The sequence below is a fragment of the Nicotiana tabacum genome, chromosome 17 (genome assembly GCF_000715075.1).
Source record: "Nicotiana tabacum cultivar K326 chromosome 17, ASM71507v2, whole genome shotgun sequence".
Taxonomy (NCBI): Eukaryota; Viridiplantae; Streptophyta; class Magnoliopsida; order Solanales; family Solanaceae; genus Nicotiana; species Nicotiana tabacum.
This window is the reverse complement of record NC_134096.1, coordinates 8,821,926-8,966,104: the sequence shown is the minus strand read 5'-3', so window position 1 is coordinate 8,966,104 and position 144,179 is coordinate 8,821,926. Positions and strand designations below refer to the sequence as shown.

At 39.4% G+C, this 144,179-nt stretch overlaps 3 protein-coding genes across 11 annotated transcripts; all 3 read left to right on the top strand.

Annotated features, from left to right (window-relative positions):
* Nucleotides 1–10,702: 10,702 nt before the first annotated feature.
* LOC107780230 (uncharacterized) lies at nucleotides 10,703–11,359 on the top strand. The gene has a single exon (XM_016600764.2). It carries the CDS (start codon nucleotides 10,703–10,705, stop codon nucleotides 11,357–11,359), a length of 657 nt encoding a protein of 218 aa, XP_016456250.2.
* Nucleotides 11,360–60,580: 49,221 nt separating this feature from the next.
* Nucleotides 60,581–132,207, top strand: LOC107787022 (xyloglucan endotransglucosylase/hydrolase protein 2-like). The gene is made up of 4 exons (XM_016608538.2): nucleotides 60,581–60,829; nucleotides 61,503–61,603; nucleotides 62,174–62,373; nucleotides 131,790–132,207. The coding sequence occupies exons 1-4, from the start codon at nucleotides 60,652–60,654 to the stop codon at nucleotides 132,169–132,171; spliced, it is 861 nt and encodes a 286-aa protein (XP_016464024.2). The 5' UTR covers nucleotides 60,581–60,651; the 3' UTR covers nucleotides 132,172–132,207.
* Nucleotides 98,436–130,756, top strand: LOC107786450 (mannose/glucose-specific lectin-like). 9 transcript variants are annotated; one of them, XM_075233983.1, is made up of 14 exons: nucleotides 98,436–98,644; nucleotides 98,815–98,903; nucleotides 119,864–120,082; nucleotides 120,615–120,944; nucleotides 121,311–121,532; nucleotides 122,069–122,401; nucleotides 122,508–122,573; nucleotides 122,716–122,934; nucleotides 123,437–123,769; nucleotides 123,872–123,937; nucleotides 124,075–124,296; nucleotides 124,798–124,936; nucleotides 125,038–125,097; nucleotides 125,892–126,525. In XM_075233983.1, the coding sequence occupies exons 2-13, from the start codon at nucleotides 98,853–98,855 to the stop codon at nucleotides 125,076–125,078; spliced, it is 2,241 nt and encodes a 746-aa protein (XP_075090084.1). In that variant the 5' UTR covers nucleotides 98,436–98,644; nucleotides 98,815–98,852; the 3' UTR covers nucleotides 125,079–125,097; nucleotides 125,892–126,525. The 9 variants fall into 9 exon arrangements, 5 of the variants coding, with proteins under 5 accessions (XP_075090084.1, XP_075090083.1, XP_075090082.1 ...); XM_075233982.1 differs by lacking the exons at nucleotides 98,436–98,644; nucleotides 98,815–98,903 and adding exons at nucleotides 116,423–116,532; nucleotides 117,289–117,354; XM_075233981.1 differs by lacking the exons at nucleotides 98,436–98,644; nucleotides 98,815–98,903 and adding exons at nucleotides 116,423–116,532; nucleotides 117,277–117,354.
* Nucleotides 132,208–144,179: the final 11,972 nt, after the last annotated feature.

Genomic DNA, 144,179 nt, shown 5'->3' with positions numbered 1-144,179 from the left:
CATAGGCTTGCCTGTAGTGCAATACTCAACTAATAGAGCTCATTCAATCTAAGATCAAGTAGGACTTTCATTGGTTGTAATGTAGGCTGTGGGTCGGGTAGGATACATTTGGATATAAGAGTGACTACACCTCCCTAAGTACCTTAATACATACACTTTAACATTTAATCCCACACTTATGTCAAACCATAACTCCACATTCACATCAATATATATTAACTCCATACTTCTTTAAGCACAATTACATCAAGAGTTACCACTATCAAGGAATATTTTTCACAATAATACAACTTTGTTTTTTCTTTTCTTTCTCTTTCAATTCAAGTGGCTTTTCTTATTTTATTTTTTTCAAAACAGTGCACCTTTCTCCTTATTTCATTAGTTCCACTCAAAAGCCAAACCAACCATCCCACACTTTAACTTTTACAAAGTTCATAACAATTCAAGTGCTCATGAGAGGTGAAAAGGTTCAAATAGATGGTTAATTCAAACAAATGGGTAAGGCTTGTAATGTGGTTGCCAAAGAAACAAGATTACAGGCTCAAGGGGGTTAAGTGCGATACATAATAATAAGGCGGGTAAATTATATAATTGGTTCAACAAAGAAATGCCTATATCACTTCCAAGACTGAACAAAACTACTATTTCGCTTTGCAAACACACGAGGCAAGTTCTAGACATCAAATGCAATGCACAGAATTACACACAAACCTCACACACACATGGCACATAACTCACTCAGGATTGGACTCATCAAGATATTCTAGTCAAAGCAGTTAAGCAAAGTTAAGATCCTAAGATTTAAGCTACTTATACAAGAGTCAAAAACTGAGCCTAAGTGTCACAACCAAAGTACTCACTATTCTCAAGGTATAACAAAGTCAAGAGATATTGCTCCAATTCACTTCATCTAACAGTGGCTCCTACTCCTAAAAAATAAAACTACCTACACCCGGTTCAAATAAAACCCTTGAAAAAGAATTGCAACACAAAGAAAAACCAAGGAGAAATTATTACACTACCTAATAAAAGAAAATCTTTTTGTTTTTTTTTCTTTCAACTTAAATCCCTCAAGAGACATGTCGAATGAGATCCATCATCGGGAGAAGTGAAACTTTTCTACTTTTTTCGTTTTTTTTTCTTAAATAATACACAACTTCGGAAAAAAAAATTAAATTTTTTCTACATCCACTACTAATTATCTAGAGAATTCTCCCACCCTACACTTAAAAGAGTGCAGTGTCCCTAATGCACAAATAAGCAAAATAATAACGAGGGTGGACAAGAAACTCCCTGAAAGGCCAAAGGCTGAAGCAATAGCGGCTCACGGGTACTCAGACTTCCCCCATGCATGATCTTTTGTGTGGCACTCCACACTTAGTTCTCACCATCTAACTCGCTTTTGCACTCTTCCAATGGCTTTTCCTCCTATTCTTATAATTCTACAAAATCAAAGCAAACACTACAAAATAATATAATAAAAACAAAAATAAAAAAAGCAGTAAAGTCGGGTTGCCTCCCAACAAGCGCCTGATTTAACGTCGCGGCACGACTCAGAATCTCACTTACTCATCAGTGAGTACAACATTGGTCTTCTCACGATCAATTATTCCTCCCCAATAATGCTTTACTCTGTGTCCATTCACCAAAAAATTTCTTTCACCATTCAAAGCTTGCAACTCAATTGCACCATAAGGAGTTACTCTCACTACCTCAAACGGTCCTGACCATCTCGATTTTAACTTCCCAGGAAATAGCTTTAGTCTAAAATTGAACAATAATACCTATTGGCCTGGCTCGAATTGACGCGGCTTGATATGCTTGTCATGCCATCTTTTTGTCTTTTCTTTGTAAAGCTTAGCATTTTCATAAGAGTGCAGCCTGAACTCATCTAACTCATTCAACTGCAAAAGTCTTTTCTCGCCCGCGGCTCCAAGGTCCATATTTAACTTCTTAATGGCCCAATATGCTTTGTGTTCAAGTTCAACAGGCAAGTGACATGCCTTCCCATACAATAGCCTATACGGTGACGCCCCAATTGGCATTTTGTATGCAGTTCTAGATGCCCACAAGGCATCATCTAACTTTGTAGCCCAATATTTTCTATTCACACTCACCGTCTTCTCTAGGATTTGCTTGAATTCTCTATTAGACACCTCAACTTGTCCACTTGTTTGAGGATGATATGTTGTCGCAACTCTATGGCAGACTCCATATTTAGCTAGAAGGTTATTCAACAACCAATTGCAAAAGTTTGTCCCTTCATCACTAATCAAAGTACGTGGAGTCCCAAACCTCGAAAATATGTTCTTTTTAACAAACGCAGCTACCACCATGGCATCATTTGCTAGCCATGTGATCGCCTCTACCCATTTTGACACGTAGTCAACTGCTAGCAAAATCTATGGGAATGGTCCCACAAAATCTATCCCCCATACATCAAAAATCTCAACCTCTAGGATGTTATTCAAAGGCATCTCATGCCTCATAGTGATTGTTCTTATTCTTTGACACTGGTCACACTTCTTAACAAATGCATGGGCATCCTTGAATAAAGTTGGCCAAAAGAAATCGGATTGTAATACCTTTGGAGCTATTCTATCTTCTCCATGATGGCCCCCATAAGGTGATACCTGGCAATCATACAACACTAATTCTACCTCCTTTTCTGGAATGCATCTCCTCATCAACTGATCAGCACATTGCTTGTACAAATATGGCTCATCCCAAGAGTAGAAGTTCACATCATGTAGAAACCTCTTTCTAGCTTCAGATTAAATTTCAGGAGGAAGTAATAATTCACATAGTCTGCGTACCATGGGGGAGGGTCTTGGGTGATAGCAAAAAGATGCTCATCAGGAAATACTTCTTTAATTTGGCCACCCTCCTCCACGTGGTCGTGATTTTCCAGCCTTGATAGATGGTCAACTACTTGGTTCTCTGTGCCCTTTCGATCTCGTTTTTCTACATCAAATTCTTGCAACAACAAAACCCAGCACATCAATCTAGCCTTAGATTCTTTTTTTTTGTAAATAAATACCTGATTGTTGCATGATCGGTATGGACTATGACTTTTGTTCCCACCAAGTATGTCCGAAATTTCTCAAAGGCCCACACAACGGCTAACAACTCCTTTTCAGTGGTGGTGTAATTCAGTTGTGCATCATCAAGAGTTTTACTCGCATAGTAGATGGAATAAAATACCTTGTCTTTCCTCTGGCCTAGCACTGCCCCAATAGCATGGTCACTCCCATCACACATAAGTTCAAATGGTAAGGACCAATCTGGTGCCATAATAATGGGAGAAGCCACCAACTTCTTTTTGAGTTCTTCAAATGCCTTGAGGCAGGCGTCATCAAAATTGAAAGTTACATCTTTTTCAAGCAACCTGCACAAAGGAGTAGAAATTTTAGAAAAATCTTTAATAAAGCATCAATAGAATCATGCGTGTCCCAAGAAACTCCGGACACCCTTCACAAAAATAGGTGGAGGTAATTTTTCAACCGCCTCCACCTTCGCCTTATCAACTTCAATGCCGCTTCTAGACACTCTGTAACCCAACACGATGCCTTCCTGCACCATATAATGGCATTTTTTCCAATTCAAAACCAGATTTGTTTCTTCACAACGGGCCAACACCTTGATCAAATTCTTCAAACAATCATCATAAGAAGACCCAAAGACTAAAAAATCATCCATAAAAACTTCCACAAATTTTTCCACCATATCGATGAATATAGGCATCATGCATCTCTGGAAAGTAGCTGGTGCATTACAAAGACCAAACGGCATTCGCTTGAAGGCGAAAGTGCCATAAGGACAAGTAAAAGTGGTCTTCTCCTGATCCTCTGGGAATATGACAATCTGATTGTATCCTGAATAACCATCAAGGAAGCAATAATATTCATGCCCCGCTAATCTGTCCAACATTTGGTCAATGAATAGAAGTGAAAAATGGTCCTTGCGGGTTGCTTTGTTGAGCCTTCTATAATCGATGCAGACTCTCCACCCCGTCACAGTGCGAGTAGGAATTAGCTCATTTTTCTCCTTCGCAATCACAGTCATCCCCCCTTTTTGGGCACACATTGAACTAGGCTTACCCAGTTGCTGTCAGAAATAGGAAAGATGATACCTGCATCGAGCAACTTAATTACTTCCTTCTTCATGACCTCCTTCATAATGGGATTTAACCTCCTTTGCTGCTCAACACTAGGGTGGTGTCCATATTCCAATAAGATTTTATGCATGCAAAACGATGAACGGATTCCCTTAATGTCAGCAATTGTCCACCCAATAGCCTTTTTATGCTCGCGAAGTACTCTGAGCAATTTTTCTTCTTGTGTGTTAGTCAAGCTGGATGAGATAATCACGGGCAATGTCTCAGAGTTCCCCAAATAAGCATAACGCATATGCACTGGTAGGGGCTTAAGTTCTAGCTTTGGAGCTTCTTCAATATATGGCTTAGGAGGGGTCAGAGTGACATGCATGTCCAACTCCTCAAAGTTTCCAAACCCATAGACATAATTGCAGGACATATTAAGTACTTGCTCAATTTCTCCCATCATTTCATCTTCGATGTCTTCTTCATCCCCAATCAAAGCTCGTTCAAGAGGATCTATAGGGCTCATATAAGGCACTAATAATGTAGCATCACCTTCCATCACAGAAATCATGGATAGCTCTTCATAGTGGGCTAGTAATCTGGGCGCTTTATATACATTGAATACCTCCACTCGATCGCCTACACTCATCATCATCTTTCCTTCGCAAACATCAATAATAGTTCGGCCCGTGGCTAAAAATGGACGCCCCAAAATAAATGGGACTTCTTGATCAGGCTTGTAGTCCAAGATAATGAAATCAGCAGGGAATATGAAAGAACTCACTTGAACTAACACATCTTCAATCACTCCTTCAGGATGAGCAAGGGAGCGATCACCCAACTATAAGATTATCGTTGTTGGGCGTGGTTCACCCAACCCCAACTGTCTGAACACAGATAGCGGCATCAAATTGATGCTCGCTCCAAGATCACATAAGGCTCGCCCGACTGCATGCTTACCAATCGAGATTTGGATAGTGAAACTACCCGGATCCTTCAATTTCTAAGATAGCTTGCTTTGAATTCTTGAGCTACATTCCTCAGTGAGTGCCACAGTTTCGAACTCGGTTAGCCTCCTTTTATTTTCCACTATGTCCTTGATGTATTTTGCATATTTGGGCACTTCTTGCAAGATGTCTACCAATGGAATATTAATTTGCACTTGCTTCAAAATATCAAAAAACTTTTTATACACGGCATTATCCTTCACTTTCTGCAATCTTTGTGGAAACGGAGGTGGTGGCCTCGCAACCAATAGTGGGGGTTGCTCAGCCACCCCTCTTCAGCTCGCTTCTCTGACTCCTTTGATTTTTTTGATTTTGATTCTATAGTGGTTGGCCTCTCATTAAAAGTCACATATTTTCTCTTTTTTTGACTGGACTTCTTCTAATTATCTCCCATTCCTCAATGACACGGCATTAATGGATGCATTAGGATTAGCTTCAGTGTCACTTGGAAGAGCTCCAACTGGTCTAGTATTTTGGGCACTGGCCAGTTGTCCCACTTGGCGCTCCAAATTTCTCATTGTTGTGGCTTGGGCTTGCTAGTCAACCATCAATTTCTTTATCATCTCTATGGTGTAGGCTTGCTGGTCAGCCATCAATTTCTTCATCATTTCCTCAATATGACTTGTTGCGATTGCTTGTTATTCAGTTTGAGATGGTCTATATTGTTGTTGAGGTGCTTGTGGTCGGTATTGATTTTGAGCACCCTGATTTCCACCCCAAGAGAGGTTTGGGTGGTTCCTCCAGTTGGGATTGTAATTGTTCCCATATTGGTTTGCCTGGTCCCTATTTGTATTACCCACAAAGCAGACAAACTCTGGATTAACTGGGAATAAGTCACTCGTGTGACCCTCTCCACATACTTCACAAAACACTTGAACCAGTTGCACTGGTTGAGCTTGCTGCTTGTTAATAACCAAGGTCATCTGATTAACTTGGTTGGCCAGTATAGAAATTTGCGCTGATAATGCCGAGACGACATCTAACTCGAGAACCCCTGCAGATTTTTGCACCGTATGTATGCCCATTTCTCCTTGCCAATCCAGATTGCTTTTGGAGAATTTGTTCAATAATGCATATATCTCGTCAAAGCTTTTCTCTAACACTTGACCTCCAGCTGTAGCATCTACCATAATTTTTGTTTCAGGATGTAGCCTTTCTACGAAAGTGTGAGCTAACACTTCGTTTGTCTGATTGTGATAAGGACAGTCTCTAAGCAGCCCCTTGAACCTCTCCCAAGCTGAGTATAGAGACTCCCCCGCTTTCTGTTTGAAAGCGACTATCTCACTTCTGATCTTTGCAGTTTTGCCTGAAGGGAAGAACCTTGCAAAAAATTTCCTTGCCAAATCATTTAATGATGTAATAGAATTAGCTGGTTCTGCCTTTAGCCATCGCTTTGCTTCGCCCAATAGAGAGAAAGGGAAAAGTGTGAGCCTCACATAGTCTGGAGTGACCCCGTTAGTGATATAAGTATCAATAATCTCCAAGAAGTTCAGGATATGCTGTTGTGGATCCTCATGTGGAAGACCCTTAAACTGCCCATTAGCATGAAGTAGCTGGATCATGCTCTGTTTCAGCTCAAAGTGCCCAGTGATTCTGGGCTTCACGATGCTGGAGGTGACATTAGCTATGCTAGGCATCGCAACCTCCTGAACAACCATGTGTTTCTCCTCTGCCATGTTCACAGGAAATTGAACGAGTGCCTGAAGATTATTTGTATCCCTTGCTTCCCTCAACCTCCTATGAAATGTTCTCTCAGGTTCGGGGTCAAAGCCTTGAAGTCTGTCCTGGCTTCTGACCCTACGCATTCAATCAAAGTTCCTGAGATCAGAGCAACAATTAAGTAATGTTAAACTTGACGAAATAAACAATTAAAGCAAAAACTAGAAAGTAGTCGATATTCAAGTCCCCGGCAACGGCGCCAAAAACTTGTTTGTTCCCAAATGCATACGCAAGTATACGTGGTCGTACAAGTAATAAAATGATAAGCCGAGTGTCGAACCCACATAGACTTGTATTAACTATCCACTAAATTTACCAAGATTGTTATTCAGTCAAGCCAAAATCGAGTTCAAGGATGTGATTATACTAAACTATCATTCTAATTAATAACTAAATTATCAAGTAGTAAAATAATTGTGGTGTATTCAGTAGAGACAAATATTCCAGGGTGGCGATCGATTCACCAATCCTTTGTGTTCTAGTTAACTGTCTCTTTCATACAATTCACTCAAGGTTGCTAATTAATCGAAATATTTCTCTCATATGCTTCTCCCAAAGTACTACTCGCCTATTCAATATAGATTAACGCCTATATTCCTATGGAATCAATCTATCAAAAATGCATAAAGATTACGATATTTAATTAAGCACGGTGACTAGGTATATTCCTATCCTAACCACAAATCCGTTCCCCTAAAGAGTTAAGATCGTGCTCTCTTCAATTCTTCTCTAATCTAAACACGGCTTTTCCAAGCATAGCATAGATAGTAAATCGAACCTAACTGATGGCCAGACAATTAAGCAATTAATCATAGAATTAAAGAAACAACATATATTGGTGAATTGTAATCAAGGTTAAGTCAACATAAAACAACAATATTCATGGCTAAATCACAACCCCAGAACTATGGGTTTTAGCCACTCATGATCGTAGTAATAATTTTTCAAGTATTTTGCATAAACAAACTACAAAGAAAAGATAAAGGGATGAAGAACTCGATGATTTTCTCCTCCAAAAGTTGTCCACGTGATGTTCTTGCCTCCGGTCGCCAAAAACTCTCTCCAAGTGGCGTTTTTAGGTCTATTTATATGTGTAGGAAAATACCTAAACGTGTAGGCCAAGTCCTAGTCAAACCCGGAAACGAATTAAGTCTTCAAAACTCGGATTGGACCTGGCCCTAGACCTGGCATCGCCAGCCTAACGCCAGCTTCAGCCTAGCCTTTGCCTTGCAACGCCAGCCTAACGTCGGCTTCAGCCTGGCCTTTGCCTTGCAACGCCAACCTAAAGCCAGCTTCAGCCTGGCCTTTGCCTTGCAACGCCAGCCTAAAGCCAGCTTCAAGCCTCGCGTCGCCAGGTTCTCTCATTCAATGCTCCCTCACACACTTTTGACTTGTAGGTCTCCTTTTTCTTCTACTTTCATCTCCAATTCACCTACACATAAAATGGACCATATTACACGCAAATAAGGTGTACTTTATCATTAAAACGTATAAAAATGCAAGGCAAATAATGTGTTAAACCATGAATTATAGCCACACATCATATTCCAACTTCCAACCGATAGATTTGGTGCTAATAATCTTAAAAGTCGAAAACCAATTTTCGAATAGTCTTAACGACCTCGTTTTGATAAAAATAAGGTGGAGGAGATGAAAAAAATTAATACAAGTTGATAGAAAGAGATACTCACTATTTTTAGGGACAGGACAAGTTGTTGGACCAATTGGGGGATTTGGGATACCTTGGCTGATTATTTCAGCTTTTGACAAAATTGTAGCAATGAGCAACAACAAGAATATTTGGAGAACTCTCATCATGTAGTTTTCAATTCTTATTTCGTTAGAAAATGGCAGCATTGAATCCCTTAATTGTGTGAATATATAGGCCAGATTAGTTATCATACATATTAAATTCTAATCCATATTGTAATCCATATTTAAATATGCCAGATTGTTCAGGTAATACTTGCATTTATTAAAGGGAAAAACTTCAAATTTGTCCAATGTATTATTTAAAATTGTTCAATTTTATCATATATTAGAAAATCATCTCGCATTTCACCAAATCATTAATGCAGCTTCAACATTAAATGGAAAGACTCCACATGTCCAATTCAAAAAGAAAGGTTCAAATTTACTCCTCAACTTTTGATTATAGTTTAAAATTACCCCTCAGGTTAAATATCTGTTAGGGGTCAAGGGCAAACACGATATTGCTTCCTAATATTGGGAGTAATATTAGATTAATAATTTAATGGTGGGCGAAATTGCTTAATTTTGAATAGTACATGGGCAAATTTAACCATTTTTCCAGTATATAAATTAAAGACTTGTGCTAATGTAAACTATTCTAAATTTAATTACCTCAAATGCTTCTTATATATATAATTTGTGGCATCTCTTATTCTACATCGTGAATTTGTGATTTTAAGTTCATCCACGCTATAAATAAAGAAATTTTTTCTGGAATTTAATTACTGCAAAATTCATCGCTATTTTTAACATTTGATTTCTTAAGAATAAGGTACATTCAGTATTTGAATCATCATCTTCTATTTTTAAATTGTGTGTATAGATTTATTAATATATATACTTTCTATATAGAAATTTCTTAAGTTTAATTACCATTAATAAAATTATTGATTAGGAGCAATAAAAGTTCATTTATATATATTTTTTTATCCATAACTTTTTATTTCTCAAAGTTATTACCAAGAATGTTTGGTTACTATTTGTTACTTTCTTATTGTAAATGACATTCAATTTGATATATAAAGTCATAATGATTTAATACATATGAAAAAGAAGAAGAAATCATAATACTAAAAAATTACAAATCTAATGAAGTTTGCAAAATAATAATAATAATTAATTTTATAAAATCGTCGATCAAGATAAGACAAAAAATACTTATAATAACTAAAAGGTGAAGAAAGTTTATTTTTACGTCAAATTAAAAGAAAATATGATTTTCACCCATTTTATGGCCGGGAGTGAGTGAGAGAGTGAGAGAGAGTGGCGGGGAACGAACCTTTTTGTTTCACTTTCCTTCCTCTTCTCTCTCTTTGTAAATTGTGTGTATTTTACCCTTTAATACCTTTTTTCTTCATTGATTTAGCTTTGTTTGATTCATTGATTCACAAATTTGATTCCTTCTCATGTATGCTCTCTTACACCTTTCTAATCCTTTTGTAAATGAAATGTCAAGTCTGTTTACAAATCTCGACTGTTATTTTTCTGCACGAAAATGTTCCCTAATTTTATAGATCATATGTAACATTTTGATTCACAATTCTTGCTTTTCTCTTTTTTCATTTTTTCCCTTGCATTTTTAGTTTGAGTTCTCTTAAGATTTCTCATTTCTAAAAAACAACTGTTTTAAATTCCCAAAATTTCAAATCTCATCACGAATTAGATCTGATTATTTCAGAGTTTTCAATTTTATATGTATATATTGATCAAATCGAAGGTAGTAAATGCGTATACATTCAATGTTCTTGCACTAGATTGATCCGCCCCTGCCTAAGAAAAATTTGCAATGTTTTTAATTTCTATTCTCACGCTTATGAATTCCATGCAAAATCTCTCATCTCATTTGCATTTTGTAGGAAATTCCTCAATGGTTCCTGATTGTGGACGGGAAGTGTTGATGGCGGCCAAAATATTAGTGACGATTTAGTCAATTCTCCCAATCTTTGAGATTTTTAGAATCCAAGAAAATAAACTAACAACAACAATAAAAAACAATTCTACACAAGCCCTTTTTAGGCATCGTGTTGAGTGACAAGAGAATAGGTGTAGCAATAACAAGAATATTCTACCAATCTAAGACCATTTGCAAATACTTCAGGGAATTAAAAGGCAAAAACCTAAAATGGATTCGATTCCCACAACGCCAGTTCCTGCTTCTGACATTCCGATTCAACAAGGTAACAATCGGACAATGTCTCGTAGGCTTTCTACTCGTTTTCCTTCATCCAAAGATGCCACGTACCCGGATGACATAGTAAACGAATTCGGCCATTCGCCATTATCTGGATCGAGAAGAGGGATGGATCCAGGCACCAGGAGTAGAACATTGAATAGAAATTCAAGTCGGGCTCAGAGAGGAAGCGCGAGTGCACGATTCGACCCGTCAATGTCAATGAGAAGATCGGGCACGGACAACGAAGTTGAAAATGAGGACGAGTATGAGGACGAAAATGAGGAAGAATGTACGGAAGAAGGGGAGGAAACGTCGAAAGGAGGAGAGGAGCCGGTGAGAATGTCGTTGATGGCGTTGTTAGCAGAGTCTGAGGGATCGTCGTATATGATGGGAGAGGACGAGGACGAGGATGAGGATGATGGTGGTGGCGACGTCGGAGGAGGAGAAAATAATAGTTGTTGTGTTTGCATGGTTAGACATAAGGGTGCAGCATTTGTACCTTGTGGACACTCATTTTGCAGGTTATGTTCAAGGGAACTTTGGGTTGAAGGAGGTAATTGCCCACTTTGCAACAATTTCATATTGGAAATTCTAGACATTTTCTGATCACTCCATCAATATTTATCCAATTTTTACATATTCAGTATTACTCTGCAAATTTTGTCAATTTAGATTTATGTTGTTATTTCTTTTCTTCTCTTTTTCTTTTTCTTGTTTTTTGCACTTTCCTCTTGTTTGTCTGAAAAGTGTATCTTGTAGTACTTGAAATGTCCATTGTGATTGCATTTCCTCCTTTTGTATATTAACTCAATTTTCTTGTCTTGCATGAAAACTTATATTGAGCACCAATACACATAAAAAACAGATACCTTTTTGAGGTTAGATGATATTTTTTTTCCCAGCCTTCTAAGTAGTATTGATATGGGCAATCCTGTTATGATGAGTGCATAAACAGGGGTTGATTTCACTACATAAGACCATATATACATATGTAAAAATATTTAAACAATCTTTATTACATATGTGAACAAAGTCTCGCGTAAAAATTAATAAGAAAAAGAAAATCATGAAGGTTTGATTCAAAGCATACAATATCACACGTTAAGAGCTAGCATTTTTTGCGTTGGCTTAGCTCAACATTACTCCCTTTGGCTCCTAAATATTAGTCGTTTAGACAATCAAACTTATTTTGTTTCAAATATTTGGCGTTTGAAGGGGAAAAAGAATTTTTTTATTATTATTATTATTACTACTACTACTACTTCTATTACTACATATGGTATTCATTGACCTAGAGAAAGTATACGCCAAAGTCCCAAAAGAGGTCCTATGGAGATGTTTGGAGGTTAGAAGTGTACTTTTAGCATACACTAGGGTGATTAAGGACATGTACGATGAACCCACGACCCAGGTTAGGATAGTGGGAGGAGATTCAGATTATTTTCCAATCGTGATGGGGTTGCACCATGAATCAACTCTTAGCCCGTTCTTATTCGCCCTAGTGATGGATGAATTAACGCAATACATTTAAGGGGAGGTGCATCGGTACATGCTATTTGCAAATGACATAGTACTGATTAACGAGACACGATACGGTATTAACACGGCTTGAAGTTTGGAGATAAATCCTGGAGTCTAAGAATTTCAGGTTGAGCAGGACTAAGACAAAATACTTGAAGTGGAAGTTCAGTGACGTGATTCATGAAGCTGAAGTGGAAGTGAGGCGTGACACTCGAGTCATCCCTAAGAGAGGAAGTTTCAAGTTTCTTGAATCTATAATCCAAGTTAATGGGAAGATTGATTCAAAACACTTATGCAAAGAAGTATTGGGGAGAGGTGAGAAGGCAGACATGATACATCTGCAGTTTACCGAGGACATGACCCTTGATAGGAGAGTATGGAGGTCGAGAATTAGGGTAGAACATTAGAGTCAAGCTTTTCCTTTTTCATACTTGTAGTATCATTGTTATTCGCGGATTATCCAACACTTAGATCTCTATTACTACATATTGTCTATTTTGCTTCGGTTATCTTATTATCATATTGTTGTTACTGCTTCTTGTTACTATTTTTTTTCCTTTCCATGGCTTCCATATTACTATATTTCTTTTCAACTATGTGTGACTATGCTTTTCCTAAGTCGAGAGTCCGTCGGCCGCAACCTCTCTACCTCCACAAGGTAGGGGTAAGATTTGCGTACACAATACCCTCCCCATACTCACTTGTGCAATTGCACTAGGTTTATTGTATTATTATTATTATTTCAAATCTACCCTTAATGTTTCATATATTGTAGTGTTGATTAAGTGAGACGTGTAAGGAGAGACAATTAACAAATTCTGATGAGGCGATTAAGGTCTTTCTTAAAGTTGGTGCAAAAAAATTTAACGAAAAACAATACATAATAAAATACAATATCAATTGAGTTTTATTTGTGGGGTCCATCCCATAAATTCTCATATGAAAGGAATAGTTTTCCTTTGGCAAAGGCTACACCGTCCAAATCCAAGCTTGCCAAATAAAGATTTGTCTAGTAAGGAAAAGTCAAAAAAGAAGGAAGGCAAGTTTGGTAAGCTTACTATTACTGATGTCACCACTGACATCTTTGAGAGGTTCTTCACCTCTATAATTAAAGAAGTTCTCCTTCAGTTTTGAGACACACTAAAACGGAAAGAAAGAGAACGATTCACAGAGTAAGAAGTAAAATATTCTGTGAGGAAAACATATAGAGAGTTTCAGTGGTATTTGTAGTGAGGTAAAAAATCAAAAGAGTATTATTTCTTTTGAGTGTGTGTCTTGGAGTATTTTACTCAATACCACAATTTGTAAAATCCTTCCTATAGTGAAATCAGTTGCTCATCTTGGATCGTGGATTTTTCCTTATTCAACAAGGGTTTTTCACATAAAAATTTTGGTGTCCTTGTTTCTCTTATTATTACCGTTGGTTACTAAATTTAGTAATTCATATTTATTACAGTCGTATACCGTGAATATTATTTCTGCGGGGGGTTATTTTCCTAATAATAGGTATCAAAGCACAAGTTATGCTCGTTCACAAAATTTACGATCGATTTTACTTTGTGACAAAGATGTCAAGAGTAAAATATAAAGTAACAAGATTCAACGGTAATGACGGTTTCTCCATATGGAAAAGAAGGACGAAGGACCTACTCATCCAACAAGGGTTAGATATTGCACTAATGAAAAAGAGGCAAAGCTTAAAACCATGAAAGCCGAGGATTGGGCATGCAAATATGGATAAGAAGGCGGCTAGTACAATCAGACTGCACTTGTTTGATGAAATATCGGGGATGAAAATAGTGCATGTGGTATTTGGAAAAGACTATAAAGTCTATACATGTCCAAATCCTTAACAAATAAGTTATTTTTGAGAAATCAACTTTATGCCATTCCTATGAGTGAAGGTACAAATTTTTTTTCTCGTTTAAATATGTTTAGCGGATTAATCACCCAGCTGGCAAACCTCGGAGAAACAATCACTGAAGTAGATAAGGCTATCATGCTTCTAAACTCGTTGCCAACTTCCTATGATAATTTGGCAACAACCATCCTGCATGGTAGAGATACCATCGAGTTAAATGAGGTCATATCAGCCATCCTACTCAATGATAAGATGAGGAAGAAGCCCAAAAATAAGGGGCATTCTCTTATCATGGAAAACAGAGGAAGAAGTTTTTATAGAGCATCGAGTAGCTGTGTGTAACGATCCGGTTGGACATTTTGAGAGTTGTAGCCATGTTCCCCCATTTACTGCTCATTTTATGATTATTAGTTGCCATGTGACTTGTCGGGGTAGTTGGTTCGGGTCCGGAGAAGTTTCGGATTGAATTGAGACACTTAGTCTCAAGGTTGGAAGCTTACGTTGAAAAAGTTGATCGGATGTTGACTTGTATGTAAATGATTCCGAAATAGAGTTTTGATGGTTTCGTTAGCTCCGTTAGGTAATTTTGGACTTAGGAGCGTGTCCGGATTGTGATTTGGAAGTCCGTAGTTGAATTAGGCTTGAAATGATGAAATTTGGAAATTTAGAAGTTTGACCGAGAGTGAAGTTTATGGTTACCGATCCCAGATTGGGGTTATGGGAGTTGGAGTAGGTCCGTGGTGTCATTTGTGACTTCTGTGCAAGATTTGAGGTCAATCGGACGTGATCTGATAGGTTTCGGCATCGGATATCGAAGTTAGAAGTTCAAAAGTTCATTAGGCTTGAATCGATGCGTGATCCGTGGTTTTAGCGTTGTTTGATATGATTTGAAGGCTCGACTAAGTTCGTATCGTATTTTAGGACTTGTTGGTATATTTGGTTGAAGTCCCGGGGGCCTCGGGTAAAGTTTGGATGATTATTGGATCAAGTTTGGAGTTAAAAAGGGTGTTGTAACTGGAATCTTCTGGTGCAATCACACCTGCAAAGCTTTGGTCGCAGGTGCGAGCTTGCAGGTGAAGATGCGGCCAGGAGTGAGGAAGGTTATGGTCGTAGGTGCGAAGGATTGTCCGCAACTGCGTGGTCGCAGATGCGGAGAGGTTGAGCGCATAAGTGAGGGGTCAGCGTAGGAGCGGGAAGATGGTCGCACCTGCGTTTGCGTAGAAGCAGAGTATTTTCCGCAGGCGCGAAGGCTTGGTTCCAATGTTTCACTGCAGAAGCGGAAGGATTGTCGCTTCTGCGACACCGCAGATGCGGTTAAGTTGTCGCAGGTGCGGAAAGCCTGGGCAGTGTATTAAAAATCGAGGGTTCCATGTTTTTTCATCATGTTGGACATTTCAAGCTCGGGATTAGGCAATTTTTTGTGAGGGATTCGAAGGGATTCTTGAGGTAAGTCACTTGTGGTTATTTTTACTCAATAATTATGATTCCCCATTGATTTTCTCACTTAGATTGTGTGGTTTTGAGGTGTAATTTTGGAGTTTGAGGATAGGGATTTGGAGAGTTTAAATTGGGGATTTGAGTGACGATTTAGTGTCAGATTTAGGTAAGTTTGGTATGGTTGGACTCTTGGTTAAATGGGCTTTTGGATTTAGTGACTTCTGTTGGATTCCGAGATGTGGTCCCGAGAGGCCGACTTTTGAGTTGACTTTTTTACTTTTGATTAAGAACTTAGTATTTTCTTATGGAATTGATTCCTTTGGCTCGTGTTGATTATATTGAATTGTTTGTGACTATATTCGAGGCATTCGGAGTATGTTTCGTGAGGCAAGGTCTTGTTGGAGTATAGTTTTGCACAGTTTGAGGTAAGTAACACATTTAAGCTTGGTTGAGAAGGTATGAAACCTCAAATTTTTGTGCTATGTGATTTATGTTGAGGTGTCACGCATGCTAGGTGACGGGCGTGTAGGTATGTAACGTAGAAATTGTGATTTAGTCGATTCCCTGGAACTATGTTGCTATTTTATCTGAATATTTTGTTGTACTCTATGTGTTAGAGCAATTGAGTTGTGATTCATGCTAGAAATCATGTTTAGGCCATATGCTAATACTATTGGGACCCACAGTGGTCGTTCTTTGCTGTGGAGTTATCTATTTAGTTGCAGTTGTGTACTCAGTCAGATTCATCATTACGTGTCATACCTCAGTCTTTGTTATCGTATATTGTCACATCTCGTATCATTGATTAGGGCTTCTTAGCATGAGTGTTGTGAGCCCGAGAGACTGGAGAGATTGATGACTGAGTTGGGGCCTGAGTGTCGTGCTGTGAGTAATATATATATATATATATATATATATATATATGTATGTATGTATCGGGTTGCACGCCGCAACAAGCCTTATGGCTATATGTATATGTGGATCGGATTGCACGCCGTAACAAGCCTTATGGCTATATATATGTGGATATATGGCTATATATATATATATATATATGTGTGTGTGTGTGTGGATTAGGTTGCACGCCACAACAAACCTTCAGGCTATATATATATATAATCGGGTTGCACATCGCAACGGACCTTATGGATATATGTGGATAGGGCTGCACGCCGCAACAGGTATCGTACAGTGCCGAGTGACTGAGCGTGACGAGCAAAAATTGAGACAGGCAGATTGAGTGCTCTGAGAGTGTGAATATTTGGGATTTCATTGTGTTGTTTCACATTGGCACGTAGCTATAGAGACGTAATACTTTCTTATCAGTCACACTTGGCATATTTTATCTGTGTTAAACTTAACCGTTGAACCTAGAAGCATGCCTATTTTTCTATATTGTTAAACTCTGTATCTTTATTGTATTGTTTTAGCTCGTCACTGCCTTCAGACCACAAGTTAGACATGGTAATTATTGAACTGGTTGTACTCACGCTACACCCTGTACTTCGTGTGCAGATCCAAGTGTTTCCGGGCACGGCAGTTGCTGATTCCTAACAGTTCATCAGTTCGGAGATCATCGAGGTAGCTGCTTTGGCGTCCGCAGTCCGTGACTATCCTCCTTTATCTTTTAGTCTTGTTTATACTATTCTATTTTCCTAGACAGTGTTCCATTGGTTAGACCGTGTTGTTATGTAGATGCTCATGTACTCCGTGACACCCGCATCTTTTGGGAGAATTTTGTATTGAGTTACGATGTTTATATCCAGTTTTTACGAGATTCTTACTTATTTAAAATTTATTTCAGTATATTTGGAATTTAAAAATATGGTGTGTGTGCGATGTCGGCTTGCCTAGTACCATAATAGGCGCCATCACGACATGTTGAGTTTTGGGTCGTGACACCGTGATAAATCCAAAGCTCGTGGAAAGTCCAGGAATCGGTCAAAGGGTATAAAATTCTATAGTTGCAGTCAACCCAGTCACTTCAAAAGAGATTGCCCAAAGAAAGGTCGAGGCGAGAGTAGAGGCCAGAAGAACGATGACAACACAATTGTTGCAGTGCACAACTATGATTTACTGGTTCTCTTCGTTCACAAGGAGGATGAATGCATGCACTTAGCAAGCCAAGAGTCAGAATGGGTGATTGACACAACAACATCCTACCATGCCACACCGGTAAGAGAATTCTTCTATAGGTACAAAACAGGAGATTTTGGAATGGTTAAGATAGGAAATACGAGTCACTCAAAGACTGTGGAGATTGGCGAAATTTGTATCAAGATAAATGTCGGATGCACATTAGTTCTAAACGATGTGCGACACGTACCAAATGTGTGAATGAATTTGATTTCAGGGATCACTCTAGATCGAGATGGGTACGAGAATCACTTCGCCAATAGGAAGTGGAGACTCACCAGGGGATAATTGGTGATTGTTAAAAAAGTTGCTCCCTACATGTTCTACAAGACAACCATTGAGATATATGAAGGTGGATTACGTGTGGTTGTAGATGATACGTGTAACGACCCAGCTGGTCATATTGAGCATTTGCATTCCGTTACGTGCAGCTGTAAATGATACGTGTAACGACCCAGCTGGTCATATTGAGCATTTGAATTCCGTTTAGCTGTTTGAAGTCTTGTGTAGCTTCATATGATGTATTATAACTTATGTGAATCGTCGTTTTTTGTTTTCAGGTGATTCGGGATTGATTCGGAAGAATGATTCTTAACTAGGAAGCTTTTAAGTTGAAAGAGTTGACTAAGTTTAACTTTTGAGTATTTGATCTCGGATCAAAGTTTTGATGGTTCTGCTGGGTCTGGATGGTGATTTTGGACTTGGGCGTATACCCGGGTTTGCATTTGTATGTTTCTAGAAGGTTTCAACACTATTTGGCGACAGTTGAAAATTTGAAGGTTTGGAATGTTTATAAGTTTGACCGAGAGTTAACCTTGATGATATCGAGTCGGATTGTGGTTCCAAGAATTGGATTAGCTTCGTTATGTCATTTGGGACTTATGTGCAAAATTGAAGGTCATTCCGAGTTGATTTGATATGGTTTGGCACGAGTTTTGGAACTTGAAAGTTCAAACATTCATTAAGTTTGATTTGAGGTGCGATTCGTGGTTTTGATGTGGTTATACATGATTTGAGGCCTCTATTAAGTCCGTGTTATGTTATGGGACTTGTTGGTATGTTCGGACGGGGTCCCGGGGGGCTCGGGCATGTTCCAAATTGACTTTGGACTATTTTTAGGCCATTTTCAACTGTTGGTTTTTAGCTACAGGGGTGTATATCGCGATCGCGGAGCATTGGTCGCGATCGCGAAGAGTAAAATGGAAAAAATGGATATGCGAATCGCGTTCGTTGGGGAAGCTTCGCGTTCTCAAAGAAGAAATTATGTTGTTACTGAGCTAATTTCGAAAGCATATATCTTGCAATCAATAAGGAATTTGGAGATAATCTAAAGCAAAAGTTATAGCCCTTTGTTTCTAGTTTTCATAAAGTTAAATTGTTTGTCATTTTGAATTATGTATAAAATGTTATGGCTCATACACTATAGGCTGTTTGAGAAGAGTTTGGGAAGGGTTAATGGAAATTTGTTCATCGCGATCGCGGGGAAATGGCGACGATCACGAAGGGTAAAATCTGTGCTGGAAAATTTTGGAATCGCGATCGTGAGGTTGGTGACCGCGATCGCGAAGGGTACCTCTGGAGCAGTGTATCAAGTACTCTATTTCGAAGGTCTTAGTCATTTTATCATATTTTGAGCTATAGAGCTCGGATTTTGGCGATTTTGGAGGCGACTTTCACCACATGGATTGAGTAAGTATTTTATTCACGGTTTTGATTATATTTCATGAATCTATCTTATATTTTGGCATTTGGATTATGAATTTTAAAGAGAAATTGGGGATTTCTGTCTAAACTTTCCTAAACTGAATTTTTGAGTTTTGAACATCGATTTGTAGTCGGATTTGAGTGAAATTTGTATGGTTGGACTCGTAATTGAATGGATTGTAGGATTTTGTGAGTTTTTTTGGGTTCTGAGGTGCAGGCTCGAGTTTGACTTTTTGGTTGACTTTGAGTAAATGTGTAAAGATTTGACCTTTATCATTTGAGATTGTTTTCTTAGGCATTTGATGTTTTTGAGTTGCTTTTGGCAAGTTTCGAGCCGTTCGGAGGTTGATACGCGCGGCATGGTATTGCTATAGTGTTTTTCAGCTTGCTCGGTAATTATTTTGGTGTGTTTGAGGTAAGTATCTTATATAAACTTGGTTAAGGAACTAGTTGCCTAAATTATTTGTGATAGCTACATGCTATGGTTGCACATATGTGTGGGGTAGAGCCCATGTGCTAGCACCGCGGTATTTATCCATGCTCAGGGTACTGCTTGGGATATGATATGCCTAGAGTTAACTGTTAATCTTTAAGCTATAATGTTTGTCATATTTGTAACATTGTTGTGAACTATTTGAGCCATGTTCGAGATTACAAAGAGACTAATTCCCTAAATAAACTTGGCAATTGCTATTTATGTGATAAAATTGCATATTTGAGCTATGATAGCACACTTATCACATGCCTATAATTTAGCATGTTATTATACCAATCCAGAAGCATGAAATCTGATAATTATTCATCATTTACATGTGTTCTTGTATACTTGCTTCAGTGTGATATGATTTGGACTAGATGCTTGTGACTACACCGGGCAGATTGTATTGGTATGCATGTGCCCACGCCGGGCGAATTGTGTTGTTATGCATGTGACCACGCCGGGCAGATTGTTTTGTTACATCTGTGACCACATTGGGCATATTGTGTTGATATGCCTATGACCACGGTGGGCGGATTGAGATAAAGCCTGTGACCACGCCGGGCAGATCCATCACATTGAGCATGTGACAACACTGGCGGATTATGATATTGAGCATGTGAAAAAGCTGGGCGGATTATGATATTGAGTCTGTGACCACGCCGGGCTGGTAGCACATTGAATTGGTCGTGCTTGCGTGTGGATAAGTATTCGTCCCCTAGGGTCACCCTCTCATGTTTCTCTCTTGATGGTGTACACGTAAATTGTGAGCTCTGGGAGAGCTGGTTACTATTATTTGGATCGAGTGGCACGCCGCAACAAGCCTTATTGGATTATTTATATTTGGATTGGGTTGCGCGCCACAACAGGCTGATTTTTTATTATTGCTTTTTCATCTCTATTGGCAATTTCCTTGACTGTTTACCTGATTTACTTGCATGTCTTCTTTATATGTTGGATTGTTGATTAAGTATAACACTTTAAAATAAAGATTTGTGAGCACCAAGGTGGGTTTTACCCGTGATTTACCATATTTGATCATATATCTATTTTATACTTGTTGAATTTTGTCACGACCCCAAATCCCCTCTGTGGGAGGTCGTGATGGCACCTAGTCTCTAAGACTAGGTAAACTTATCAATGCGAAATAATAATAGATATATGAAATAAATAAACTACAATTTAAACAATTTCAACTCCCAAAACCCGGTAGAAATAAGTCACAAGATTCTAAGAATTTATTCTCTATGTATCTATACATCAAAGTCTAAAGCAAATAAGGAAGACAACATAGTAAGATAGAAGGGGACTCCGGAGTCTGCGGACGCTGGCAGATGTACCTCGAAGTCTCCTCGTACAGCTAGTTTACTGATGCCTAGTCTGATAAGATGTACCTATATCTGCACAAAAAGATGTGCAGAAGCGTAATATGAGTACACCACAGCGGTACCCAGTAAGTGCCAAGCCTAACCTCGATAGAGTAGTGACGAGGTCAGGTCAGGCCCTACTGGAAAATAATTAATAACATGGTAAAATGTTTAGCAATATAATAAGATAAAATGACAATGAAAATGAATCAAGTAGTATGTCGCCATTTAATTACACCAAATAATGGCAATTAATACCTCGTGAAAGCAAAACAGAATTCTTTTCAACTTTAAGAAAATCACAACAGTAATCAAAGGCAACTGCGGCCATAAATCAATATTCACAAGGGCAATCCCGAGGTACCGCCTCGTAGTCCCAAATAATAAATAAATTCACAATATCTCATTTTCTTATCTCACCGCGGGAGCCTTTACAATTTATTTTAAAGAAAACATTTTTTTCCGAAATAGCATCTCGCGTTTTAGCCATCCTTATCACACCGCATGACTTTTAGTAGTTCCCCCAACTAGCCACACGTATCAAGCCACCCTTATCTCACCGCATGCGTTTCAATACCCAGACCTTATACCACCGCAAGCGTATCAACATCACAATATATCACAATTTGCACCTCAAGTGCTCAAATAATATAACTTGCCAAAATACCTCAACAATAATATTTTTTCACAATAAATAGCTCACGGATCCATGACATTGAGTACGAAAATCTTACAAAAAAAATATTCAGGAAAAAATAATTCAGCAAAAGAATATTTCAAATCTTTAATACGTTGCTTCAATACCAAATTTAAAAATGTCAAATATTTCATATTAATAATATTTAATTTAAATAAAATCAACTTCAAATAATACACAGAATAAAAAAAACTAAGTTTCAACTAAATAGATAAAACAATTAGCAGGAAAGGGTCAAGCAACTTTAAAATATAACCATTAAATCAATGATGAAGAATATATGAGAATAAAATAGTTTAATTAATGCGCAACAGTGATCTACACAATTTAAAAATATAATCTTTCACATTTATCCCGTGTACACACTCGTCACCTCGTGTACACGACTTCCAACACATTATAATTTATCACTTCAATACCAATCCTAGGGGGAATTTCCCTCACACAAGGTTAGACAAGTCACTTACCTAGACTTGCTCCAACTTAACCAAGTAGTATGTTTTTTCCTCGATTTTCCGACTCCGATCGACTCGAATCTAGTCATAATTAATTCGATACAATCAATAAAATTATAGGAATCAATTTCATAAGAAAATACTATATTTTTCAATAAAATCCGAAATTAGCTCAATAATGGAATCTGGTGAAAGTTACGAAATATGAACTCTCATTCAATTACGAGTCTAACCATACCAGTTTCGCTCAAATCCGACTCCAAATCGATACCGAAATCTCGAAAATTCGTTTCTATGAGATTTCAAAAAAATTTCAAAATCTCAAAACACTAATTAAATGGTGAAAACAATGATATATTTGTGTATATAGACCAAATATTGGTGAAAACCATACAGAGCTATGAATTTTTTTGGAATAGGATTTCGACCCCGATATAAAAAAGTCAACTCTCCGGTCAAACTTTAAATTCCTATTTTAGCCATTTCAAGCCTAATTTCACTACGGACTTCCAAATAAAATTCTGATCACGCTAATAAGTCCAAAATCACCATACGGAGCTGTTGGAATCATCAAAATTCTATTCTGGGGTCGTGTGCACATAATTCGACATCCGGTCACTATTTGAACTTAAACTTCTAATTTTTCATCAAAATTCCATATCTCGGGCTAGGGACCTCGGAATTTGATTCCTTGCAAACGCCCAAGTCCCAAATCACGATACGGACCTACCAAAGCTGCCAAAATACTGATCCGAGTCCGTTTGCTCAAAATATTGACCAAAGTCAACTTAATTGAGTTTTAAAGCTCTAATTCACATTTTAATCCATTTTTCACATAAAAACTTTCCGGAAAATTTTACGGACTGCTCACATAAGTCGAGGAATGATAAATAGTGCTTTTCAAGGTCTTAGAACACATAATTAATTATTAAATTTAAAGATGACATTTTGGATCATCACATTCTCCACCTCTAAAATAAACGTTCGCCCTCGAACAGAGTTAGAAAAAGTACTTGAGCTGGTGAATAAGTGTGGATAACAGTTGCGCATATCATGATCGGTCTCCCAAGTCGCCTCCTTGACCGGATGACCCCTCCACTGAACCTTCACGGAAGCAATGTTCTTTGACCTCAGCTTTCGAACATGCCTATCTAAAATAGCCATTGGTTCTTCAACATAAGATAGATCCTTGTCCAACTGAACCGAACTGAAGTCTAACACATGAGACGGATCGCCGTGATATTTTTGAAGCATAGAAACATGGAATACCGGATGAACTGCGGAGAGACTAGGTGGTAGTACAAGTCTGTAAGCCACCTCTCTAACTCTTTCAAGAATCTCAAAAGGCCCAATATACCTAGGGCTCAACTTTCCCTTCTTCCCGAACCTCATCACACCCTTCATAGGCAAAACCCAGAGCAATACCCCACCAACCATAAATGCAACATCACGAACCTTCCGATCCACATAACACTTCTGTCTAGATTGGTCTGTATGAATTCGATCCTGAATCAACTTAACATTTTCAAGGCATCCTGAACCAAGTTTGTACCCAATAGTCTTGCCTCGCCCGGTTCGAACCAACCCACTAGGGACCGGCATCGCCTACCATACAAGGCCTCATACGGAGTCATCTGAATGCTTGACTGGTAACTGTTGTTGTAAGAAAACTCAGCAAGTGGTAAGAACTTGTCCCAAGCACCCAAAAATCTATCACACACGCACGAAGCATATCCTGCAGTGTCTGAATAGTGCGTTCGGACTGCCCGTCTGTCTGAGGGTGAAATACTGTACTCAACTCCATACGAGTACCCAACTCTCGTTGTACAGTCCTCCAAAACCGTGAGGTAAACTTTGTACCCCGATCAGAGATGATAGATACCAGTACGCCATGAAGTCTGATAATCTCGCGAATATAGACTTGAGCCAACTGCTCGAAAGAATAGGTGGTCATCACAGGAATGAAATGAGCTGACTTGGTCAACCTATCCACAATCACCCAAACTACATCAAACTTCTGTTGAGTCCGTGGAAGCCCAGCAACGAAATCCATAGTGATCCGCTCCCATTTCTATTCTAGAATCTCTAACTTCTGAAGCAATCCACCTGGTCGTTGATGCTCATATTTTACCTGTTGACAATTTAGACACCGAGCTACATACCCCACTATGTATTTGTTCATCCGCCTCCACCAATAGTGTTGTCTAAAGTCCTGATATATCTTTGCAGCACCCGAATGAATGGAGTACCATGAACTGTGAGCCTCCTAGAGAATCAACTAATGCAAACCATCTACATTAGGCACACATAGCCTTCCCTGCATCTGTAATACATCGTCATATCCAATAGTGACTTCCTTGGCATTACCGTGTTGAATTGTATCCTTAAGGACAAGCATATGGAGGTCATCATACTGACGTTCCCTGATACGATCATAAAGAAAAGACTGAGAAACCACACAAGCCAAAACTCAGCTCGGCTCGGAAATATCCTGTCTAACAAACTGGTTGGCCAAGGCCTGAACAAGGCTAAAGTCCTCTCTGCTACCGGTAAATATGCTAAGTTGCCCAAACTCTCTGCCTTACGACTCAAGGCATCAGCCACTACATTGGTCTTGCCAGGATGATAGAGAATAGTGATATCATAATCCTTAAGCAACTCCAACCATCTCCTATACCGTAAATTAAGATCATTCTATTTAAACAGATGTTGTAGACTCCGGTGATCGGTGTAGACCTCACAATGGACACCGTACAAATAATGCCGCCAAATCTTCAAGGCATGAACAATAGCTGCTAACTCAAGGTTGTGGACTGGATAATTCTTCTCATGTACCTTTAACTGTCTATACGCGTAGGCAATCACCCTACCGTCTTGCATCAACACTGCGCCGAGACCAATACGCGATGCATCACAATACACAGTATAAGACCCTAAACCTGTAGGTAATACCAATATTGAGGCTGTAGTCAAAGTTGTCTTGAGCTTTTGGAAGCTCTCCTCACATTCCTCGGTCCACCTGAACAGAGAACCCTTCTGGGTCAATTTGGTCATAGATGCAACAATAGAAGAGAAACCCTTTGCAAATCGGCGATAATACCCTACCAAACCAAGGAAACTCCGAATTTCCGTAACTGAGGACGGTCTGGACCAACTTTGCACTACTTCAACCTTCTTCAGATCTACCATGATTCCCTCGCACGAAACTATATGACCCAAACATCCCACTGAATCAAGCCAGAATACACACTTTGAAAATTTTGCATATAACTTCTTTTCTCTCAAAATCTGAAGCACAGTCCTCACGTGTTGTTCATGATCTTTTAGACTCCGAGAATACACCAAAATATCGTCAATAAACACAATGATGAAAGAATCAAGATAGGACTGAAATATACTATTCATTAAGTGCATAAATATTGATGGGGCGTTGGTCAGTCCAAAAGACATCACCGGGAACTCGTAATGACCGTACCGAGTCCTAAAAGAAGTCTTCGGGATATCTGGCTCCCGAATCTTCAAGTGATGACAGCCTGAACACAAGTCAATTTTAGAGAACACCCTGAAGCTGATCAAATAGGTCATCAATACGTGTCAATGGATACCTGTTCTTCACAATAACCTTGTTCAGATGGCGGTAATCAATACACTTCCACATAGAACCATCTTTCTTCTTCACAAATAAGACAGGAGCACCCCAAGGCGATACACTAGGCCGAATGAAGCCTTTATCAAGTAATTCCTGTAACTGTTCTTTTAATTCTTTCAACTCTATTGGGTCCATACGATATGGTGGAATAGAAATAGGCTGAGTACCCGGAAATAAATCAATGCCAAAGTCAATATCCATGTCGGGTGATATACCCGGAAGATCCACTGGAAATACATCAGGAAAATCTCTTACTACAGGAACTGACTCCACGGTAGGAGTATCAATACTAACATATCTCACATAGGCCAGATACACATCACACCCTTTCTCAACCATTCGTTGAGCTTTAAGAAATGAGACAACCCTGCTAGGAACATGATCTGAGGTACCTCTCCACTCTAGCCGCGGTAGACCTGGCATAGCCAACGTCACGGTCTTGGAGTAACAATCAAGAACAGCGTGATAGGGCGACAACCAGTCCATGCCTAAAATAATATCGAAATCCACCATACTGAGCAATAATAAATAAACTCTGGTCTCAAAACCACTGATAACAATTAAACATGACTGATACACGCGGTCAACAATAATAGATTCACCCACGGGTGTAGATACATAAATATAAGGACTCAAGGAATCACATGATACGCCCAAATACGGGGCAAAATAAGATGACACATAAGAATAAGTGGAGCCTAGATCAAATAAGACTGATGCATCTCTATGACAGACCGGAACCTGTGATAACAGAATCGGATGCAACGGACTCTGTCCTAGCAGGAAGGGCATAATATCTGGCATGGCCTCCCCCTCTAGGGCGACCTCTACCTGTCTGACCTCCACCTCTAACTGGTTGTGCAGGTGGAGTGGCAACTGGTGCATTAATCATAGCCTGAGAAGCCTGAGGGCCCTGTGGAATAGGTGGGGCCTGAGAAATATGTGGAGGTGCACCCCTCCTAAATCTGGGGCAATCTCTCATAATATGACGAGTGTCACCACACTCAAAACAAGCCCTCGAAGGATGTGGCTACTGGAACTGGCTCGGGCCTGATCGACTAGACTGCCTGTTGAGAGCACCCCGTACAGGAGGTACAGTAGACACGGGCGATGCATAATATGGAACCTGAGGTCTGGGAGTAGCCGAAATACCACTGGAAGCTGGAAGAGCTGAATGAATAGGACGGATCACATAACCTCTACCATGACGGGCTACAACTGGGGCACAAGAATTATTATATGTTCCAGAATCTCGGGGTCTCTTAGCTTCCCTCTCCCAGATCTGCATACCTTCCAATCTCCTAGCAATTGAAACCACTTGTTGGTATGTGATGTCTATTTCTAGCTCTCAGGTCATACTGTATCTAATATTAGGGTGGAGACCCTCAATAAATCTGCGAACCCGCTCTCGAACAGTAGCAACCAAGGCTGGTGCAGGCGTTGACAAACCACTAAATCGGACTGCATACTCTGACACGGTCATAGAACCCTGGGGCAACTGCTCAAACTATACGCGTCATGCATCTCTAAGACTCTAAGGAACATACTCTCTTAAGAACATATCTAAAAATTAAGTCTAAGTGAGTGAAGATGCCTCAGTGGGACTATCCAACTCATATGCTTGCCACCACTGGTAGGCTTCTCCTCTAAACTAGAATGTCATGAAAGAAACCCCCCTGGCCTGAGATGTGGCAGGAGCAAGTAGAATTAACCCTGCCTGAGCGAGAGTGCCAAACATGCTCAAAAACTGGGCAAGGGTCTCCTGAAGTACAGGAGTAGTAACAGGCATCTCAGGTGCATGCTCTCCAACTAGAGCTACTGGTGGCTCTGGTGCAGTAACTCGTGCAGGTGCTCTAGCTGCACCACGTGGTCTTCCTCGGCCTCTGCCCCGACCCTGGCCTCTTGCGGCTCCAACAGGGGGCGCGGGTGTCTAATCATCGGATCCAGTTGTGCGTGTCCTCACCATCTGTGAGAGAATAGAAAGACAATGGTTTAAAATTTTGAAGTCAACAAATACGCACGATAAGGAATCAAAGAAGTGAATAATTCCTAATAGTTCCATAGCCTCTCGAAGATAAGTACAGACGTATCTGTACCGATCTACAAGACTCTACTAAACCTGCTTGTGACTCAAAACACCTATGAACCTAGAGCTCTGATACCAACTTGTCACGATCCCAAATCCCCTCCGTAGGAGGTCGTGATGGCACCTAGTCTCTAAGACTAGGTAAGCCTATCAATGCGGAATAATAATAGATATCTGAAATAAATAAACTACAATTTAAACAATTTCAACTCCCAAAACCCGGCAGAAATAAGTCACAAGCTTCTAAGAATTTATTCTCTATGTCTCTATATATCATAGTCTAAAGCAAATACGGAAGACAACATAGTAAGATAGAAGGGGACTCTAGAGTCTGCGGACGCTGGCAGATATACTTCGAAGTCTCCTCGTACAGCTAGTTTACTGATGCCTAGTCTGATAAGATGTACCTGGATCTGCACAAAAAGATGCGCAGAAGCGTAGTATGAGTACACCACAGCGGTACCCAGTAAGTGCCAAGCCTAACCTCGGTAGAGTAGTGACGAGGTCAGGTCATGCTCTACTGGAAAAAAATAATAACATGGTAAAATGTTTAATAATATAATAAGATAAAATGATAATGGAAATGAATCAAGTAGTATATCGCCATTTAATTACACCAAATAATGGCAATTAATACCTCGTGGAAGCAAAACAGAATTCTTTTCAACTTTAAGAAAATCACAACAATAATCAAAGGCAACTGCGGCCATAAATTAATATCCACAAGGGCAATCCCGAGGTACCGCCTCGTAGTCCCAAATCATAAATACATTCACAATATCTCATTTCCTTATCTCACCTCGGGAGCCTTTACAATTTATTTTAAAGAAAATATTTTTTTCCAAAATAGCATCCCGCGGTTTAGCCATCCTTATCACACCGCACGACTTCTAGTAGTTCCCCCTACTAGCCACGCGTATCAAGCCACCCTTATCTCACCGCATACGTTTCAATACCCAGACCTTATACCACCGCATGCGTATCAACATCATAATATATTATAATTTGCACCTCAAGTGCTCAAATAATTTAACTTGCCAAAATACCTCAACAACAATATTTTTCCACAATAAATAGCTCACGGATCTATCACAATGAGTACGAAAATCTTACAAAAAAAATATTCAGGAAAAAAATAATTCAGCAAAATAATATTTCAAATCTTTAATACGTTGCTTCAATACCAAATTTAAAAATGTCAAATATTTCATATTAATAATATTTAATTTAAATAAAATCAACTTCAAATAATACACAGAATAAAAAAAACTAAGTTTCAACTAAACAGATAAAACAATTAGCAGGAAAGGGTCAAGCAACTTTAAAATATAACCATTAAATCAATGATGAAGAATATATGAGAATAAAATAGTTTAATTAATGCGCAACAGTGATCTACACAATTTAAAAATATAATCTTTCATATTTATCCCATGTACACACTCGTCACCTCGTGTACACGACTTCCAACACATTATATTTTATCACTTCAATACCAATCCTAGGGGGAATTTCTCCCACACAAGGTTAGACAAGTCACTTACCTAGACTTGCTCCAACTTAACCAAGTAGTATGTTTTTTCCTCGATTTTCCGACTCCGATCGACTCGAATCTAGTCATAATTAATTCTATACAATCAATAAAATTATAGGAATCAATTTCATAAGAAAATACTACATTTTTCAATAAAATCCGAAAGTAGCTCAAAAATGGCTCGTGGGGCCCACGTCTCAGAATCCGGCAAAAGTTACAAAATATGAACTCCCATTCAATTACGAGTCCAACCATACCAGTTTCACTCAAATCCGACTTCGAATCGATACCGAAATCTCAAAAATTCATTTCTATGAGATTTCAAAAATTTTCCAAAATCTCAAAACACTAATTAAATGGTGAAAACCATGATATATTTGTGTATATAGACCAAATCCGAGTTAGAATCACATACCCCAATGTCTTTCCTTGAAAATCTATCAAAAATCGTCTCTGCTCAAGCTCCAGTTTGTTAAAAATGGCGAATGGGACGAATGCCCTCTTTTATAAATATGCCGAGGCAGTCTTCGGAACTAGGCCTCGATCGTGGCTTCGATCACAGACTCGAGCCTGGACCTCAGTCATGGCCTCGATCATGGCATCGAGCATGGTCCTTCGATCATGGCTTCAAGCCTGGGCCTTCGATCATGGCCTCGATCATGGCATCGAGCCTGGGCCTTCGATCATGGCCTCGATCATGGCATCGAGCCTGGGCCATCGATCATGGCCTCGATCATGGCATCGATCCCGAACTTTGTCTCTGGCTTCGACCCTGGCCGTCGACCCTGGGCTCGATCTTGGGCTCGATCACAGTCTAGAATATCCAGCAGAGGAGAAAAAATTGTAGCAGCTTTTTAAGTTCAAACTTTTTGATCCGTTAACCATCCGAAACTCACCCGAGGCCCACGGACCTCAACCAAATATACCAACAAGTCCTAAAACATCATACGAACTTATTTGAAACCTCAAGTCACATAAAACGATGCTAAAATCACGAATCATGCTCCAATTCAAGCTTATTGAAACTTAGAATTTCCAACTTCTACATTCGATGTCGAAACCTATCAAAACAAGTCCAATTGACCTCAAATTTTGCACACAAGTCATAAATGACATAACAGAGCTATGAAAATTTTTGGAACTGCATTCCGACCCCGATAACAAAAAGTCAACTCCCCGATCAAACTTCCAAACTTTAAATTCCTAATTTAGCCATTTCAAGCCTAATTTCACTACGGGCATCCAAATAAAATTTCGATCATGATCCTAAGTCCAAAATTACCATACGTAATTTTTGGAATCATCAAAATTATATTTCGGTCGTTTGTACATAATTCAACATCCGGTCACTATTTGAACTTAAACTTTTAATTTTTTATCAAAATTCCATATCTCAGGCTAGGGACCTCGGTATTTGATTTCGGGCATACGCTCAAGTCCCAAATCACGATACGGACGTACCGGAACTGTCAAAACACTGATATGAGTCCGTTTGCTCAAAAGGTTGACCAAAGTCAACTCAATTGAGTTTTAAAGCTCCAATTCACATTTTAATCCATTTTTCACATAAAACGTTTTCGAAAAATTTTACGAACTCCGCATGCAAGTCGAGGAATGATAAATAGTATTTTTCGAGGTCTTAGAACACAGAATTAATTATTAAATTTAAAGATGATAGTTTGGGTCATCACAAATTTATGCACTGCACAGGTGATTAGCGAGTATCATTTATAGTTCTCTTTCATATTACCTCGCCGAGGTTAGTTTAGATACTTATTGAATACATGGGGTCGGTTGTACTTATACTACACTTCTGTACCTTGTGTGCAGATCTTGGAGTCGATGTTGCTGCGTATGGCGGGAGCTGGCATTAGAGGCGTGCCTGATTTTGGAACATAGCTACCACTTGTCCTTGGTAATTATAGATTTGTAATATATTATATATATTTCAAACAGATGTTGTAAGTATTATTTCATACCAACTTTGTAAATCTAAAGTTTTAGTGGCTCGTGACTTGTAATACCAGTCCTTGAGTTGAATCAATGTTGCACGATGAGGAAAGAAAGATGGAAAGTTTATCCTAGATGCCCTGTAGCCTATCGAATATAGGTATGGACGTCATCATACCGATCCGCAAGACTCTACTAGACACTTGCTCATGACTCGTAGAACCTATTAACCTAGAGCTCTAATACCAACTTGTCACGGCCCAAAATCCACTAGTCGTGATGGAACCTAACTCAACCCTCTAGATAAGCCAACTAACAGTCAAAATATTCAAAATGAGATTAATGAGTAATAAATGATGAATTCTTTCCACTCACTTATATGTTATGTGACCACTCGGTATCAGCTATGCGTCGACGGCTTATGATTCCATGGATGAAGTGCGAGATGTTGTTTCTGTGTTTTGATGACGGGCCAGTCTGGAGGACTTGAGGCCAAGTTTAGACCACAGGTTGGGCTCGGTGATTCTATTTTTTGTGAGCATATGCTTTTGGACTTATATGTCCGGTCGTGTCCCTAGGAATATGATTAATGGCTCGGTGAGTGGTTGGATGGCTATGTCATGAGTATGATGTGACTACGGTATGTGATTAGATGGCTTTGATATGATGAGAAGATTTTTCTTAGGATGTGAAAAAGGACTATGGGTGCTTGATTTTTTTTGGATGCATTGTACAGTCTTGAGCTATGTGCGTGTTGAGAGTTCTTTTATGTCGATCATTTGTGGAATGAAGTAGATCCTCATGTTATGATGACGAGTTCAGAACAAGAATATTAAGTGATTGCATAGTAGTTGTGGTTGTAAAAGGGCATAGAGAGATACCAATTTGAGGCTAAGCAGGTGGGTATCTCCTGCGGGACGGTCTACGGATGTGTGATCCTTATGATGTTGTGTGGAGAGTTTCTTTCTACCAGTGGGTTAAATGTGTTGCAATTGAGTTTGGATCGGTTGAGAAAGTTAACTTGACTGTCAAGGGTGAATGCGAGCTTAGCAGATGATTTAAGGTATTTTATGCTTTGTGTTGCATGAGCTTATGAAGGATTTAGTTGAATTTCAGTTGATTTTGGCACTAACAGAGTATAGGTATTATGAGTTATCAGATGTTTTGTTCTATGGCTTTGAGCCAAGTGGGGAGTCTACAATTGACGATTTGATTGCATGATTATGTGTTGTACTGGTTCGATTTAAGGCATACTTGTGAATCAGTTATGGCTTGCAGGGGTTGAGATCGAGGATGACTTAAGTAAGGAAATTTATGGATACGAGTTATATTACACTTTATGGGTATATGGAAATCATGAAATGATTTGACTTGTTATTCGTGACGGATGTAGTTCTCATGGAGTAGGAATTTACTCGGTTGCATTAAGGCGAAGTTACTTCTTTAGGTGTTGTTGTGCTAATGAAGCATAGGTCGTTCGGCCCGTTTGGGCGGTACAATTGAGATTTGAGCACAGTGGATGACTCTCGAGAAGGTTCTAATGGATTCAAGATTTATATGTGGCAATTGAGAATTTTTCGGATTTGTATATGGCAAGAATCTGAGATTTGAATTGGATGGTATCGATACTCGCGGTATTTCTATATCATTATGGATTCTATATTTCAGTATCAGAAAGGTAAAAGAAATAACTTTAAATTCACATAAGGTCTCTTCAGAGTGGGTGTCTCGGTTGTGGTACTTTTGGGGTACTTAAGAGGGAATACAACGGCGTATGAGCCTTAGGGTGGTGTGGTTTTATGCTAGAATCTCTCGTGGCGAGCGTTGGGTTACAGGTCACAGTTTGCGGGCAAGGAGAAGTGTTAACTTGAAGGTAACTCAGAAGGAGCTCGGAGAAATAGGACAGCGTGATAGTAGATCGGATCAACATGGTAATGGGTATAATCAGTTCTTTAGGTTATTATGATGTGGTGAGTCTCTACATGTGTTTTATGGCAATACTCTTGAGTTTGGCAACCTGCGTGACTTGGTTGAGTTAGATGGATTCAGTTATGATGGCTTGGTTATGTGCAAACGGGTTTCGTAGAGTTCTCGATAATTTCTACCACGGCTTGCGGTGGATATTTTCTACACGCATGAGGATTTTGTTGTGCATTGTGATTTTCTCATGGATAGGATCAGGTGAAAGATTTCTAGCTAATTGAGTATGTAATCTGCTTGTGACTCATGGTTGATAATATGGTTCTCGTATTTTCATATGATGGCATGATAGATGAGGTGCGTCGTGTGGGATTGAGATTTCATGCACAAGGTCGCAGTTCAGTTTTGAAGGGAAGGTCATGAATTCTTAGACAACATGGACGGTTCCAAATGTTTAGATGAATGCTAGTACTACTTGGTATTACCTGAGAAGGGTGCACATTTCAGAAGGCGCACTGTGTTTTGACTTACGGATACTTCATTGGTATTGCAGTACTCGTCTGGTTGATCGACTGCTAGTGTTCAGAGTTTGCTTCGCTGCACAAAAAAACTATGGAAGTAGTTCTTGTGGAATGATTATGTATGAAGGATGTGTCAGTCACTTGAGTGGACGATTTGGGATCGGATATGGTGATTCTGGTATTCTAGGGATTTGGAGATGGGGAGTTCTTAGAGGGAGATTGTTCCTTGATTGTGGTATGTGAAGGTATACCCAAAGTTAGACACCTAATAGTATATGTTATGCTTAGGTTATTGTGGACTTTTGTGGGGTTATTTATCTAATTGTGGTGACCGGAGTGGATTTGGGGGGCCATTGGTAGGCCCAATGAGGATGTGTATTCTACACCGGATCGGATTTTTTGACTTAGCACTGTTATTGTTGAGGGGTGTTTCATTCAACTGGAGTTGAGCTTGTTTGAATTCCGATATGTTCTATGTGTTACTCTTCTATGCTATGATGGGTTGTGATCTGTTGATTATTTGCACACTAGATGCATTTCTGTTTGGACCTTGCGGCGAAATTCGAGCGAGATGGTTATTGAGGTGTTGAATGGTTGATTGCGCCTTGGTTATGGTCTTTCTTAGTTGTAGTATATTGTGTTATTCGCTTCTCCATGGTTATGATCATGCACTTCGTGTACTTGATGTCGATTTGCGTATGGTTGTTGATTTTGAGCTTTGTGGCTTGAGGTATTTCATATGGATCGGTGTTTGGATTGGTCACACATTGCAGCGGGGTTATGTTGGGATATGATCCTTTGCAATAAATTCGTGTGTATTGGTTCTACTATGGGTGATGGGTTCATAGCATTGCGTTTGTGGTGGTACTTGTTGAGCTTGCGGGGTGGTTCTCTCATTTGAGTTATTTTCCATGTTTGGGTGCATTTGAGTTGTTGCTTATTGGTTCACAAATTGCATGGTATGTGTCTCTAGGTGTTATTGGAATGGCATGTCAGTCGAGCAGCTTGTACTGAGTGAGATGAGGTTATTAAACCTGGAATGAGCACTATCGGGATTGATTAAGGTATGTTTGGAGATGTGGTGATGTCACTAGTCAGCTTAGAATTTAGCTATGGTTCTTCTTTGGTGAGAGAGCTCCATGACTTGTTGATTTGATGGGTGATTATGAGTCTATGTGTGTTTCTTTCATCATTGGCAGTGTACAAAGGTTTAGAATGGGATTTTAATTGATATGAGGTTTGCTACCGGTACCGGGTTTATTTTTTAGCAGCTACTGTGATTGGGAATTATTGCTACGAGTATGTGAGTTATATGGTATATCATGTGATTACATCTTGGTTATGGTTATGGCTTGATACAACTTATTTAGACTTATACAGTGTGTAGATGCGAGATTCGGGTCTTGTAAGGAATTCTAGATGTTGGAAATTTGGGTTCCAAAGTTTATGGCCTAAGGTTGAAGGAAACATCTTCGGTTATGTTGACTTGACAGACTTATATGGATTAGGGTGACGTGGGATCACCCCCGGTATGTGCATGGTAAGGTTACACAGTAATTTAACGGCTATGGAACGAGCACATTTGAGGACGAACGTATGTTTAAGAAGAGGAGAATATAACGGCCCAGCCGGTCGTTTTGAGCATTTTTATTTTGTTCAGCTGGTTGAAGTCTTGAGTAGCTTCATATTATGTATTATAACTTATGTGAATCATCAGTTTTGGTTCAGGTGATTCGGGATTGATTCGGAAGAATGATTCTCAACTAGCAAGCTGTAAGTGGGAGGAGTTGACCAAGATTGACTTTTAAGTATTTGATCTCGGATCGTGATTTTGGACTTGGTCGTATGCCCGGAATTGCATTTGGATGTTTCTAGAAGGTTTCAACATTATTTGGCGAAAGTTGGCAATCTGAAGGTTTAGAATATTTATAAGTTTGACCGAGAGTTGACCTTGATGATATCGGGTTCGGATTGTGGTTCCGAGAATTAGAATATCATCGTTATGTAATTTGGGACTTATGTGCCAAATTTGAGGTCATTCCGAGTTGATTTGATATGGTTCGGCACCATTTTGGAAATTGAAAGTTCAAAAGTTCATTAGTTGCGATTCGTGATTTTGATGTTGTAATGCATGATTTGAGGCCTTTATTAAGTCTGTGTTATGTTATGGTACTTGCTGGTACATTCGAGCGGGGTCCCAGAGGCTCGGGAGTATTTCGGATTGATTTCGGACCATTTTTAGGCCATTTTCAATTGTTGGTTTTTGGCTACATGGTTCTACATCGCATTGCGGCGGTTTCAGTTGTGCATCACCGGATTGTGATTACATGAACAAGATTCGTGATATGTATTTTGTGTTTTGGTGATGGGCCAGTCTAGAGGATTTGAGGACAGGGTTCGACCGCAACTTAGGCTTGGTAGTTTTAGTTGTGTAAACTTGTATATTTGGACTCATATTTCCGGAAGTGTCCCTATGAGTGGAATTTGTGGCTCGATAAGCGGCTGAATAGCTATATGATGAGCATGATGTGACTGCGGAATATGTTAAGATGGTTTGATGGTGCCGAGAACACTTTGCTTAAGATGTAAAAAGGGGCATTGGGTGCTTGATTTCCGTTTTGATGTGGCGTACGGTCTCGAGTTATGAGTGTGTTGAAGGATCTGTCATGCAGTGTAATTGTGGAGCGAAGTTGATTTTTCATGTCGTGTTGATGAGTTCAGACTTAGAAAGATTAAGTGATTGCGTAGTAATTGTGGCTGCGAAAGGGTATAACAAGATGCCAATTTGAGGCTAAGCAGGTGGGTTATTTCCTGCGGAGTAATCTATGTATGTGTGTTCCTTATAATGTTGAGTGGAGAGTTTCTTTTCTACCAGCGGAATGTATATGTTGAGATTTGAATTTGAATCTGGTTGAGAAAGTTGACTTGACTGTCACGAGAATGAAGGCGAGCTTAACAGATGAATTGAGGTATTTTATGGTTTGTGTTACTTGAGCTTGTGAAGAATTTTCGTTGAACTGACTGCATTATTATGGAAGTAATAGAGTATGGATATTGTGAGTTATGGAATATTTTGTTCTATGGCTTTGAGCCAAGTGAGGGAGCCTGCTATTGACGATTTTATTTCATGGTTATGTGTTATACTGGTTTCGGTTTGTGGAATACATGTGAATTGGTTATGACTTGTAGAGATTGAGATCGAGGATGATTCGAGTAAAGAAATTCCTGGATACGGGTTATATTTCACTTTATGAGTATATGAAAATCATGGGATGATCGAGTTATTATTATTGGGTGTAGTGAGCACTGAGTATGAATTGATTGGTGATGTTAAGGCAAGGTTACCTCTTTGAGTGTTGTTAAGCTAAGGGAGCACATGTCTTTCGGCCCGTTTGGGCAGTGCAATTTAGATTAGAGCAGAGTGGATGACTCTCTAGAAGGTTCTAATGAGTTCGAGATTTATATATAGCAATCGAGAATTTTTTCGGATTTGTGTATGGATAGAATCTGGGATTTACATTTGATGCTGCTGGGACTTGCGGTAATTCTGTATGACTATGGATTCTACATTCCAGTATAAGAAAGGTAAAAGAACAATTTAAAATTCACATAAGGTATTTTCAGAGTGAGCGTTTCAGTTGTGGTTTTTATGGGTGTGCTTAAGAAGAATACAATGGCTCGTGGGCCTTAGGGCGGTATAGTTTTATGTTAGGATGTCTTGTAGTGAGCTTTGGGTAAGGATAATAGTGTTCTAACAAGGAGAAATGTCAACTTGAGAGTAATTCAGAAGAAACTCGGAGAAAATAAGACAAATGGGTAACATGTTGGATCAGTATGGTTATGGCATGCTCGGTTCTTTTGGTTCTTATGATGAGGTGGGGCTTTACTGGTGTTTTGTGGCAATACTCTCTGATTTGGCAACCTGTGTGGCTTGGTCGAGTTAGAGGAATTCAGTTCTGATAGATTGATTATGTGAAAATGGATTTCAAAGTGTTCTTGATGGTTTTTACCATGGTTTGAGCCGAATAGTTTTTACCGGTTTGGAGAACGTGTTGTGTATTGTGATTTCCTCTTGGAAGGAAGTAAGAGAAAGGTTTCTAACTAACCGGGTATGTAATTTGTTGGTGATTCAGAGTTCATAATGAGATTCTTGTGCTTGTTATATGATGGCATGATAGCTGTGGTATGTTGTGTGGGATTAAGATTTATATGTACAAGGTGGCAGTTCGATCTTTAAGGGAAGGTCATGAAGTTTGGAAAGAATGGTCAGTTTCAGATATTTAGATGAATGTTGTAACTACTTGGTAATCCCTGAGAAGGGTGTGCATTTCAGAACGGGCATAGTGTTTTGACTTACGGATGTTCATCGGCATTGCAGTACTCACCTAGTTGATAGACCGTTGATATTCAAATTATTGCTATGTGGCATGGAAGAATTATGAAAATATTCCTAGTGGGATGATCGTGCATGAATGATGTGATAGTCATTCGAGTGTTGGAGTTGTGATTAGTTAGGATGGTTCATGTGTTCTATGAATTTAGGGAACTAGGAGTTCTCAGAAGCAAATTGTTTCAGGGTTGCGGCCTGTTTGAGGTGAGTATTTTATTTAAAATCAATGGAGGCCCTAATTGCGTTAATTATTCGTGATATTTTCGCGCTACGAGTGCATACATATGTGAGGTTTGAGCCATGTGCGGGCATCGGGGAAAGTATTCATACTCGAAAGAATGCTTAGGCAAATATATCCTAGAGTTGATTGTTAAGCATAAAGTTATAACATTTCTCATATTCGTACCTTTGTCAAGAACTATCTGGGCTACACTTGAGGTTACAAAGAGGCTAATTCCCTGAATAAATTGGGTAGTTACTATTTCTGCGTTAACTTGCTGATTTGAGCAGTGATAGCACACTTTGCACCTGCTTACTCTATGGCGTGTTATTTATACCAGTCGAGGAGCATGATAATCTTAATTCATTTATCATATACATTGTGTACATATTTAATTGCTCCTATATGATATGCTGGACTAGAGGCCTGTGACCATGCCAGGCGGATTATATTATTGGCACGTGAGTTGTCCTTGCGGATCATACTATATATAAATCTTATATCGATCATGGCATCGATCCCGAACTTTGTCTCTGGCTTCGACCCTGGCCGTCGACCCTGGGCTCGATCTTGGGCTCGATCACAGTCTAGAATATCCAGCAGAGGAGAAAAAATTGTAGCAGCTTTTTAAGTTCAAACTTTTTGATCCGTTAACCATCCGAAACTCACCCGAGGCCCACGGACCTCAACCAAATATACCAACAAGTCCTAAAACATCATACGAACTTATTTGAAACCTCAAGTCACATAAAACGATGCTAAAATCACGAATCATGCTCCAATTCAAGCTTAATGAAACTTAGAATTTCCAACTTCTACATTCGATGTCGAAACCTATCAAAACAAGTCCAATTGACCTCAAATTTTGCACACAAGTCATAAATGACATAACGGAGCTATGAAAATTTTTGGAACTGCATTCCGACCCCGATAACAAAAAGTCAACTCCCCGATCAAACTTCCAAACTTTAAATTCCTAATTTAGCCATTTCAAGCCTAATTTCACTACGGGCGTCCAAATAAAATTTCGATCATGATCCTAAGTCCAAAATTACCATACGTAATTTTTGGAATCATCAAAATTATATTTCGGTCGTTTGTACATAATTCAACATCCGGTCACTATTTGAACTTAAACTTTTAATTTTTTATCAAAATTCCATATCTCAGGCTAGGGACCTCGGAATTTGATTCCGGGCATATGCTCAAGTCCCAAATCACGATACGGACGTACCGGAACTGTCAAAACATGATATGAGTCCGTTTGCTCAAAAGGTTGACCAAAGTCAACTCAATTGAGTTTTAAAGCTCTAATTCACATTTTAATCCATTTTTCACATAAAACGTTTTCGAAAAATTTTACGAACTCCGCATGCAAGTCGAGGAATGATAAATAGTATTTTTCGAGGTCTTAGAACACAGAATTAATTATTAAATTTAAAGATGATATTTTGGGTCATCACAAATTTATGCACTGCACAGGTGATTAGCGAGTATCATTTATAGTTCTCTTTCATATTACCTCGCCGAGGTTAGTTTAGATACTTATTGAATACATGGGGTCGGTTGTACTTATACTACACTTCTGTACCTTGTGTGCAGATCTTGGAGTCGATGTTGCTGCGTATGGCGGGAGCTGGCATTAGAGGCGTGCCTGATTTTGGAACATAGCTACCACTTGTCCTTGGTAATTATAGATTTGTAATATATTATATATATTTCAAACAGATGTTGTAAGTATTATTTCATACCAACTTTGTAAATCTAAAGTTTTAGTGGCTCGTGACTTGTAATACCAGTCCTTGAGTTGAATCAATGTTGCACGATGAGGAAAGAAAGATGGAAAGTTTATCCTAGATGCCCTGTAGCCTATCGAATATAGGTATGGACGTCATCATACCGATCCGCAAGACTCTACTAGACACTTGCTCATGACTCGTAGAACCTATTAACCTAGAGCTCTAATACCAACTTGTCACGGCCCAAAATCCACTAGTCGTGATGGAACCTAACTCAACCCTCTAGATAAGCCAACTAACAGTCAAAATATTCAAAATGAGATTAATGAGTAATAAATGATGAATTCTTTCCACTCACTTATATGTTATGTGACCACTCGGTATCAGCTATGCGTCGACGGCTTATGATTCCATGGATGAAGTGCGAGATGTTGTTTCTGTGTTTTGATGACGGGCCAGTCTGGAGGACTTGAGGCCAAGTTTAGACCACAGGTTGGGCTCGGTGATTCTATTTTTTGTGAGCATATGCTTTTGGACTTATATGTCCGGTCGTGTCCCTAGGAATATGATTAATGGCTCGGTGAGTGGTTGGATGGCTATGTCATGAGTATGATGTGACTACGGTATGTGATTAGATGGCTTTGATATGATGAGAAGATTTTTCTTAGGATGTGAAAAAGGACTATGGGTGCTTGATTTTTTTTGGATGCATTGTACAGTCTTGAGCTATGTGCGTGTTGAGAGTTCTTTTATGTCGATCATTTGTGGAATGAAGTAGATCCTCATGTTATGATGACGAGTTCAGAACAAGAATATTAAGTGATTGCATAGTAGTTGTGGTTGTAAAAGGGCATAGAGAGATACCAATTTGAGGCTAAGCAGGTGGGTATCTCCTGCGGGACGGTCTACGGATGTGTGATCCTTATGATGTTGTGTGGAGAGTTTCTTTCTACCAGTGGGTTAAATGTGTTGCAATTGAGTTTGGATCGGTTGAGAAAGTTAACTTGACTGTCAAGGGTGAATGCGAGCTTAGCAGATGATTTAAGGTATTTTATGCTTTGTGTTGCATGAGCTTATGAAGGATTTAGTTGAATTTCAGTTGATTTTGGCACTAACAGAGTATAGGTATTATGAGTTATCAGATGTTTTGTTCTATGGCTTTGAGCCAAGTGGGGAGTCTACAATTGACGATTTGATTGCATGATTATGTGTTGTACTGGTTCGATTTAACGCATACTTGTGAATCAGTTATGGCTTGCAGGGGTTAAGATCGAGGATGACTTAAGTAAGGAAATTTATGGATACGAGTTATATTACACTTTATGGGTATATGGAAATGATGAAATGATTTGACTTGTTATTCGTGACGGATGTAGTTCTCATGGAGTAGGAATTTACTCGGTTGCATTAAGGTGAAGTTACTTCTTTAGGTGTTGTTGTGCTAATGAAGCATAGGTCGTTCGGCCCGTTTGGGCGGTACAATTGAGATTTGAGCACAGTGGATGACTCTCGAGAAGGTTCTAATGGATTCGAGATTTATATGTGGCAATTGAGAATTTTTCGAATTTGTATATGGCAAGAATATGAGATTTGAATTGGATGGTATCGATACTCGCGGTATTTCTATATCTTTATGGATTCTATATTTCAGTATCAGAAAGGTAAAAGAAATAACTTTAAATTCACATAAGGTCTCTTCAGAGTGGGTGTCTCGATTGTGGTACTTTTGGGGTACTTAAGAGGGAATACAACGGCGTATGAGCCTTAGGGTGGTGTGGTTTTATGCTAGAATCTCTCGTGGCGAGCGTTGGGTTAAAGGTCACAGTGTGCGGGCAAGGAGAAGTGTTAACTTGAAGGTAACTCAGAAGGAGCTCGGAGAAATAGGACAGCTTGATAGTAGATCGGATCAACATGGTAATGGGTATAATCAGTTCTTTAGGTTATTATGATGTGGTGAGTCTCTACATGTGTTTTATGGCAATACTCTTGAGTTTGGCAACCTGCGTGACTTGGTTGAGTTAGATGGATTCAGTTATGATGGCTTGGTTATGTGCAAACGGGTTTCGTAGAGTTCTCGATAATTTCTACCATGGCTTGCGGTGGATATTTTCTACAGGCATGAGGATTTTGTTGTGCATTGTGATTTTCTCATGGATAGGATCAGGTGAAAGATTTCTAGCTAATTGAGTATGTAATCTGCTTGTGACTCATGGTTGATAATATGGTTCTCGTATTTTCATATGATGGCATGATAGATGCGGTGCGTCGTGTGGGATTGAGATTTCATGCACAAGGTCGCAGTTCAGTTTTGAAGGGAAGGTCATGAATTCTTAGACAACATGGACGGTTCCAAATGTTTAGATGAATGCTAGTACTACTTGGTATTACCTGAGAAGGGTGCACATTTCAGAAGGCGCACTGTGTTTTGACTTACGGATGCTTCATTGGTATTGCGGTACTCGTCTGGTTGATCGACTGCTAGTGTTCAGAGTTTGCTTCGCGGCACAAAAAAACTATGGAAGTAGTTCTTGTGGAATGATTATGTATGAAGGATGTGTCAGTCACTTGAGTGGACGATTTGGGATCGAATATGATGATTCTGGTATTCTAGGGATTTGGAGATGGGGAGTTCTTAGAGGGAGATTGTTCCTTGATTGTGGTATGTGAAGGTATACCCAAAGTTAGACACCTAATAGTATGTGTTATGGTTAGGTTATTGTGGACTTTTGTGGGGTTATTTATCTAATTGTGGTGACCGGAGTGGATTTGGGGGGCCATTGGTAGGCCCAATGATGATGTGTATTCTACACCGGATCGGATTTGTTGACTTAGCACTGTTATTGTTGAGGGGTGTTTCATTCAATTGGAGTTGAGCTTGTTTGAATTCCGATATGTTCTATGTGTTACTCTTCTATGCTATGATGGGTTGTGATCTGTTGATTATTTGCACACTAGATGCATTTCTGTTTGGACCTTGCGGCGAAATTCGAGCGAGATGGTTATTGAGGTGTTGAATGGTTGATTGCGCCTTGGTTATGGTCTTTCTGAGTTGTAGTATATTGTGTTATTCGCTTCTCCATGGTTATGATCATGCACTTCGTGTACTTGATGTCGATTTGCGTATGGTTGTTGATTTTGAGCTTTGTGGCTTGAGGTATTTCATATGGATCGGTGTTTGGATTGGTCACACATTGCAGCGGGGTTATGTTGGGATATGATCCTTTGCAATAAATTCGTGTGTATTGGTTCTACTATGGGTGATGGGTTCATAGCATTGCGTTTGTGGTGGTACTTGTTGAGCTTGCGGGGTGGTTCTCTCATTTGAGTTATTTTCCATGTTTGGGTGCATTTGAGTTGTTGCTTATTGGTTCACAAATTGCATGGTATGTGTCTCTAGGTGTTATTGGAATGGCATGTCAGTCGAGCAGCTTGTACTGAGTGAGATGAGGTTATTAAACCTGGAATGAGCACTATCGGGATTGATTAAGGTATGTTTGGAGATGTGGTGATGTCACTAGTCAGCTTAGAATTTAGCTATGGTTCTTCTTTGGTGAGAGAGCTCCATGACTTGTTGATTTGATGGGTGATTATGAGTCTCTGTGTGTTTCTTTCATCATTGGCAGTGTACAAAGGTTTAGAATGGGATTTTAATTGATATGAGGTTTGCTACCGGTACCGGGTTTATTTTTTAGCAGCTACTGTGATCGGGAATTATTGCTACGAGTATGTGAGTTATATGGTATATCATGTGATTACATCTTGGTTATGGTTATGGCTTGATACAACTTATTTAGACTTATACAGTGTGTAGATGCGAGATTCGGGTCTTGTAAGGAATTCTAGATGTTGGAAATTTGGGTTCCAAAGTTTATGGCCTAAGGTTGAAGGAAACATCTTCGGTTATGTTGACTTGACAGACTTATATGGATTAGGGTGACGTGGGATCACCCCCGGTATGTGCATGGTAAGGTTACACAGTAATTTAACGGCTATGGAACGAGCACATTTGAGGACGAACGTATGTTTAAGAAGAGGAGAATATAACGGCCCAGCCGGTCGTTTTGAGCATTTTTATTTTGTTCAGCTGGTTGAAGTCTTGAGTAGCTTCATATTATGTATTATAACTTATGTGAATCATCAGTTTTGGTTCAGGTGATTCGGGATTGATTCGGAAGAATGATTCTCAACTAGCAAGCTGTAAGTGGGAGGAGTTGACCAAGATTGACTTTTAAGTATTTGATCTCGGATCATGATTTTGGACTTGGTCGTATGCCCGGAATTGCATTTGGATGTTTCTAGAAGGTTTCAACATTATTTGGCGAAAGTTGGCAATCTGAAGGTTTAGAATATTTATAAGTTTGACCGAGAGTTGACCTTGATGATATCGGGTTCGGATTGTGGTTCCGAGAATTAGAATATCATCGTTATGTAATTTGGGACTTATGTGCCAAATTTGAGGTCATTCCGAGTTGATTTGATATGGTTCGGCACCATTTTGGAAATTGAAAGTTCAAAAGTTCATTAGGTGCGATTCGTGATTTTGATGTTGTAATGCATGATTTGAGGCCTTTATTAAGTCTGTGTTATGTTATGGTACTTGCTGGTACATTCGAATGGGGTCCCAGAGGCTCGGGAGTGTTTCGGATTGATTTCGGACCATTTTTAGGCCATTTTCAATTGTTGGTTTTTGGCTACATGGTTCTACATCGCATTGCGGCAGTTTCAGTTGTGCATCACCGGATTGTGATTACATGAACAAGATTCGTGATATGTATTTTGTGTTTTGGTGATGGGCCAGTCTGGAGGATTTGAGGACAGGGTTCGACCGCAGCTTAGGCTTGGTAGTTTTAGTTGTGTAAACTTGTATATTTGGACTCATATTTCCGGAAGTGTCCCTATGAGTGGAATTTGTGGCTCGATAAGCGGCTGAATAGCTATATGATGAGCATGATGTGACTGCGGAATATGTTAAGATGGTTTGATGGTGCCGAGAACACTTTGCTTAAGATGTAAAAAGGGGCATTGGGTGCTTGATTTCCGTTTTGATGTGGCGTACGGTCTCGAGTTATGAGTGTGTTGAAGGATCTGTCATGTAGTGTAATTGTGGAGCGAAGTAGATTTTTCATGTCGTGTTGATGAGTTCAGACTTAGAAAGATTAAGTGATTGCGTAGTAATTGTGGCTGCGAAAGGGTATAACAAGATGCCAATTTGACGCTAAGCAGGTGGGTTATTTCCTGCGGAGTAATCTACGTATATGTGTTCCTTATAATGTTGAGTGGAGAATTTCTTTTCTACCAGCGGAATGTATATGTTGAGATTTGAATTTGAATCTGGTTGAGAAAGTTGACTTGACTGTCACGAGAATGAAGGCGAGCTTAACAGATGAATTGAGGTATTTTATGGTTTGTGTTACTTGAGCTTGTGAAGAATTTTCGTTGAACTGACTGCATTATTATGGAAGTAATAGAGTATGGATATTGTGAGTTATGGAATGTTTTGTTCTATGGCTTTGAGCCAAGTGAGGGAGCCTGCTATTGACGATTTTATTTCATGGTTATGTGTTATACTGGTTTCGGTTTGTGGAATACATGTGAATTGGTTATGACTTGTAGAGATTGAGATCGAGGATGATTCGAGTAAAGAAATTCCTGGATATGGGTTATATTGCACTTTATGAGTATATGAAAATCATGGGATGATCGAGTTATTATTATTGGGTGTAGTACGCACTGACTATGAATTGATTGGTGATGTTAAGGCAAGGTTACCTCTTTGAGTGTTGTTAAGCTAAGGGAGCACATGTCTTTCGGCCCGTTTGGGCAGTGCAATTTAGATTAGAGCAGAGTGGATGACTCTCTAGAAGGTTCTAATGAGTTCGAGATTTATATATAGCAATCGAGAATTTTTTTGGATTTGTGTATGGATAGAATCTGGGATTTACATTTGATGGTGCTAGGACTTGCGGTAATTCTGTATGACTATGGATTCTACATTCCAATATAAGAAAGGAAATAGAACAATTTAAAATTCACATAAGGTATTTTCAGAGTGAGCGTTTCAGTTGTGGTTTTTATGGGTGTGCTTAAGAAGAATACAATGGCTCGTGGGCCTTAGGGCGGTATAGTTTTATGTTAGGATGTCTTGTAGTGAGCTTTGGGTAAGGATAATAGTGTTCTGACAAGGAGAAATGTCAACTTGAGAGTAATTCAGAAGAAACTCGGAGAAAATAGGACAAATGGGTAACATGTTGGATCAGTATGGTTATGGCATGCTCGGTTCTTTTGGTTCTTATGATGAGGTGGGGCTTTACTGGTGTTTTGTGGCAATACTCTCTGATTTGGCAACCTGTGTGGCTTGGTCGAGTTAGAGGAATTCAGTTCTGATAGATTGATTATGTGTAAATGGATTTCAAAGTGTTCTTGATGGTTTCTACCATGGTTTGAGACGAATAGTTTTTACCGGTTTGGAGAACGTGTTGTGTATTGTGATTTCCTCTTGGAAGGAAGTAAGAGAAAGGTTTCTAACTAACCGGGTATGTAATTTGTTGGTGATTCAGATTTCATAATAAGATTCTTGTGCTTGTTATATGATGGCATGATAGCTGTGGTATGTTGTGTGGGATTAAGATTTATATGTACAAGGTGGCAGTTCGATCTTTAAGGGAAGGTCATGAAGTTTGGAAAGAATGGTCAGTTTCAGATATTTAGATGAATGTTGTAACTACTTGGTAATCCCTGAGAAGGGTGTGCATTTCAGAACGGGCATAGTGTTTTGACTTACGGATGTTCATCGGCATTGCAGTACTCACCTAGTTGATAGACCGTTGATATTCAAATTATTGCTATGTGGCATGGAAGAATTATGAAAATATTCCTAGTGGGATGATCGTGCATGAATGATGTGATAGTCATTCGAGTGTTGGAGTTGTGATTAGTTAGGATGGTTCATGTGTTCTATGAATTTAGGGAACTAGGAGTTCTCAGAAGCAAATTGTTTCAGGGTTGCGGCCTGTTTGAGGTGAGTATTTTATTTAAAATCAATGGAGGCCCTAATTGCGTTAATTATTCGTGATATTTTCGCGCTACGAGTGCATACATATGTGAGGTTTGAGCCATGTGCGGGCATCGGGGAAAGTATTCATACTCGAAAGAATGCTTAGGCAAATATATCCTAGAGTTGATTGTTAAGCATAAAGTTATAACATTTCTCATATTCGTACCTTTGTCAAGAACTATCTGGGCTACACTTGAGGTTACAAAGAGGCTAATTCCCTGAATAAATTGGGTAGTTACTATTTCTGTGTTATTTGCCGATTTGAGCAGTGATAGCACACTTTGCACCTGCTTACTCTATGGCGTGTTATTTATACCAGTCGAGGAGCATGATAATCTTAATTCATTTATCATATACATTGTGTACATATTTAATTGCTCCTATATGATATGCTGGACTAGAGGCATGTGACCATGCCAGGCGGATTATATATTGGCACGTGAGTTGTCCTTGTGGATCATACTATATATAAATCTTATATCGATATATATACTTTTTAGTAGTAACATGAAAGGACCAAAGGACTAAATGAAAGGACTAAATATATAATATTGAGCTATATATATATACACACACACACCAAGTGTATAGTATATAAGCTATATAAGATGTACGTATAGTATAGTATAGTATATATATAAGTTATATTCGATATAAGATGTATATATAGTATAGTATAGTATATATACTAAATACCCAATATATAAGATATATATATATATATATATATATATATATATATACACACGAGATGGAATATCCCTGATATATATATATAAGATGTATATATAGTATAGTATATATATATATATATATATATATATATATATATATATATATATATATATAAGTTATATTCGATATAAGATGTATATATAGTATAGTATAGTGTATATATATATTATATATATTCGATATTAAATATTAAATATTAAAATTTAGGATGTTAAATAAAATTTAGGTCACAATTCTATAATAAAATTTATAAAGCATTGACTTAGATATTTTTTTAACATTCTTTTGTCTCTAATATCTATTTAATTTTCTTCTAAAAAAAGCATCCGTTGGGCCCACTTAACCCATTTAGCCTGCGGGCCGGGGCCATTTAGCTCGGGACCAAACGGTCCCGGTCCCTACAAAAAGACCACTTAGCATGGGACCGTTTAGCCCGTTTAATTTGGGACCGAACCGGGACCGTTTAGCCCGGCCCACTTGGCCTGTTTAGGCCCGGGACCGGCCCACTTGTCACCCTTACCCGTGGAGCCCATATCTCGAAATCCGACAAAACTCACAAAATATGATAACCCATCCAATTACAAGTTCAACCATACTAATTTCAGTCAAATTTGACTCCAAATAGGTATTCAAACTTGAAAATTTCGTTTTATGACATTATAGAAATTTCCTTCTATTTCTCTTGAAGATTTAATGATATTACACCAAAAATGAAGATTAATTCATGAAACATAACCACAAGGGAGTCAAGAACACTTACCCCAAGTTGTGTGAAAATATTCCTCTCCAAAATCGCCCAAACCATGCTCCAAAATCCGAAAATGGGTGAAATTGTCGAACCCTCGAACTTAAAGGATCTTGTCCAGTCGTTCCGCACCTGTGCCTCCGCTTGTGCGAGCAAAACGTCGCATTTCCGGACTTCACTCGCCTGCCCAATTTTCGCTTCTACGCGCATCTTTCCGCATTTGCGCTCACGCAGGTGCGAAATTTTCCCTCGCACCTGCGACCAATGCCTCACAGCCCTCTATCCGTATATGCGCTCCTTCTCGCGCAGGTGAGATTCCACACCTGCGAAGTTCCTTCCGCACCTATGACTACTGTTCTGCAGGTGCGATTACATCAGAAGGCTTTAGTTCCAGCATTCTTCCTAATTCAAAACTCAATCCGTTAACCATCCGAAACTCACCCAAGTCCCCCGGGACCTCAACCAACTATATCAACAAGTCCCATAACATAACACAGACCTATTTGAGGCCTCAAATCACACCTAGCAACATCGAAACGACGAATTACACCTAAATTCAAATTCAACGAACATTGAACTTTCAAATTCTACATCTTGTGCTGCAACATATCAAATCAATCCGGAATGACTTCAAATTTTGCACACAAGTCACATTTCACATTACGGACCTATTCAAATTTCCAGAATTAGATTCCGACCCCTATATCAAAAAGTCAACCCCCCGGTCCAACTTCCCAAAATTCAACTTTCGGCAATTCAAGCCTAATTCCACTACAGACCTCCAAATAATTTTTCGGATACGCTCCTAAGCCCAAAATCACCATACAAAGCTATTGGAATCATTAAAACTCCATTTCGGGGTCGTTTACACATAAGTCGACATATGGTCACTATTTTAACTTAAGCTTTAAACCTTGGAACTAAGTGTTCCAATTCATTCCAAACCCTCACCAGACCCAAACCAATTACCCCGGCAATTTACATAACAACTGTAAAGTACAATTTGAGTAGTAAATAGGGAAACGGAGTTGTAATACTCAAAACGACCGGTCGGGTCATTACATTCTCCCCCACTTAAACATATATTCGTCCTCGAACGTGCCAAGAGTTGTTTCCAAACTATCAAATCACTATTCCATCTTACCACGCATGTACCCGGGGGTGAACCCCCGTCACCCTATTCCATATAGGCTTGACAACACAATACCACTGAAATTATTAATTTAACTTTAGCCCATAAACCTTGGAGTTTAATTTCCAACCTTTAGAATTTCTTTCAAGACAAGAATATTACATCTACACACTGTATAAGTATGAACAAGCTATATCCACCTATAACCATAACCATAACCACGGACATAATCACCTAACATATTACACAACTCGCATGCTCGTAGCACCATTCCTGACCACAGTGACTACTCCAAAACCAACCAATTACTAGTATTAAACCCATATCGAACCAAACCTCATCCCAAAACTTTCGTACACTGTTGATAATAAAGAAATACGCGAAATTTCATGACCACTTACTAGATCAACAAGTCACAGAGCTCTCTCGCCCAACTAGAACCATAATCGCTTTATGAGCCGACTTTCAATATTATCCTTCTGAACATACCGTAATCAAACTTGATAGTACCCATTATAGGTCCAATGACATTATATTACTAAACACAACTATTCGACAGACATGATGCACCAATATAACTCAGAGCCACAACCCGTGCCATCCGTTCACCAATACGCAATAATTCAAATGTACTCAGTCATGGAAAATGACTCAAATGAGAGAACTGCCCCACCAGATTAACAAGTACCGCCACAACGAAATGCTGAAAATTCATCATACACCGTAGAACCATCACCCGATCCTAACACAAGGTTCATACCTTAACATAACTCTGCTGCAATGCGTGACCCCATCCAAACGCTGGTCCATAATATATACTTTGAGCCACCCCGCTCAAAATCAATAACGACGGAGAGGCAAATGACAAAAATGATACATAAAACCTGAAAGAACATAACCATTACGCAATCAATCATACAATACCCAAATACTCCTCACGCTGAAATTCCACTATAAAGCTCAAATAGAACCGCACCATATGTGCACATAACCAATGAATCACAACTCCTCGTAGCATAAACGAGTAACTCACAGATCATTTCAGAACATGAATTAGTTTAACATCAACCGAATGACACATCCATCAACAATAGCAGTATGGAGCCAACCATTCCGGCTTAGTGTAGAATACACATCTTAATTGGGCCTACCTAGGGACCCCCAAATCAACTCGGGTTACCCACAAATAGATAAAAATCCCTCCGAAAATCCATAATGACTGAATCATAACACATTCTATCATCTGGCTAGCTCCGCCCACAACTTCATAGTACACAACCATGAAACAATCTGCACCTGAGAACTCCCAATCTCCAAATCCATAGAACACGCGAATCACAATACTTAATTCCATCACCACTACCCGAATGCCTAACACCTCTCTCATACACGATCATCCCATGAGAAATACTTTAAAAGTTCTTCCGTGCCACTTGGCAAAATTTGAATATCAGCAGTCTATCAACCATGTGAGTACCGCAATACTAATTTATACATCCGTAAGTCAAAATACAATGTGCCTTCTGAAGTCCCGCCCCCTCCTCATACAACACCAAGTAGTAATAGTATTCATCTAGTTATATTGGAACCGTCCATGTTATCCAACATTCGTTATCTTCTCTTCAAGACTATACTGCCACCTCGTACATGTAAATCTAACTTCCGCACAACACATAACATCTATCTTGCCATCATGTGAAAAGCACAAGAATCTTATTATCAACTTTGAGCCACCAATAATTTACATACACTTTTAGTTAGAAACCTTTCTCTTGCTTCTTTCCAGGAGGAAATCACAATACACAACACGTTCTCCACACTGGTAGAAACCATCAAGAATACTTTGGAATCCATTTGCACAACCAAGCCATTAGGACCTAATCTCTCTAACTCAACCAAGCCACGCAGGTCACCAAGCCCAAGAATATTGCCACCAAAACATCTGTAAAGTCTTACCACATCATAATTACCCAAAGGACCGATCCTTCCATTACCATACTGGTCCAGTCTACTAATCAGTTGTCCTATTTTCTCCTAGTTCCTTCCGAATTTGTCTTTAGATTAATACGTTTCCTTGCTAAAACACCACGATCTTTAACCAAAACTCACCCCACAAACCATAGCATAGAACCACAATGCCCTACGGCCCTTAAGCAAGTGTATTCTTCTTAAGCAGCTCCAGAAACACCACAACCATAACACTCACTCTGAAAATACCTTATATGAATTTAAAATTGTTCTTCTTACCTTCCTTATACTAAAATGTAGAATCCATAGTCATACAGAATTTTTGTAAGTCTAGGAACCATCAAATGCAAATCTAAGATTTTATCCATACACAAGTCCAGAGAAATTCTCAATTGCTATATAAAATTCTCAAACTCACTAGAATTTTTCTCGGAAGTCACCCACTTTGCTCAAATCTAAATTGCACTGCCCAAATGGGCCAAAAGACACGTGCTCCATTAGCACAACAACACTCAAAGAAGTAACTCTACTTTAACACCACCTATCAAATTCATACTCCGTGCGCACTACATCATTCACCAATAACAACTCACTCATCCCACGATTTGCATATACTCATACGTGCAATATAGACCGTAACCAGGAATTTCCTTATTCGAGTCATCCTCGATCTCAACTTCTTCAAGTCATAACTAACCCACCAGTATGCCTCAGCCCAACACTAAACCTTTACATATAACCATGAAAATGAATTATCAATAGCAGGCTCCCTCACTTGGCTCAAAACTATAGATTAAAACATTCCATAACTCACAATACCAATACTCTATTACTGTCATAATGCCACAGTCAGTTCAATGAAACTTCTTCTCAAACACATGCAATGCCAACTATAAAAATACCCCAAATCATCCGCTAAGCTCTCAATCATTTTCTTGACACTCAAGTCAACTTTCTCAGCCATATTAAAATTCAAATCTCCACACATACGCCATGTTGGCGGAAAAGAAACTCTCCACTCACATATAAGGAACATACCTACGTAGATTACTCCGCAGGGGATAACCCATATGCTTAGCCTCAAATTGGTATCTTGTTATACGCTTTTCGCAGTCACAATTACTACGCAATCACTTAATCTTTTCAAGTCCAAACTTATTAACAAGACATGAGAATTTAATTTTCCCCAAAATTTAACAATGTAAAAGATCCTTCAAAACATTTATACTCGAGACTGTACGTCACATCAAATCAAAAATCAAGCACCCAATGGCCTTCGCTTTACATTTCAAGGAAACACTTCTCATTATGTTCAAATTGTCTTAACACATCCCGCGGTCACATCATACCCATCATAACGCCATTCCACCGCTCATCAAGCCATAAATTCCACTGTAGGGACATTACCGGACATATGAGTCCAAATGTACAAGTTACAACTGAAGCTACCGAGCTTAAGCTGCGGTCTAAACCTAGCCCTAAGTACTCCAGACTAGCCCATCACCAAAACATAGAATACTCATCTCGAACTTCGTTCATGGAATCACAAGACAGCAATGCACAGCTGATACCGAGCGCTCATGTGTGCATACGAATACGTGGAAGGAATTCAAAGAGTTATGTCTCAAGCTGAATCAATCAGGCACGATAAGGAAAGAAAGATGGGAAGTACATATCCTAAATTCCCTGTAGCCTCTCGAAGATAAGTATGGACGTCATCATACCAATCCGCAAGACTCTACTAGACACTTGCTCATGACTTGTAGAACCTATGAATCTAGAGCTCTAATACCAATTTGTCACGACCTAAAAATCCAACTAGTCGTGATGACACCTAACCCAACCCATTAGGTAAGCCAATTACCAACTATCTAATTCCAGTGAAATTAATTAAAAGAAATATCTAAACCAATACATTTCCCCAAGAACGAGTAGTACAAATCATGAGCTTCTAAGAATAGAGTTTACAAAGAGAAAATGAAATAAATACATAGTGTGTTTAAATATTACATAACAGAGCTTAAATCTAGGCTACCATGAACAAGAGGCAGCTACAACAGGAACGCAGGTACATCTTCAATTCCGGCAACCATCGAGCACAGCAATAACAACAGCCAACATCTGCACGCAATATGCAGAAGTGTAGTATCAGTACAAACGACCCCATGTGCTGAGTAAATAACAAGCCTAGCCTTATGTTGAAAGTAGTGACGAGCTTCTACCAAGGTCAGGTCCAAAACCGATAGTCCACAACAATCCATAACAACATAAAAAATTTAATACCAGAAATAACTCAGAGATAAAATGCTCAGCTAAATCATAATTTCAAAAATAGTTCTTCCTTTTAAGTACATCAGTGAAAACCAAAATCGTTTACAGAAGTTGCCGAAAATATGAATAAGTTTGAAAACAATAATTTTCCCCAAAAATCCTTTTAATAATAAATGAGATGTTTCATTTTCCTTCCAGATAACTCATGCAAAAACAAATGCATCACTATGCCCATCTGTCAAAATGTGTGAGAAATCATGAATTATGTGATGTTGTACAGCATGAGAAAAAATACATCTCTATTCCTGTATGTCATGTGTGTATGCCAAAACGATGCAACTCAATGATAAAATCATAAACATCCCCTCGAGCAGACCTCACAATCACTCATATACAGCTCCTCGGGCAGACCTCACAATCACTCGTATACAGCCCCTCGCGAATACCTCACAATCACTCGGGCATACCTCACCATCTCTCATGCCTCCTAGTCACTCAGCACTCGGCACTCGGCACTCGCACTCAGTAGGTACATGCGCTCACTAGGGGTGTGTACAGACTCCGGAGGGGCTCCTACATCCAAGCGCTATAATCTGCATGGACAACTCACGTGCTATAATATCATATCAGAATTCGCACGGACAACTCACGTGCCATAATAAGCCAATAAGGCCTGCTGCATGCGGGCAGCCCCGATCCATATAATAGTAATAATATATATAAAGCCAATATGGCCTACTGCGGCGTGCAGCCCGATCCAAAATATATCCTCGCAATCAGGCCCTCGGCCGCCCTCAGTTATCAATCTCTCCAGTCTCTCTCTCATGGGCTCACAATGTCATGAGAATAGCCCAAAAATAATGATATGATGTATCAATGAATAACAACAGAGACTGAGATATGATAGGTAATGAAATGAATATGACCAAGTATGAATTTTGAATTTAAAACAAATAATTCACAATAATATGACCTCTGTGGGTCCCAAAATACTGGCACATAACCTCAACATAATTTTTTTAATATGTTTTTCAGGTCAATTTCTTTAACACATAAAACCGCATGGAGAATGCCAAGATTATTTAACTACAAAATTTCACAGAAACAATTATGTCACCATTTCTTTAGTGTACGCCCACACGCCTGTCACCTAGTATGTGCGTCACCTCCCAACAATTCACATAATACATAGATTCAGGGTTCATACCCTCAACTCCAAGATTAGAAGAGTTACTTACCTCGAACAAGCCAAATCCAATGCCGAGCAAGCTAAACAATGCTCCAGAAATCCCATTGTGCGCGTATCCACTTCCAAACGGCTCAAATCTAGTCACAATTGATTTGATTCAGCCCACGAAAATTGTAGGAATTTATACCATATCAAAATACTAATATTTTCCACAAAATCTGAAATTACGCCCCAAAAATCACCTGTAGGGCCCATATCTCGGAATCCGACAAAACTTATAAAATATGACAACCCATCCAATTACAAGTTCAACCATCCTAATTTCACTCAAATCCGACTCCAAATCGGTATTCAAACTTGAAAAATTCTTTTTGTGCCATTATAGAAATATCCTTCTATTTCTCTTGAAGATTCAATAATCTTACACCAAAAATGAAGATTAATTCATGAAATATAATCACAAGGGAGTCAAGAACACTTACCCCAAGTTGTGTGGAAAAAATCCTCTCCAAAATCGCCCAAACCGTGCTTCAAAATCCAAAAATGAGTGAAAATGTAGAACCCTCGAACTTAAAGGATTTTGTCTAGTCGATCCGCACCTGCGGAAAAGATTTGCACACCTTCCCCTCCGCTTGTGCAAGCAAAATGTCGCATTTGCGGACTTCACTTGCTTGCCCAATTTCCGCTTCTGCGTGTATCTTCCCGCATTTGCGCTCACGCAAGTGCGGAATTTTCCCTCGCACCTGCGACCAATGCCTCACAGCCCTCTGCCCGCATATGCGCTCCTTCTCGCGGCACCTGCGAAGTTCCTTTTGTACCTGAGCACCTCGCTTCAGCGCATCCCTGCCCGCACTTGCGACTATTGTTTCACAGGTGCGATTATACAAGAAGGCTTCAGTTCCAACAGTCTTCCTAATTCAAAACTCAATTTGTTAACCATCCGAAACTCACCCGAGGCCCCCGAGACCTCAACCAACTATATCAACAAGTCCAATAACATAACACGGACCTACTCGAGGCCTTAAATCATACCTAGCAACATCGAAACGACGAATTACACCTAAATTCAAAATCAACGAATTTTGAACTTTCAAATTCTACATCTTGTGCTACAATACATCAAATCAATCCGGAATGACTTCAAATTTTGCACACAAGTCACATTTCACATTACGGACCTATTCAAATTTCCAGAATCGGATTCCGACCCCTATATCAAAAAGTCAACCCCCGGTCAAACTTCCCAAAATTTAACTTTTGGTAATTCAAGCCTAATTCCACTACGGACCTCCAAATAATATTTCGGATACGCTCTTAAGCCCAAAATCACCATACGGAGTTAATGGAATCATCAAAACTCCATTCCGGGATCGTTTACACATAAGTCGATATATGGTCACTATTTTAACTTAAACTTTAAACATTGGAACTAAGTGTTCCAATTCATTCCAAAACCTCACCGTACCCAAACCAATTACCCCGGCAATTCATACAATAACTGTAAAGTATAATTTGAGCAGTAAATGGGGAAACGGGGTTGTAATACTCAAAACGACCGGTCGGGTCGTTACAATATATGATAATGAAAAGAGCAACAACAACAACAACAACAACAATAACAACAACAACAACAACAACAAGAAGAAAAAGAAGAAGAAGAAGAAGAAGAAGGTCATAAAGAGAGAAGGTAGTGTCTATGAGGTATCCTTCTTCGGAATATATACTCGTCACTGATGGGGGGATCCAGAGAACTTCAAGGAAGTGATGTCTCATCCTGAACAAATCCAGTGGACGGAAGCCATGCGAGAAGAGATGGATTATCTACTGAAGAATGGCACGTATGAACTGGTTGAACATCCAAAAGGCAAAAGACCACTCAAGTGAAAGTGGGTCTTTAAGCTCAAGAAAGATGAAAACGACAAGCTGGTCAGATAAAAAGCTCGATTGGAGGTAAAAGGTTTCGAACAGAAGAAAGGTATTGATTTTGATAAAAGTTTCTCACCTGTTGTCAAAATCATTTCTATTCGAACAATCTTGAGCCTGACAGTTAGCCTAGATCTTGAAGTGGAGCAGTTGGACGTGAAAACTGCATTTTTACATGGAGATTTGGAAAAAGAAATCTATATGGAGCAACCAGAAGGTTTTGAAGTAAAGGTGAAGAAATACATTGTGTGCAAGTTAAAAAAGAGTCTTTATGGGCTAAAACAAGTGCCAAGGCAGTGGTACAAGAAGTTTGACTCATTCACGAGAAGTCAAACATACACAAAGACTTTTTCAGATCCATGTGTATACTATAAGAAATTCTCTTAACAATAACTTTATCATCTTGTTGTTATATGCAGATGACATATTAATTGTCGGACAAGACAAGAAGTTGATTGCCAAGTTGAAGGAAGATTTTTCTAAGTTATTTGACATGAAAGACTTGGGTCCAGCACGACAAATTCTAGGAATGAGATTGTCCGAGATAGGACAAATAGAAAGTTGTTGCTGTCATAAACGAAGTACATTGAACGTGTGTTTAAACGCTTCAACATAATGAATGTTAAACCAGTTAGCACGCATCTTGCTGGTCATATGAAGTTGAGCAAAAAAATGTGTCCTACAAAAAAGGAAGATAAAGATAACATGGATAAAGTTCCACATTTCTCTGCCGTCAGGAGCTTAATGTATGCAATGGTATATATCAGACCTGATATTGCTCATGTTATCATCGTTGTTAGCAGGTTTCTTGACAATCCGAGGAAAAAACATTGGGAAGTTGTGAAGTGGATACTCATGTGTCTAAAAGGAACCTCGGATGAATGTTTGTGTTTTGGAAGATTAGATCCAGTCTTGTTAGGCTATACATATGCTAATATTGTCGGTGATACTAATAATAGAAAATCAACTATTGGATATTTATTTACTTTTTCAGGGGGAGCTATATCATGGCAGTTTAAATTACATAAGTGCATTGCACTTTTAACAACTGAAGGGAGTACATTGCTGGTACAGAAGCTGGCAAGGAGATGGTATGGATCAAGCGATTTCTTCAAGAGCTTGGATTCCATAAAAAAAAAGTATGTCATCTATTGTGACAGTCAAAGTGCAATAGACTTGAGTAAGAACTCCATGTACCATGCAAGAATAAAGCATATCAATGTGAGATATCATTGGATTCATGAGCAAGTGGAGAACGAATCTTTGCAGGTTATGATCAGATTCACACGAGTGAAAATGCTACGGATATGTTGACCAAAGTAATACCGAGAGACAAGTTCGAGCTATGCAAAGAACTTGTCAGTATGAGTTCTATATGGAAAAAAAAAGATACCTCCTTCAGGTGCATGGGACTCGAGGGAAAGATTTATGGGGTCCATCCCATAAATTCTCATGTGAAAGAAAGAGCTTTCCTCTGCACCGTCCAAATCCAAGCTTGTCAAATAATGATTTGTCTGGCAAGGAAAAGTCAAAAAAGAAGGAAGACGAGTTTGGTAAGTTTACTATTACCGATGTCACCACTAACATCTTTGAGAGGTTCTTCACCTCTATAAATAAAGAAGTTCATATTCAGTTGTCAGATACACCAAAACGGAGAGAAAGAGAGCGATTCACATAGTAAGAAACAAAATACTCTATGAGAAAAAATATAGAGAATTTGAGCGATATTTGTAGTGAGGTGGAAAAGTCAAAAGAGGGTTATTTTTTTTGAGTGTGTAGTGGTCTTGGTGTATTTTTACTCAGTACTATAAATTGTAAAATCCTTGCTATAGTGAAATCAGTTGCTCCTCTCGGCCGTGGATTTTCCCTTATTCAACAAGGATTTTTCACGTAACAATCTCGGTGTCCTTGTTTCTCTTATTATTACCGTTGGTTACTATATTTAGTAATTCACATTTATTACAATCGTATAACGAATATTATTTCTGTGGAGGTTATTTTCCCAACTTTATTGACTCTAGATTTTGAATTCATACGTGCGTACAAACATCCTATAATATAATTCATGACAAGGTTATCAAATTCGTGGTCATTTTCTCTTCAAGTTATTTCCCGAATGAGCAAATTATGATGTGGGCAATTATGGGGCGACGATATGGAGCTTAGCTAGCATATCACTAGCGTCTGGGAATTAAAGATTGAAGGACAGGCACATGCCCAACTCATACTTGCCTTGCCTGCAATTTTTTTGTTGCTTAAAACCGGGGAAGAATTAACCTAAACGGATAACTGCCCAACCACGTAAACTAAAAATAGTCGACAATGTATAATATATGTACAATTCATGTATCATATATTTATAATCGAATATGATCAATGTATATCGGTTAAAAATAAATAAATAGTAAATTCGACCAACCCTGAAAATTTATCTTCTATTAGACGGGCATTATAAAGAGTTTTTTCACTTTTTAGGTCACCTAAAGAATAACTAGAAGTAAACATCCATAATAAGTGGAATTACCAACCTTAAAAATAAAAGGTATAACCTGTATAACATGTTAAAATATAGGTTATAGTAAATTCGTTATACTGTCGTGTATATAAATTTAGTCCTAAACGTGGGAAGTGTTTTGACGCATTTTCGCACCAATCACAATTTGTTTGTTTTCCCCTTTAGTTTGCCTAATCTCCTTTCTTCATTCATAATGTGCTTGAAGCTTATTTCGAACAATGATGCAAGTGTTATGTCCAGTTTTGTTAACTTCTTCGTTACGTAACGACGAAAAATGTCACTTCATGAAACGATAAATTTGGTGTGATGGCATCGTTACCTTTTTTTTTTTAATCATATTGTCCTTCCTTATTATTAAATAATCATATTTTATTCTTTACCCTACTCTTTTATATAACAATTCTACTCTATATCCTATTTTTTCTTAATAATCTTGCAAATTTATTCTTCATACTGTAGGTGCATGATATCATGAAACAACAGCAAACGATATAATTTATCCAAACGTAATACTCATCAAATAATACATTAAAATACAATACAATATAATATAACACGATACATGGACAATTTGTGAGGTAAGGTTTATAGGACAAGTTCCCCTATTGCCTAACCAACATGTGAGCTTCTTTAAATTCAATAATCATAATGATTTTGATATTGCACAAGAAGAGACATAAAGCGATATTATTGCTGCAAATATGTGCTCTTCTTTAAATCTTGTCTGTCTTTTGGCATTTTTCCTAGTTATAGGGGATTTTGCCAGTAGAGCCAAAGACTTGCCTTTTGATGTCAACTATTATATTCTATTTGGAAATGAACACATCGTGTCCTTCAACCAAGGAAGAGCACTTCAGATTTCAATGGACAAAACCTCTGGTAATTTAGTTATCTATTTTTCTTAAAACTAATTTCACAAGATAAGTGATATTTATCGCCATTACAAATATCGAGTAACTCTATTCATGGAGATTTGTACGGACAGATAGAAATCACATAATTATCTACTTTTTCTTGCTTCATTATATGTCTATTTTCTTGCAGCAGTAACAACATTAGTTAATTGTCTAATTAAGTTGCATACTTTAATTCCGTCACAATTATTTTAGAAAACCCCCTAGAATAGCGTAAGCCAACTGTAGTTTTAATTTTTAGCAAATCTTAGCTTAAGCTGTTAGAAAAAAAAAAGTCTTAAATTAATTGCCTAATTATGTTTTTCACACGTCTCTCATATGCGGATCACTTTTTTTCTTGGGTCAAATGCCTGAGAGTTTTTTTCTTCTTCTTAATGGATGTTGGCAATGAGAATTGAATCGCATACTTAAGTTGTGTGACCGTCTCGTCTAAAAATTTAAGTCGTTAGAAGAAAGAATATTTTTAATTACTTAATTTTATTTTCAACATATATATCACCATGTAGCCCAAAAAATGATGAAATTAAATAAGTATTTTGGTGCATGATCGACTTTAATTTTCCATATATGTATTGCATGACATACTTTAATTTTTTAATACATGTTCCATGCAAAAATATTTGTTGAATTATATATAGGATCTGGCTTTGGGTCCAAGGTGAATTACGGTTCAGGCTTCTTTCACATGAGAATACAGCTACCGAACAAAGACTCTGCAGGAGTCGTGACTGCTTTTTATGTAAGTATAATTAATATTAACTTCTTATAAACTTATTTTAGTAAATTGAGTTTAACTTCTATATACTGACAATTTAAAAAAAATTAAATTACTCATAAAAGTGAGATTAACAACCTGAAAATAAAGTAGATTGCCAGATTACGTCCTATAATATATTAAAATACATTGAGTCAGCTTTGACCTAAGTCAAGTAAAGCAATAGCCTTAGGCCCCGAAATATTAAGGCCTCAAAAATTACCCATATTATATATATAATTTAAATAATTATGTACTTATTATTAGTGAAAAATAAAAACATTTCAATTATTTGCAGTCAATTAGTACTTACAGTTTAAAGTTGTAGCTATAAGAGTAAACATCAAATAAAATATATTTAATTTTTATCGAAAAATTTAAGGCCTCTTTTTAAATTTTAACTTGACTCCCAATTATATTTAGCCGCCCCTCATTGTTAGTCTAAACAAAAGTTGCATTATTAGTGTATATAAGTTAAAACTAAGTAAATTTAATATTTAAGAATTGCAAATTTGCTGATGGGGTCTAAATTAAACAATATAATTATGGTTGCAGTTAAGATCAAATACAAACAGAAACAATCATGATGAGGTAGATTTCGAGTTTTTGGGTAACAGAGAAGGTAAACCATATACGTTGCAGACGAACGGGTTTGCAAATGGCCAAGGAAACAGAGAGCAAAGGATGCATCTTTGGTTTGATCCAACTGCAGATTTTCACAACTACAAAATCCTATGGAACGAGCATCAGATAGTGTAAGATAATTAAATAGTATGTAGTTATACAATTTAATGTCATATATATGTGTTTTCAAATAATAGCGGTACTGTCCAACCAGTTTGCGCTATTCCACTAATATTTCTGCTATTTTGTTTGACAAAAAAGTATAGATCTTGATTCAAATAATTAGATTTATGTAAATAAAGGTTAATCTTAGCTAAGAATAATATTCTTAGATGAGATACTTAAAGAAACAATAAATATCACACAAGTTATTCTCGGATCTAGTGGAAAAGCATGGACAAGAATTTCAGTGAAAAGGTGATGTTTGTATCTTATCAAGTAAGAGCCGAATCTTTAAGTCAAAGTATGTTCTTTACAAATGAATATCATATGTCCCCTATCATTGTCTCTTTTTCTATTTATATGGGACATATTACTAAGAAACCCTAATAGTATAAGTATAGAGAATATCTACTAGAATATTTTCTTTAATACCCTATCTTGAAAACTAGCCATTATAGCTCTTTCAACGGTACTCGACCTCGGCCCTTGTTGACACCTCGACTACGGCTCTCGTTGACTCTTCGACCACAGACTTCGCTATTCCTTGGGCCGTTTCGACAAATGACGACTTGAGAACTCTTCCCTTAGTACTATCTTGGCTAAAATATTCTAAAGCCATATTTTGACCCATACATATTTCACATCAGCACAAGTACTATAGAGTAACTTTCACTAGCAAGAGTTAGACAAATAGAAAGAAAAAAAACCTAGCGTCTTTTGTCATAGTTACGTTGGTCTGACAATGCGTTGTTCGTTTAGTTGAATCTTCTTTTACCATGTAGTAACATGTGCTATTTATCAATATTCTTAGTCTTTTTATGCACATATTTACAATAGGAAGCATATATCCTAAATGCCCTGTAGCCTCTCGATGATAAGTATGGACGTCATCATACCGATCCGCAAGACTCTATGAATTTAACTCAAAGTGTGAAGAATTAACTTACTGTCATGACTCAAAATCCAACTAGTCGTGATGGCACCTAACCCAACCCGTTAGGTAAGCCAATTACCAACTATTCAATTACAATAACAATTATTTAAAAGAAAATATCTAAAACTAATACATTTTCCCAAGAACAGGTAGTATAAATCATGAGCTTCTAAGAATAGAGTATACAATGCGGAAATGAAATAAATACATAGTCTGTTTGAATAATACATAAATAGAGCTTTTATAAAATATAAGGCTACCCTAAACAAGAGGCAGCTACAACAGGAACACATGTACATCTTCAAGTCCCGCAACGATCGAGCACAGCAACAACATTAGCCAATATCTTCACGCAATGTGCAAAAGTGTAGTATCAGTACAACCGACCCCATGTACTGAGTAAGTAACAAACCTAGTCGTAGGTTGAAAGTAGTGACGAGCTTCTACCAAGGTCGGGTCCAAAACCACTAGTCCACAACAGTCCATAACAACATAAAGCAAATAATACCATAAGTAACTCAGAGATAAAATTTTCAGCTAAATCATGATTTCAAAAATAATAATTCTTCCTTTCAAGAACAACAGTAAAAAACCCAAATCGTTTACCGAAATTTCCAAAAATATGAATAAGTTTGAAAGAAATAATTTTCCCAAAATTCGTTCAATAATAAATAAAATATCTCATTTTCTTTCCCAGATAACCGATGTAAAACAAATGCCTCACTATGACCATCTGTCAACATGTGTGAGAAATCATGAATAATGTGATACCGTACAACATGATGAAAACACATCTCTATGCATATATGTCATGTGTGCATGTCAATGCAATATATCTCATAGAATGCACTCATGTACTCACACTCTCAGAATACTCAATCTCATTGTCTCGCATTCTCTCTCACTGTGCTCAGCACCCTCAATCACTCAGCGCTATACAATACTTGCTGTGGCATGCAGCCCGATCCCTGTTTATAGTCGACTGCGCTCACTGGGGGTGTACAGACTCATGAGGGGATCCTACAACCCAAGTGTTGTAAGCACGGACAATTCACGTGCTGCATGGACAACTCACGTGCCATAATATAAATATCTCGATCCGCACGGCCAACTCACGTGCAATAATAATATAAGGATCTGCACGACCAATTCACATGCAATAATAATATAAGGATCCACACGGCCAACTCGCGTGTTGCACGACCAACTCACGTGCAATAATAATATAAGGATCTGCACGGCCAACTCACGTGCAATAATAAGAAAATAAGGCATGCTGCAGGCGGGCAGCCCCTACGTGCAATAATAATATAATATATATAAAGCCAATATGGCCTGCTGCGGCGTGCAGCCCGATCCTAAAAATATCCTCACAATCAGGCCCTCGGCCTCCCTCAGTCATCAATCTCTCCAGTCTCTCTCTCATGGGCTCACAATGTCATGAGAATAGCCCAAAAATGATGATATGATGTATCAATAAATAACAACAGAGACTGAGATATGATATGCAATGAAATGCATATGACTGAGTATGAATTTTAAATTTAAAATAAATATTTCACAATAATATGACCTCTGTGGGTCCCAATAATATTGGCACATAGCCTCAACATGATTTTTAATATGCTTTTCAGCTCAATTTCTTTAACTCATAAAATCGCATGAAAAATGCCAAGATCATTTAACTACAAAATTCCACATAAATGATTATGTCACAGTTTCTATAGTGCACGCCCACACGTCTATCACCTAGCATGTGCGTCACCTCCCAACAATTTACGAAATACATATATTCAGGGTTCATACCCTCAATTCCAAGATTAGAAGAGTTGCTTGCCTTGAACAAGCTAAATCCAATGTCGAGCAAGCTAAGCAATGCTCCAGCAATTCCACTATGTGTGTATCAACTTCCAAACGGCTCGAATCTAGTCACAATTAATTTGATTCAGCCCACAAATTTTATAGGAATTAATTCCATATCAAAATACTAATATTTCCTCAAAATCCAAAATTACGCCCTAAATATCACCTGTGGGGCCCACATCTCGGAATCCGATGAAAGTTATAAAATATTAACAACCATTCAACCACGAGTCCAACTATTTAAATTTTACTCAAATCCGACATCAACTCGACCCTCAAATCTCCAAATTAAACCAAGAGGATTTTCACAATTTTTCCAACTTAATTCACAAATTAAATTTTAAAAACAACTTTGGATTCGGGTAATTTAACCAATATTGAGTTAAGAACACTTACCCCGTTGTTTCCTCTGAAACGTTCCCAAAAATCACCTCAATCCGAGCTCCAAATCGCTAAAAATGGAAAATGGGATGAAGTACCATTTTTTGAACTTAAACTTTCTGTCCAGACCTCTCTTCTTCGCGAACGCGGCAGGTCCCTCGCATTCGCGAAGCACAAAATGTGCTTCCCAATATTTGCTCTTCGCGAATGCGAGACACTGTTCACAAACGCGATGCTTTACGGAGCCCTTCTTCACGAACACGAGCTCCCCTTCGCGAACGCGAAGGCAAAAACCCATGACCAATATGTTTCCCTTCGCAAACGTGATACTCTATACGCGAACGCGATGCACAACCCAGCTTCTATTCGCGAACGCGAGACCCCTCACAAACGCGAAGAGTAAATCCTGCCTGCCTGAAATTCCTCTTCGCGGACGCGAAAGAGAAAATCCAAAAAATGCAGCAACATATATCAGCAATCTCACTAAGGCCAAAAATGATCCGTTAACCATCCAAAACTCACCCGAGCCTCTCGGGACCACAACCAAATATACCAGCAAGTCTTAAAATATCATACAGACTTAGTCGAACCCTCAAATCACCTCAAACAACGCTAAAACAATGAATTACACCCCAATTCAAGCCTAATGCACTTTGAATTTCTAGTTTCCACAAACGACTCCAGAACCTATCAATTCACGTCCAATTGACCTCAAATTTTGCACACAAGTCATAAATGACATAGCGGAGCTATGAAAAGTTTCAGAACTAGATTCCGACCTCGATATCAAAATGTCAACCCCCCGGTCAAACTTTTCAAAATTCAACTTTCGGCATTTCAAGCCTAATTCCACTACGGGCCTCCAAATAATTTTTCGGACACGCTCCTAAGTCCAAAATCACCATACGGAGCTATTGGAATCATTCGAATTAAATTCCAGGGTCGTTTACACATAAGTCAATATCCGATCAACTATTTCAACTTAAGCTTCCAACATGAAAATTCATTCTTCCAAGCGAACGCCGAAATACCTTAAAATCAAAATCGACAATTCACACAAATCATAATACCTCGTAGGAAGTTATTCAAGACTTCAAATAGTTAAAAGGAACGTAAATGCTCAAAACGACCAGTTAGGTCGTTACAGTCACACTGCCATTACCATGACATTTCATGCAATCCTCATGAAATGGTGGTACAAGTCCACACTTTTGGGACTGTATTCATTTGTCCATGTCCTCACATCAGCTTCATGTTAATTAAGCATGTTCATGACCTTGATTCTGATATCCTCAAGTATCTTGATAATTAGCTTGTGTTTAGCTTCCAAGATTCATGAATTGAATGACTCAGTCAAGCTATTAAGAACTGACTAGTTCTTGCAAACAATATGAAAGAAAACCCTACTCCAATATTTGAGTGGATACTATAACAAATCCTCAACTGCTTGCTTACCATCATCATCAACCTGCCCCATACTCTTTATCTGATTTTTGAAGTCCTTCTCATATGTGCTCCATGCAGCCCACCAAAAAAATTGTAACGACCCAATTTCCCCTATAGGTTGTGATGGCGCCCAATGTTACCTCTAGGCAAGGCAACCGTAAACTAACTCTGTGATCCTCTCTTTTAAAGATTTGAAATAGTTGATTTTTAGTTTATGCATAAAAAGGAAATAAGAGTTTAATGAAAATGATAGATCAAATTTTTTTAAAGCAAGTGAGATAAGTAAAATAACCCAAAACCATCAAGTGTCTACTAGCAAATATCTCCAAGGCCTGGTGTCACAACTGTATGAGCTACTAGTAGAATATAGAAAAGAGTACTACCCTACTGTCTGAGATGAAATAGACAAAAAAAGGAAAAATAAAGATTTTGGCTGCTGCAGAATGGGCTCGGATGGCAGCACACCGCAAAGTCTCGTAGTAGTCAAGGATGCGCGCCAGACTGATATCCAGATGCAGCTGCTTCAGATCCTGCAAATTCTGTGCAAAAGTGTAGCATGGGTACATAAACAACATGTACCCAGTAAGTATCTAGTCTAACCTCGAAGAAGTAGTGACGAGGGGTCGACTTCGACACTTACTATGGCCCAACAATAAAATATATAAAATTCTAATTAAACATGGGGTATATAAATGACAATGGAACTCGGAAGCACAATAAATAAATAATCCTTTCACTGATAGTAAGTACCAAATCAATTTCCCTCATTTAACCATTTAACCTCTCAAGCCAATCAAACAATATCAATTATAATTGGGCTCCCAGTATTATTATGCACGAAATATGTCGAGGAAGTACGGCCCGATCCAAAATACATATACGTACATTGTGTGCACTACCGAGGGTCGAACGTTGCAAACCATAGATGCATCTATTAACCTGCCGAGACAAACGGACCGCTCCCAAGAGAGTAGTGGAAATTTACCCCGCTCGCGGAATATACTTGCGACGCGGTTGAACATGGATTTCTCAAGTTATCATAATATTCCTCAACTCTTTCCAAAACAAGAAATTCAACTAGAAAATTTTAAAATATTGAAATCCTCAACCACAACTCTATTCAAGGTAATTAGTAAGCATAATCAATTAACGGTGTCAACAAAGCATGGTGTAAACCTAAAATTACCTGGACATAAGCATAATTAGTAGCTACATACGTACTCTCGTCACCTCGTGTGTACATAGCCCCCACAAATAGAAGCACATATTAATTAATTTACCTAAGGGGTTATTTCTCTCTTACAAGGTTAGAAAAGAGACTTACCTCGTCTCAAAGCCTACTTTCCGGTCCAAGACTGTGCTAAACCCTCAATTCGGTGCCAAACAACTTGAAAATAGTCAAATGTTATATAAAATAGTCAATACATGCTCCAAAGTTCATATCCTAATTATTGAAGTGATTACCCAATTGAAGAATTTCTAAACACCATCCCCCCCCGGACCGGAGCCCACGTACTCGAATTTCAGAAATTGTTCGAAGAAAATTGTTACCCATAACCTTATGAACTCAAATATATGATTTTCACTAAATTCCATAACCATTTTCGTGGTTAAGTTTCATTTTTATAAAAAAAACCTAGGTTTTCACCTAAACCCATGAATTTCACTAATTTACATGTTAAATCTACCCATAAACTATGTATTTAACTCACATTATGTAGAAATTACTTACCTCAAAGTGTTAGGTGAAATTCTCTCTCTAAGATCTCCAAGAATCGCCCAAGCAATGAAATAAACGAACCCAAAATGGTTGAGTCCCGACATTAAATGATGGTTCTGCCCGGCAGAACTTCCGCACCTGCGGTCATTAGGCCGCATTTGCGGCGCCGCTTCTGCGGAACTTGGCCCGCTTCTGCTGAACTCCATAGGCCCAGCGTTGACCGCATCTACATACGAGATCCCACTTCTGCGGCGAGTGTGCCGCTCCTGCGGCTCAGGCCGCTTCTGTGGTTTCCCCAATCGCACATGCGCATTCGCATGCAGGTGCGCACAATCACCCGCATCTACGGTCAATGGCCAAATGCTCCCAAGCCACTTCTGCGGCAAAATCACGCACCGGCGGGATTGCACCTGCAGCCAAATGCTCGCAGGTTCGGGCACACCAGAACTGGTGCACCAGCAGCCCTTTTGAGTCTTAACTCAATCCGCGCATCGTTCGAATGGCATCCGGGGCCTCCGAGGCCCCATCCAAATATACCAACAAGTTTGAAATCATAAAACGGACTCGCTCAAACTCTCGGAATGTACAAAACAACATTAAAACTAAGAATCACACCCCAAACCAATTGAATCTGAAATATGAACTTCAAGTTCTTCTAACTCACTCCCAACGTGCCAAAACATACTTAAACTACTCGGAACGACACCAAATTTTGCATGCAAGTCTCGAATGACATTACAGAACTATTACCAATCTCGGAATCCCAATTGGACCTCGATAACACCTAAACCTACTCTAAACCAAATTTAAAGAACTTTAAACATTCAAAGAGCCAACTCTCACTACTAGGCCCCGAAATGCTCCCGGGTTATCCAAAACCTGATCCGAACATACGCCCAAGTCCGAAATCATCATACGAACCTACTGGAACCGTCAAATCCTAATTCCGAGGTCGTTTACTAAAAATGTTGACCGAAGTCAAACTTAGCCTTTTAAATCCAAACCATGGAACCAAGTGTTCCGATTTCAATCCGGACTCTTCCAAATCCTGAACTAACCATCTCCGTAAGTCATAAAACAGTAAAAGCACATCTGGGAAGCCTTATTTAGGGGAACGGGGTTCTAAAAAGCAAAATGAACGGTCGGCTCGTTACATTCTCCACCTCTTAAACAAACGTTTGTCCTCGAACGGGTCTAGAATCATACCAGGAGTGCTGAATAAGTGTGGATATCTGCTCTGCATGTCCTCCTCAGACTTCCAAGTCACCTCCTCGATTGGTTGGCCCCTCCACTGAACCTTTACCTCGAAAATTTTCTTGGACCTCAACTGGCAAACATGTCTATCAACAATGGCAACTGTCTCCTCCTTATAACCATACTCTCATCTAACTGAATCGTGCTGAAGTCTAACACATGTGACCTATCGGCATGATACCTCCCGAGCATAGACATGTGGAAAACTGGATGAACTCCCGACAGGATAGGAGGCAAAGCAACCTCCCCAACTCATCTCAACACCTCGAATGGACCTATAAACATTGGGCTCAACTTGCCCTTCTTCCCGAACCTCATGATCCCCTTCATCGGCGAGACTTTCAAGAGAACCTTCTCCCCCATCATGAATGATAAATCACACACCTTCTGATCCACTTAACTCTTCTTTCTGGACTGTGTTGTGCGAAGTCGCTCCTGAATTAACTTTATCTTTTCCAAGGCATCCTTCACCAAATCTGTACCATATAGCTTAGCCTCGCTGGGCTCAAACCATCCGATGGGAGAATGACATCGCCGACCATATAAAGCCTCAAATGGAGCCATCTTGATGCTGGACACTGTTGTTGTAAGAGAACTCAGACAAAGGCAAGAATCAATCCCACTGCCCTCCAATGTCAATCATACATGCCATGAGCATGTCCTCCAATATCTAAATTGTCTGCTCTGACTGCCCGTCGTTCTGTGGATGAAAGGCTGTGCTGAGCTTTACACAGGTCCCCAACTCACTCTGTACCGCTCTCCAGAAATGTGAAGTAAACTGAGGCCTCTATCTGGTATGATGGAAACAGGAACACCGTGCAACCGAACTATCTCCTGAATATAAATCGGGGCCAACCTCTCTGAAGTATACGTGGTCACCACCAGAATGAAGTGTGCCGACTTGGTCAACCAGTCGACAATGACCCAAACTGCATCAAACTTCCACAAAGGTCCGTGGAAACCCAACTACGAAGTCCATAGTAATGCGCTCCCATTTTCACTCAGGTATAGCCATCTGCTGGAGTAGGCCACCTGGCCTCTAGTGCTCATACTTAACCTGCTGTCAATTTAGACACCTCGCAACATACTCAAATATGTCCTTCTTCATATGTTGCCACCAATAATGTTTCCTCTGGTCGCGATACATCTTCGTAGCACCTGGATGAATATAATACCATTAACTGTGCACCTCTTCTAGAACACTCTCCTTCAAGCCATCGATATTAGGAATACATAGACGACCCTGGAGTCACAGAACAATATCCTCACCGATAGTTACCTCCTTGGCACCACCTTGTAGTACCATCTCTCTGAAAACCAACAAGTGCGGATCATCAAACTGACGAGCCTTTAGCTTCTCCAATAGAAAAGACTGGGTAACGGCGTATGCAATAACTTGGATGGGCTGCGAAATATCCAAGATCACAAGACTGTTAGACAGGGACTAAACGTCCAAAGCTAATGGCCTCTCATCTGCTGAAATGACTGCCAAGCTACCCATACTCTCCGCCTTTTTGCTCAAGGAATTCGTAACCACATTCGCCTTGCCCGAATGATAAAGAATAGTAATATCAGAGTCCTTTAGTAACTCAAGCCACCTGAGCAATCTCAAATTGAGTTCCCTTTGCTTGAACAAATGCTACAAGCTACGATGATCAGTGTAAACCTCGTAGGACACCCCATAAAGATAGTACCTCCAGATCTTAAAAGCATGAACAATAGCAGCCAACTCCAAATCGTGTATAGGAAAATTTTTCTCATATGGCTTCAGCTGATGTAAAGCATATGCAATAACTCGCCCCTCATCCATCAATACACAACCCAAGCCAATGCGTGAAGCATCGCAATACACGGTATACATCCCCGAACCGGAAGGCAACACTAGAACTGGTGCTTTAGTTAGAGCTGTCTTGAGCTTCTGGAAGCTCGCCTCACAATCATCAGACCAACAGAACGGGTCATCCTTCTGGTTCAGTCTAGTCAAAGGTGCTGCAATAGATGGGAAGCCCTCCACGAACTGGCGACAATAACCTGCTAACCCCAAGAAGCTCCTGATCTCAGTCGTCGTAGTAGTACGAGACCAACTCTGAACTGCCTCAATATTCTTGGGATCTACCTTAATACACTTGCCTGATACAACATGCCCCAAGAATGCTACAGAATCTAGCCAAAACTCACACTTGGAGAACTTAGCATATAACTTCTATTCTTGCAAGGTCTGAAGCACCACTCTCAAGTGCTGCTCGTGCTCCTCCGAGTTGTGCGAGTAGATCAAAATGTCATCAATAAAGACAATGACGAACGAATCAATATAATGCTTGAACACCCTGTTCATCAAATCCATAAATGTCGTTGGGGCGTTAGTCAAACCAAAGGACACCACTAGAAATTCATAATGGCCATATCTAGTCCGGAAAGCAGTCTTTTGAATATCCGAATCCCGAATATTCAACTGATGGTACCCCGATCTCAAGTTGATCTTAGAGAACACCCTAGCACCCTACAACTGGTCAAACAAATAGTCAATCTGCGGCAATAAGTAGTTGCTATTAATGGTAACTTTGTTCAACTGGTGGTAATACACTCGGCCTGACGGTAATGCACATCCGCATAGTCCCATGTTTCTTCTTCACAAATAACATTGGTTCACCCCAAGGTGATACACTCGGCCTGACGAACCCCTTTGCTAGCAACTCCTCAAGTTGTTCCTTCAACTTCTTCAACTTTTTCGGAGCCATACAGTATGGTGGGATAGGTATAGGCTGGGTACCTGGAGCCAAATCAATGCAAAAGTCAATATCACGATCTGGTGGCATGCCTGGAAGATTAGAAGGAAACACATCAGAGAACTCCCGGACTACGGATACTGAATCAATCGTCGGAGTCTCTGCGGTAGTATCCCGAACATAATCTAGATTAGCCAAATAACCCTTCTCAACTATGTGTCGAGCCTTCATAAAAGAGATGATCCGACTAGGTATGCTGATAGACGAACCTTTCTACTCCAATTTAGGCAACTCTGGTATCGCCAAGGTAACGGTCTTAGCATGGCAATCAAGGATGGCGTGATATGGAGATAACCAGTCTATGCCAGGACAACCTCAAAGTTGGTCATATTGAGCAGCAGAATATCTGATCTAGTCTCATAACCACAGAATGTAACAATGCAGGACCGATAGACCCCGTCCACAATAACAGAATCACCCACCGGAGTGGACACATAAATCGGAGTACCCAAGGACTCACGAGGAACATCCAGGGAATGAGCAAACAAAGACGACACATAGGAATAGGTAGACCCTGGATCAAATAATACCAAAGCATCCCTACCACAGACAAAAATAATACTTGTGATCAAGGAATCTGAGGCCACTGCATTTGGTCTGGCCGGAAAAGCATAGAATCTAGCTGGAGCGCCACCTGCCTGGCCCCCACCTGCCTAGCCTCCACCTCTAGGATGACCTTTGCGCACCTGCCCTCTACCTATGGGCATCCAGACGGCTGGTGTGGCTACTGGTGCTATAATCATGGGCTGCTGACCCTGCTGCATTGCCTTGCCTCGAAGTTTGGGAAAATATCTCTTCATGTGGCCCGGATCTCCGCACTCGTAATAACCCCTTGGAGCGGTGGACTGCTGCCCTGAGGTCTGACCCTGATAGAATGAATACCCACTAGAAGGAACCTTGATATCTGGTGGGCAGTAGGAACTCTCTGGCATGGCGCTGAAATAGGGTCGAACTGCAGTACGCTGAGGAGGCAGCAATGTTGGATATGTAGGCCTGCCCGGCTGACCTCTCCCAAACTAACCTCTGCCCCCAGATGAAGCATCATTGAATCCTCCCGAATGACGGAACTACTTGTCCCGTGGTATCTGCTCTTGGTCCCGCTAATGATAACCCTCAATCCTCCGAGCTATCTCCATAACTAGCTGGTAAGAGGTCCCCATATGAACCTCTGGGCCATAGTGGCCTGAATACCGGAGTGCAACCCTACAACGAACCTCTGTAATCTCTCTTTCTTAGTAGGAAATATCATAAGTGCATGGCGAGACAATTCAGAGAACCTCACCACATAATCGGTCTTTGACATTTGGTCCTGCCGAAGCTACTCACACTGAAACCGCAGTTCTTCCCTCTGGGAGGGTGGAATATACCTATCCAAGAAAAGGCTTGTAAACTGATCCCAAGTCATTGGAGGAGAACCTATTGTTTTGCCGAGGAGATGTGACTACCACCATCTGCGGGTCATGCCCTCCAGCTGGAAAAGTAGTGAAATCCACCCCGTGGGACTCTAATATCCTAAAGTTGTGCAGTTTGTCCCTGCAATGATCAATGAAGTCCTGGGGATCCTCATGTCGCTCACGCCCGAAGACATGAGGGTGTAGCCTAGTCCATCTGTCTAATAGCTTTTGAGGCTCACCGGCCGCAGTTTGTCTGGGCTCAGGTACGGCTGGGCTCCGCCCACGGGTAGTGTACCCGGGGTCTGATATTCAATAGCTGCATGCCTAAGAGCCTAAGCAGAAGGGGTCTGTTCTCCCCCTCCCGCCTGAGATGTGGTTGGTTCTACTGGATATAAACCAGCCTGGGTCATAGTGTCCATAAACCACAGTATACGGCCCATGATCTCTTAAAATCCCGGTGCGGACATGAAATCCACCGGGGCTGGCTCTATTGTAGGCATCTCGCCCTACTCCTCAATAATAGGATCCTTTGCTGAATTCGCTGGTGGTATAGCTGGGGCCACTCTGGGATGTTTTCATCCCCCGACCTCTGCCTCAGCCTCTAGTAACAGGGGGAGCAGCTCCTCCCGAGCCTAGAACATCCGCCATGCGCGTTCTCACCATCTATGAGAGAATAAGAGAAAGACACTTAGTATAACATCAGTTGCACGATGGGAGATGAAGAAAAAGTAGTTTCCTAACACCCTATAGCCTCTCGAAGATAAGTACAGACGTCTCTACACCGATCCGCAAGACTCTATTAGGCTTGCTCAGAACTTGTGAGACCTACATGAACCTAGTACTCTGATACCATGTTGTCACGATCCAATTTACCCTATAGGCCGTGATGGCGCCCAACGTTACCGCTAGGCAAGCCAACCTTGAACGAACTCTGTGATCCTCTCTTTTAAAGATTTGAAATAATTGATTTTTAGTATATGCATAAATAAGAAGTAAGAGTTTAATGAAAATGAGAGATAAATTTTTTTTAAAGCAAGTCAGATAACTAAAATAACCTAAAACCATCAAGTGTCTACTAGCATAAATCTCCAAGACCTGGTGTCACAAGTGTATGACCTACTAGTAGAATATACAAAAGAGTACTATCCTACTGCATGAGATGAAATATACAGAAAATAAGGCAAAAGAAAGACTTCGGCAGCTACAGAACGTGCTCGGAAGGCAGCTCACCGCAAAATCTCATAGTAGTCAAGGATGCGCGCCGGACTGATATCCAGATGCACCTGCCTCATATCCTGCACATTCAGTGCAGAAGTGTAGCATGAGTACATAAACAACATGTACCCAGTAAGTATCTAGTCTAACCTCGAAAAAGTAGTGACGACGGGTCGACTTCGACGCTTACTATGGGCCAACAATAAAAAATATAAAATTCTAATTAAACATGGGATATATAAATAACAATAGAACCCGGAATCATCAATATATATAATCATGAAAAAAATCTATATATATATATATATTTGAGGGCCCTAAGGCCGGTGACGTGGCACTCCCAAATAGCAGCAATTGCATTTTCTATGCTTTAGGTTTTTTGGCAATTTAAACCTGAAATTACAGAACCACAACGCTTCACACACTGAACTGCTTCTTCCCACGCCGCTTCTTTGCATCAACTATACCTTTTCTAAACTTTCAATTTCTTTTTACCATATTCAGTTGCCCTCCCGCACTGCTTCTTTTCTCAAATAAACCTGTTGTAAACTTACAACTTCGTCTTCCCTATTCAATTTTACCAAACCTCTAAATTTGTTAATTAATTCCAATAAACTCAACTACATCTATCTTCTTACTTTATTCCTTATTTGGTGGAAACGAATATATAAAAACATTCTCTCTATGATTACACAAGACATCTGAAGAACATCATCCCCGCCCACTATTTCAGAAAATATAGGTATTCGCTCCATAATTTGTAATCCTTCGAAAGTTTGCTATTTATCATTTACGCTTTATTATTACATATTCGACTCTTACTAACATCTATGAACCCTAATCTAATTTTTGCAGCCACATCTGCTGCCCTTCCATTTCAATCACCCTTTTAAACCAAACTGAGTTAAAGTCTTCTTCATTTGTGAAATCAAGGAAGAAATTATAGTTGTCATAAATCCCAATCTTGGCATAGCCCTTAATTGAGATTAACTCTTTGAATTTTGACCTAATTTTGTCAATTTATGGCCTTGGTTTGAGGAATCGCCCAACAATTGTGAGCTTGCATTCTTCTGCCATAACATCATAATAATTCGTTGCTTTGAAGAGAACTAGCAGAATTCCATTATGAGTGGTGTAAGTAGCTATGACTGAGTCCATGCCATGGCGATTTGGGGGAGTCGGAGCATTCGAGGTGGATACAACTTTGGTAGTATAGGACAGTTTTGCATCAATAAGTTCAGTAGGTTGGTTCTCCGTTGAATTTGTAGTCGATTGACCTTCTAGACGCTCCAGAGCGGCGCCGTCCGACAGGTCCATCGGTGGGCGTGTGTAGGCGACGTTGTTTAGAGTATAGCCGTCGTTGTTCTATTTTAGAGAGAGAGCATTGATTTACCCTTTATTTAATTGAAACTGTTTAATGAAGACACTTTGTAGAAGTAAATAATTATTTAATCGGTGAATAATTGTATTTCAGAATATTAAAGGATTTAATTATGATTTTTGGAAAAACATATTTACAAATTTAATTATGGATTGCGATAAAAGCATAGTAGCATTGAATTTTTGTATTTTGGTAAGTTAATTAGAATCTTTAGTTCCTTACTTATTGGTTGGAAAATTTTTTATAGTATTCTAGATATTTAAAGACATTGTTCTGGAATTTTGCTCGAAAAAACATTCATGAGTAATAAAATAATTTTTTTGTCCATATCAGCGACATAGTTAGTATCAATTGTGGTAAATTCATAGTAGTGAAGAATTTTTGAATTTTTTAAAGTGCTTTAGAATCTTTGCATCTTTAGTTATTGATTTGGGTAAAAAATTATACTATCCAAGAATATAGACATTATAAGTTCTGATTTGGAGGGAAAATATAATATTGAAAGAGGTTTGAACTGTACCTCAATCTTTTGACTGTGTTTTGGAATCCTTATTTGTCCACACCTGGCCACTGGATTGAGGGAGATTTTAACATTGACAAAGCAGATGTCCGCCATTTCCAACAGATCTTTAATATCAATCACCACTTCAATGATCATAATATCATCAATTGTATCCCTCAGTGTGTAAATGATGATGACAATGAAAACCTCACTGCCAATCCTGACACTGAAGAGATTAGAGATGTTGTATTGAACATGAGTCCTACTAATGCAGCTGGGCCAGATGGATATAATGGAAAATTCTTCCAAACCTGTTGGAATATCATTAAGGAGGATATTACTGATTTTGTTCAAGCTGTCTTCAATGGTAGGAGACTTACTAATTTTTTTTCTCATACTTGCCTAGTTCTTATTCCTAAAGTGGATTCTCCTAGTAGTTTCTCGAATTTGAGACCTATTAGTTTGAGTAACTTTACGGCCAAGATTATCTCCAAAATCCTTTCGAGAAGACTGAATCCTATCCTAGGGAAGCTCATATCAGAGAATCAGAGTGGCTTTCTTAAAGGTAGATTGATCACTGAAAACATTCTGCTAGCCCAGGAGATTGCTCAAGGTGTGAATAAGAAGAAAAGAGGAGGCAATGTTATTATAAAACTCGACATGGCAAAAGCCTATGGCAGAATGTCCTGGACTTTCCTGATGGCAGTAATGAGGAAATTTGGCTTCTTCGAAAATTGGATTGACCTTATCTGGGGGCTTCTACAAGGAATATGGTACTCTATCATCATCAATGGGGCTAGAACTGGTTTTTTCACATCTACTCAGGGCCTCAAACAAGGAGATCCTTTATCCCATTCATTGTTTATTATCGGAGTTGAGGTTCTTTCCAAATCTCTCAATGAGCTGAATGACTTTATTAGCTTCACTACTTTTAGCATGGATCATAGAGGTCTAATAATCAACCATTTAGCATATGCCGATGATATTGTTATTTTCTGTGGAGGCAACAACATGACTATCAAGCTTATCAAAAAGGTTATTGACAAGTATGAAAAGGCTTTTGGGCAGAAAGTTAACAATGACAAGAGTTTCTTTATTACAGCCCCTCACACCTGTGCCACAAGAATCAATAGAATCAGAAATGCTACTGGTTATATGGATAAGTCTTTCCTTTTCTCTTATCTGGGGTGCCCTATATACTATGGGAGAAAGACTAGCAATCTTTTTGATGGTATGCTCTCCAAAATTATCAAAAAACCAATGGATGGCAAGCCAATATGTTGTCTTCTGGGGGAGAATAATTTTGACCAAACATGTTCTGCAATCCCTTCCCACATACATTCTGTCTGCTATGAATCCTCCTAAAGGAATTACCAAGCTCATGGAGAAACACTTTGCAAACTTCTTCTGGGGCACCAATGATGGTAAAAATAAATGCCATTAGTCTTCATGGAACAATCTATGTCTCCCTAAAGATGAGGGAGGAGCTGGTGTCAGAAAAATAGAGGATATCATCGATACACTTAGCATTAAAAGGTGGTGGAGATTCAAAACTCAACCTTCCCTCTGGGCCAACTTTCTCAAGAGTAAATATTGCAAAAGAGCTCATCCGGTGAACAAAAGGCTAAATCCAACTGATTCTCATATTTGGAAAAACATGCTCAAAATCAGGAACAAAGCGGAGTTAAATTACATGAATATATCATTGTTTTTATCATTTAATTAGTGTTTTGGGTTAACAATTTTGGGAAAACATGGAGAAACTTCTTAGGCCGAATTTTGGGGATTTGAGTGGCATTTTGGTGTCGGATTCGAGTAATTTTGGTATGGTTGGACTCGTGGTTGAATGGTTGTTCGGATTTTATAACTTTTATCAGATTCCGAGATATGGGCCCGGGGTTGACGTTTGAGTTGACTTTTTGACTTTTGATTAAGAATTTAGCATTTTCATATAGAATTGATTTCTATAGCTTGAGGTTATTGTATCGAATTGTTTGTGGCTAGATTCGAGGCGTTCAGAGGCTGATTCATGAGGCAAGGGCTTGTTGGAGTAGAGATTTGTACGGTTTGAGGTAAGTAACACTTCTAAACTTGGTTCTATGGGTATGAATCCTTGAAATTACGTTCTATGTGATTGGTATTGAGGTGACGTGCATGCTAAGTGACGGGTGTGTGGGCGTGCACCATAGTAATTGTGATTAAGTCGATTCCGTGGAACTGTATAGTTATCTTATCTGAATATTATTACTGTACTCTATGTGTTAGAGAATTTAGGCTATGATTTATATTAAAAATCAAGTTTAGGCTATGTGTTGGTGCTATTGGGACCCACAGTGGTCGTTCTTTGCTTTTGAGTTATTTTCTTAATTGCAGTATGTACTCAGTAGCATTCATTATTGGATATCATATCTCAGTCTTTGTTATCATACATTGTCACATCATATATCATTGATTTGGGCTGCTTGGCATGAGTGTTGTGTTGTGAGCACGAGAGACTGGAGAGATTGATCACTAAGTCATGTTGAGGGCCTGTTTGTGAGTGATATTGATGGGATCGGGCTGAACGCCGTAGCGGGTACTATTAACTCATGATGGGATCAGGTTGCATGCTACATCATGTATTATTGATTCACGACGGGATTGGGCAGGATCTGGCCCTCCGGAGTCTGCACACCCACCGTGAGCGCAGTTGCTATTGATTCATGATGGGATAGGGCTACACGCCACAACGGGTATCGTACAGTGTTGGGTGACCGAGTGTGATGAGTGAGAAGTGAGACAGTCAGGTTGAGTACTCTAAGAGTGTGAGTACGCGAGGTTTTCATCGTGTTGCATCACATATGATATGCATATTGGCATATAGATATAGATATGTTATATTCCTCATATCATTCACATTTGGCATATTTTATCTGTATTGAGCTTAATTGTTAAACCTAGAAACATGTCTACATTCCTGTACTGGTACCTGCAGATTATGAGTTTCTCTAAAATATTTTTGTCATATTTTCTGTTAACTTCCGTACTGTTTAATTCTGTATTTGGATTGTACTGTTCGAGCTCATCACTGCTTTCAGCCCAAACGTTATACTTGTTACTTATTGAGTTGGTTGTATTCATGCTACACTCTACACTTCGTGTGCAGATCCAGGTATTTTCGGGCACGGTGGTTGCTGATTCTGGAGCTTCATTAGTCGGAGATTCTCGAGGTAGCTGACTTGGCGTCCGCAGACCTTGACTCTCCTCCTTTATCTTTTAGTTTTGTTTATACTGTTCTACTTTCCTAGACAGTGTTTTAGTTGTCAGATCGTGTTATTGCATAGATGCTCATGTACTTTGTGACATCCGGATTTTGGGAAATATTTGTATTGATTTACGGTGTTTTCATCTAGTTTTTATGACATTTTATTTACTTAAAACATATTTCAGTATATTTTTGAATTAAAGATGTCAATATTTGTGAGTTGTCAGCTTGCCTAGTATCGCGATAGGCGCCATCACGACATGTTGAGTTTCGGGTCGTGACAATAACATAGGCATGTGCCCAACAAACTTCCCCCTCCAACCAAGGGGCCAAATGTGTCTTCAAGTAGAGGAATTATTGATAGGCTTCATGCCTGCCAATTTTCTACAAAACACATGCTTATCTGCAAGCTTAACTACTATGTCCTCATGCTGCTTTATATAAATCTCCTCATCTAATTCACCATGAAGAAAAGCAACCTTTACATCCTTCTGCTCAACCACTAAATCTAGACTCGTGGCTAAGCCTAGAACTACACGAACAAAAAACATCTTCACAATAGGCGAGAAAAATTCATCAAAGTCAACTCCTTTCTTATGGACAAGACCCTTAACAACTAACCTTGCCTTGTACCTAGGTGCAGAGGTATGGTTATCTTTATTTATTCTAAATATCCATTTGTTAGATAAAGCTCTTACCTTTCGGCAGTTTCACTAACTAATATGTGCCATTCTCATGGAGTGACTTCATCTCATCTTCCATGGCTTCTATCCACCGATCTTTGTGAGTATGTTGTATGGATTCATCATAGCTCTCAGGTTCTCTTATGTCAATCAAAAGTACATACTCACCAAGAAGATAGAGCATGGATATTTGCTTCTCCCTTGTAGATCTTCTAAGAGAGGTTTCAGGAGCATTCAAAGTAGTGACCTGGGCAGGAATTGATTCCTGATCAACCACAACTTCATCAACTGGAGCATCCATAACATCTACACCATGATGATCATTTTGATCTTGATCACTATCTTTATTATTGTCTTGGGTTCCTTCTTGTGCAAATATCAATTAAGCTCTCATTACTCTGAGAATCTGTCTTATACAGCTTTGTAAATTTATTCAATAGTCTGGTCTTCAAAGAATATTGCATTACGACTTCTAATAAGTTTATTGTCAATTTGATCATAAAAATGATACTCAAACTCATCTTGACCATAACTGATAAAGATGCACTGCTTTGTACTAAGTCCTAAGCGAAATTGGAAAAGAATTAACTATAAGATGCTATAACCTTTAAGGAAGTTGACATTGTTAATGCTACCAGATTTTAAGGAAACTCATATTTGGAGGTGCAGTTCTTATAGTTCCTGTAAGTTTGGTCTATTTCTTGTGGCTTATACAGTATTTTGTTCGTAACTAATGTGGATAAGTCGCTCAACAAAAGGATAAATCTGATGGTCATATGAGCTTCAATCCTCTTCCATATGTCTTAGCTCCCAATGTTCCCACTGCAACTACACAAGGCTCGGGCAAATAAATGCAGGAGAAAGATTAACATAGAACTAATACCTGCACTCTTCATAAGAGGAAGGCATAGAGCAATTCATGTTACTATATCGCCTTGATACTGCATCTTCATCAATTATCCAAATAAAATTAGGGGTGTCGAACAGAGTCTTGTCACCAAAGGGCTGTTAGGACCGAAAAGTGTCATGCGGAAGCAAGTAAGGAAACCTTGAACGACGATAAATCAAACAACAAATGAGAAATATATCAAAAGAGACACAAACATTTAACGTGGTTAGGTCAATTGACCCACGTCCACGGCGGATATGAGCAATCCACTATATAAAAGAGAGTACAAAAATACTGAGTGAACAACCTCACGGAGAGGCAAACACAAGTAACACGATAACACTTGTCCCGAAAAGTTCTCCCCATAAACAAGACTCTCAAACCCCATATGACTACATTGTGGATTCTCCTGAATGAGAAAGAATTATTTTCAATTTATATAAGTCCAAACCTTTTCCTACAAGAAAATGGACTAGCCAAATATGAGAGATTTATAATTTTCTTCCACAAGAAGAAAAATCCATTATGGAAAATATGTGCCATTTCCTTCAAGAGAGAGGAAAATCAAATATGGTAAGAAAATCAGGACAAACACTGTCATGACCCAAATTTCCCTCTATAAGATGTCGTGACAGCACCTAGTCTCTAAGACTAGGTAATCTTAACAATGTAAGGAATAACTGAAATAACGACTATGTAAGAAATGTCGCTCGGCATGTACAAGTAAAATTTCAACTCAGAGAAGAAACAACTCCCAAGACCCGGTAGTTACAAGCCACAAGCTCTAAGGAAGGACTAAATGTTTCTATACATCAGAGTCTAAAAGAATAAAGAAAAGACAACATAATAAGGATAGAAGGGGAACTCTGAGGTCTGCGGACACTGGCAGACATACCTTGAAGTCTCCAAGTAGCAGCCCAACGCTCTGATATCGAGGCTAATAAGATGTACCTGGGTCTGCACAGAAATATGTGCAGAAGCGTAATATGAGTACACCACAATGGTACCTAGTAAGTGCCAAGCCTAACCTCAGTAGAGTAGCGACGAGGTCAGGTCAGGACCCTATTGAAATATAAGAAATAAGGCAGAAGATATAATGATAAAATGAAATAATAGAGAAGTTTAACAATGGTAATTTCACAGAAGGTCACAACACGGAATCAAAGAATGACAATTACAACACGTAAGAAGCAAGAATTCTTACAAGTTAAGGAACAACATAAACAACAACAATACAACAAATAGGGGAAATCAACAGGGGCACTCCCTAGGTACCGCCTCGTAGTTCCAAAAGTAAATATCTCACAACAGCATGGCAGAAACATCGTGCGAACAAAAGCAACCGCACGACAGAAGTCTCATGCCACAATAACGCTCTGCAGAGCAGAAACCTCGTGCCAATAACACTCTGCACGGAAGAAACCTCATGCTAATCAGACTCCACAAGGAAGAAACCTCATGCTAATAAGACTCCGCATGGAAGAAACCTCATGCTAATCAGACTCCACAAGGAAGAAACCTCGTGCTAATAAGACTCCGCACGGAAGAAACCTCATGCCATACAACACTCCGCATGGAAGAAACCTCGTGCAAATAACACTCCGCACGGAAGAAACCACATGCCACATAATACTCTGCATGGAAGAAACCCCATGCCAATAACCAAACAGTCATCTCAACAAGAATCACAAAAGTCCATGCGGAGTAAATGAAATAATGATATTACAAGAACGGAATCCTACAGTTAAAGAACGAACACGAAAATTAAGGAAATGGGTAATTCAACTAAGCATGTTCTGCAAATAATAATTAAGATATGAGACACATAGACATGTGAAATTAGGCTAAACATGATGACTACATATGCTAGAATAACCTAATTAAGGCATAAAAAGGAAACTACTTAGCAAAGAACGGAATTTCAACATTTATCCTGTGTACGCACTCGTCACCACGCGTACACGACACTCACATATCACAAATTGCTATATCAGTACCAAATCCTAAGGGAATTTCCCCCACACAATGTTAGACAAGTCACTTACCTCAAACCTCGCTGAATCAATCAATAAGAATGCCTTTCCCTTGACTTTCTAACTCCGAATGGCCCAAATATAGCCAAAAGCAATTACATACTATAAATATAACTATAAAAAACTAATCTAAATAATGAAATCGTGACTTTAACAAGAAATTAGAAAATCTCCCCTAAAAATCGACCCAGGCCCACGTCTCGGAATCAGGTAAAAGTCACAAAATCCGAACACCTGTTTAACCACGAGTCCACCCATAACAAATTACACAAATCTGATACCAAAACCTCGATCAAAACCTCAAAATTCGGTCTAAGAACTTTACACCTTTCCCCCCCAATTTTTCACCCCAAATCCTTAATTAAATGGAGAAATAAATGATATATTAGTGGAATATAATAAAAAATGAGTCAAGAATCCTTACCCAAATATTTTCTCTGAAACTCCCCTAAAGTTTCGCCTCAATTCGAGCTCTCAAAGTCCCAAAATGAAAATGAGATCAAGCCCTCGTTTTTCCCCTTTTTCTACCAAGTCAAACCGCATCTGCGGCCCAAGAATCGCTTCTGCGATGCCGCACCTGCGAAGAAACCATCGTAGGTGGGGAAAACACTTAAGTCCATGGCTTCCGCTTCTATGGACAAGAGTCCACATTTGCGAGACCGCTTCTGCGGAACAAGGATCGCACCTACGACCATTGGCGCTAGTGGGCTTCCTACATCGCCCATGCGAATCCACTTCAGCGGGACTCTAACCATATCTGCGGTCCCAGCTGGGCATGTCCAATCTTGCTTTTGCGGCTCAATGGTCGCTTCTGTGGTGCCGCACCTGCGGCCCAAAGTGCGCATGTGCGATTGCACCAGACAGAGAAATGCTTCTACAAACTAACACAATTCTAAATTGATCCGTTAACCATACGAACTCCACTCGAGGCCCCCGGAACCTCAACCAATTATACCAACAAGTCTTGAAACATCATACAAACATATTTGAGTCTTCAAATCACATCAAACAATATCAAAAACACGAATCGCATCCCAATTCAAGCCTATTGAAACTAAGGAAATTCCAACTTCTACAAACAATGCTGAAACCTATCAAAACACGTCCGATTGACCTCAAATTTTGCACACAAGTCACATTTGACATTACAAACCTGCTCCAACTTACAGAATCAGAATTCGACCCTGATATCAAAAAGTCCACCCCGATCAAACTTCCTAAAAACCTTCTAGTTTTTCCAACTTTCGCCAATTAACGCAGAAATGACTTACGGACCTCAAAATCAATATTCGGACGCGCTCCTAAGACCAAAATACCATTCGGAGCTATTGGAACTGACGAAACACAATTCCGAAGTTGTCTTCGCATGAGTCAAACTATGGTCAACTCTTATAACTTAAACTTTAAACTTAGGGACAATGTGTCCCATTCCACTTCGAAACTCTCCCAAACCCGACACCAAGCACCCCAGCAAGTCAAGTAAGCATAAAATGAAATAAAGGGAGCAATGAATAAGAGGATCGGGGCTCATACTCTCAAAAACTACTGGTCGGGTTGTTACATCCTCCCTATCTTAATAATTGTTCGTCCTCGAACGAGTATAGATACATACCTGAAGCGGTGAAAAGATGAGAGTAACGGTTGGGCATATCATGCTCAGTCTCCCAAGTCACCTCATCGACTGGCTGACCCCTCCACTGAACCTTCACTGAAGCAATGTTCTTTGACCTCAACTTTCGAACCTGCCTGTCCAAGATGGCCACCAACTCCTCAACATAAGACAAATCCTTGTCCAACTAGACTGAGCTGAAATCTAACACATAAAACGAATCGTCATGATACTTCTGGAGCATAGAAACATGGAATACTGGATGAACTGCAGCTAGACTAGGTGGTAATACAAGTCTGTAAGCCATCTCTCCAACCCTCTCAAGAATCTCAAAAGACCCGATATACCTAGAGCTCAACTTGCCCTTCTTCCCAAACCTCATAACACCCTTCATGGGTGAAACCCGGAGCAAGGCCTGCTCCCCAACCATGAATGCAACATCGCAAACCTTCCGATCTGCATAACTTTTTTGTCTGGATTGGGTTGTACGAAGTCGATCCTGGATCACCTTAACCTTTTCCAAAGCATCCTGAACCAAGTCTGTACCCAATAGTCTAGCCTCGCCCGGATCAAGCCAAACCACTGGAGACCGACACCGTCTACCATACAAAGCCTTATACGGGGACATCTGAGTGCTCGACTGATAATTGTTGTTGTAGGCAAACTCCGCAAGTGGAAATAACTGATCCCAAGAACCCCCAAACTCCATCACACATGCACGAAGCATATCCTCCAATATCTGAATAGTGCATTCGGACCGTTCATCCGTATGAGGGTGAAATGTTGTGCTCAACACCCCGAGTACCTAACTCATGTTGTACAGCCCTCCAAAAGCAAGACATAAACTGCGTACCCTGGTTAGAGAAGATGGATACCGGCACGCTATGAAGTCTGACAATCTCGCGGATATAAATTCAAGCCAGCTGCTCAGAAGAATAAGTAGTCACCACTGGAATGAAATGAGCTGACTTGGTCAACCTATCCACAATCACCTAAACTGCATCGAACTTCCTTTGAGTCCGTGGGAGCCCAAAAACAAAATCCATAGTGATCCACTCCCATTTCCATTCCGGAATCTCTAGCTTCTGAAGAAATCCACTTGGCCAATGATGCTCATACTTCACCTGCTGACAATTTAGGCACCAAGCTACATACTCCACTATGTCCTTCTTCATTCTCCTCCACCAATAATGCTGCCTCAAGTCCTGATACATCTTCGCGGCATTTGGATGAATGGAATACCTCAAACTGTGAGCCTCCTGGAGAATCAACTCACGCAACCCATCTACATTAGGTTTACATAGTCTGCCTTGCATCCTCAATTCACCGTCATCCCCAGTAGTGACCTCTTTGGCATTACCGTACTGAACAGTGTCCTTAAGGACAAGCAGATGGGGGTCATGATACTGACGCTTTCTGATACAATCATAAAGAGAAGACTGAGAAACCACACAAGCCAAAACTTGGCTCGGCTTAGAAACATCCAATCTAACAAACTGGTTGGCCAAGCCCTAAACATCCAATGGCAATGGCCTCTCTACTGCTGGTAGATATGCTAGATTGCCCAAACTCTCCGCCCTACGACTCGGGGCATCGGCCCACATTATTGGCCTTCCCAGCATGGTACAAAATGGTGATATCATAATCCTTAAGCAGCTCTAACCACCGCCGCTAACGCAAGTTAAGATCCTTCTGTTTGAATAGATGCTACAGACTCCAGTGATCGGTGTAGATCTCACAAGTGACACCGTACAAATAGTGCTGCCAAATTTTCAAGGCATGAACAATAGCTGCTAGCTCAAGGTCGTGGATAGGATAGGTCATCTCATGCACCTTCAGCTGTCTAGACGCATAGGCAATCACCCTACCGTCCTGCATCAACACCACGCTGAGTACAATATGCGACGCATAGCAATATACAGTATAAGACCCCAAACTTGTAGGCAATACCAATACCGGGGCTATAGTCAAAGCAGCCTTGAGCTTTTGAAAGCTCTCCTCATACTTCTCTATCCACCTGAACGGAGAACCCTTCTAGGTCAGCCTGGTCATAAGTGTTGCAATAGATGAGAAACCCTCTATAAATCGATTGTAATACCCTACCATCCTAAGAAAACTCCGAATCTCCGTAGTTGAGGACAATTTGGGCAAACTCTACACTGCATCAACCTTTTTCAGATCCACCTTTATCCCCTCACTCGACACTACGTGACCCAAAAATTCCATTGAATCTAGCCAGAACACACACGTTGAAAATTTTGCATATAACTTCTTTTCTCTCAAGGTCTGGAGCACAGTCCTCAGGTGCTACTCATGATCCTCCCGACTCCGGGAGTACACCAGAATGTCGTCAATAAACACAATGATGAATGAGTCAAGATAGGGTCAAAATACATTGTGCATCAAATGCATGAATGCTACTGTGATGTTGGTCAGTCCAAATAACATCATGAGAAACTCGTAGAGACCATACTGAGTCCTGAAGGCAGTCTTCGGGATATCTGGGTCCCGAATCTTCGACTGATGATAGCCTGAATGCAAGTCAATCGTGGAAAAGGCTTTGGCACCCTGTAAAAGATCAAACATGTCATCAATACGAGGTAATGGATACTTGTTGTTCACCGTAACCTTGTTCAATTGGCTATAATCAATACGCATATGCATAGAACCATCCTTTTTCTTCACAAACAAGACTGGAGCACCCCAAGGAGACACGCTGGGCCGAATGAAGCCCTTATCAAGCAACTCCTGTAACTGCTCCTTTAACTCCTTCAACTTAGGCGGAGCCATACGATATGGAGGAATAGAGATGGGCTGAGTGCCCGGTAATAAATCAATACCAAAGTCGATATCCCTATCGGGCAGCATCCCCAGAAGATCCGCTGGAAATACACCTAGATAATCCCTAACTAATGGAACTGACTCAATTGTAGGGGTATCAATACTAACATCTCTCACATAAGCTAGATACGCATCACACCCCTTCTCAACTATCCGCTGAGCCTTTAGAAATAAAATAACTTTTCTAGGAGTATAATCTAAGGTACCTCTCCACTCTAACCGTGGTAATCCTGGCATAGCTAGCATCACGGTCTAGGCGTGACAATCAAGAATAGTATAATAGGGCAACAACCAGTCCATGCCCGAAATAATATCAAAGTCTACCATATTGAGAAATAATAAATTAGCTATGGTCTCAAAACCACTATGAACAACCAAACACGACCAATACACACGGTCAACAACAATAAAATCTCATGCAGGTGTAGACACATAGACAGGAGAACTCAAAAAATCATGAGATACACCCAAATACGGAGCAAAATAAGATGACACATAGGAATAAATGGAGCTTGGATCAAATAAGACTGATGCATCCCTATAATAGACCGGAACAATACCTGTAATGATAGAGTCGGCTGCAACTGCCTCCGTCCGAGAAAGAAGAGCATAATATCTAGCATGGCCTCCCCCTCTAGGGCGACCTCTACTTGCCCAACCTCCACCTCGAGCTAGATGAGCTGGTGGAGTGGTAGCTGGTACAGTAACCATAGCCTGAGGACCTGGTGGAGCATGCGGTGCCTGGGTAGTCTGTGGACCTGCACCCCTCCTAAGTCTGGGGCAATCCCACACCATATGACGAGTGTCATCATACTTAAAACAAGCTCTGGGAGGACGTGGATGTTGTGGCTGGCTCGGGCCAGATCGCCTGGACTTACCGCTGAAAGCACCCTATGTAGGAGGTGCACTACACAATAGCAGTTCATAATAGGGAGCCTGGGGCCTAAAAGCAGCCTGAATACCGCTGGCGGCTGGAAGTGCTGGATGAACAGGGCTACTCACATAGCCCCTACCTTGACGAGCTGCAGCTGGGGCACGAGTACCACTATATGTGCCAGACTCTCGAGACCTCTTGGCCTCTCTCTCCTCTCTCTCCCGAATCAGCATACCCTCCAATATCCTAGCAATCCCCACTACCTGCTAGTATACGATGTCCATCTCTAACTCTCAGGCCATGCTAAATCTGATGTTGGGATTGTGCCCCTCGATAAATTGAGGGACCCGCTCTCTAGCAGTAGCTACCAAGGCTGGTGCATGTCTAGCCAAATCACTGAACCAGACCGCATATTCTGACACGGTCATAGAACCCTGGCGCAACTGCTTAAACTCTACTCCCCATGCATCTTTGAGATTCTAGGGAACATAATCGCTCAAGAACATATTCGAGAACTGAGTCCAAGTGAGTGCAGCTGCCTCGGCCGGACTACCCAACTAATATGCATGCCACTACTGATAAACCGCTCCCCTAAGCTGGAACGAAGTGAAAGAAACCCCACTAGACTCCGCTACACCTATAGTTCGGAGGATACGGTGGCACTCCTCAAGAAAACCTTAAGCATCCTCTGACGCCAAGCCACTGAAAGTAGGAGGGTGGTACTTCTTGTACCTCTAGAGCATGCGCTGCTCCTCTTTAGAAATTGCTGCCCTAACCTCGGGCTGGACTAGGGCTACCGGCTGTACTGGTATGACCTATGGAACCTGGTCTACCTACACCCGCTGCTCTGGGGTGCCGGCGGCGGGAGTATGTGCTCCTCCCCCGGCCTGAGATATGGCAAAGAGAAAGTGGGATCAACTCTGCCTGAGGTAAAGTGGCGAACATGCTAAGAAACTGGGTAAGGATCTCCTGAAGAGCTGGTGCAGTAACAGGCATCTCAGGTGCCTGCGCTCCGACTGGAGCTACTGGTGGCTCCTCTGTAGCGGCTCGTGCGGGTGCTCTGGCCGCACCACATGGACGTCCTCGGACTCTACCCTGGCCCCAGCCTCTCGCGGCTCCAGTAGGGGGCACGGGTGTCTGATCATCTGATCCGACTGTACGTGTCCTCACCATTTGTGAGAGAATAGAAAGGCAAAAGTTTAGAATCCTGAAATTAACAATTTCGCACAACAAGGAATCAAAGAGGTGAAACTTTTTCCTAACAGTTCCATATCCTCCCGAAGATGAGTACAGACGTGTCTATACCGATCCGTGAGACTCTACTAAGCATACTTGTGACTCATAACACCTATGAACCTAGATCTCTTATACCAACATGTCACGATCCAAATTTTTCTCCGTAAGATTTCGTGACGTCACCTAGTCTCTATGACTAGGTAAGCCTAACAATGTGAGGAATAACTGAAATAATAACTGAAATAACGACTAAACTTCAACATCAACATATATATTCATATAACTGAAAACTTTCGTTCGGCATGTACAAGTAAAATTTCAACTCAGAGAAGAAACAACTCCCAAAACCTGATAGTTACAAGCCACAAGCTCTAAGGAAGTACTAAATGTCTCTATACATTAGAGTCTAAGAAAATAAAGAAAAGAAAACATAATAACGATAGGGGGGACTCCAAGGTCTGCGGACGCTGGCAGATATACCTTGAAGACTCTAAGAAGCAGCCTAACGCTCTACTATCGAGGCTGATAAGATGTACCTGAGTCTGCACAAATATATGTGCAGAAGCGTAGTATGAGTACACCACAATGGTACCCAGTAAGTGCCATGCCTAACCTCGATAGAGTAGTGACAAGGTCAGGTCAGGGCCCCACAGGAATATAAGAAATAACGTGGAAGATATAATGATTAAATGAAATGACAGAGGAGTGTAACAAAGGTAATTTCACAGAAGATCACAACACGGAATCAAAGAATCACAATTACAACACGTAAGGAGCAAGAATTCTTACAAGTTAAGGAACAACAATACCTACAAATATAATATAGGAAATAGAGGAAATCAACAGAGGCGCTCTCGAGGTACCGCCTCGTAGTCCCAAAAGTAAATATCTCACAACGGCATGACAGAAACCTCGTGCGAACAACAACAACAACCGCACGACAGAAGCCTCGTGCCATAATAATGCTCTGCACGGCAGAAACCTCGTGCCAATCACACTCCGCATGAAAGAAACCTCATGCCAATAATACTCTTCATGGAAGAAACCTCGTACCACACAACACTCTGCATGGAAGAAACCTCATGCCACACAACACTCCACATAGAAAAAACCTCATGCCACTAACAAAGCAGTCATCTCAAGAAGAATCACGAAAGTCAATACGTAGCAAATGAAACAATGATATTACAAGCAAGGAATCCTATAGTTAAAGAATGAACGTGAAAATCAAGGAAACATGTAATTCAACTAAGAATGCTGCATAAATGGCAATTAAGAGATGAGACTCGTAGACATGTGAAATTAGGCTAATCATGATGACTACGCATGCTAGAATAACCCAATTAAGGCATAAAATGAAAATACTTAGCAAAGACCGGAGTTTCAACATTTAGCCCGTATACGCACTCGTCAACTCGCGTACACGGCCTTCACATATCACAAATTGTTATATCAGTAGAAAATCCAAAGGGTATTTCCCCCACATAAGGTTAGACAAGTCACTTATCTCAAACATTGCTCAATCAATAAATAAGAATGCCTTTCCCTCAAATTTCCTACTCCGAACGGCCCAATCTAGCCAAAAGAAATTACATACTATAAATATGACTATAAGAAACTAATCTAAAAAATAAAATCATGACTTTAACAAGAAATTAGAAAATTGTCCCAAAAGGTCGACCCTGGCCCTCGTCTCGAAATCGGGTAAAAGTCACAAAATCTGAAAATTCGTTCTACCACGAGTCCACCCATAACAAAATTACTCAAATCCGATACCAAAACCTCGATCAAAACCTCAAAATTCGGTCCAAGAACTTTACACCTTTTCTCCCCAATTTCTCAACCCAAATCCTTAATTAAATGAAGAAATAAATGATAGATTAGTAGAATATAATCAAAAATGAGTCAAGAATCCTTACCCAAATAGTTTCTCTGAAAATCCTCGAAAATTTTTCCTCAATCCAAGCTCTCAAAGTGTCATGACCCAAAATCCCTCCGAAGGAGTCGTGAAGTCACTTAGTCTCTAAAACTAGGTACGCCTAACACGTACCGAAATAATAAAAAATTCTACTAAATAGTTGTTGAACATGAACCAGAAATTTCCAAGTAAACTAATAGTCTCAACTTGATATAATATCCCAAAACTAGTAGTACACGTCATAAGCCTTTCTACGAGTAATTATACATACAAATACATCACTATTCCGGATTAATAGGAAACAATAGAAGGTGACTTCAGAACCTGCGAATACCAAGCAGGTGTACCTTGAAGTCTCCAGCCGCACAAGCATGAATCTCAAAACCGACTTGATCCGAAAAACCTGGTTCTGCACAAAATAATGTGCAGAAGCGTAGCATGAGTACACCACGGTGGTACCCAGTAAGTATCAAGTCTAACCTCGGTAGAGTAGTGACGAGACCAGGTCAAGACACCTACCGAACATATAAACCTGTACAGAATGTGACATAGAGCTAACAAGGAAGGAATATTAATGTAATGTCAATAGCAGAAAGAAATTAGATTACAAACAGTAGTAATGATAAGGGGAACATAAATGGCAACGAGAAATAACCAAGATTTTTAAACAACAACATAGACAGGGTATGGATGTAGTGTAACTATGCTCAAGTAGGGAAAACAATGTCAGCTCAACCAATCAAATCATTTCTAATACACGATTTCAATAATTCCATTTCTCATAATCTCATATCATAAATCACAACTTCCAAACCTTTAACACACATGGGACCTTGTGCCCACATTTTTCCATCTCACTTCGCATGACAAAATCCACGTGCTTCTCGATACATAATATCCGTGTCCAGTGTTGATTAGGATGTTCAAGAGATTTTATTTATAAATCATAAAGTAAAACTTTAGTTTCTGAACTAAGTAGGAAATCAGTGAGAAAAATGAGTTTATTTTAGAATTCATTTGGGTGAAGAAAATAATATTTCCAAATAAAATACATTATCGGATAAACTACTGACTTTAATATGGAATTTATTAACTTAAAACATAATAACAATTCCTTTCTAAGTAAAGCAAAAACATCATAAGGGTAAGGAAATTAAGTTGAGAACTCAATTAAAGTAAAATACGACAACTATTAGAAATGGTAAGTACCAATAAAACGACGAGTTTTAACCTAAAAGTCACACAAGGTAGCATGTTATTAATTCTTTTATTTAAAATCACTATATTTCTAACAACTCAGCAAGATATGAGGTAATAACTCAACGTATTAAATTCATCTTGAAAATCAATTCACCAGAATAATAGTATTAGGAAAAGAACTCGGGAAATGACGGCAAGGCAACAAGTCAATGGCATTAACTCAATCCTCGATAAACAGTGAAAACCTGAAAATATAAATTTTTAGAGTCTTGTATGAAAGAACCGAAGCCAATATAATACAACAGGGAATACAAAAAACAAAATATGTTGCAGCGCACAACCCGATCCCACCATATAATATCAATATCATAATTCACCCTTATCCCACCATATCAATTCACCCTTATTTCACTTGTTGCGGAGTGCAATCCGATCCCATCGTACAATATCAATATCATAACAATAACAAAATATGTTGCGGCGTGCAACCCGATCCCACCATATAATATCAATATCATAATTCACCCTTATTCCACCATATCAATTCACCCTTATTTCACATATTATGACGTACAACCCGATCCCATCGCACAATAACAATATCATAATATCAATATCCTCCCATATTTTACAACCTCCCTTATTTCACCTGTTGCGGCGTGCAACCCGATCCCCCTGTACTATAATTTAAATCAACAGCAACAATTCAATAACTCCATTTAAAAGAATTTCTACAATCAAAGGTTTCAATACACGGCAACAAAGGAACCACGTAAAACCCAAAGGAATACAACAACTTTACAAAAATGACACGATAGGAGTCAACCCACGGGTCCGCACCTCAGAACCTGACAAATTTTATAAAATTCGAACACCCATTCCGATACGAGTTCGACCATACCAAAATTATTAATTTCCTATACCATTTCGTCCCTCAAATCATCATTTTACATTTTGAAAGTTTTCTTCAAAATCTCAATTTTTCTCAACTCAAAACACTAATTTAATAAGAAAAATAAAGATAGGATCATGGAATATGATAAATTCTAGGTGAAGATCACTTACCCAATTGATTTGCTTGAAAAAACCACAAAGAATCACTCGAAATCGAGTTCTAGAACTCCAAAAATGTTAAAAATGACTAACCCTCGGAATAAAGTACCATATATTCTGCCTAGTGATTCCTCTTATGCAATCGCGAAGAACAAAGTACCATATATTTTGCCCACTATGCGAGCGCGGACATATAGGTTCGAACACAGACAATGAACAGCTAAAGCTTCGTGAACGCGTGCCCAAGATCTCATCTGCGAAGAAGAAAATTCCTGAGCTTCGTAGAAACCTTTCGCAATCGCATCATCATCTTCGCGATCGCGAAGAACAATAGGCACACCAGCAAACCAACAATCCAAAACATAGAGAAATAGCCCGTAGCCTATCCGAAACACACCCGAGGACCCCGAGGACCCCGTTGAAACATGCCAACAAGTTCCAAAACATAACGCAGACCTGCTCAAGGCCTCAAATTATATCAAACAACGTCAAAACTACGAATCACACCATGAATCGAACTCATGAACTTTCAAATCTTCCAATTTCTAAAACTCGCACTGAAACCTATCAAATCAATCCGGAATGACGTCAAATTTTGTAGGCAAGTTCCAAATAATATAATGGAGTTGTTCCAACTCTCAAAATCGCATTCTGGCCCCGATATTACCAAAGTCAACTCTTGATCAAACCTCTCAATCTTCTAAAACTTCAACTTTCTAATTTTCGCCAAAATGCTTCAAATTATCCTACGGACCTCCAAATCCAAATCCGGACACACGCCTAAGTCCAAAATCACCATCCAAGCCTATAGGAACCATCGAAATTCCAATCCGAGGTCAAACACTCAAAAGTCAAACCTTGGTCGATTCTTTCAACTTCGAGTTCTCAAATGAGAGACACTCCTTAAAATCCTTTCTGAACCTCTCATAAACCCGAACCGATGATGCACGCAAGTTATAATGCATTGTGTGAATCTACTCGTGATCTCAAACTGCCAAACCGGACACAATTTCTCAAAACGACCAGTCGAGTCGTCACACAAAGTCACAAAATGAAAATGAGATCAAACCCTCTTTTTCCCTTTTTTCTGCCCAGTCCGAATGTACTGTCCAAGAATCGCTTCTGCGACGCCGCACCTGTGGAAAAACAATCGCAGGTGCGGAAAACACTTAAGTCCAGGGCTTCCACTTCTGCGGACAAGGGTCCGCATTTGCGAGACCGCTTCTACGGAACAAAGATCACACCTGCGACCACTGGCGCTTCTACGCTTCCTCCATCGCCCCTACGAGTCTGTTTCTGCGGGACTCTGACCAAATCTGATGTCCCAGCTGGGTAGGTCCAATGTCGCTTCTATGGCTCGATGGCCGCTTCTGTTGTGCTGCACCTGCGGCCAAAAGTACACAAGTGCGATTGCACCAGACACATAAATGCTTCATCAAACTAACAGAACTCCAAATTGATCTGTTAACCATCCGAACTCCACCCGAGGCCCCAAGGACCTCAACCAATTATACCAACATGTCTTAAAAACATCATACGAACTTAGTCGAGTCTTCAAATCACATCAAACAACATAAAAAATATAAATCGCACCCCAATTCAAGCCTATTAAAACTAAGAAAATTCTAACTTCTACATGCCGAAACCTATCAAAACACGTTTGATTGACCACAAATTATTCACACGAGTCACATTTGACATTACGGACCGACTCCAACTTCCGGAATCAGAATCCAACCCCGTTATCAAAAAGTCCATCCCCGGTCAAACTTCCCAAAAACCTTCCAATTTTTTCAACTTTCGCCAATTAATGCCGAAATGACCTACTGACCTCTAAATCAACATCCGGACGCGCTCCTAAGACCAAAATTACCATACGGAACTATTGGAACCGACGAAACTCTATTCCGGAGTCTTCTTTATACAAGTCAAACTACGTTCAACTTTTATAACTTAAACTTCAAACTTTGGGACTATGTGTCTTATTCCACTCTGAAACTCTCCTGAACCCGACACCAAGCACCCTGGCATGTCAAGTAAGAATAAAATGAAACAGGGGGAGCAATAAACTGGAGGATTGGGGCTCATACTCTAAAAATGACCGGCCGGGTGGGTACAAACACCTAATAGGGGAATTAAAGGGATCGCATTATCTCTAGCTTTGAAGCAGTAGAAATTAAATTGGTGGAAATCACGAATTCACCGATCATCCTCTTTCCAATTCTTAATAGATAGGACCACACACAATAGAAAAGCTAACAAAAATGAATAGAACTTTTTTCACTTCTAGAGTAAAGAAAATTGGTTCCACCACATCCACGAAGTATAGCAACAAAAGGGAGGAATTAATAAACTTTTTGTTTAGAAAAGGGAGGATTATAGGCATAGAATGCGGGATGCCCTACCCTTTATTCCATCCATCATATCATCAACTGCTGAAAATGTCATTTGGAATTTTTGCATTTTAATTTTGTAACACTTAATACTATTTCTACTTTGACTTTTTGCTTTCTTAGTTTGTTACTTTCTACAAAGTTATTACCTGGAATGGGTTCAAATATTTTTGCTAGTTGGTGTCAATGTTATGCTGTTTTTAATCTGTGATTCTTTTTCTTTATTTTTTCCTACTGTTTTCTTTGTATTCCCACTGATAATTTTCAGCATTCTCACACCTACAATTTCTTTTCCTCTTTAATATGAGGTCAACCCTATTTCTTGCTAAGCGTTACACCTGAATCGGCACCCTTAATGTTGCTCAACCGCCCGACTCAATTGTTGCACTGAGGTGAGGTGAGACTAGTTCTGATACATTCGATCACGATCTCTAAAAATTATACTTCCAACTGTGAATAGTTCCCGTTAAGTTTTACAACCAGAGTTTGTTACTCTCTCCTTCCCATTTTATGTGAGACTTTTTTTTTAATCAGTCCCAAAAAGAATGTCATATTTTCTTATTTAGAAATAATCTATCTTTAATATTTCTACTTTATCCTTAATGAATTGATTTACAACCACATAAATATTTATAGTTTATTTTAGACCACAAGTTTCAAAAGTTTCTATTTTGAATTTGGTGACAAGTCAAACACCAAAAGTTTCAAACGTTTCTTTTTCCGAGGACATGACACTTGATAGGAAGATGTGGAGGTCGAGTATTAGGACTGTAGGTTAGGAGGTAGTCAAGTTTTGCCTTACTTCGTACCTTTGTGAGACTAGTCTGGTAGGGTTTTTGTCTAAGATAGCTAGTGACATTGTTGTGTCTTACTATTTCAGTTTTCAGCGCATGATCTATTTACTAGCTATCGCTTTTGGTTTGCATCTTTCTTCTGGATTTCATATTCCTATTTTTCCTATGATTTCCGTGGTGATACTAATATTGTCTTTTTGTTTTCTTGATCCGAGGGTCTTTCGGAAACAACCTCTCTACTCCTTCGGGGTAGGGGTAAGGTCTGCGTACATACTACCTTCCCTAAACCCCACTAATAAAATTTTACTGGGTTATTGTTGTTGACAAGCCAAGCAACAACATATAAAAGAGTAAATGTATATATAGTGCTCACTTCTAACAAAGTTAAAGAAACTAAGACTTTCAAATTTGGCGTCCAACCTTTTGTCACTTTCTACCTAACATCAATTATCTCACCTTCACCCGAATTTTCAACTTGTTATCTCAAGTAGTTGGTTTGTTGAAAAGGGGAGAATTCATACAGTATACATACGCAAAAACAGAGAGGAGCAACCATTCCATATCTCAGATTTTTCATCTTCAACATCAATTAAAAAGGTTAGTCAACCATGATCTTAGCCAATCATGTTTAGCTAAACAAAGTTTATTTAACTGAATTTTTATGCATGGTTTCCTGCTATGACTATTTTATGCTTCTTTCTTCAGATCCTTTGTATTCTTGCTCCTTTTTTCTTCTGATTAGGTTTTATGTATATTTTATACATCAGATCTTGAGAACTTGAAAGGAAGGGAAGGAATTACAATCATGGAAAGAGGAAAAGGAGAAAGCAAGAAAGGGAAAGCAATCAAATTATCGGTATGTCATGATACAATATTTATTACAACTGAAGTTGATAAGTGAAACAAAATAAATGGAATTTGAAGGAACCCTCTGTCGTTGATTGTGTTATCTTTCAAAATATACACTAAAAAGTGTAAAGATTATCCAACTAATCTTCAAAATACAATATGTATGTATAATTTTAATATATATAAAAGGGAAGGGACACAACATGTCATATAATATGTATAGTCAGATGTAACTTTTATAGATGAAAAAATTGTTTAAATATTTGTCATGTTTCTCCTTTTTATTCATGGACTAATTTATAAAATGATCACTTAATAACCCACTGGTAATTTTTTGTGACCATACCATAAAATTAACTAGTTCTCACATATATTGTGATTATTTCCTCCTTTACTTAATCACTTCTACTTCCTTTACATCACCACATGCTTACACACAAGCACGAATCCCTTTCTTAGAACTAATGACTTATGTTACTCTTCTATCACCTTAAATAGAGTGAATAACTTTAAATAGAATAATCATAAGAGATATTAAGGGAAAGGGATTGAAAAAAATCAAAGTAAATCGCCAACAATGGTACCTTGCCTTCTCTTCTTTTACATGATTGTGCCTATATTCATTCTGATTTTTTTCCACTGCAAAATAATACTACCAATATAGGGGTAAAATTTAATAATGGAGCCATTGATTTGTTATGTATGTGAAGGGAAATCAAGTGAGTTATATCAAGCGGACTCAATATTGGTGGAGCCATGGGGAGGCATTGGTGGATCAAAATAGAATTACAAGCTGAAAAGTCCCATTAAAGAAATATTGATTGCTCATGGAGATATTATAGACTCCATCATGTTCAGAACCGTTACTGAACAAGGTACTACCATCTACTCACAAAAGTTTGGTGGGGGTGGAGGTCGAAGAGACAAGGTAAGTCTAAAAAAATTATGGTCGAAAAGACAACGTTCTTATCAAGTTAAATTTGTGTCATGTCATAGCAATGAGCTTAAATTATGTAAAAAAAAATAACTATCAAAACACTTAAACCAGTTGTAGCAGGTTATTCATTTATCTTAAAGCCTTCGTGTCGCAACTTTTTACATTTCCAGTGTACCCAGCGTAAAATTTGCAGTTATATAAGCATCTTTCAAGTCAAAGATATGGATGCACCCGTTGCTTCATATTTAAGTTTGCTGGTTCCTTTGCATTGAGAGGATTCAACTGTCACAGCCCAAAATTCCAACCTGTCATGATGGCGCCTATCTCGATACTAGGCAAGCCGATAATCTCAATAAACTCAAACTTCTCTTTAAGGTTGAAAATATAATATTTAAATACAACACAAACACTCCCCAAAACTTGGTGTCACTGAGTACATGAGCATCTAATATGAATACATGTCTAAAAAATATAGTCTATAATAGTCTGAGACCAAATACAGTGAACAAAGAGATAGAGAAGGAGAGACAAGATCTGCGGAACACGGCAGCTACCTCAAAATCTCCTAAAAATTAACCGCGCAAAAGGATCAACACCCGCTATGTCTGAAAATACCTAAATCTACACATGAAGTGCAGGGTGTAGTATGAGTACAACCAACTCAGCAAGTAACAATAATAAATAAGAAACTGAACGAGCTACACAGTTATGGTTCATTTCCAGTAATCCTAGCAAAGAATAAACATGCTATCAAATCTGGCAGTTTAATGTCAAATCAATTTTTATACAGTTCTTGTTCATGTAATCTGTATATCAACAATCTTTCAGAGATTTCACAACAATGACAGATAGCAACTAAGTGCAACAACAAATGGAAATCAAGTACAACCTCTCAGGACAACAATCACTCACTGGGCTCCCAGCCCTTATCACTCCCTGGGCTCCCAGCCCTCATCACTCACTCTCAATGGGTACCCGCGCTCACTAGGGGCGTACAGACTCCGGAGAGGCTCTTATAGCCCAAGCACTATAATATGCATGGACAACTCACGTACTGCACGGATAACTCACGTGCTATAATATATCTGCACTGCCAACTCACGTGCTGCACGGCCAACTCACATGCTATAGTATAATATAAGGATCCGCACGGCCAACTCACGTACTGTAGTATAATATAAGGATCCGCACGGCCAACTCACGTGTTATAGTATAATATAAGGATCTTCACGGCCAACTCACATGCTGCACGGATAACTCACGTGCTATAGTATCAATATCTCACAATCAGGCCCTCGACCTCACTCAGTCATAAATCTCTCCAGTCTCTCGGGATCTCAATAATCATGAAATTATCCCAAAGAACAATGATATGATGTATCAATAATAATAACAGAGACTGAGATAAAATGTGCAAGTAAAAACTGAGACTGAATACATATAGTATATAGCAGGCAATTCAACAAGTACGCGAACTCTGTGGGTCCCAACAGTACTATCATGTGGCCTAAGCATGATTTCTAATATGATTTACAGTCAAATTTTATCAACACATAGAGAGCATATAGCTAACAACAAATTATTCAACTTTACAGTTTCCCGAGACGGACCAAGTCACAATTCCCTCGGTGCACTCACACACGCCCCTCACCTAGCATGTGCGTCACCTCCAAAATAATTGCATGATACCAAAATTCGAGGTTTCATACCCTTAGGACCAGATTTAAAATGGTTACTTACTTCAAGCCGTGAAATTCTTATTCTACAATGCCCTTTCCTCGTGAATTGGTCTCCAAACGCCTCGAATATGGTCATAAATAATTCGTTTCAGTCAATAAAATTCATTGGAATTAATTTCATAAGAAAATAATAATTTTCTATAAAAATCCGAAAATTAGCTCAAAATTTGCCCGTGGGGCCCACATCTCGGAACTCGATAAAAGTTACAAAATCCAGAAACCCATTCAACCACGAGTCTAACGATACCAATTTTATAAAATCCGACCCTAACTCGACCCTCAAATATTCAATTTAAACTAAGAGGGTTTTCAAACTTTTCCAACTTAATTCGCCAATTAAATGATAAAAACAACCATGGATTCGGGTAATTTAACCAATATTGAGTTAAGAACACTTACCCCGTTGTTTCCAACTTAAACTCACTGCCCAGACATTTGCTCTACACGATCGCGAACATTCCCACGCGATCGCGAAGAACAATTTTCCATCGCCCAGATTTTACTCTACGCGATCGCGGACTTTCCCACGCGATCGCAATGCACAACATCACATACATACGCGATCGCAGACTAGTCCACGCGATCGTGAAGCACAAAACGCGTGACTTCTACTCCGCTCCACTTACTCTACACGAACGCGACCTTCGTCACGCATTCGCGGGTCACAAAATTCCCACTTCACGCGATCGCGAATCACAAAATGCCACTACCTCACATTAACCCTATGCGATCGCAGATATCCCCATGCGATCGCATAGAACAAAAACCCACACTAACCAAATAAGCCTACGCGATCGCAAACGCATTCACGCGATCGCGTAGAAGGAAAATATTATCTGATATCAGAAAATTCCAGCAGTTATTCAAGTCTATATTTTTTATTCGTTAACCATCCAAAACTCACCCGAGCCCCTCGAGACCTCGACCAAATTTACCAACAAGTCCTAAAATATCATACTGACTTAGTTGAACCCTCAAATCACCTCAAACAATGCTAAAATCATGAATTATACCCCAATTCAAGCCTAATGAACTTTGAAAATTTTAATTTCTACAAACGACTCCGGAACCTATCAAATCACACCCGATTGACCTCAAATTTTTTACACAAGTCATAAATAATATAAAAGAGGTATTCCAATTTTCAGAATCAGATTCCGACCCCGATATCAAAAAGTCAACCAACCGGTCAAACTTCTCAAAAATTAAACTGTCGGCATTTCAAGTCTAATTCCTCTACGGACTTCCAAATAATATTCCGTACACGCTCCTAATCCCAAAATCACCATACGGAGCTATTGGAATCATCAAAATTTAAATCCGAGGTCATTTACACATAAGTCCATATCTGATCCACTTTTCTAACTTAAATTTTTAATTATGAGACTAAGTATCTCATTTCACTCCGGGTTCCTTCCGGACCCCAACCAACTAGCCCGATAAGTCATAAATCAATTACAAGACATAAATTGAGTAGTAAATGGGGGAACGGGGTTATAATATTCAAAACGACTGGTAGGATCGTTACATTCTCCCCCTCTTAAACAAACGTTCGTCCTCGAACGGGTTTAGAATAATACCTGGAGTCTCAAATAAGTGTGGATATTTTTTCTGCATCTCCTGCTCAGTCTCCCAAGTAGCTTCTCCGACTGGCTGGCCTCTCCACTGCACCTTCACTGATGTTATTTTCTTTGACCTCGGCATTCGAACCTGCCGGTCTAAAATAGCCACTGGCTCCACATCATAAGTCAAATTACCGTCTAGTTGTACTGTACTGAAATCCAGAATGTGAGACGGATCCCCGACATACTTTCGGAGTATGGATACATGGAATACTGGATGAACACCTGATAGACTAGGTGGCAAAGTAAGTTCATAAGCCACCTCCCCAATTATCTTAAGTATCTCAAAAGGCCCAATATACCGAGAGCTCAATTTGCCCTTTTTCCCGAACCTCAACACACCCTTCATGGGTGAAATCTTGAGCAGAACCTTCTCCCCAACCATGTGAACAACATCACAAACCTTCCTGTTGGCATAACTTTTCTGTCTAGACTGTGTCATGCGAAGCCGTTCCTGAATCACTTTGACCTTCTTTAAAGCATTCTGAAGCAAGTCAGTACCCAATAGCCTAACCTCACCCGTCTCAAACCAACCCATCGGAGACTGACACTGTCTCCCATATAAAGCTTCATACGGAGCCATCTGAATGCTTGACTGGTAGCTATTATTGTAAGCAAACTCTGCGAGTGGCAGAAATTTATCCCAAGAACCACCAAAATCAATGACACAAGCGCGTAGCATATCCTCCGATATCTGAATAGTGCACTTGGACTGTCCGTCCGTCTGAGGGTGAAATGTTATACTCAACTGAACCTGTGTACCCAATTCTCGTTGCCCTACCCTCCAAAACTGTGAGGTAAACTGCGTACCCCGATCTGAAATAATGGAAACCGGCACACCGTGTAGGCGAACAATCTCGCGAATATAGATCCCAACCAACCGCTCCGAAGAATAATTAGTACCGACTGGAATAAAATGCACAAATTTGGTCAACCGATCTACTATCACCCAAATAGCATCAAACTTTCTCAAAGTCCGTGGGAGTCAACCTACGAAGTCCATGGTAATACGCTCCCACTTCCACTCCGAAATTTCAAGTCTCTGTAGCAATCCGCCCGGTGTCTGGTGCTCGTACTTTACCTGTTGATAATTTAAACACCGAGATACAAACCTAACTATATCTTTCTTCATCTTCCTCCACCAATAGTGTTGTCTCAAATCCTTACACATCTTCGCGGTGCCTGGATGAATAGAGTACCGCGAACTGTGAGCTTCCTGGAGAATCAGCTCACGCAAACCATCTACATTAGGTACACATAGCCTCCCATGCATCTATAATACACCGTCATCTCCAATAGTGACTTCCTTGGCATCAACGTGCTGAACCGTGTCCTTAAGGACAAGCAGATGTGGATCCTTATACTGGCGCTCTCTGATGCGATCATATAAAGAAGATCGAGAAACCACACAGGCCAAAACTCGATTCGGCTCGAAAATATCCAATCTAATAAACTGATTAGCCAAGGCCTGAACCTCCAAGGCTAAAGGCCTCTCTTCTACCGGTAAGTATGCTAAGCTACCCAAACTCTTTGCCTTACGATTCAAGGCATCGGCCGCCACATTGGCCTTTCCGGGATGATAGAGAATAGTGATATCATAATCCTTAAGCAACTCCAACCACCTTTGCTGCCGCAAGTTAAGATCATTCTGTTTAAACAAATGTTGTAGACTCTGATGATCGGTATATACCTCACACTGGACATCGTACAAGTAATGCCGCCAAATTTTCAAGGCATGAACAATAACTTCTAACTCAAGATCGTGGACTGGATAATTCTTCTCATGTACCTTTAACTGTCTGGATGCATAGGCAATCATCCTACCATCATACATAAGTACTGCGCCGAGACCAATCCGTGACACGTCACAATACACAGTATAAGACTTTGAACCTGTAGGCAACACCAATACTGGAGTTGTAGTCAAAGATGTCTTGAGCTTCTGAAAGCTTTCTTCACATTCATCCGACCACCTGAATGGAGCACCTTTCTGGGTCAATTTAGTCATAGGCTATGCAATAAATGAGAAACCCTCCACAAAACGACGATAATAACCGGCCAAGCCGAGAAAGCTCCGAATCTCGATAACTGAGGATGGTCTGGGCCAATTCTCAACTGCCTCTATTTTCTTCAGATCCACCTTAATACCTTCACTGGACACTATATGTCCCAAGAATGCCACTGAACTAAGCCAGAACTCACACTTAGATAATTTGGCATAAAGTTTCTCCTCTCTCATCCTCTGTAATACAATACCCAAGTGTTGTGCATGCTCCTCCTAGCTACGTGAGTACACCAGAATATCATCAATGAATACCACGACAAATAAATCAAGATATGGCTGAAATACACTATTCATCAAATGCACAAATGCTACTGGGGCATTGGTTAGCCCAAAAGACATCACAAGAAATTCATAGTGGCCATAACGAGTCCTGAATGCCATCTTTAGAATGTCCGAATCCTGAATTTTTAATTGGTGATACCCAGGCCTCAAATCAATTTTGGAGAACACTCTCGCTCCCTGAAGCTGGTCAAATAAATCATCAATACGCGGCAATGGATATTTATTCTTGATTGTAACTTTGTTCAACTGCCTATAATCAATGCGCATCCGCATAATACCATCGTTCTTTTTTACAAACAGAACTGGTGCACCCCAAGGTGACACACTAGGCCTAATAAACCCCTTTTCAAGGAGTTCCTGAAGTTGCTCTTTCAATTCTTTTAACTCAGCTGGTGCCATACGATACGGAGGAATAGAAATGGGTTGAGTGCCCTGCACCAAGTCAATACCGAAATCAATATCCTTGTCGGGTGGCATACCCGGTAGGTCTGCAGCAAATACATCCGGAAAGTCTCGCACGACCGGTACTAAATCAATAATAAGAGCATCTGCATCAACATCTCTCACAAAGGCCAAATATGACAAGCATCCCTTTCCAACCATACGTTGGGCCTTCAAATAAGAAATTACCCTGCTAGGAACAAGATCTAGAGAACCCCTCCATTCAACCTTTGGCAACCCCGACATCATCAACATCACGATTTTTGCATGACAGTCTAGAATAGCATGACATGGAGACAATCAATCCATACCCAGAATTACATCGAAATCAACCATACCGAGTAATAAGAGATCAACTCTAGTCTCCAACTCCCCAATAGTTACCACACACGTCCGATACACATGATCCACAGTAATAATATTGCCCACTGGTGTAAATACACAAAGAGGTGAAACTAAGGACTCACAGGGCATATTCAGATAATGAGCAAAATATGATGATACATATGAATAAGTGGAACCAGGGTCAAATAATATAGAAGGCTTTATGTGGCACACTGAAACAATACATGTGATTACTGCGTCTAAGGTAATAGCATCTAGACTGGTAGGAAAAGCATAGAATCGAGCCTGCCCGCCTCCTGATCGGCCTCCCCTTCTTAGGCGACCCCTAGCTGCCTGACCCCTACCCCGAGATGGCAAGGCGGGTGGTGTAACTGCTGGTGCTGGTGTCGTTGGTCGAGAACTCTGCTGTGAAACCCCACTCAACAGCCTAGGACACTCTCTCTTGAAATGACCAAATTCTCCGCACTCAAAACAACCCTTCCTCTAACGGAACTGCTGCTCCTGATACCCCGAGGGATGACCTGCAGAAGTCTGTGCGGACGAGGCATGATGAGAACTCTGCGCTGGTAGTGCACTGAATGAAGATTGGCCTGAGTGAACACTGTAAGAACCATGGCTAGCTGATGCACCATGATGAGATAGACGACCCGTCTGAGAGTGTCTGTAAGAACGACCCCTACCATGGTGAAATTGACCCCCTGAAGGAACACAGCTGTAATCACCCGGACCACGAGACCTCTTATCCTCTCTCTCTCCACGTTCCTGGCTACGAACCATCTCTATCTGCCGAGCAATGCCAACTACCTCATCAAAAGTAGCACTAGATACTCTCTCCCTAGTCATAAGTAACCGTAGCTGATATGTGAGGCCATCAATGAACCTCCTAATCCTCTCCCTATCAGTGGGAACCAACCAGACTGCGTGACGAGCCAACTCAAAAAATCTCATCTCGTACCACGTCACGGACATATCACCCTGGCGAAGCTGCTCAAACTGTCTGCGCAGCTCTTCTCTGCTGGACTGAGGTACGAACTTCTCCAGAAAGGCCACGGAGAACTGATGCCAAGTAAGGGGTGCTACGCCAACAGGCCTACATCTCTCGTAAGTCTCCCACCATCTGAGTGCAGACCCAAAAAACTGAAAAGTAGTGAATGAGACCCCACCGGTCTCCAGAATACCCGCTGTCCGAAGTATCCGTTGACACCTATCCAGAAAATCCTAAGCATACTCTGACTCAGTACCGCTAAATGGTGGAGGTCGAAGCCTCTCAAATCTCTCAAGTCTCCTCTGCTCATCAACTTCCATAACAAGAACTACCGGGGCCTAAGCAACTATAACTGGCTGGGCTGGTAGTGGCCCCGGTATCTGAAGTCCCTGTATTACCTGGTCTGGAGTACGGGCAACGGAGGTATGAGTACCTTCCCCAGCCTGAGAAGTGGCAGGTACGGCCTGAGCCGAAACCACCTGAGCAAGGTCAGTGCAGGCTGCCAATATCTGGGCCAAAGTCTCCTGAATGCCTGCAATCTCAATGGGCACAGCTGGTGCCTGAGCTGATCCTGTCGGCCCAACTATATCTGGAATCTGCTCCTGTGCTGGAACAATTGGTGGTACTATAGGTGCTATTCCAACTGTGGTACGAACAACACCTCGGCCTCTACCACGGCCCCGGCCTCTCACGGTCCTAACCGGTGGCACTGGTGGATGACCGTCTGATTTGGTAGTACGTGTCCTCACCATTTGTGAGAGAATAGAATAGTAGAAATTTAGTTTCCAGAATCAACAAATTCGCACGACAGAATACAAGAAAGTAAAATTTTCCTAAGGGTTCTGCAGCCTCACGAAGATAAGTACAAACGTTTCCGTATCGATCCGTAAGACTCTACTAAACCTGCTCATGACTCGTGAGACCTATGTTACCTAGGCTCTGATACTAACTTGTCACGACCCAAAATCCCAACCTGTCGTGATGGCACCTATCTCGATACTAGGCAAGCCGATAATCTCAATAAATCCAAACTTCTCTTTAAGGTTAAAAATATAATATTTAAATATAATACAAACACTCCCCAAAACCTGGTGTCACTGAGTACATGAGCATCTAATATGAATACAAGTTTGGAAAATATAGTCTATAATAGTCTGAGACCAAATACAGTGAACAAAGAGATAGAGAAGGAGAGACAAGGTCTGCGGAACACGGCAGCTACCTCAAAATCTCCTAAAAATTAACCGCACAAAAGGATCAACACCCGCTATGTCCGAAAATACCTAGATCTGCACATGAAGTGCAGGGTATAGTATGAGTACAACCAACTCAGCAAGTAACAATAATAAATAAGGAACTGAACGAGCTACACAGTTATGGTTCATTTCCAGTAATCCTAGCAAAGAATAAACATGCTATCAAATCTGGCAGTTTAATGTCAGATCATTTTTTATACAGTTCCTGTTCATGTAATTTGTATATCAACAATCTTTCAGAGATTTCAAAACAATGACAGATAGCAACTAAGTGCAACAACAAATGAAAATCAAGTACAACCTCTCAAGACAGCAATCATTCCCTGGGCTCCCAGCCCTCATCACTCCCTGGGCTCCCAGCCCTTATCACTCACTCTCAATGGGTACCCGCGCTCACTGGGGGTGTACAGACTCCGGAGGGACTCCTACAGCCCAAGCGCTATAATCTGCACGGACAACTCACATTCCATAATATAAATATCTGGATCTGCACGGCCAACTCACGTGCTGCATGGCCAACTCATGTGCTATAGTATAATATAAGAATCCGCACGGCCAACTCACGTGTTGTAGTATAATATAAGGATCCGCAAGGCCAACTCACGTGCTATAGTATAATATAAGGATATTCACGGCACGTGATGTACAAACAACTCACATGCTATAGTATCAATATCTCACAATCAAGCCTTCGGCCTCACTCAGTCATAAATCTCTCCAGTCTCTTGGGATCTCAATAATCATGAAATCAGCCCAAACAATATTGATATGATGTATCAATAATAATAACAGAGACTGAGTTCAAATGTGCAAGTAAAAACTGAGACTGAGTACATATAGCATTTAGCAGGCAATTCAACAAGTACGCAACCTCTGTGGGTCCCAACAGTACTATCACATGGCCTAAGCATGATTTCTAACATGATTTACAGTCAAATTTTATCAACACAAAGAGAGCATATAGCTAACAATAAATTATTCAACTTTACAATTTTCCGGGACGGACCAAATCACAATTCCTTCGGTGCACGCCCACACGCCCCTCACCTAGCATGTGCGTCACCTCCAAAATAATCGCATGATACCAAAATTCGGGGTTTCATACCCTCAGGACCAGATATAAAACTGTTACTTACTTCAAGCCGTGAAATTCTTATTCTGCAATGCCCTTTCCTCGTGAATTGGTCTCCAAACGCCTCGAATCTGGTCATAAATAATTCGTTTTACTCAATAAAATTTATTGGAATTAATTTCATAAGAAAATAATGATTTTCCATAAAAATCCGAAAATTATCTCAAAAATCGTCCGTGGGGCCCACGTCTCAGAACTCAACAAAAGTTACAAAATCCGGAAACCCATTCAACCACGAGTATAACCATACCAATTTTACCAAAATCCGACCCTAACTCGACCCTCAAATCTTCAATTTAAACTAAGAGGGTTTTCAAACTTTTCCAACTTAATTCGCCAATTAAATGATAAAAACAACCATGGATTCGGGTAATTTAATCAATATTGAGTTAAAAATACTTACCCCGTTGTTTTCTCTAAAAATCACCCAAATATCGCCTCAATCCGATCTCCAAATCATCAAAAACTATTTTCAGAACTTAAACTAACTGCCCAAACATTTGCTCTACGCGATCGCGAACATTCCCACGCGATCGCGAAGAATAATTTTCCATCGCCCAGATTTTACTCTACGCGATCGCAGACTTTTCCACGCGATCGCGATCGCGATGCACAACATCACAGACATACGCGATCATAGACTAGTCCACGCGATCGCGAAGATCAAAACGCGTGGCTTCTACTCCGCTCCACTTACTCTACGCGAACGCGACCTTCGTCACGCGTTCGCGAGTCACAAAATTTCCGCTTCACGCGATCGCGAAGCATAAAATGTCACTGCCTCACATTAACCCTACGCGATCGCAGATATCCCCACGTGATCGCGTAGAACAAAAACCCCCCACTAACCAAATAAGCCTACGCGATCGCAAATGCATTCACGCGATCGCGTAAAAGTAAAACATTATCAGATATTAGAAAATTCCAACAGCAATTCAAGTCCAAATGTTTGATCCGCTAACCATTCAAAACTCACCCGATCCCCTCGGGACCTCGACCAAATATACCAAAAAGTCCTAAAATATCATACGGACTTAGTCGAACCCTCAAATCACCTCAAATAACGCTAAAATCATGAATTATACCCCAATTCAAGCCTAATGAACTTTGAAATTTCTAATTTCTACAAACGACTCCGGAACCTACCAAATCACGTCCGATTGACCTCGAATTTTGCACACAAGTTATAAATGACATAACAGAGGTATTCCAATTTTCAGAATCAGATTCCGACCCCGATATCAAAAAGTCAACCTCCCGGTCAAACTTCTCAAAAATTAAAGTTTCGGCATTTCAAGCCTAATTCCTCTACGGACTTTCAAATAATATTCCGGACATACTCCTAAGCCAATAATCACCATACTGAGCTATTGAAATCATAAAAATTTAAATCTGAGGTCGTTTACACATAGGTCCATATCCGGTCCACTTTTCTAACTTAAAGTTTCAATTATGAGACTAAGTGTCTCACTCCGAGTTCCTTCGGGAACCGGATCAACTAACCCGATAAGTCATAAATCAATTGCAAGACATAAATTGATCAGTAAATGGGAAAACGGGATTATAATATTCAAAATAACTGGTCGGGTCGTTATATCAACTATGTGTCCAAATTTGCATTCGGCCCAAAGATTTCAAATCCTAATATGACATTCTTGCACTTTTCTGAATTCTTGTCAAAATTCCCAACTCTGCTACTTATTTAACTGATTTGTGATTTAGAATAACCTCGGGTGGTTATTGAGGCAACTTCATTGGAATATTTAATAGGTATCAAGGGAACATTTGGACATTGTGGCCGCCGGTTGGTTATAAAATCACTATGTTTTATAACTAATGCAAAGAATTATGGACCATTTAGGTCTAAGGCTGGTGGAACTCCATTTTCACTTGTGATGAAAAAAGGTGTAGCTATTGTGGGATTTCATGTGGAGCATATCTTGATACTATTGGTGTTTATTTGCAAAAACTTGCTCCTCCCACTTCAGCAAAGGAACCTATGGTTGAAGACACTGAAATTCGTGACGTATGTTGTGATTATTCCCTCATTCTCTTAATCACCTCCAATTCCATTTCTTCACCTCATACCTCGGCAAATGAACCTGAAGCAAAAAATAAATTGAGGCAAATGAACCTATGAAAGAAAGTGAAATACATGACGTCTATACTACTTTTTCTCTTAATATCATGAATCAGATAAATTTTGTTTCTTGTTTGTTTTATTTTATTTCTTTCCGATTTATTATGACTTTATATGCTAAACCAACAGATGCATGCCATGTGTCTGCACATAAATTTTTTTCACTTAATATATATTCTTTGTTATTAAACCGCTTAACCATTATAAGTTAGTATTTTTTTGTACAAATACCGAGTACGAGCAAGTTTTTGCTATGAGAGATATGTGCATTCACTATTTTATAACAAAGAATAGGAACTTATTGATAGAATTATAAACTTCTTGCCACTTGTGGAGTTTGCCTATAACAACAATTATCAGTCTAGCATTCAGATGGCACCGTATGAGGCTTTGTATGGTAGGCGGTGTCGGTCCCTGGTGGGTTGGTTCGAGCCGGGCGAGGCTATATTATTGGGCACAGACTTAGTTCAGGATGATTTGGAGAAGGTTAAGGTGATTCAGGATAGATTTCGCACAGCCCAGTCTAGACAGAAGAGTTATGCATATTAGAAGGTTCGCTATGTCGCATTCATGGTTGGAGAGCGGGTCTTGCTCCGGGTTTCACCTATGAAGGGCGTCATGAGGTTCGGGAAGAAGGACAAGCTAAGCCCAAGGTTCATTGGTCCATTTGAGGTGTTGCGGCAAGTTGGGGAGGTTGCTTATGAGCTTGCCTTGCCTCCCAGTCTAGCAGGAGTTCATCCGATATTCCATGTTTCTATGTTCCGAAAGTATCACGGTGATCCGTATCACGTGTTGGATTTTAGCTCAGTCCAAAGAACATTGCATCAGTGAAGGTTCAGTGGAGAGGTCAACCGGTCAAGGAGGCGACTTGGGAGACCGAGCAGGATATGCGCAGCTGTTATCCTCATCTTTTTACCACTTCAGGTATGTCTTTATGCTCGTTTGAGGACTAACGATTATTTTAAGAGGTGGAGGATGTAACGACCCGGCCGATCGTTTTGAGAGTAATAACCCTGATCCCCTATTAACTGCTTTTCCCATGTCTATTTCTACTATTATGACTTTCCGGGAGGTTTCGTTTTGCTTTTTGGAGTGTTTTGAGACACTTAGTCCCTAAAACGGAAGCATAAGTCTTAGAATTTGGACCGTAAGTGGAACTGTATGAAGATGACTTCGTAATGGAGTTTCGTCGATTCTGTTAGCTCCGTTGGGTGATTTTGGGCTTAGGGGCGTGTCCGGATTCTATTTTGGAGGTCTGTAACTCATTTAGGCTTGAAATGGCGAAAGTCGAATTTTTGGAGATTTGGACCGGTAGTGAAACTTTTGATATCGGGGTCAGAATACGATTATGAAAGTTGGAGTAGGTCCATAATGTTGGTTATGACTTGTGTGTAAAATTTGGGGTCAATCATATGTGGTTTGGTTGGTTTCGGAATCGGTTGTCGAATTTGGAAGTTTCAAATTTTTTAAGTTTGAATCAGAGGGTGATTCGTGATTTTAACGTTGTTTGATATAATTTGAGGGCTCGACTAAGTTCGTATGGTATTTTATGATTAGTTGGTATATTTGGTTGAGGTCCCGGGGGCCTCGGGTGAGTTTCGGATGCTCAACATACTAGTTTTTGGACTTAGAAGGTTGCTGAAGTTTATGGTGTCTTGAGTTCTGGTTTCCTTATATGCGATCATGTGGGGTGATCCGCGATCACGTAGTCTAGGTGGGCGAGACAATGGATTTGATCTTCGCATTCGCGGACAGGAGAATGCGAACGCGTAGTGATGTGAGGTGGTTCTTCGCGAACGCATAGCCAAGGTCGCGTTCGCGTAGTGTTAAGTGGACCAAAGCTTGGCCACACGTTTTGTTCATCGCGACGCGTTGGATTGTTCACGATCGCGTAAGTGTGAGAGTTAGAACATCGCGCTCGTGTAGAGTAAATTTCTGAGGCAGCAAAGTTGTTCTTCGCGATTGCGAGGATGTTTCTACGATCGCGGTTAAGAAATCACTGGGCAGTATTAAACATTTCATAAAAGAGGGTTTGGCCATTTTTATCAAAACTTGAGTCTGGGAGCTCGGATTTGGACGAGGTTTTGAGGGATTTTCAGAGATATCAATTGGGTAATGATTTTGCACTCGATTTTAGTTATATCCCACTAATATTTTATTAATTTTATCATTTAATTTCCGATTTGGGGTGAAAAATTGGAAAAATTTGAGAAAGGTTCTTAGCCAGATTTTGGGGATTTGATCGAGATTTTTGTATCGGATTTGAGTAAATTTGGTATGGTTAGACTCCTGAGTGAATGGGTGTTCATATTTTATGACTTTTACCAGGTTCCAAGGCGGGGGGGCCAGGGAGGCGTTTAGGCAATTTTTTTAATTTCTTGCATTAGCTTTGATTTCATTAGCTAGATTAGTTTCTTGTAGTTATATTTATGTTATGTAATTGATTTTTGCTAGATTTGGGCCACTCAGAGCCGGATATTCGTGGGAAAGGTATTGTAACGGATTGATTTGAACTTGGTTCGAGGTAATTGGCTTGTCTAACCTTGTGTGGGGGAACTCTCCTTAGGATTTGGTACTGTTTTGATATGTGTGCGTCGTGTACGTGAGGTGACGAGTACGTACACGAGCTAATTGTTTCACTGAGTAATAACCTGTTCTTCTTCTTATTTGAGTTATGTCAACACGTGTAGTATCATGTTAGCTTACAATAGCATGTCTACTTGCCTTAATTGCTTATCTGAACTATGTGCAACATGTTTATTGAAGTTCCTGTTTTTCCATGACTTGTACTTAGTCTAAATTGTAGGTTTTTGTGTTATAGCTATTGTTTCTACTGTTTGAGCTGCATATTTACTTTGGGACTACGAAACGGTATTTCGGAAGATCCCCTTTTACTGCATATTTACTTTGGGACTATGGAACGGTATTTCGGGAGATCCCCCTGCACTGCATATTTACTTTGGGACTACGAAACGGTATTCCGGAAAATCCCCTTGCACATTTACGTTTGGGATTACGAGACGGTATCTCGGGAGATCCCCAGTTGTTATCTCTGTGTACTGAGCTGTTTTCTTCTATGATTACATTCCTGTTTAATTTCAGTCTTTATTTTACTGCGATATTTCATTCTGCCTTAATATATATATATATATATATATTTATTTTACTGTAATATATATATATATATATATATATATATATATATATATATATATATATATATATACCAACCAGTAGAGCCCTGACCTCATCTCGTCACTACTCGACTGAGGTTAGGCTTGGTACTTATTGGGTACCGTTGTGGTGTACTCATGCCCTTCCTTGCACATGTTTTTCGTGTGTAGATCCAGGTACCATCTACCAACCTCGAGTTTAGTTGCACGGTTGCTGTTTCAGGAGATTTCAAGGTACACCTACCTGCGTCCGCAGACCTCGGGGTCCCCCTTATGTTAATTCTTCTTTTGTTTCTTCATACATTGATGTGTAGAGCAGTTAGAAATTCTTAGAAGCTTGTGACTTACGGTATTCCGGTTCTTGAGAAAATTGCGTATTGTTTGAGGAGCTGTTGTTTGTATATGCCGAGCGGCATCTTTTCTGCTTATTAAAAATATCTGTTAGTTGTTATCTTTTATGTTTCATTTTATTTTCGCAAATATTAGGCTTACCTAGTCGTAGAGACTAGGTGCCGTCACGACAGTTCACGAAGGGAGAATTTGGGTCGTGACATACCTTATTGCCTTGCTTGGTTGAAATATAGGAATTATAAATGCATTCTTGTTAGTCTTAATTCCATCAACCACCTCTTTAGGACCCAATAATTAATTTGTGGATACAACATTTGCATTACCTTAATTGATTTTTATATTATTAACTTTAATAACTATATTTATAAATATTAAGATGTTGGTAAAAATAAACAAACTTAATTATTCAGTATTCAAATTTAAATAGATCTCAACGTTTATTCATATTCATACATTCTAATCTTAATAAAACAAACGGCCTTTAAGATGAGTTGAAATGAAACGATCTGTAATAATTCATATAACCGATCTCAACTTGAGATTAAAATCCCATAATGATTAGTGGTTATATGATTCTCTTTGTTCATTGAGAGAATACATCATTGGTGTAACATGCCTAATAAGGACCTGAAGTTTACCGTTTCTCGAGGAAAGTCCTGTCAAATGCTAAAACCTACAACATTAAAGACTGTATCGATCGGACACTAGAAACATGGCAAAACAAAAAAAAAAACAAGAATTGCACCTCAACGCACTGCGCTAGCCACAAGAAATAGACCAAAAATAGCAGAAACTATATAACCTGCACCTTCAAATGTGAGTTCCCTTTATCTCTTTTTATTTTTTCACAATTCTGTTTAAATCTAACAATCACAATTTATCAAATATATAAAAATTGCTCACTTTTACATAACTTAACGAAACTACTCTGAAATATATTTAAGAGACTTATTTCAAATTTAATGCGCAACCACTTTTTGTCATTTTTCTCCCTAGCCTCATTATTTTGGTGCCCTTATATACCCTTATCTCTTCTCTTCTCAAACTGTCGGTTTGTCGAAAAAGGGGAGAATTCATACATTATACATACACAAAAACAGTCATTCCATACTTTCTGTTGCCTCATTCTAGCTAAAGCCATTTCTCAGATTTTTCATCAACTAAAAAGGTTAGTCATTTAGTCTCTAATCTATCTATACTATATTAAAAGCACGAAGGTCTTTAGCGAAATATCGTTCGTTTTTTTTACCATTTTAAAATAGAGTTCACATTAAATAAAATAGTCATTTGATTATATCCCTAATATATAGGAATAGTCATTTAATTAATTCTCTATTATTTAGGAATAGCCATTTAATTATTTTCTTAATATATATATATAGGACTTTTAAATCTACTAATATTTTGCTTATTAATAATTTCCTTTTCAATTTACTGTTATTTAGGAATAGTCACTTTTTCTAATACTTAAAACTTTAAATAAGTTCAAATTTCACCTAACAAAAAGTATTTTCTTGTTTGACGATGTAAAACATACGACTACTATAATTCTTAGTTACGCTACCTAATACTTATAACCTTGAAGTCTGAATACAAAAAGAAAATTTCTGAATATGGTACTACGTAAAGGCACATAGACTTCGAAGACTACTTAACCAAAAGCTTCAAATGTGTTCAATATAAAATAGTAATAATAATCACTATATAAATAATAAAATTAATTAAGAAGGTAAGTCATTTAGTCTCTAATAACTTAAGAAAAGTGTGTTTAGTTTTGGTACTCCGATGGGGAAATATTATTCAAAAAACACTTACTATTTTTTATGCATGGCTATATCTGCAAAAATGTTTTCTCCTATATATGCTTCTTTCTTCAGTTTCTTTGTATTCTTACTTCTTTCTCCTGATAAAGTTTATACATCAGATCATGGAAAGAGGAAAACAAATTGAAGGAGAAAGAGAGAAAGGGGAATTAGCAAACAACTTTGAGGTATTGGTTTGAGTCAACTGTCTATCCTACGTAGGTCAAGAATAACTATTTCTAATAAATTTTCACCTAATTATTTCTAAACCCTCCCCGGACCCCACATGTTGGGATCATACTGGGTTTGTTATTGTTGTTGTTGTTGTTGTATTTCTAAACCCAAATAAAATATTAAGTTAAAGAACTAATTGAAGAATCGATTAAATTAAATAACTATAAATAATTGATTATAGTTCCTATTTATTGGTGAAAGGTAAAACTTCTTCTTTTATTAAATTGATTAACTTCTATGGTTGTCTGGTAATTGATAAATGTTCGAATTAGGTGTGTATATAGGTCAGGTCGGTAGGTTTATTTAATTACTAAATTAAAATAATTATACCGGGGTTTTAAATCTATAAACCAAATCAAACCAGTAAAAGCCGGATTTTTGGTCTCTTTTTTTTCAGTTTTTGGTTTGATTTTTTCTAGTTTCCCCCCATAATATCCGGACAAAAATACAACTAATGCTCCAAATATTTCTTTTATCCCTATAAGATACAACAATTATAGTTCAATAATCATTCATTTTCGTTGTCACTAAAGAAAAGCTTCAAGAATTCTATGATGACTGAGCTAAAACAATGGAATGAGTTATATGGGGAAGGGGGTCAAGTAAAAAGGTGCAATTTTGTTAGATTGTTTTTAGGAAATTTTGTTTGGGCTCAATCGATCGAACACTTATTTGGACTATTTGAAAATTATAAGCTCAGACTTAAACAATTATATTAAATACATAAATTATTAAAAAATTTATTAAATATTTATAAATTACTTTATAATAAATATTTTTATGAATACAATATTTTTAAAATATACATATGTAATATCGGATTGGTTTGGTTTCGGTTTGAATTTTTAAGTTAATACCAAACCAAATCAATTATGGTTGGATTACTTTTTTTTAATACCAAACCAAATCACAGTTGAATTTTTTTTCCAGCTTGATTTAGATTATCGATTTGGTGGGATTTGTCGATTTTCTTCGTACACCCTTAGTTCCAATTACTTCAGATTCTTAATTTATTAATTTGCTCTCATGAGTATAACGGTTGATAATTGCATAAAGTCGATCAAATAACCAAATTAATCAATATTCTCTTAATTAATCCTGATCACAAGTAGTTTAACTAACTTTCACACTTAAATTCCAGTTGAAGAGCTCTTTTCAATTGAAAAAAAAACAACAATTAGCAATAAGCCAAGAACAATCAAATAAAATAATTATATCAATCAACTATTAATTGGTTCTATCAATCTTTTGATAAAAAGATTAAGTTACAAGATAATTGGAAGAATAAAAAAAAAACTTCATTTTATAGTATGTTCATACTTTTCTCAGTACTCATAATCTTTGATACTCATAATAGCATCTTTCTTTTTCCTCCTTTGGTTGCTTTCTTCCCTTCATTTTTCTCTGTGGGTTTAATGGTTATAGTAATTTATCAGGTACTTTGTTTTTTGTTTAAATGTTTTTGGTTGGGAAAAGGTATAAGTACCCTCTGAGGATCGATTTTCATGTGTCGTTCTTCCAAAACACACTTTGTTTCAAGAGCTTCAAATTTAATTTTGGGTTTCAAAATTCAACAAAAACTCAACCAAATTCGCACCAATCAAGCTTAAATTTCAACTACAATTTCACTACAACATCATCACCAAACCCCAGTAATCAATAACCTTCATATTTGCTCAACACCTCCAATTCTTTTTCAAGTTCATACAAGAACAATGACAATAATAACTGTCCTTATTTTTTATGGGTTCAATTTTTAAGATTTTTAACATTGAACCCATTATATATTTAAAAGTTATGGGTTCAAATCTATTATTTTTGTAATTTTAATAAATTTTTACTCCGCGTCAAAAGTTACGGGTTCAATTGAACCCGTAACTCTCACACTGGATCCGCCTCTGACAATAATAACTGTCCTTCTTATTTTTTCCATTATATTTTGGAATTAAAAAGGAAACAAAAAGGAGGAAAATGAAATACACTTAAAGTCAGATATGAAAAATTAGTTTAAGTATTTGTCATATTTCTCCTTTTAATTTATGGACTAATTTATATAATGATCACTTAATAACTCACTAGTAATTTTTTGTGACCATACGATAAAATTAACTAGTTCTCACATATGTTGTGATTATTTCCTCCATTGCTTAATCACCTCTACTTCCTTTACTTCACCTCATACTTACACACAAGCACGGATCCCTTTCGTAAAACTAATGACTTATGTTACTTTTCTAACTCCTTATATTGAATGAATAACTTTAAATAGAATGATCATAAGAAATATTAAGAGAAAGGGATTGAAAAAAAATCAAAGCAAATCGTCAACAATGGTACCTTGCCTTCTTTTCTTTTACATGATTGTGCCTATATTCATTCTGTTTTTTTTTCACTGCAAAATAATACTACCAATATTGGGATAAATTTTGATAATGGAGCCATTGATTTGTTATATATGTGAAGGGAAATCAAGTGAGTTACGATCAAGCAGACTCAATATTGGTGGAGCCATGGGGAGGCATTGGTGGATCAGAATGGTATTACAAGCTAAAAAGTCCCATTAAAGAAATATTAATTGCTGATGGAGATTGTATAGAATCCATCATATTTTGGACCGTTACTGAACAAGGTACTACCATAGACTCACCAAAGTTTGGTGGGGATGGAGGTCGAAGAGACAAGGTAAGTCCAAAAACATTGTGATCAACATATTTATTTCTCATGATTGGCACGTTCTTCTCAAGTTAACTTGTGTCATGTCGTAGAAATGAGCTTAAACTTCGTAATAAAAATTTAATTATCAAGATATGAAAAATGACATGTTATATGTCAGCTTAACATGATAGTTTAGCATCTTTTTGTATTTTCAGTGTACACAACATAAACTCTATAGTTACATAAGCATCTTTCAAGTCAAATATATGAATACACCGGTTCCTTTCACTATAGATCCTCACTTGGGTTTAACACAAGGCCGGCAGAGCTACGGGTTTAATTGAATCCCATTCATCTAAAAATTATGTAGAAAGTGTAAATATAATTTTCTTTTATATCTAAGTTAGTTGAATCCTCTCAATGCAAAAGAAGTGGCAAAGCGTCCAAATTTGCTTTAGGTCACATATTTTGGATCCTATTGTGACATACTTGTACTTTTCTGAATTCTGATCAAAATTACTGACTCTGCTACTTATTTAACCGATTGCAATAATCTCAGGTTGTTATTGAGGCAACTCCATTGGAATATTTAACATGCATCAAGGGGACATTTGGATATTGTGGTAGCTATTCGGTTATAAAATCTCTATGTTTTATAACTAATGCAAAGAATTATGGACCATTTGGGTCTCAGGCTGGAACCCCATTTTCGCTTGTGATGAAAGAAGGTGGAGCTATTGTGGGATTTCACGGGCGTTGTGGAGCATACCTTGATGCTATTGGTGTTTATTTGCAGAAACTTACTCCTCCCACTTTATCAAAGGAATTACCTGAAGCTAAAAACAATGAGCCAAATGAACATGTGGTTGAAGAAATTGAAATCCATGACGTATGTTGTGATTATTCCCTCGTTTTCTCAAGCACCTCTACTTCACTTTCTTCACCTCATACTTGCACACAAGCACAGATCCCTTTCATAAAACTAATGACTTAAGTAACTCTTCTAACACCTTAAATAGAAGAATAACTTTAAAAAGGGATGATCAGAATCAGGTGACCATAAGAAATAATAAGAGAAAGGAAAAATAACAAAAAAATCAAGGCAAATCGCCAACAATGGTACCTTGTCTTCTCTTGCTTTACATGACTGTATCTATATTCATTCTATTTACTTTTCACTGCAAAATAATGCTACCAATATAGGGATAAAAATTTGATAATGGAGCCATTGATTTAATTTGCTATGTATGTGAAGGAAAATCAAGTGAATTATGATCAAGCGAACTCAATATTGGTGGAGCCATGGGGGGGCAACACTGGTGGATCAGAATGGAATTACAAGCTCAAAAGCCCCATTAAAGAAATATTGATTGCTCATGGAGATTTTATACACTCCATCATGTTCAAAACCATTACCGAACAAGCTACTATCATAGACTCACCAATGTTTGGTGGGGATGGAGGTCGAAGAGACAAGGTAAGTCCGAAAAAATTATGGTTGACATATTTATTTCTCATGATTGGAACGTTCTTCTCAAGTTAAATTTGTATCATGTCATAGCAATGAGCTTAAATTATGTAAAAATAACAGTTAATTATCAAGACAATTAAACCAGTTATAACAGATTATTTATTTAGCTTACAACCTTCAAGTTACCTTATCATGCTCTTGATATGAAAATAACATGCTATATATCAACTTAACATGATAGTGTGGCAACTCTTTGCATCATTTTCAGTGTACGCAGCATAATATTATAGTTATATAAGCATATTTCAAGTTAGCCGGGGTCTTTCGGAAATAGTGTCTGCGTACACATTAACCTGCGCAAACCCTACTTTGTAGGATTATGCTGGGTTGTTGTTGTTGTAAGCATCTTTCAAGTTAAGGATATGAATGCACATGTTGATTTGGAATCCTAATGTGACATTCTTACACCTTTCTCTGAATTCTTGTCAGAATTCCTGACTCTGCTACTTATCTCACTGATATGTGATTTGTAATAATCTCAGGTTGTTATTAAGGCGTCTCCAACGGAATATTTAACATGCATCAAAGGGACATTTAGACGTTGTGGTATCCACTTGGTTATAAACTCTCTATGTTTTATAACTAATGCAAAGAATTATGGACCATTTGGGTCTGAGGATGGTGGAACCCCATTTTCATTTGTGATGAAAGAAGGTGGAGCTATTGAGGGATTTCACGGGCGTTGTGGAGCGTACCTTGATGCTATTGGTGTTTATTTGCAGAAACTTACTTCCCCTACTACAGCACAAGAACCTGAAGATGAAACAATTGAGCCAAATGAACCTATGGTTGAAGAAATAATTAAAATCCATGACGTATGTTGTGATTATTCGCTTGTTTGCTTAATCACCTCTACTTCCTTAATTGATTTCCCTTTCATTAAACAATTAATTTATGTTACTCTTATGACACCTTATATAGGGATCAGGATCAGGTGATCATAAGAGAGGGAAAATAACAAAAAATGAAAGTAAATTGCCAGCAATGGTACCTTGCCATATCTTCGTTTACATGACTGTATCTATATTCATTCTACTTTTTTTTTTTGGTTTGCTGCAAAATAATACAACTAATATAGGGATAAAATTTGTTAATGGAGACATTGATTTAATTTGTTATGTATGTGAAGGGAAATCAAATGAGTTACGATCAAGCGGACTCAATATTGGTGGAGCCATGGGGAGGTACAGGTGGATCAGAATGGAATTACAAGTTGAAAAGTCCCATTAAAGAAATATTGATTGCTCATGGAGGTTGTATAGACTCCATCATGTTCAGAACCATTACCGAACAAGGTACTACCATAGACTCACCAAAGTTTGGTGGGAATGGAGGTCGAATAAATAAGGTAAGTCCAAAAATATTATGGTCGATATTTTTATTTCTCATGATTGGAATATTCTTCTCAAGTTAAATTGTATCATGTCATAGCAATGAGCTTAAATTATGTAAAACTAATAATTAATTATCAAGACAATTGAACCAACTATAGCAGGTAATTCATTTATTTTACGGCCTTCAAGTTATCTTACCAGCCTCTTGATATGAAAAAATCACATTATTGGTCAACTTAATAAGATAGTGTAGCAACTTTTTGTATTTTTAGTATACACAACGTAAAATCTATAGTTACATAAGCATCTTTCAAGTCAAAGATATGAATGCACCTGTTGCTTCATATTTAAGTTTTTCGATTCCTTTGCATTGAGAGGTTTTCAACTAAGTGTCCAAATTTCCTATAGGTCACCGATTTTGAATCCTAATATGACATTCTTGCACTTTTCTAATTCTTTTCAAAATTCCCGACTCTGCTACTTATTTAACCGATATGTGATTTGCAATAATCTCAGGTTGTTTTTGAGGAAACTCCATTGGAACATTTAAAGGGCATCAAGGGTACATTAGGATGTTTTGATGGCTATTCGGTTATAAAATCTCTATGTTTTACAACTAATGTAAAGAATTATGGACCATTTGGGTCTGAGGGTGGTGGAACCCCATTTTCACTTGTGATGAAAGAAGGTGTAGCTATTGTGGGATTTCACGGGCGTTGTGGAGCGTACCTTGATGCTATTGGTGTTTATTTGCTGAAATATACTCCCCCTGCTTCAGCACAGGAACCTGAAGATGAAACAATTGAGCCAAATGAACCTATGGTTGAAGAAATAATTGAAATCCATGACGTATGTTGTGATTATTCGCTTGTTTTCTTAATCACCTCTACTTCCTTAATTGAGATCCCTTTCATTAAACAATTTATGTTACTCTTCTGACACCTTATTTAGGGATCAGGATCAGGTGATCATAAGAAAGGGAAAATAACAAAAAGTGAAAGTAAATTGCCAACAATGGTACCTTGCCATCTCTTCTTTTAAATGACTGTCTATATTCATTCTATTTTTTTTCTTTTCGCTGCAAAATAATACTACCAATATAGGGATAAAATTTTATAATCGAGACATTGATCTAATTTGTTATGTATGTGAAGGGAAATCAAGTGAGTTACGATCAAGTGGGCTCAATATTGGTGGGGCCATGGGGAGGCAATACTGGTGGATCAGAATGGAATTACAAGTTGAAAAGTCACATTAAAGAAATATTGATTGCTCATGGAGGTTGTATAGACTCCATCATGTTCAGAACCATTACTGAACAAGGTACTACCATAGACTCACCAAAGTTTGGTGGGAATGGAGGTCGAATAAATAAGGTAAGTCCAAAATATTATGGTCGACATATTTATTTCTCATGATTGGAACATTCTTCTCAAGTTAAATTTGTGTCATGTCCTATCAATGAGCTTAAATTATGTAAAAATAATAATTAATTATCACGACAATTGAACCAGATATAACATGTAATTTTTTTATCTTACGGCCTTCAAGTTACCTTACCAGGCTCTTGATATGAAAAATCACGTTATTGGTCAACTTAATATGATAGTGTCGCAACTTTTCGCAGTTCCAGTGCACACAACGTAAAATCTATAGTTATATTGGTATCTTTCAAGTCGAAGATATGAATGCACCGGTTGATTCATATTTAAGTTTGCCGCTTCCTTTGTAGTGACAGGATTCAACTAAGTGTCCAAATTTAGTTTAGGTCACAGATTTCGAATCCTAATATGACCTTCTTGCACTTTTCTGAATTCTTGTCAAAATTCCCTACTCTATTACTTATTTAACCGATATGTGATTTGCAATAATCTCAGGTTGTTATTGAGGCAACTCCATTGGAATATTTAACAGGCATCAAGGGGACATTTGGATGTTATAATGGCCATTGGGTTATAAAATCTCTATGTTTTATAACTAATGCAAATATTTATGGACCATTTGGGTCTGATGCAGGTGGTACCTCATTTTCACTTGTGATGAAAGAAAGTGCAGCTATTGTGGGATTTCACGGGCATTCTGGGTTGTACCTTGATGCTATTGGTGTTTATTTGCAGAAACTTGCTCCTCCCAGTTCGGTAAAGGAACATACGGTTGAAGACATTGAAATCCGTGACGTATGTTATGATTATTCCCTCCTTCGCTTAATCACCTCTACTTCTGTTTCTTACCTCATACTTCAGCAAATGAACCTGAAGCTAAAAATTGAGGCAAATGAACTTATGGTTGAAGATATTGAAATCCATGATGTATATACTATTTTTTTTCTCTTAATATCATGAATCGGATAAATTTAGGTTCTTGTTTGTTTTATTTGATTTCTTTTTGATTAATTGTGACTTTATATACTAAACCAACATATGCATGCCATGTGTCTGCACATAAATTTCTTTCACTTAATATATGTTCTTACGTTATTAAATCACTTAACCATTATAAGTTAGTATTTTTTGGTACAATACTGAGTACGAGCAAGTTTTTGCTATCAGACATGTGCATTCACTATCGTATAACAAAGAATTAGGAACTTATTGATAGAATTATAAACTTCTTGTTGTAAGAATAAAAAAAAGAACTAAACATTATATAAAGCTTATCAATCCTGGTTAGTTATGATTTTCAAGAGGTTGTGTTTATATGTTTGACAGTTACTTCTATTCATATCTTCCTCGGAATGGTTAGAATAAATCTTTACTAAATCGTTTCATAATCTAGTAAATTGAGGGGGGTGGAGGGAACACCAGCTGAACATATTCTTTTAATGCAGTTGAACATATGCATAGTAAACCATTTTCTTGACATGCTTATTTTGGATACATTAGCAGTTGCTCAAACTCTAAGAACATAATATATAGAGAATTAACCGTCTTTCTTTGGGAGAATTTGATATAATGTTTGTTCTTTTTGGCAGGTGTCACTTTCTTCTCTTCGCAAGGACATTGTCAATATTCTGGATTTCATAGAGAGATTAAAGAATGAAGAAAATCAAAAAGCAGTTGACGTGGATCTAATTAAAAAGCTAAAATTGAAGCTGGCATTTTTTTGTACATATGTCCAGCTTTCTTATTCAAATATGGAAAATTTTAATTATATAATGACTCGCAGAAGACAAGAGGTTGAAACAATTTTATATGATTTTGGCTACTACATGCGGTTGAAACAAGGCATCCATCATATCCATCCTCGCCTCGTGGAGAATATGGAATATTGTATCAGCTCATGTTATCTTGCTAAATCAAGTGCCTCCATGACTGGGGAGCAGTTGGACTTCCTCCTCCAGAATCTCCCTCATCTTTCCAAGTATTGTGCTGAACAACTTTCTCCATTCGTGACTGAATATGAGATTCTTCAGAATGTATGTGCCAACATAAGAGATTTCCACGGGTTGATAGTGAATGGTTGTGTTGGGCATGAGATTGTTGAATATGTCTTACCTCAGTTTCAACTAATGGCTCAGAGAGTAGGACGCTTCCATTGGGATGATCAGTTTCCTGGAGATTCTCGACTCTTCAAGCTAGCACATCTATTCTTGGAGATTATTCCAACTCAGCTGGAGGTTATGCACATATGTTTTACAAATTTGAAAGCTTCAACATCAGCAGAAGTTGGACAATTTATTAAGCAGCTCCTAGAAACCTCTCCGGACATTCTTAGAGAATATCTGATTCATCTACAAGAGCACATGGTAAATGTTATTACCGCTAGCACTCCAGGGGCTCGAAATATTCATATCATGATAGAGTTCCTATTAATCATTCTCACTGATGTGCCTAAGGATTTTATTCATAATGGCCAGTTGTTTGAATTCCTAGCACGTGTTGGAGCACTTACCAGAGACGTATCAGCTATTGCTCGCGACTTAGAAGTGAAATCAAAGAAAGGAGAGAGTACCAATGAAACAAACAGTGCAACTCTAGGCTTGCTCGAAAATATTGAACTCCTGAAGAGAGAACTCAAATATGTTTACCTGAAAGCCCCGGACTCATCTCAACTATGCTTTCCCTTGAGTGATGCAACCCTATTCATGCATCTTCTAGTTAGACACCTAAATGATTTGCTCAATTCCAATGCTTATTTAGTTGCTTTGATAAAGGAAGAAATCAGGCTGGTAAAAGACGATCTAGAATTCATAAGATCTTTCTTCGGGATTGTTGAGCAAGAATTGTATAAAGATCTTTGGGCATGTGTTTTAGATGTGGCATACGAGACAAAAGATATCATTGATTCAATTATTGGAAGAGAAAATGGTCTCTTACATCTTATTTTCTCACTTCCCCTTGCCATAGAAAAGATCAATCTTATCAAAGAAAGGGTCTCAAATTTATTTGAGAAGATTCCCAAGAACATGGGTGTCATTGTTGTGAACTCTCCCAACAAGCCAGTTGAGCGCAAATCATCAATAGCTGGTAAAATAATCGTAGGTTTTAAAGAGGAGACATACTTGATAATTAAGAAGCTCACGAGTGGACCAAAAACGCTAGATGTCATTTCGATCACTGGTATGCCGGGTTCCGGTAAAACTACTTTGGCGTACAAAGTGTATAATGATAAGTCAGTTTTTGGTCATTTTGACATCCGTGCATGGTGTACAATCGATCAAAAGTATGACGAGATGGAGTTGCTGAAAAAACTTTTTAATCAAGTTGTTGGCTCATCTTCGAAATTCGGTAAGAATATTGATGTTGCTAATGAGCTACGGAAACATCTGTTTGGAAAGAGGTACCTTATAGTCTTAGATGATTTGTGGGACACCGCAGCATGGGATGAGTTGACAAGACCTTTTCCTGAAGTTGAGAAAGGAAGTCGAATTATTTTGACGTCTCGAGAAAAGAAAGTGGCTATGCATGCACAACGCCACAGTGATCCTCTTGACCTTCGATTGCTAACACAGGAAGAAAGTTGGGAGTTATTAGAGAAAAAGGTCTTTGGAAAAGAAAGTTGCCCTGATGAACTACTGGATGTTGGAGAAGAGATAGTCCAAAACTGCAAACGGCTTCCTTTGGTGGTTGATTTGATTGCTGGAGTCATTGCAGGGAAGGAAAAGAAAAGGAGTGTGTGGCTTGAAGTTCGAAATAATTTGAATTCCTTTATTTTCCAAAAAGAAGAGGACGTGATGAGGGTTATAGCATTAAGTTATGACCATTTACCTGATCCCTTAAAGTCGTGCTTGATTCACCTTGCAAGTTTTCCGAAGGACGAAGTAATTCCAGTCCGTAATTTGGAAATTTTATGGCCTGCTGAAGGATTTTTGGAGCGGAGAGATATGAAGAGTGTGGAAGAAGTGGTTGGGATTTATCTGGATAATTTAATTTCCAGTAGCTTGGTAATTTCTTTCAATAAAATAGGTGACGATCGGACTTGCCAAATTCATGATCTTGTGCATGACTTTTGTTTGATAAAAGCAAGAGAGGAAAAGTTGTTTGACTTGATAAGTTCAAGTGCTCCATCATCATCTTCTTCAGATTTGATGCCACGTCAAATGAACATTGCATATCGTAAGTGGCACTTTTGGCATAACAATAGGCATTCTGGTAAACACCTCTATTCTTTGAGGATAACTGGACACAAGTTTGGTGACAATAGTCTTAATGATATATGTCACCTAAGACACTTGAGGCTTCTTAGAGTGTTGCAACTGGATGACTCTTTTATTCTGGTGAATGATTCTCTGTTGAATGAAATATGCACATTGGTTCATTTGAGGTACTTAAACATTCGGACAAAAGTTAAATCTCTTTCGTCTTTTTCAAATCTCCTGAATCTGGAAACTCTGTGGGTGAATAAATATGGACCACCCTTGGTATTATTACCAACAATTTGGAATCTTGTAAAATTGCGAGTGCTGGCTATATATAATTGTTCCTTCTTTGATTTGGATAAGAATGAGCCAATACTGGTAGCAGAGGACTCAAAGTCAGAGAGCTTGAGATCATTACGGGGACTCGAAGTTTCCTATTCAAAAGACACAGAGGATATTTTCAAAAGGTTTCCCAATCTTCACGAGCTTCGATTTGATCTCAAGGAATCATGGGATTGTTCAACAGGGCGATATCGGTTCCCGAAATTGGACTTCCTAAATGAACTAGAATCTCTCGAAGTAACTTTTAAAAGTTCAAATTCAAATGATAGTGCGCTCTCTATAGCGACAAATCGGCTTTGGAATTTTCACTTCCCTTCGAGTGTGAAAATGTTGTGTTTGCGTGAGTTTCCTCTGACATCCGATTCACTATCAACAATAGGAATACTGTCCAACCTTGAAGAGCTGTACCTTAAAGACGCAATCATCGAGGGGGAAGAATGGAACATGGGGGAGGAAGACACCTTTCAGAATCTCAAATGTTTGACATTGCAGCGAGTGGATCTTGCTAAGTGGGAGGTTAGAGAGGAATCCTTTCCTGCGCTTGAGAAATTACGACTGCGGGACTGTCGTAAGCTTGAGGAGATTCCGCCCAGTTTCGGGGATATTTGTTCATTAAAAAGTATCGAACTGAAGTGGAGCCCTCAACTTGAAGAATCTGCTCTGAAGATTAAGCAAGATGTTGAAGATACGATGGGAGAAGACAGGATTCAGGTCCTTGTTCAGAAGTGAGAAAATATGTGAGTATATACGAACTTATTACCTCCTTCATTTCATTCATTATATGTGGCAGAGTTTGACCAGTGTAATTATCTTTTGCAGAAGGCATGTAAGGAATACATCCAATGCATCTAATGCATTCTCCCAGCTATTTCCATTCTTCTTTTCTTCATTTTGTCGGTAAATATACTCCAGCATTTGTTCTTTCAAATTGTTGTTATTGTATACTTTTTCTTTTCTTTTTTGGGCATGGCTTTAGTTGTTTGCATATCATATGTTACTCCTCAAGTCCAGAAACATACATGGGATTGCTGACTCTCCGCAATGATGAGAATAGTGCTGTAGGAAGTGGATTTGGAGGATAGCAAGAAGTAACTGAAACAAAAGGTCGGCAACCTCTGTACTATATGAAAGTTACCTTATATCTCAGCTTTTTCAAGTTTTTATATATCTTTCACAATCAGCCCAGCATAGAGTTATAATTGTGATGCAGGCTGACGGAATTCACACGCACCAGGAATCAGCCCATCGCCTCATTTGGAGGTGAGGCTGCATGTGTATTCACTTTACATAACAGTGAAGAAAGAGTAGATGGCGGTGCAACTTCAACTGTAATGCAGAAAATTCAAATTCTCCGGTCTTTATACCTACCTCGCTGGCTGCCAGTGGTGAGGCGCAACAAGTTGATGCACATGGGATGAAAGAAAAACATGTGCAGGTCGATGAATTTGCAATTAGATGCAGCTGTAGTTGTAGTTAGCTCTACATGTGTAGATAATTTTGCTGCTATTCTTGCTCCGTCTTCTGTGAAACAACAAAACAAACAAGAAGCTCACACTTTCATCCCTCCCAAATCGACAATGCCTTGGTTGTTGTTCAACAGCCTGACTCAACTTCCGCGGTAGTTTTGGTGATGCTAAGCTTCGATAGCACTGTCATAGACTCACCAACTTTGGCTGCAAAGCAAACTCATGATGTGAGAAGTTGCAAACTGCAAAGCAAACTTATGCGGGATGCTTTGTGCGCCGGGATGCCCTTTATTTTATCTATCTTTAGACATCACAAGATGTTAAACACCACTCTATTGCTATACAACATTTACAGCTTTCAATAATTCAAATTCATTAAACTACTTGTAATATTAAACTTTGATTTGATATTTTTCTCTATTGGACTAATTTCTCAACTATTAGTTTAAACTTTGCAAGTACTATTACCAATATAATGCACAGGTTAATTTTAATTTTAATTTGTCGCAGTTTCTGCTTTAATTTCTAGAGTTCAGGCTGGAATTTGGGCCATTATGGAATGGTTAAGCAATCATGAAGATGAACCAAAGGAAATTACATGCATCGTATCATTCGATTGTTGAAAATGTCATCTGGAATTTTTGCATTTTAATTTTGCAAGACTTAGTACTATTTCTACTTTGACTTTTTGCTTTCTTAGTTTGTTACTATTATTATTATTATTATTATTATTATTATAGTTTAACTGGTTTGTAGAGATTGCCAGCCTACGGTTGAGTCTAATTGAAAAGAATTTCGTGTTTGTTTTAATTAACTTCATAAAAGAAAAGTTAGGTTGAATCTTCTTTTACCATGCACTATAACATAACATATCTATATATTTTCTTTTCTCACTCAAGTATGTAGATTTTTCACAATAATGGTTGTAGATAGTGGCGGACTCAGAATTTTCCATCCGGCTTATTATCACAAAAATTTTGATTAGTGTGTATGAGTTTTGGATATAGGATTATGGGGTTTTTAAGGGTTTAGTTCATATTCCAAATTGGTTTTCATCATTATTTTCAAGGCTTAATGTATGTATACATATTTGATTATTTACCAAAAATGTTAGTCCTATTTACACATGTACTTAGTGAATTTCTAGCGAATTAACAGTGTCTGATGACATCTCTTGTGGCGTGTGTCTCCGCCCCTATCGTAGAGATCGCAAATATTACGGTTGAGTCTTATAATTTAAACCACAATATCATATAACAATTGGAAATTGTAAAATTTTATTATATTGTCGGTCACTTAAAATGTAACTACAAAAGTACGTGCAATCCATAATAAGTACTGAAGTTATAATAATTAGTAACATGTAATAGAAGACAAGTAATCTTATGCAACATATTAAATTATATTGACTGTATAAAGATGCATTTACGTTGTCAGTTTATATATAAGTTAAATTAATCCTTTTTTTTTGCACATGTTTCAGGTTTTTTGTAGACAATATTCCAATTAGAGTGTTCAAAAACAAGGCAAATATTGGAGTGAGCTATCCATCAAAACCAATGCAAATACTAGCTACAATATGGGATGGAGATAGTTGGGCAACAGATGGAGGATTAACAAAGACTAATTGGTCTTTTGCACCTTTCAAATCTCATTTCCAAGATTTCGATATTATTGGCTGCCCAATTAGTTCCATTAATACTAATTGCAATTCTCCTAATTTTTGGTGGAACCAAAGAAAATATTGGAAGTTGAGTTCGAAACAAAGAAAAAAATATGCAGAAGTTACAGCCAAGTATATGACTTATGATTATTGTGTTGATAAGTCTAGGTTTTCTACTCCACCTCCAGAATGTTTTTCATAAATCATAGGCGAATTGAGAGTATAGAGAAACAATATATGCACCTTTCATACATAATTTTAATTTTTTTTTTAAATTTTACAAGTATACATATATACATATATAGTTCGAGTTGGAAACAATATGTGCATGATATTTGATAGGCCCACCTAATACTTTTTTCTTTACAATAATGAAACTACACTAAATGAAAAGTGTTTACCCTCAAAATCAGATAGCAATTAAATTTATAAGTGGTTTTGACGATACGCGGATTTATTCGACACAAAGCAATAAATAAAGATAAATTAAATAAATAAGGATAAAGTAAGCTCAAACCACACGAAGATGACGATGTAAGCCTTAGTGAAATATTGGCCCTCGATCTAGCCTCGTAACAACAAGCACTGATGAACGAAAAGAGAAGAACTAATAATAGAAAAAGTAATGGTATATTGCCTTGGAATGTGTGTTACAACGTGTTTTATGAATTATCAGACTCCCTTTATATAGTAGAGGAGTTCTACTTTAGGTACAATTCTATAAAAGGTAAAAAATATTTTGATTTACTGATCGTTGGTTCTTTATCGGTATGTGCCGAGATTTCTACCATAATATCCGGCCGGTCACGGATATTTCGCTATGCTGACAATGTTTCTTCAAAGTCGTTTGAGGCTAGGATCGGTTTCGGGATCATGGCCTCGATATTCTTGAAGGCAGGCGTCCTATCTCCGGGTTCTAGCCCGGTGGGACTTGGGATCGATCTTTAATCCTTTATTGTCATGTCTCAAGCCTGGCTTACCATGTCGGAGGCTAGGATGCACCACGAGCTCGATTTCGACCGTATACAGATAGTCCCCTCATTTTTCGGAGAATAGACGACGAGAAACGATATGAGCTTCTGATTCTCACTTCGATGCACTGTGACAGAAACGACAAAACAGCTGAAACGTCTCGTCAGTCAAGTCCTGATGGCATTAAATATATGTCAGCCGCCGGTCGGCCATTCTTGGATGCGAACCGTCGCTGAAATACTATAAATACCTCTTCCTTTGTTCATTTTAACTTTACATCCAAACCTTCTACCTTCGTACTCTTAAAATTTCAATACTTTCTAGCACTTTTACTCCAGTTATCTAAGATCCTTTGCAAGAACTCTTGTTTCTTTTCATCTCAATCCAATAAGTACAATCCTTCAACTTCCTTTCTTTCTCCATTTTTCCTCCATCTTTTAAAGAAATGGTAAAGACTTCCTAAACCATTCCCTAGAAAGAAAACCCTTCTACTTCACGGCTGGCTATTTAGGCCAAGGAGACCGTTTTGTGTACTGTCGTCGATGAACCAGTACCGGAACCCCCTTTGAAAATTTTCATCCTCGGAGGATGTTCGGTCAACGCCGATTTCAAGGTTGAAAAACCTTCCTCCGTACAAGGCCGGTGTGAGGAGGTCTCAAGATACATATGCTCGATTACGATAAAGACATCACCACCCATGTCGAGGGATACCAAAGTGTTTACACTTATCTCTTCACATTGGGCACGATGGATCCGGTCATCGTTGATTTCTGTAAGAGGTATGAGATGTGCCTCGATCAGATTCATCCTTCACTCTGGAGGATCGTGATCCACCACCGGTTCTTCATGAGCAGAATCGATGGAGGCTCGTTCATCGTCGACTATCTTTTATGCTTGTACAATCCCCGAATTTTCTGGGGGGGAGGGGGAGGGGGACTGATAAAGCTCGTGCGTCGGGCTAGAAAAGTCCCATTCTCGAGTATTGATAAAGACCGGGATCGGGCATGGCAAAGCCATTTTGTCCGAGTGAGGACTTCGTACCTGATCTCAGCTGAATGCATGCCATTCCCCGATAAGTGGAATATATCATGTAAGTACGGTTTTATTTTCAAAAGTCGATTTTATACTTATTTCCTTCTTCCTTATCAATGTTTTATGGTGTAGCTATCGCTCGGGTCCCGAATGCTGTCCCTCGACTAAAGGAGTGGGTTGAGGGTATCGTATCACAAATGCCCTACTTCTATCGCTCATGGCGCAAGTTCTCGAAGGCCCCTTGGGAGACCCGTTCCCATGGTGAGATTCCTTTCCTAAGTAGGCAATATTTGGATTCCCTTTTTATCATTAAGTCCTCACTCCCTTTACTTCTTTTTGCAGGTTTATCCAAGGATACCGAACTAAGGCCTCCAGCCGGTAGCGAGGAATTACCTACCAAGTCCCCTGCTCAGAGACAAGCCGGAGAGAACAAAAGAAAGAGGGCTCTGGGTTCCCCGAGCTCGGAGAAAAAGAAAATAAGAAGAAGGCTGGTGCGCAAGCCAAAAGACAGCAACAGTGCCCGAGCACCACCTCCGGATTCACTCTAGCGGCTGAGAGACGAGTCCAAAGAATAGGAAGAAGCTTTTGTTATGATGGCCCGCGTACCATCGCAACTCGAAGGGCAAAGGGCCTCTGAACAAGAGAATCTCGAGACCAATCTGCCTCAAGCTAAGAAGGTCGATGAAGAGGTTGGGGTCGAGGCTTCCTAGGATGCGGGCAATGTCCCAAAGGAAGCTCTCGATGTGATAGACATCACCGAATCACCCTCGTTTACTGATTCCATGTATAACGAGGTCCAAATGGTGAAATAACGTCCCAACAAAGGGGCCCATGGAGCGGACGACCCCTTCTGAGGCCTTTTTGATGGCGTGGATTCCACGGCCACGGAGGACGTCACCGGATTGGGTGACTTAGAGGTACCGAAGAAGAGTCCATATTTGGGAGCAAGCGGGCATTCCTCAAGCCCGAAACTGATCAACCGATTCCCAGCTCCGAGTGTGGATCCTGACCGGAAGCGGTCCCTCTTCATCTCCATTCCAGAGGATGCTCGAGTCCTCCCCCCCCCCCCGGTAGGGGTGGCCCAGTTACCTTCGGTGTCTGGTGACCAAGGAAGACCAAGCCAAGATGAGCGAGGTAGATGCGCCCTGCCTATTCAACGAAGCACAACAGGCGCTAAATCAGGTAACTTTAGATATCTCTCGATGACTTTAATTCGTACTTGGACTAATTTACAGATAGCCCTAAAGTTTCTCTTTTGTGTTTGTAGGCCTCGGTGCTTCACTGTGAAATTTTCCTTCGATATCGGGATGAGCTGAACCAGATTGAAGCCGAGGTCCGAGGGCTCACTGAGAAAAGAGATACTTACAAACTCCTCAGCGAGCAGCGTGAAGGGGAGGTTAATGAGCCTCCGAGCTGAGCTGGAGGTGGCTCGGAAGGAGCATGCCGACCTGGTCAAACAGGTAAAAATATTTGAAGTTAGTGACAATAAGCTAGACACTGTGACTAATGGTTGGAACCTGCAGGTCCAACAGAAGATCGATCGGATCGGCCAACTCCGAGCTGAGATGGATGCAGTTAAGGCCGAGGCCGAAGGATGGAAAGGCAGGATAGACCGCCTGGCCTCGAAAAATGAGACTCATCGGGCACAGATGACTTCGGCAGAAGTCCAGCTTCGGGTGGCAAAAACAAAGGCCAAGGTGTGGGCCAAAAAGTTGAGGAGCTCCGATCTCAGCTAAGCTCGGCCATCTCCGATCGAGAAACTCTTGCCAAGGAGCTCGAAATGGCTAAGTCAGTGGTTGTGGTGGTCAAAGATAATGTTGACGAGATGGTGGCTCAATATAAGGCCGATGCTGAGGCAACCCAGGATCGACTGAAAGATATCGTCGAGCACGCGAAGAGGAAATACCGAAGAGAGGCCCTCTAGGAAATTCATGCTCAGGGTTTCGACTTATCGGATGAGATTGAGAGTGCTAAGGGACTCGAATTTGAGGCCAAGAAGTTAGCATATCCCGAGGATGAAGAAGACTCTGAGGGTTCGAGCGGATCCGAGGGTGGAGGGGAATCCGAAGATCCTGGTGACGAGGCGGGCTCCGGTAAAGACCAAGCCATTTAAGTGCATTGTACATTTTCCTTTGCTTTTGTATTTTTGTACCTTGTACTTTTTGTTAATGCCGTTTGGTCTTTGTAAAGTCTTTTTTATATATATAATATAAGGCTTCTTTTTTCCCTTCGACAGTTTCTAAGTTTGTTTTGCTTCGCTTTATTCTTTATGTTTGCAAAGATTGAAATGCCTTAGCATGTAATAATTAGGTCTTGTTCGAAGGTCCGAACATGCCTTTCTTTCGATAATATTTCGTTTATGATTCGTGGGGACTCGGTATGACCGGAAGCTTTCCCCAAAATACTTAGAACTTTTTAGATGATAATTTTGTCAAGGGTAGCCTTTCGAACCAGTTTAGAAATTTTGAAGGCCTTGTTTTTTGTTACGGGTCTCGGATGTCTCCGAGCCGTTTTAATATGGCCGTAACCTTTTTAGTTCGGGTGCTGCCCAGTGGGATTGTTACCCTGAGTTATCCGGGCTTGCCCAAGATAACAGTCCCCGAATGGGGATGGCCGTAGCCTTTAAGGTTCGGGCACTGTGTAATAGGTCTTGTGCCCCTAGGCTCTGATAGACCAGACCATCTGAGTTTGTCTTTGGACAGCAGTTCCTGAGTAAGAGCGATCCTTTGGACTCGGATAAAGGCATCCCTTGGGCTCAATATCTTTAGGGGATCGAATGTAGGAAATTCCTTAGGAGAAAAGAAAGAAAAGAAAATTTTTAAGGGACAAGATATTTATCCACAAGGTATAAATTTCTTTTTATTTCTGTGTGTAATATATATGTTTACACATGTGTACAGGATTTGTGCTAGGGCTTGAGAAGTCTATATGGGCACGGTTCATTTGATCGTTTGGCCCTTACAGTAAATCCTATCAATCGAGCTGAGACCATTCAATCATATTGTTTCTTACCTTGCTAAAGTCATTATCCGAGGGTGATGCCCCCTAGTGTTCGAGGCAGATCATAGAGAAGTCTCAAATACTGCTGTTGTGATCTTCGACATTGGTCGTAACCTATCTTCAATCCTAAGTTACCACGATTCACTATTGCCTCATTAAAAATCTTGTCGGAAAAACCATTTGGGACAAAACCGGTTCAAGGGAAAAAGAGTGCAACGCGTGCTTTCAGGCCTAAAAGTTGTGTCGTTCTATGATGGTCGCCTACAAGTGTTAGTTCAAATATAAATAAATAAAAGGAATGAATGGGGTCGTACCTTAGCAGTAATATCGCTTCAAGTGAGTTATGTTCCAGTTGTTCAGTAGTTGCTCACTGTTTATTGTTCCGAGTTTGTATGATCCATTTCCGGTGATCTCGATAATCTGATAAGGAACTTCCCAATTAGGCCCCAACTTCCCTTCGTTTGGGTTCCGGGTGCTTAGCGTGACCTTCCTTAACACTAAGTCCCCGACATTGAAATGTCGAAGGTTGACTCTTCGATTGTAATATCTCTCGATCCACTATTTTTGGGCGGCCAACCGAACAAGCGCAGCTTCGTGCCTTTCATCTATCAAATCCAAGCTCGTATTCATGGCTTCATCATTTGATTCTTTTGTTGCATATCGGAATCTGAGACTCGGTTCTCCGACTTCGACCGGTATTAGAGCTTCGGCGCCATAAACCAACGAGAACAGGGTAGCCCCAGTACTGGACTTCGAAGTCGTACGTTATGCCCATAGGACTTCGGGCAGGATTTCCTTCCATTTTCCTTTGGCGTCGGTCAACCTCTTTTTGAGGTTTTGGAGTATGGTTTTATTGGTGGACTCTACTTGTCCGTTCCCACTAGGGTGGTAGGGCGTTGATATGATCCTTTTGTTCTTATGGTCTTCAAGAAACTTGCTTACTTTGCCGCCGATGAACTGTTTCCCATTGTCGCACATGATCTCGACCGACATTCCGAACCGATATATGATGTGGTCCCAAATGAAATCGATGACTTCCTTCTCCCTGACCTTCTCATATGCCTCGGCTTCCACCCACTTAGAAAAATAGTCAGTCATAAATAATATAAATTGAGCCTTACCGGGTGCCCATGGAAGAGGGCCAACGATGTCCATCCGAACAACCAAGGTGACAAGACCGAATGCATCATCTCCCCGGCTCGATGAATCATCAGAGCATGCCTTTGACATTCATCACATTTTCATACGAACTCCTTCGTATCCTTTTCCATGTCGATCCAGTAGTAGCCGGCTCTAATCATTTTTCGAACCAATGATTCGGCGCCCGAATAATTTTCACAGGTGCCTTCGTGAATTTCCCTCGGAGCGTACTTGGTATCTCATAGTCCTAGATATATCGCGAGCGGGCCATCGAATGTTCTTCTCAACAGTGTTCCATAATCGGACAAACTAAACCGGGTTGCCTTCGTACATAGAGCCCTCAATTCCTTCGGACCAGAGGGTAGTTTTCCGGTCTTCAGATATTCTATATATTTGTTTCTCTAGTCCCAAGTTAGGCTCGACGAGTTTATCTCGGTGTGGCCTTCTTCCACCACTGATCTCATGAGTTATACGACTACCCCCGAGTTGAACTATTTGTCTTCGACCGATGACCCCAAGTTAGCAAGGGCATCGACCTCACTGTTTTGATCTCGGGGTACGTGTTGTAAAGTCCACTCCTTGAACTGGTGTAATGTTACCTGCAACTTATCCAGGTAGCTTGCATCCGTTCCTCTATGACCTCGAACGTCCCATTAACTTTGTTCACCACAAGGAGGGAGTCACACTTATCTTTGATTACCTCCGCTCCCAAACTTTTGACTAGTTCGAGACTTGCAATCATGGCCTCATATTCGCACTCGTTATTAGTTAATTTTACAGTCCTAATAGATTGTCTAACCACATTGCTTGTTGGTGGCTTCAATACGATGCCAAGTCCGAACCCTTTTGCGTTCGAGGCGCCGTCCGTAAAGAGGTTCCAGACCCCTAAAGAAGTCCCCGAGTTCAACAATAACTCTCTTTTGACCTCAGGTATCAGGGTCGGCATAAAGTCGACCACAAAGTCTGCCAAAATTTGAGACTTAATGGCGGTACGGAGTCGATATTCAATATCGTACCCGCTGATCTCTACGACCCATTTGGCCAACCATCCCGAGAGCTTAGGTTTATGCATTACATTCCTCAATGGGTAAGTAGTCACAATACATATGGGGTGACATTGAAAATATGGTTTCAGCTTCCTAGAGGCGCTTTGCAAAGCGAGTGCCAATTTTTCTAGGTGAGGGTATCTAGTTTCGGCCTCGCCTAAAGTCTTGCTAACATAGTAAATTTGGAAATTGCGTCCTTTCTCTTCCCGGACTAGGACTACAATTACCGCTATCTCTGATACTGCCAGGTACAGGTATATATAGTTGCTCGTCTGTCTTCGGCGTGTGGAGCAGCAATGGGCTCAATAGATATCGCTTGATCTCCTCCAAGGCCCGTTGGCACTCCGGAGTCCACAATAAGTTATTCTTCTTTTTCAACAGTGAGAAGAGCCGGTGGCTCTTGTCGGAAGACCTCGAGATGAATCGCCCCATGGCGCCTATGCGTCCGGTTAATTTTTGTACGACCTTCACGTTGTCCACAACAGTGATATACTTAATGGATTTGATCTTATCGGGTTGATTTCGATTCTCCGGTTGGATAACATGAATCCGAGGAATTTACCGGATCCGACTCCAAATGCACACTTCTCCGGATTCAGCTTCATATTGTATTTCTTTAATATGCTGAAAGGTTTCCTTAAAATATTTCAAATGGTCCTCTACTCGCAGGGACTTAATCAACATATCATCAATGTAAACCTCCATCGATTTTCCTATTTGTTCCTCGAACATCCGGTTTACTAGGCGTTGGTAAGTGACACCGGTATTTTTTAGTCTGAATGGCATCACGTTATAGCAGTAGGTGTTGTATTTAGTGATGAAGGAGGTTTTTTCATGATCACCTCGGTTCATCCGTATTTGGTTGTACTCGGCGTCGAGAAAACTGAGGATCTCGTGGTTGGCCGTTGCATACATCATGCGATCGATGTTGGGTAGAGGGAAAGAGTCATTGGGACATGCCTTATTCAAGTCTTTATAGGCTACACACATTCTTAATTTATTCCTTTTTTTAGGGACTACCACTATGTTTACTAACCAATCCGGGTATTTAACCTCCTGAATGGACACTATTTTAAGGAGTTTAGATACCCATCCTTGATGAAAGCATGTTTGACCTCTGACTGGGGTCTCCTCTTCTGCTTTACCGGGTGCAACTTTGGGTCCAGACTTATCTTGTGAGTGGTTATTTCTGGCGGGATTCCTGTCATATCAAGGTGGGACCAAGCGAAACAATCTTCGCTAGTCATAAGAAATCGACTGAGTTATTTCCTAAGCTCGGGGCTTAACCCCGTGCCCAGGTATACCTTTCGATCGGGCAAGTGTTCATTTAGTACGACTTGCTCCAGTTCCTCGACTGTTGATTTGGTAGCGTCGGAATCGTCGGGGCTACGAAGGATCTGGGAACTCCGTAGTCGTCATCCTCGTCTACCCCTTGTTTCTCTGGTTCTGTCGAGGCTGGTACCGGTAATTGCTATTTGGCCTCGTATTTGGCCACCGAATTCAGACCCTTCGATATCGAGAGTGTAGATGACAGGATCACTTCATCGACCGCGAACATTTCCTTATCGGCCGGTTGTTCCCCGTAAACTGCTTTGATTCTTTCGGGTGTCGGGAATTTCATCACCTGGTGCAGTGTTGAGGGTATTGCTCTCATGTTGTGAATCTATAGCCTCCCAGACAAAGCGTTGTATCTCATATCTCCTTCGATCACATAGAACTTGGCTTCCTGAATGGTTCCGGCAATGTTCACGGTAATTTCATCTCCCCTTTATTGGTCTCACATGCCACGTTGAACCCGTTCAAGACTCAGACCACAGGTACGACTTGATCTTGTAGGCCGAGTTGTTCCACGACCCTCGATCTGATGATGTTGACTGAGCTACCTGGATCAATTAACACACACTTAATTCGAGATTTATTTATGAGTACCGATATTACCAGTGCATCATTGTGGGGCTGCACGATCCCCTCAACATCTTCGTTGTTGAACGACAAGGCTCCTTCTGATACATAATCCCGAGTCCATTTTTCCCTTATGATAGATACTTTGGTGCGCTTCAACATCGACCCCTAGGAATGTCGACCCCATCGATGATCATGTTAATGACATGCTGAGGTTCCTCCTGCTCGGTCTGTTTATTAGAATCACGGTTCCTGAAGTGGTTCTTGGCCCGATCACTCAGGAACTCTCGGAGATATCCGTTGTTGAACAACCAGGCCACCTCATCTCTTAATTGTCGACAGTCCTCTGTTCTGTGGCCATGAGTGACGTGATATTTGCACATTAGGTTAGGATCCCTTTGGGCTTGATCGAACTATAAAGGTCGAGGCCATTTGGTGTCTTTGAGGTGTCCGATGGCAGATACGATAGCGGCGACATCGACGTTGAAGTTGTACTCTGATAATCTTGGCGCTTCTTTAGGCCCGACGGGCCTGTCGAAGCTATTTTTGCCCATGAGTCCCCGATTGTTTTGATCTCGGTCATTTCTCCTTTTATTTCTCATAGGGTTCCACCCGGAACCACTGCTTCTTCGGTCTCTATTGCACGGATGATACCGATCCCTGTTTGATCTTGGTTCACGATCGATGTCTCTCTTGACTCTGTCGATGGTTCTGACGGGATACACGGATCCGGAAGGGGCCCCAAGCTGATCATCTTTGACCCTGATTATCGATTGATACCGGTTGTGGACATCGGCCCAAGTGATAACTGGATATTCTACCAAGTTTTGTTTCAACTGCTGTGAAGCCAACGAGCTTCGAATGTTGAGTCCTTAGGTGAAAGCCTGAACGGCCTAATCATCAACGACCGGAGGTAGGTCCATCCGTTCCATTTGAAACCGGGACACGAACTCCCTGAGCATCTCATTATCCTTCTGTTTTACTTTGAAAGGGTCTGAATTTCTATTCTCGACCTTGATAGCCCAGACGTGTGCCTTTACGAATGAATCTGCAAGCATAGCAAACGAGTCAATGGAATTAAGAAGTAAGTTGTGATACCATATAATAGCTCCTTTTGACAGGATCTCTCCGAACTTTTTCAACAGGACAGACTCGATCTCATCATCCTCCAAGTCGTTCCCTTTGATGGCATACGTATAAGAGGTCACATGCTCATTTAGATCGGTCATTTTGTTGTACTTAAGAATCTCGGGCATGCAGAACTTCTAAGGGATCGATTTAGGAGCTGCGCTCGGAGGGAAAGGTTTTTGAACGAACTTCTTGGAATCCAGGTCTTTTAATATCAGCGGTGCTCCTGGGATTTGGTCGACCCTTGAGTTGTAGGTTTCCACATTTTTGTCATTAGCTTTGATTTTCTTCTCCCCTGATTCTACCCATTTCGTTAGTTCCTCCAACATCTTTATGATCTCGGGGTTGGCCCCCGATTCATTTTCATTTGGCATCTCTATGACCGGTCCGTTTATGCGGGTGACTTCCCGGGATGGATCGAGTTCAATTCTGCCCGGTGCGCGACTTTGGTTCTGTAACTGGGCTATCACCACTTGTTGAGCCTGCAATATTTCGAAGATCACCCGTAAATTGATTCCGTCCCCTCCAATGTATTACGCATTTTGGGTTACTGATCGGGCTTTACCACGGACACTATTCTCGGGGTCGGTAGGCAGATTTGCGTTGATGTCCATATGCGAGTTGGCGTCAATCGGGTCAACGACAGGAATTCTGACGGGATCAACGAGTGGTGCCCCGCCACTGGGCACTATGTTATTTTCGCTGTGATGATCGGACTCATCGCCAACATGTAGAGGCGCTGACTGGGAGTTTGACATTTTGAACTTTAACCTAAAATTAGAGAAACTCCAAAGAACAAGTGTAAAGTAGTGCGTGTTATAGAAATTTATATCAAACAACCACTATTATTCTCAGCCCCACGGTGGGTGCCAAACTGTTTACTTTCAAAATTGGATAACAATTAAATTTGTAAGTGATTTTGAAGATACTTGGATTTATTCGACACAAAGCAGTAAATAAAGACAAATTAAATAAATAAGGAAAAAGTAAGCTCAAACCACACGAAGATGACGATTTAAGCCTTAGTGAAATATTGGTCCTCGATCTAGGCTCGTAACAACAAGCACTAATGAACGAAAGCAAAAGAATTAATAACAGAAAAAGTAATGGTGTATTGCCTTGGAATACGCGTTACAACGTGTTTTATGAATTATCAGACCCATTTTATATAGTAGAGGAGTCCTACTTTAGGTACAATTCTATAAAAGGTAAAAAACTTTTGATTTACTAATCGCCGGTTCTTTATCAGTATGTGCCGAGATTTCCGCCATAATATCCGTCCGGTCATATATATTTCGCTATGCTGATAATGTTTCTTCAAAGTCATTTGAGGCTAGGACCGGTTTCGGGATCATTGCCTCGATATTCTCGAAGGCAGGCGTCCTATCTCCGGATTCTAGCCCGGTGGGACTTGGGGTCGATCTTTAGTCTTTTATTGTTATGTCTCAAGCTTGACTTATCATGTAAGAGGTTAGGATGCACCACGAACTCGATTTCGACCGTACACAGAAAGTTTTGTTTCTATTTATTGCTTTCCTTGGTGAATACTTCTAGATTCGATTTAGCTTTTCAATATGTTTTGGGTATAAAATTCTTAATTTCCTCTCCCTGTATAATCTTGTAAGGTAAAGTATAATTACTCACGTAAGTGGTGTAATCAAATATTAGTTAAGGTATCAAGTACCTTTTTAATTTCATGAGCGATCACTGATCAATTTTACCAACAAGATTAATGAGGTTATAAAATTATTAATTTGTTATATCATTGAAGTCACTAAACTTTAGCTATTGTATATGTGAAGTTACAAAACTATCTTTTGTATCATTAAAGTCACTGAACTTTATATGTTATACAGAGGCGAAGCCAGAATTTGAAGTCACTGGGTTCGTTATTCTAGCCTTTTTATGTTAGTGTGTTCTAAAGAATTTATACTTAGTCAATAGATTTCTTAAGACAAATATAGAGTTTGTACTAAAGCTACTGGGTTCG

Excerpts from the sequence above, each read along its gene's own strand:
- LOC107780230 (XM_016600764.2), top strand. The coding sequence starts at position 10,703 with ATGGATTCGATTCCCACAACGCCAGTTCCTGCTTCTGACATTCCGATT.
- LOC107787022 (XM_016608538.2), top strand. The coding sequence starts at position 60,652 with ATGTGCTCTTCTTTAAATCTTGTCTGTCTTTTGGCATTTTTCCTAGTT. Across the intron at positions 61,604-62,173 it reads GAGTCGTGACTGCTTTTTAT|TTAAGATCAAATACAAACAG; the intron begins GTAAGTATAATT and ends TTATGGTTGCAG. Across the intron at positions 62,374-131,789 it reads TGGAACGAGCATCAGATAGT|GTTTTTTGTAGACAATATTC; the intron begins GTAAGATAATTA and ends CACATGTTTCAG.
- LOC107786450 (XM_075233982.1), top strand. The coding sequence starts at position 117,292 with ATGGAAAGAGGAAAACAAATTGAAGGAGAAAGAGAGAAAGGGGAATTA. Across the intron at positions 120,083-120,614 it reads ATGGAGGTCGAAGAGACAAG|GTTGTTATTGAGGCAACTCC; the intron begins GTAAGTCCAAAA and ends CAATAATCTCAG. Across the intron at positions 122,935-123,436 it reads ATGGAGGTCGAATAAATAAG|GTTGTTTTTGAGGAAACTCC; the intron begins GTAAGTCCAAAA and ends CAATAATCTCAG.